The sequence below is a fragment of the Schistocerca americana genome, chromosome 4 (genome assembly GCF_021461395.2).
Source record: "Schistocerca americana isolate TAMUIC-IGC-003095 chromosome 4, iqSchAmer2.1, whole genome shotgun sequence".
NCBI lineage: Eukaryota > Metazoa > Arthropoda > Insecta > Orthoptera > Acrididae > Schistocerca > Schistocerca americana.
The window spans coordinates 486,021,199-486,165,377 of NC_060122.1; the positions used below are offsets into that span (position 1 = coordinate 486,021,199).

A 144,179-nucleotide genomic window follows, 5' to 3' on the forward strand; every position below is an offset into this window, starting at 1 on the left:
AACGCCGACTAAACGATCCCATGACGAAACGCAGAACTCTTCGTCGAATCTTCTCTCTCTCTTCTATTAGTCCTACCTGGTAAGGCTCCTATATTGATGAACAATACCCACGAATCGGTCGAACAAGTGCTTTATAAGCTACTTCCTTCGTGGATGGGTTAAATTTTCTTAGGATTCTTCCTATGAATCTCAAACTGGCATCTGCTTTTCCCACTGCTTGTTTTGTGTGATCATTCCAGTTAACGTCGCTCTGGCAGTTACTCCTGTTTCTACCAGTTTCTTGTCAATAGTGTAGTTGTACAGTAGTGACTTTCTTTTTCAGTGTACAGGTATGCACAATACTTTCCATTTATTTATGTTCAGGGATAACTGCCAGAGTCTGCACCATTCATCAATCCTCTGAAGGTCATTTTGAAAGTCGATCCTATCTTCTAGTATTGCTGCTTCCTTGTAGACAACCGCATCGTCTGCGAACACTCTTAAAGAGATTTCGACGCTTTCTACTACATAATTTATATACATTGTAAATAGTAACGGCCGGCCGCTGTGTCCGAGCGGTTCTAGGCGCTTCAGTCCGGAACTGCGCTGCTGCTACGGTCGCAGGTTCGAATCCTGCCTAGGATGTGTGTGATGTCGTTAGGTATAAGTAATTCTAAGTCTAGGGGACTGATGACCTCAGATGTTAAGTCCCATAGTGCTTAGAGCCATTTAGATAGTAACGGTCCTGTCACCCCTTTGGGGTACTCCGCAAATTATCTTTACATCTGACGATTTTGTTCTGTGTTAGCGACGACCTGAATTCCATCTGCTAGAAAATCCTGAATCCAGTCGCAAATCTGGTCCGATACTCGATAAGCAAGTGCTTTTTTTTCACTAAACGTGAGTGCTGGACGGTGTCAAATGGCTGCCTGAAGTCAAGGAACACGGTATCAACCTGAGCGCCGTTGTCTACTGCTCTGCGGATCTCATGGAGGAACAGAGCGAGATGATTTTCGGAGGATCTCTGTTTTCCGTTTGTTATCAGAGAGAAGATTTTAGTTCTCCAAAACGTCATAACTCTTGAGCATAAAAGATATTCCATAATTCTAAAATAGATTAACGTCAACGATGTAGGTCTATAATAATATGCACCTGTTGTACGGCCCTTCTTGAACACGGGAATGACCTGCGCTTTTTTCCAGTCGCTGGGTACCCTTCGTTGCTCCAGCGATCTGCGACAAACTGCTGGCAAAAGGGGAGCATCTTCTTTCGCATAATCTTAGTAGAATCTTATAGGTATCTCATCGTATCGTAATGCATTTCCACAACCAAGCTATTGTAGTTGTGTTTCTATTTCAGGATCGGTTATCTCAATATCTGCCATTTCAACGTTCGAAAGATGATTGAAAAGAGGGACTGTGTTGCGATCTTCCACGGTGAAATTATTTCGGAAGGCCTAATTCATTATTTTGGCCATCTCTCTGCTATCTTCTGTTATGGTGACATGCAAGAACGTTGCTCAACTGTGTGGGAGCCGTAAAAAATAGGGCTAATAGGGAATATTGAACGTATATAGAGAGGGACAGCAACAATGGTCACAGGTTTGTTTGACCCTTGGGAGAGTGTCGCAGACATGCTGAACAAACTGATCTGCCAAACACTTGAAGATATATGCACGCTATCCCGAAAAAGCCTACTTTCAACGATTCAAGAAGCGGCTTTAAATGATGATTGTAGGAATATACTAATCCCTACGTATCGCTTCGTAGCGATCGTCAAGATAAGACTAATCACACCGCGCACAGACTCATTAAAACACACATTCTTCCTGTGCTCCATACGTGAATGGAACGAGAACAGATCCTAATAACTGGTATAATTGGTGCCGTGGGACGCGCTCCCTGCCATGCACTCCCCTGTGGTGTGCAAAGTATGGCTATAAATGAAGATGTAGACCTCCTCCATATGATAGACAGCAGTTACGGCCATACGCTTGTGCTTATCCAACATATCGGGACACAGATAGCAAGGCTGCAAGGGCAACACCAGTCAACACTTGGAGAATGCAAAATATCCCTTTGACTTAGTCGCGATGCTCGAAGGTACACGTCAACTGAATGCTCCAAAAACAAACAAACAAACAAAAATAGTGGTTAAAGTCGTCAGAGATGGAGCAAACTAACTCGAATTGGAGGCCAATCCATGTGGCGCAGTTGTAAGAGAATGTTCTCGTATTCGGTTCGAATCCATGTTCTGCCACCCAGATTTAGGTATTCCATTATTTTCGTAAATAGTTTGGCAACACTCACCATATTTGAACATGTTAAAAATGTACCTGTCCGAAACTTCGCGACACATTCCGCCTTGCAGCTTCTCTGGCTGTTAGAGGCAGGCAAACACTACTTGAAGGGTGTCGAAGGGGTTGCCGGAACTTCAGGCGCTAGGGCAGCTACGAGGTTTAATACGCGTCGAAGTTTCAGACAGGTACATTTTTAGCATGATCGTTAAGATGCGTCGGTGGTACACAGGGTGTTGCCTAACTGGTGGAAGCGGAGGTGTCTTAGTGGGACCCTTTTCCATTTTATTCACGCACATGTTAATGTCGCATTCGTCCCAGGAGGGCGCGAAAAAACAGGAATGAAAATGCGTGACTAACTTTATCTGCCACGGATCACGTGCAAATTCCGTCGAGAGGCTCCATCCTGTACACCGACCAAGAACTTCAGTCGTGCTGTCCTCCAAAGGTGTCAGATCACGTTTAATGGAGATGAGCCCCACAACATCTTTGCAGAAGGATTGAAACGTCCGATGGAATCAGCAATATCAAACGTTGTCAAGATCGTCTTCTTGTTGCTCATTGCGCTGTGAACTGCTGTTTTCTACCGCGAAATGTGTGGCCATCAACGACCCAGGGAAAGTAGTGGTTTCGTTGACACCTTTTATCGCATCGCCTGAGACCTTTTCGCGCCTTTGGTGAGCGGCGGTGCGCCAGAAACGTTTTCCTCGGCCACTCGTAAAAAAAACGGGTGATTTCAGCGCTGTTTGTGGCGGTTCTAACCTCCATCGCAGGGGCGGCGAGAGAAGGGGTGAAATGTGGACTATGACGAACTTCCCGTCGGATAACACATCCACGGACGCTCTGCGCATACTTGTGGTGATGTATGGTGCCAATGCGACGTCATTAGCCCACCTTACACGTCACATCAACTTCACCGCTGTTGCCTTTCTGTCAAATGTGCCGACATCTTGCTGTCGGAGTGTCGTCGAGTCCGAGGGTTAAGGCGCCACTCTTCTGCACTATTAGAGAGGACGTTTGTATGCACCTCTGAGCCAAATGTCAAACCTGTGCCTCGCAACGGGATACAATTAGGGCGTTTCAAAAAACTGATCCTTTAATTCTGTTCCGCAGTGTAGATAACGGTGTTCGCACTATGAGAATTGATTTACAGAAACATTGTATGATTGATGTACGTTAAAACATATTTGGGGTAGTGGCTAGCAAACCGGACTCGCATACGGGAGTACGACGGTTCAATCCCGCGTCTGGCCATCCTGATTTAAGTTTTAGGTGATTTCCCGAAATCGATCCAGGCAAATGCCGGAATGGTTCCTTTGAAGGGGCACGGCCGACTTCCTTCTCCACCCTTCCGTAAACCGATGAGACCCATGACTTCGCTGTATGGTCTCCTCCCCCAAAACAACCCAACCCAACCCAATATATTTGGGCATTGACAATCTATGCCGGGAAAAGTTGACTTTTCCTGTTTCTAACTCTACAGAACACATGCGGTCCAAATTCACTCGCCGCAAACCGCCGCAGCTTGCCGCGGAAGCTAAGCTTGCAAGAAATAGACAGCGTGGTTGTCTCCCGTGACACTGACGTCATCCGAGGAAATAGCGCTCCCGCTCTGACTCGTGCTTTGGTTTCTCCTTGAGGTCGAAGTAGTAAGCTATTTTTGAAGGCAAATGTACGAGACGACTAAGGCCTCTAGTAGTGCTAACAGCAATAGCGTATCTGTTTCGTCGGTTGCCGACTCAAAGCAGTCACTGAATGCCGTATGGAATAAGAATCAAGTGGGACAAAAAACTGCTCGTAGAGATCGTGGTAACAAAACAGACGAATTTTCAAAACAGACTCCGACTTGGATTCACTGGCACAGCTGGTTAGGAGCTTCTCAGAAACGTATAGATATTGTACTTTTAAGCGACAATGTTAAGAGAAACGGTAGTTCATAATATACGAAGTACCATGATTTTTAAATGTAAAAATGTTCTGTTTCTTGTTTTCTAAACACGTAAGTTCTAGGACTTACTTAGTTGTTTGTTTTTACTTGTCCTATGTAGTACTGGTTACTGTTGTTGTTAGTCATTAATAAGTATACAGAGTGTAGCGTGTATAAGTGCAGTTTTTTTTTATATGTTGTACCTTAATATGTACACACGTCAGTATGTTGGTTTTTTCTTCCCTGTGTCAGACAGTTCCTACAAAACCGCTACAAACTTTACGACGTGATGTTTTCTCACTGCCATAGCTGCGTGACTAAGTGGACTACACCCGTCAGTACAGAGTAACAGTTTTCCGTCTCATTTTAATATTTGACCTCCTGGCCAGGGGAAAATAAGCATTAATGGCTTGCTCTTGCTACATGTACTGGATCTATTAATCAGTCTAAAAAGATATTTAAAATTTCAGGAAGCATTCTGTAATTGGAGGAAAGCGGCGATCGGTATAAAATACAAAAAATCAAATCATGTTTTCAGATTTTTAGTCGTTAGCAACCTGTTTCGGCCCTTTTCTCAGACAACCTTCAGGCTTTTCCCCGCCATTATGGCTCCGTCTGCCGCCACCAGCAGCCATAATCGTGAGGAAAGGCCTGAAAATGCTCTTGGAAAGGGTCGATACCTGTTTCTAACGAATAAAAATCTGAAAACGCGATCGATACTGCGGTTATTTGATTTTTAAAAAGTTTATACTCCTAATAGCTATAATTATTAGCCCGTAAATGAAGTAGATACTGATGTAATGTTGTTCACTACACTGTCTCGGTCACCAGTAGAAACATCCGCGCTTATGCCCCTTACACCCTCTAATTCAGATTGATACTTGATTTCAAAAGACATATCACGAGAACAAAAGTAACGACTGTGACTTGACTTATCTCAATATCCGGCTCTGGTGAGAAGCACTAGCTTATTCCGGGACTCATTCTTAGATTGTCCGCCCCAGTAGCTGACTGGTCACCGTGACGGATTGTCAATCCTCTGGGCCCGGGTGCGATTCCCGGGTGGGTCGTGGAATTTTCTCCTCCCAGGGACTGGGTGTTGTGTTGCCCTCATCATCATCCTATCATTCTCATCGACTGCATCTCGCCGAAGTGGTGTCACATTGAAAGCCCGGCACCCGGCGAACGGTCTGCACGACGGGTGGCCCTAGCCATACGATTAAATAAATAAAATAAATTGTTAGATTCTCGTAAAAAATTGGTTTGAGCATCACAGTGCGCTACAAGAGATGTTCCTATGAAGGAAAGGGGAACCTACAGTTAAATGTGGACTCCGAACTATGATGCAACTCGGAATTTTTCACATCAACTAACAGTGTCATATTTGTAAGAAATGAAGACAGGTAAAAATTCTGTAACTGACCAGGGACTAGCACTCTACGCTAATCCACCGAGACCTACATCATGCCGGCCGCGGTGGTCTCGCGGTTCTAGGCACTCAGTCCGGAGCCGCGCGACTGCTACGGTCGCAGATTCGAATCCTGCCTCGGGCATGGATGTGTGTGATGTCCTTAGGTTAGTTAGGTTTAAGTAGTTCTAAGTTCTAGGGGACTGATGACCACAGATGTTAAGTCCCATAGTGCTCAGAGCCATTTGAACCATTTGAACCTACATCATCTTTTATGTAGCTAAGAAACTCTTAAAATGATTATTTTGACACTCGAAAGAAGGTAATGTTTTCGCCTTTTCCTAACCTATCTTTTTTCTTTAGTGTAGGAGAACAGTGGACCACTTAAGCCATAATTAGTATAAAATATTTGTTGTTGTTTTGACATAAGATATAAATGCTTAAAGCCTCCACTTCAACGTTTTTTGGTGTAAATAACGGAAAAAGTTACAACCCAAAAGACACACAGCTAGATAATATTTTCTGAAACAATTCGAGACGTTAAAAAAAGTGTCGGTAAATATGGACCATACAATAAAACACAGACCGAACGAGGTGGCGCAGTGGTTAGCACACTGAACTCACATTCGGGAGGACAAAGGTTCAAACCCGCGCCCGACAATCCCGATTTGGGTTTTCTGTGATCTCTTTAAATCGTTTAAGGCTTGTGCCCCGTCTCTAATGGCCTCGTTGTCGACGAGACGTTAAAGACTAGTCTCCTCTTCCAACAAAACATAGGTTTTTTAAATAAATATGTTTTGTGGTTCACAAACGAATTAATCTGTTTATAATCATAAACGTAAGATAAAAAAAAAACAGTTGGTTAAAAAACCTTTCAACGTTTGCTCGATTCAGCTCGGTACAACACATTGGACTTGTGGACTGAAGTTTTCGTAAGACTGTTCTGGTTGCTTCTTCATAAGGTTTTGATAGAAATCTTTACCTGCCAATTTCTTTTCTCTCTTAAATTTGTGAGGTCTTACTACACTTTCTTACAAATCGTGATTCAACTTTTGAAAACTCAATCTTACATAGCAGCGCTAACCTGGAATCTAAATCTCTCACTTGCGCTAGGGATATTTCTTCCCTAATGTTCTTTAAATGTTGTTTTGAAAAAAAAACATCTGAGGTGTCATAGATGTCTACTGATTCTGTACAATGATTTTAATCTCCTTTTCTGTTTAATTCTATCAACTAAACCCCTTCCGAAGCCGCCTGTTTCACTGCAGTCTTCGATCACTCACCGCGACGCTCGCTGGTAGGCTTCAGACTTGGTACCTCACATGAGAGCCTGCGCACTATGGAACAGGCGAACTCCATATTCCTAGATTTCCATAAATAATTTGAAATGGTACCACATTGCCAACTGATAACGAAGATACAAGCATACGGAATAGGTTCCCAGGTATGTGAATGGTTCGAAGACTCCTTAGCTTAACAGAATCCAGTATGTTTTCCTCGACGGTAAGTGTTCGTCAGAGACAAGGGTATCATCAGGAGAGCTCCAGGGAAGTGTGACAGGACCACTGTTATTTTCTATTTACATTAAATGATCTTGCGGACAGGATGCAGCTGCGGTTGTTTGGTGGTGATTTTGTGGTGTACGGGAAGGAGTCTTCGTGGAGTGACTGTTGGAGGACACAAGGTAACTTAGACGAAATTTCTAGTTGGGGTGGGGCATGGTAGTTATCTCTAAATGTGTAAAAATGTAAGTTAATGCCGATGAGTAAGAAAAACAAACCTATAATTTTCTAGTACAGCACTAGTAGTGTGCCGCTTGACGCAATGACGCCGAATATCTATGCGTAACGTATCAAAGCAATAAGAAATGGAATGGGCACGTATGGTTTGTAGTAGGGAAGGCGAATGGTCGGCTGAGGTTTATTGGGAGAATTTTTAGGAAAGGTGGTTCATTTTCAAATGAGACCGCATATACACTACTGGCCATTAAAATTACTACACCAAAAAGAAATGCAGATGATAAACGGGTATTCATTGGACAGATATACTAGAACTGACATGTGATTACATTTTCACTCAATTTGGGTGCATAGATCCTGAGAAATCAGTACCCAGAACAACCACCTCTGGCCGTAATAACGGCCTTGATACGATTGGCCATTGAGTCAAACAGAGCTTGAATAGCGTGTACAAGCACAGCTGCCCATGCAGCTTCAACACGATACCACAGTTTATCAAGAGTACTGACTGGCGTATTGTGACGAGCCAGTTGCTCGGCCACCATTGACCAGACGTTTTCAATTGGTGAGAGATCTTGAGAATGTGCTGGCTAGGGCAGCAGTCGAACATTTTCTGTCTCCAGAAAGGCCCGTACAGGACCTGCAACATGCGGTCGTGCATTATCCTGCTGAAATGTAGGGTTTCGCAGGGATCGAATGAAGGGTAGTTCCACGGGTCGTAACACATCTGAAATGTAACGTCCATTGTTCAAAGTGCCTTCAATGCAAACGAGAGGTGACCGAGACGTGTAACCAATGGCACCCCATACCATCACGCCGGGTGATACGCCTGTATGGCGATGACGAATACACGCTCTGTTGACTCAGTGAATGACACGTGGCTGCACGATCCGTTATAGCCATGCGGGTAAGATGCCTGTCGTCTCGACTGCTAGTGATACGAGGCCGTTGGTATCCATCACAGCGTTTCGTGTTATCCTCCTGAACCCACCGATTCCATATTCTGCTAACAGTCATTGAATCTCGACCAACGCGAGCAGCAATGTCGCGATACGATAAGCCGCAATCGCGATAGGCTACAATCCGACCTTTATCAAAGTCGGAAACGTGATGGTACGCATTTCTCCTCCTCACACGAGGCATCACCACAACATTTCACCAGGCAACGCCGGTCAACTGCTGTTTGTGCATGAGAAATCGGTTGGAAACTTTCCTCATGTCAGCGCGTTGTAGGTGTCGCCACAGGCGCCAACCTTGTGTGAATGCTCTGAAAAGCTAATCATTTGCATATCACAGCATCTTCTTCCTGTCGGTTAAATTTCACGCCTGTAGGGCGTCATCTTCGTGGTGTAGCAATTTTAATGGCCAGTAGTGTACGACACTAGTGCGATCCATTGGTGAGTACTGTTCGAGTGTCTGGGATCCATACCAGGTCGGATTAATGGAAGACATCGAATCCATTCGGAGGCAAGGTAGGTTCGAACAACAAGCAAGTATTACAGAGATGCTTCGGGAAATCAAATGGGAATCACATGGAGGGAAGGCGACGTTCTTTTCGAAAATCGGCATTTGAAGCTGACTGCAGAACAGTTCTACTTCAGCCAACGTACATTTTGCGTAAGGGCCATGAAGATAAGATTAGAGAGATTAGGGCTCGTACGGAAACATAGAGACAGTCCTTTGTTCCTCTCGTCCGCCCACGGTAGCTGAATGGTCAGCGTGACGGATTGACAGTCCTCTGGGCCCGGGTTCGATTCCCGGCTGGGTCGGGGAATTTTCTCCGCCCAGGGACTGGGTGTTGTGCTGTCATCATCATCATATCATCCTCATCGACTGCAGATCGCCGAAGTGGCGTCAAATTGAAAGAACGGCCTGCCCGATGGGGAGCCCTAGTCATACGGTTAAATAAATAAATTTCACTCTCTCTGTATTGCCGAATGGTTTAGGAAAGGAAATGACTAGTGCTTGTACTGGGTGCCTTGCGCCGTATACTTGTAGATGCAGATGGTCGCGCTCGGGTAATAGCCGCCTTCTCGCAGCGCCTTTGGACTAGCGCACGTCGCCAGGCAACAAACGACCCACAGACATTGTTCCTCTGGAAACTCTGAATTCACGCGCTGTATCAAAATTCCAGCCTACAAGAACGTATGTTATTCGGCAAAGGACTCATCACATTCTCTACTTTGAATGTGCTCCAAATGCTCGACATAAAACTGTTTGAAATACGCAGGTGGCACCATTTTCGCAAGGAATGCTGTTATCGTGGCAGTCATATGTTTTGCAGAGCTCTTTCCGGATCGGACCAGCTGTGAGGCGATATCTGTGGGCAGGCTGGCCACGGTCGACTCACACTCCGCCCCGCGGTGACGACACGTATCCGAGGCTAGTAGCGGCAGATAAGGCGAGCACGCAATGTAGGCCTTCCAGTCGCACAGCGGGCTCGTCACCGGCGCCATGGGGCAACCTCAGCACCAGGAGCAGCAGCAGGGGCCGCGCACCGGGTCCCGACGGCTGCAGTATGCCGCCGCCTTCTCAGGTACGCCTCACCACATACCTAATCGCCGCTTTGCTTGCAAAGGTGGCTCGTATTAATTATTGCAGAAGATAGGATTAATTACTGAACTAGTGGCACATGTTGCTGATAAAGTCGTCACTCCCCGAATTACGCGCACAGTATATCGCAGATCCCTAGAACGAAACAACTGCACTATTCGATCAAAAGTATCTGAACACTTATTTGTGGATATTATTATGGGGTTATTCCACCCTCACCTCCTGAGGCAACTGAACGTCTGTGGAGGAATAACTGCCCCCTCTTCCTCAAGAGCTGAAACCAGAGAAGGTAATTGTTGTGTTGGCAGAAGAACCAACACCGTGTTACTAGTGGAGGCCGAAATGCACGCGTTTAGCTCACGCAGGCTGGCGTGAGGAGGGAAGGACTATACTGACGTGAGGTCTGGAACATGACAAGAAATTAGAATTCAGAAAGCGGACGTAATTAGTTTGATACTTAACTTTAATCCATTAATGATGAACGTCGCTCTTGACGGTACATGATTCACAATATTATCTGTTCAGATTATAGCAACTGAATATGGCGCCTTGCAAGGTCGTAGCAAATGACGTAGCTGAAGGCTAAGCTAAACTGTAGTCTCTGCAAATGAGAGTGTATGTAGACAGTGAACCATCGCTAGCAAAGTCGGCTGTACAAATGGGGCGAGTGCTAGGGAGTCTCTCTAGACTAGACCTGCCGTGTGGCGGCGCTCGGTCTGCAATCACTGATAGTGGCGACACGCCGGTCCGACGTATACTAGCGGACCGCGGCCGATTTAAAGACTACCACCTAGCAAGTGTGGTGTCTGCCAGTGACACCACAGTAATAATGTTGCATACTGGAAAGAAACTGAATATCTAACTACCCCAATGATTTTCTATTGGGTACAGGACGAGATTCTGGACGGGACAGTCTAGTTCAGGAATGCTGTTGTCCACAGACCATGACCTCTTTATGAAAGATGCGTTGTAGGGCTGATACAGCCAGTGATCGTCTCCGATCTGTTCCTCTACAGCATACAGAACATAATGCTGTAAAATGAGTTGGTATCCTTCCGCATTTAGCATTTTTTAAGTGCAATAAGGGGACGCCACTATAGCCACAGAAAACACCCCACAGAGTAATAGTAAGTTCTCCATATTTCACTGTTACCACTATACATGATGGCATGTAACGTTCCCAAACCATTCACCAAACCCAAACCCATCCATCGGACTGCCGCATGGTATAGCGTGAATTATCGCTCCAGATCACTCGTTTCCAGTCATCAACTGCCCACTGACGTTGCTCTTTACACCATCTCAAGCACTGCTTAGCATTGACTACAGAAATATGTGGCATAAGAAAACTGGTCGACCATTCTCACTGAACACAGAAATTGCGGTGGTAGCATTTTGGAATTGCCGTGTTAGTTCTTCCGCTGATTCCATGAGATTCTTTTGTCCAACCACCTTCCGCAGTGCTCAACAGTCCCTGGTCTGAGGTCTGCCTGGGTCTTGGTTTAGCTGTGACTGTCCTTCCGCGTTTCCACTTCAAGGTCGCATCTCCAAGTGTCGACTTGGGCAGCATAGAAGGGTTGAAGTGTTCCAGATGAATTTGTTATTCAGATGACATCCATCACTAGTCCACGTTGGAAGTCCCTTATCTCTCCTCACCGACCCATTCTGCCGTTACCGCTTGTCTAGCGACAACTAAACACTCCCTCTCAACCCCCAGCCCCCCACCCCGGTCACCTTTTATACTGGTGGGATCCGATTCTCATGACATGTAGTGGTCAATTCCGCATTACATAGGGTGTCCGGTTACTTTTGATCGCACAACGTATCTCCAGTGGACCTGTCTGGATAGACGCGCCCGTGTAACCACGCCACTTGCGGGTTTCGGGCAGGCGAGCCGGCCCCGGTACGAGCGCGTTGCGGGCTGACGACGAAAGCCGAAGTGTCGGCCTGCCTGGCGGTGTCCCACATCTGACTAGGTAAACACTGGACTGGTGCCTGTGTCCCTCCTCAGTTGCACGATTCACAAAGATACAAACATTTACAGAGCGTTCGACTCTTTTCCATGGATAACACTACACGCGGGCAATTGAGGTATGCAAATTCCGTCCCGAGGAGGGAATGGAGGAGAAGGGGAAGATGGGAAGGGGTGGTACAGGGGTTGCAGGGGTGGTGGCAGGGAGGGCATCAGAACACCGCCTAACTTTTTTTTTTTTTTTTTGGGTCTTCAGTCTTGTGACTGGTTTGACGCGGCCTGCCACGAATTGCTCTTCTGTGCCAACATCTTCATCTCAAACTAGCACTTTCAACCTGCGTCCTCATTTGCTGGGTGTATTCCAATTTCCGTCTTCCTCTACAGTTTTCGCCCTCTACAGCTCCCTCTAGTGCAATGGAAGCCATTCCCTCGTGTCTTAACAGATGTCCTATCATCCTGTCCCTTCTCCTTGTCAGTGTTATCCACATATTCCTTTCCGATTCTGCGCAGAAGCTCCTCATTCCTTACTTTATCAGTTCACCTAATTTTCAAAATTCATCTGCAGCATCTAACAACCCTGCCACAACAAAGGTCGAAAATTAATTATGATTTGTAGTGTTGCTCACGCTGCTACATATTGCATTTTCGGGCAACAACGAAGTTATACTATGTGGCAGGTGTCATTAGAGCACAGTTAATAAAGTCATTTCATGAAATAATGGATAAATTAGGCACTCATCTTTTCGTGTTTCCCACGCTGGTCTCGTTGTGAACTCATGGCTCAATAGTCGAAAATCTAGGTAGTGATGATTCCAAGCTCGGATGCAAAGAGGCCTAGGTGTTATTCTGCGATATTCAAAAGTTGTATAGATGTGTTTCATAAACCATTCTTGAAGATTAAATTTTTGCAAGTTAGCACAATGGTGATGTAAAAAAGTAATCAGCACTTCAAATTTAAGTTACACTTCTTTTTTATTACTTTTGTTGCAATATCACGTAACTCACAAAACATCACTTCACAATATAAAACATACTAGAAAATATCTTCCCCACTGTTAAAGTTCACATTTTATAAACTGACTACAATTTGCGTCTTTTCAACATGACGACCAAGACTTGACTCTCTAATAATCGCTTACGCGCCCAAAAATCAGAGTTACAAGTACGTCAAAGATCATAGTGACAAAAGAAACAATTCACATAAGAATAATATCAATGCAATATAAACATATCGATGTATCAAAGTACCTCTACATTAATGAAATCAAATCTGAATGTTTTCTCAGAAATATGTTAACTACTTTACAGAAACACAGTAGAATATTGCTGGTACCGAGAGGTTGAGGTGAGGTGCCGTAATGGTTACGTAATTCAAGTACCATTACAAGCACTACATCTTAAATGCTTCGATTCTCTTCTGTTCCGGTTTTCCCACAGTCCATGTTTCACTACCATACAATGCTGTGCTCCAAGCGTACATTCTCAGAAATTTCTTCCTCAAATTAAAGCCTACATTTGATACTAGTTGACTTCTCTTGGTCAGAAATGCCCTTTTTGCCAGTAATAGTCTGCTTTTGATGTCCGCCTTGCTCCTTCGTCATTGGTCATTTGGCTTCCTGAAAACTAAACTAAACTCCTCCCGAACAGGCCATGAAGGCTCAACGGTGCCGACTGACAGCCATGTCGTCCTCAGACCGTAGGCGTCACTGGATGCGGATATGGAGGGGCATGTGGTCAGCACACCGCTCTTCCAGCTGTATGTCAGTTTCCGAAACCGGAGCCGCTACTTCTCAGTCTAGTAGCTCCTCAGTTTGCCTTACAAGGGCTGATAGCACCCCGCTTGCCAACAGCGCTCAGCAGATCGGATGGACACCCATCCAAGTGCATTTGGTTTCCTAGGTAGTAGAATTCCCTAACTTCATCTTCTTCGTGACCATCAATCCTAATAAGTTTCTCGCTGTTCTCATTTGTGCTACTTTGCATTACGTTTGTCTTTCTTTGATTTACTATCAGTCCATATTCTGTACTCATTCCTCACAAGCGTCTTCTAACCAAACTGCGTGCCTACGGAGAATCGCCTCAGTTGTGCGACTGGATTCGTGATTTCCTGTCAGAATGGTCACAGTTCGTAGTAATAGACAGAAAGTCATCGAGTAAAACAGAAGCAATATCCGGCGTTCCCCGAGGAAGTGTTATAGGCCCTCTATTGTTTCTGATCTATATTAACGACGTAGGAGACAATCTGAGTAGCCGTCTTAGATTGTTTGCAGATGATGCTATGATTTACCGTCTTTTAAAGTCATCAGATGATCAAAACGACTTGCAAAATGATTTAGATAAGAGATCTGTATGTTGCGAAAAGTGGCAATTGACCCTGAGTAAAGAAAAGTGTGAAGTTATTCACATGAGTACTAAAAGAAATCAGCTAAATTTCGATTACGCGATAAGCCACACAAATCTGAAGGCTGTAAATTCAACTAAATATTTAGTTGTGGGTAGAGCAAACCAAAGACTGCGATTCATTGGCAGAATACTTAGAAGTGCTTACGCCACGCCTGTCCGCGCTATTCTGGGGTATTGTTGTGCGGTGTGGGATCCGCATCAGGTGGGACTGACGGATCACATCGAAAAAGTACAAAGAAGAGCAACCCGTTTTGTATTATCGCGAAATAGGGGAAATAGTATCACAGACATAATACGTGAATTGGAGTGGCAATCATTAAAACAAAGGCGTTTTTCGTTGCTACGGGATCTCCTCATGAAATTTTAATCACTAGTTTTCTCCTCCGATTGCGAAAACATTCTGTTGGCACCCACCTACATAGGGAGAAATGATTATCACAATAAAATAAGAGAAATCAGGGCTCGCACAGAAGAATTTAAGTGGTCGTTTTTCCCGACGTTCGAGCGTGGAACGGTAGAGAGACAGCTTGAAGGTGGTTCATTGAACCCTCTGCCAGGCACTTTATTGTGAATAGCAGAGTAATCACGTAGATGTGGATGTAGACTGTTCATTCCATTCAGCAGATCATGTAATTCTTCTTCACTTTCATTCAGGATAGCAGTGTCAACAGGGAATTATATCACTGATATCCTGTCACATCTAATTGTAATTCCACTTCTGAGCCTTTCTTTTATTTCCATCATAGGTTCATCGATGTAAAGATTGAACAGTAGGGGCGAAAGACTACATCCCTGTCATACCCCCTTTTCATCGAGCACTTCAGTCTTGGTCGTCCACTCTTATTATTCCTTCTTGGCTCTTGTACACGTTGATATAACCCGTCTCTCCCTATAGCTTCGCCCTATTTTTCTAATAATTTCGAACATTTTACACTATTTAAAATTGTTTTTTCCAGGTCGACAAATCCTATGAACGTGTCTTGATTCTTCTTTAGTCTTGCGGCTATTATCAACCGCAACGTCAAATTGACTCCCTGGTGCCTTTGCCTTTCCTAAAGCCAAACATCGTTATCTAATCGTATAGTAAAGATGCGAATGGTGATCCGTGTAGGTACGGTATGAAAGCAAAAGAAGAAGAAGAAGAAGAAGAAGAAGAGAGGAGTAGTTGGGAAAACGCTCAGGTCACACCCTTCTAAGAGAAGGCTCACAGAACTTACTCAGAGAACTACCACCCAGAATCCTTCGCATCCACATATTGTAGAATCTTTGAACATACTCTGACCTAAACGTAACTATGTATCCCGAACAAAATTACCTGCTCCAAGCCAACCAGCATGGATTCCGAAAACAACAGTCGCGCTTTCCTCACATAGCATCCCGAAAACCATACATAAAAGCTTTCAGGTAGGTGCAATATTTATCGACTTCCGGAAATCATTTGACTGAGTGCCACACCTACGCTTCTGATCAAAAGTGCGATAGTAACCACGGAGGGTCTATCCTATGCCTCACAACTACGATCAGCACATACTCGTTCAAATCGTATTTAAGTTTCTCCGCTGATAACCAATATTGGTACATTAATGATATCATCTACATCTACGAGATTACTCTGATATTCACAATAAAGTGCCTGGCAGAGCGTTCAATGAACCACCTTCAAGCTGTCTCTCTACCGCTCCACTCTCGAACGGCAAGCGGGAAAAGCGAGCACTTAAATTTTTCTGAATGAGCCCTGATTTCTCTAATTTTATCGTGATAATCATTTCTTCCTATGTAGGTGGGCGCCAACACAATGTTTTCGCAATCGGAGAAGAAAACTGGTGATTGAAATTTCATGAGAAGATCCCGTCGCAACGTAAAACGCCTTTGTTTTAATGATTGCCACTCCAATCCACGTATCATGTCTGTCACACTATCTCCCCTATTTCGCGATAATACAAAACGAGCTGCCCTTCTTTGTACTTTTTCGATGTCATCCGTCAGTCCCACCTGATGCGGATCCCACACTGCACAGCAATACTCCAGAATAGGGCGGACAAGCGTAGTGTAAGCAGTCTCTTTAGTAGACCTGTTGCACCTTCTAAGTGTTCTGCCAATGAATCGCAGTCTTTGGTTTGCTCTACCCACAATATTATCTATGTGATCGTTACAATTTAGTTTATTTGTAATTGTAATCCCAAAGTATTTAGTTGAATTTACAGCCTTCAGATTTGTGTGACTTACCGCGTAATCGAAATTTAGCTGATTTCTTTTAGGACTCATGTGAATAACTTCGTACTTCTCCTTATTCAGGGTCAATTGCCACTTTTCGCAACATACACATATCTTATCTAAATAATTTTTCAGGTCGTTTTGATCATCTGATGACTTTACAAGACGGTAAATCACAGCATCAACTGCAAATAATCCAAGACGGCTACTCAGATTGTCTCCTATGTCGTTAATATAGATCGGGAACAATAGAGGGCGTATAACACTTCCTTGGGGAACTGCGGATATTACTTCTGTTTTACTCGATGACTTTCCGTCTATTACCACGAACTGTGACATTTCTGACAGGAAATCACGAATCCAGTCCCACAACTTAGGCGATACTCCGTAGGCACGCAGTTTGGTTAGAAGACGCTTGTGAGGAACGGTGTCGAAAGCCTTCAGGAAATCTAAAAACATGGAATCAATTTGATATCCCCTGTCGATAGCACTGATTACTTCATGAGTATAAAGAGCTGGTTGTGTTTAACAAGAACGATGTTTTCTGAAACCGTGCTGACTATGTGTCAATAAATCATTTTCTTCTTAGAGCACTTCATAATGTTCGAATACAGTATATGTTCCAAAACCCTATTGCAAATCGACGTTAGTGATACAGCCTGTAATTCAGCGGATTACTCCCACTTTCCTTTTTGGGTATTGGTGTGACTTGAGCAATTTTCCAATCTTTAGGTACGGATCTTTCTGTGAGCGAGTAGTTGTATATAATTGTTAAATATGGAGCTATTTTATCAACATACTCTGAGAGGAAATGACTGTTATATAATCTGGAACGGAGGCCTTGCCTTTATTAAGTGATTTGAGCTGCTTCTTTGGTCCGAGGATATCTAGCTACTATGGTGTCTTGGAATCTTCTTCCATAGAAGCAATTACAAAGTTTGAACAGTACGCAGTTTCGATGAAAATAGCTGTGCCGATTGCCTGATTTTCGCTCTGTATCGCCAGAGAGCCACGGAAGCGCTGTAGCCGGTGTTGCTGTGTGCCGGCAGCGACGCTGGGCTACCTGTCGTTCGGCGCGTTCGCCGGCTGGGCGGCGCCGGTGCTGCCGCGGCTCATCTCCAACTCGTCGCACATCCCCACCACGGAGGACGAGGCCTCGTGGATCGTGGCGTCCAGCTCGCTGACCATGGTCTTCCCCATGCTCTTCATCGGCCACCTGGTGGACCTGCTGGGCCGCAAGCGCATGCTGCTGTACAGCGCCGGGCCGCACCTGGCGCTCTGGGCCATCCAGATCTTCGCCACGCAGCCCTGGGAGCTCATCGTGTCGCGAGTCGTCGGCGCCATCTCGCAGTGCATCATCATCGTCACCTCGCCCTGCTACCTCGTCGAGATCGCCGAGCTCGAGATCCGTGGCACGCTGGTCACCCTCTACCAGGTGGGAGCCCTACTCTAGCCTAGTGTTTGTCCGCTGCTCCTCACGAGGGCACCATCAAAAATGTTCACCACGGATTTTGATGAGTCTTAGGCATGTTGTACAGGGACCCGCGCTGAGTATCTGGCTAGCGGCTCTTCATGCAACGGTCCTTTGTTTCCGAGAAAATCCATGTTGAACTTTTATGCGAATCCCCGTATCTGAGACGTTAATCATATTTCGACTAAGCGAGCGTAGCCCAGGGGCTAAGGTTCAAGGCTGTCATGCTGTTAGTACAGGTTCAATTCCTGAACAAGTGCTTTCCCTCCAGTTTCATCGCACAGAATACTATTAAGTAGTTTGTGTATCCGAAAATTACCTCGAGCAATTAAACAGAGAACTGACTCGTGGAGATAGCATCTTGGACCTACTGATAACAAGAAGACCCGAACTTTTCGACTCTGTAAGCGTAGAACAGGGAATCAATGATCATAAGGCCGTTGCAGCATCCCTGAATATGGAAGTAAATAGGAATATAAAAAACAGGGAGGAAGGTTTATCTGTTAAGCAAGAGTAATAGGAGGCAGATTTCAGACTGCCTAACAGATCAAAACGAAAATTTCTGTTCCGACACTGACAATGTTGAGTCTTTATCGAAAAAGTTTAAGGCAATCGTAAAATGCATTTTAGACAGGTACGTGCCGAATAAAACTGTGAGGGACGGGAAAAACCCACCGTGGTTCAACAACAAAGTTAGGAAACTACTGCGAAAGCAAAGAGAGCTTCACTGCAAGTTTAAACGCAGCCAAAACCTCTCGGACAAACAGAAGCTAAACGATGTCAAAGTTAGCGTAAGGAGGGCTATGCGTGAAGCGTTCAGTGAATTTGAAAGTAAAATTCTATGTACCAACTTGACAGAAAGTCCAAGGAAGATCTGGTCTTACGTCAATTCAGTAAGTGGATCGAAACAGCATATCCAGACACTCTGGAATGATGATGGCATTGAAACAGAGGATGACACGCGTAAAGCTGAAATACTAAACACCTTTTTCCAAAGCTGTTTCACAGAGGAAGGCCGCACTGCAGTTCCTTCTCTAAATCCTCGCACGAACGAAATAGCTGACACCGAAATAGCTGACACCGAAATAACTGTCCAAGGAATAGAAAAGCAACTGAAATCACTCAACAGAGGAAAGTCCACTGGACCTGACGGGATACCAATTCGATTCTACACAGAGTACGCGAAAGAACTTGCCCTCCCCCTCCCCCCTTCTAACAGCCGTGTACCGCATGTCTCTAGAGGAACGGAAGGTTCCAAATGATTGGAAAAGAGCACAGGTAGTTCCAATTTTCAAGAAGGGTCGTCGATCAGATGCGCAAAACTATAGGCCTATATCTCTGACATCGATCTGTTGTAGAATTTTAGAATATGTTTTTTGCTCGAGTATCATGCCATTTCTGGAAACCCAGAATCTACTCTGTAGGAATCAACATGGATTCCGGAAACAGCGATCATGTGACACCCAACTCGCTTTATTTGTTCTTGAGACCCAGAAAATATTAGATACAGGTTCCCAGGTAGATGCCATTTTCCTTGACTTCCGGAAGGCGTTCGATACAGTTCCACACTGTCGCCTGATAAACAAAGTAAGAGCCTACGGAATATCAGACCAGCTGTGTGCCTGGATTGAAGAGTTTTTAGCAAACAGAACACAGCATGTTGTTCTCAATGGAGAGACGTCTACAGACGTTAAAGTAACCTCTGGCGTGCCGCAGGGGAGTGTTATGGTACCATTGCTTTTCACAATATACATAAATGACCTAGTAGATAGTGTCGGAAGTTCCATGCGGCTTTTCGCGGATGATGCTGTAGTATACAGAGAAGTTGCGGGATTAGAAAGTTGCAGCAAAATGCAGGAAAATCTGCAGCGGATGGGCACTTGGTGCAGGGAGTGGCAACTGACCCGTAACATAGACAAATATAATGTATTGCGAATACATAGAAAGAAGGATCCTTTATTGTATGATTATATAATAGCGGAACAAACACTTGTAGCAGTTACTTCTGTAAAATATCTGGGAGTATGCGTACGTAAAGATCTGAAGTGGAATGATCATATAAAATTAATTGTGGGTAAGGCGGGTGCCAGGTTAAGATTCATTGGGAGAGTCCTTAGAATATGTAGTCCATCAACAAAGAAGGTGGCTTACAAAACACTCGTTCGACCTATACCTGAGTATTGCTCATCAGTGTGGGATCCGTACCAGATCGGTCTGACGGAGGAGATAGAGAAGATCCAAAGAAGAGCGGCGCGTTTCGTCACAGAGGTATTTGGTAAGCGTGATAGCGTTACGGATATGTTTAGCAAACTCAAGTGGCAGACTCTGCAAGAGAGGCGCTCTGCATCGCGGTGTATCTTGCTGTCCAGGTTTCGAGAGGGTGCGTTTCTGGATGAGGTATCGAATGTATTGCTTCCTCCTACTTATACCTCCCGAGGAGAACACGAATGTGAAATTAGAGAGTTTCGAGCGCGCACGGAGGCTTTCCGGCAGTCGTTCTTCCCGCGAACCATACGCGACAGAAACAGGAAAGGGAGGTAATGACAGTGGCACGTAAAGTGCCCTCCGCCACACACCGTTGGGTGGCTTGCTGAGTATAAATGTAGACGTAGTTGTAGAGTTCCATTCTGCCAAAAGTACGGTTCGTTACTTTTGGTACACTGCATAAATGATGTAGTAAATGGTAGGACTACTGGTAGTCTCCAAAACGTTGGTAGCATTGGTAGCGAAAGATACATAAAGGAGTGTCTGAGAGAGATACTGGGAGCTAACGAATATTGACAAAATACAAATTGCATTTATGTAACCAAAGCTATTACTTTTGATGCAAGTACAGTCTACATGCGCAAACAAAAGAAATGTACATAATTACTGTTGTTATTTTGTACTCAATAGAATGTTCTTCATCATGATCGAAGGCAAGAGTTTTCTGTAATTATTGATAAGTGCGATAGTTGCTTATGAATAACAGAAACATGTTTCATTTAAGTTCGATGAAGTATTGAGGCGTTGCTTGACACACTTTTGTTTTGCGTTTTTTATTTTGCCTTTTTGTTTGGAAAATTGCATTTCCTAGCACTACATGGTAAATCCGTATTGTTACTGCATTTTTATTACTCTGTCTCAAGTTATAAATCAACCATTAACCTGAATTAAACATTGACAGTTTCAGTTTTGCTATAAATACTGTTTACTTTTAAGTAACAGACAGGAGGATAACTGTGCAGAACAAAAGTTTTCTGTAGGTTTCTAGGCGGTTTTCTACCTCCGATTTTTAGGGGGATCTAGTAAGATATTGATCGCATAGTAAAGAAATCGATAGTTATGAGGTAAAGCCTGATAGGTATGCGGCATTCCTAATATACAAGTAACAAGGGATCGACCTTAACTGGCCAAGGCTACCGTAGTCTACGGAGGCCTACGGTAGTTTTATAACTCTAAGTATATGGCATACAAACCTTGAAGAATCTTTCTATGTATCTGATGGCGTTAGTAAGTTTCGCTCTTCGATCCCTCATACCACTCCTGTACTTCTCACTGATCTTCTTTCGGCTGTCCTTCTGCAAAAACCCTTGTTCCTTCCTTTTCATTGCACTACGCTGTACTAACGACGCGTTGCTAACAACCGATGCTGGTGACAAATGTCAGCTAGCAGTTTACAGGGCCTAGGAATTCTGTAAGGGTCCGTGAAAAAGAGGGTACAAATGGAGGAGAAGTCACGTCTACGAAACGCAGGGAGCCAACATTGTCCAAATATTTGGAATTTTAACTATGAACCACAATCGGAATAGACTAAGAAGTGTCCTGTACTGACTGATTTGTTAATGAAATTACTTCGATGAAAATGACTACTTTCGAATAATTTTGCGTGTCATATACTATTTAATGATATTTTGTACTATGAAATTGAAAAAAGAAGTACACGGAGGAGAATATGAAGCCGTAACGCTAGCGTAGCATCCGTGAAGCTTAGCTGTTGCGCCACGATCGCTTGATTGAATCATGGTTAACGTTACTTGTGTGGAAGTATGATCAAAAATTTAATATCGATTTTATCAGAAACTAGGAACTGTCGTATGAAATGCCAGTGAAATTTTCTATAAAAAAATATTTGTTTTACTAATAGCTTTTATTTATTGATTTTGCATTGACAATGCTTTGCTTTGAATGTCTGAAAAGATTGTTTGAGAAGTAGCGTCTATTACAAGCAATGAAACTAAACAGAAGTTAATCTGACTCGTGATTTCCAAGGAAGTGTACTGAGTCGTCCAATAAGGAAAACCAGGTACTACTTAAGTTCCCTTAAAAAATCATAACACTGTTTTATACTGCTTTACTTCTGTGGCATCAAATTAGACAAAACATTAACTAGTTTTTGATCGTATGAAAGGAATTCCCTTGAAACCTGTGTGAACTTGCTTTCGCGCCACGTGGTCGGTCTGAGCAACCGCCGCATTGATAAATTGTACTTTCGGTCTGAAAATATATTGTATACGATGAATAATCATACGATATTGAGCGAGTGTAAAATAGGGAAGGAATAATCGTGTGTGTCCATATTTTTCTGGGTTTCTGTTGGCTACTGAAACTTGGCCATGTGGGTTGAACAGCATTGAAGTGATGTTTCTTGTGCACCCCCATAACGAGTTGATTTGTTGGCGATGTTGTGCGTTAAGTAAAATACTCGTACCACTAGGAAAAGTATCGGATTTTAATGCCCACTGATTTGATAAAGATTTGCGAAATACTCTTCCACCCTGACCTAGTTTTGCTTGTATTGTCTTTTCGGAACTTGTTCTGCGTGATCTATAGTAACCGAATGTAATAACCGAGGGTTTAGGTATAATTGTGCAGTTGTATAGAATTACATTGAAGCCGGGTCTGCGCTCCTCTGCCCCATTCCATAATTACGTGGCGAAACTGAACCATGTTAGCTAGAGACCGGTTTTGATAATGTACATTGCAAGAGAAACACGACTAGTTTTGAAATACCATCGGTACTGAATAAATATCAATTAATCTCTACCATCGACTGATTATTTACTCCTTCCATCATAAAGAATAGGTGGCAGTCAGTACCACAGTCGAATTCTGGGTCATGAAAGCAAATAAAAGCTATATATTGCCTATTAAGCCCTGTATAGGTGCCTTCTGCAGTGGTTAAAAAAAATGCGTTATCCATTGCGTTCAAATATCTACCGGTTCGTTAAAACCTTCCGTTAGAAATAATTAATACCCAGTAATAACTCGCAAGGGCCAGTAATTTCGTGGACCACACAAATTTAAGAAACCATTTACTACAGACGGTAGCTTGCAGGAGCGGTAGGACATGTCAAAGCGACGGTAATCTACCTACTTAGGTGGACTTATACCACCACCAGTACTGGAAGGTTGCGTTGCACCTGAAATGTAATTTTTTTCTTCTTCTCTTCTGGCTTACCTATGACAATAACGCGTGGTCAGCTGTCCGGAAACTGCTGCTGCTGTTGCTACTGAAAGCTACTAAAAGGGCATGTGTCGTTTACCGAGCGGCAAACTCATCACAGGTGAACTCAGTGCGCAATGAGTCCACGTAATGTGTCTGCATTTTAAATTCCAGTTGTGAAACTCTATCTAATGAATGTCAAAGATTGGGAAATGGACGATGATGTGGTAAATTACATTAATCCTGATTCCTTTAAAAAGGAGTATTGGTAAATTTTAAAAAGTAATTTTTTTGAAAGTGTTCTTCATTATAATCAAGAATTGCAAAGATGACAAATTCTAAAAATACTTTAAATTTGTCTGTTCAACAGTGTAATGTCCAAAGAATTGCTAAAAATGTATATGTTCATCGCAAGATAATAAAAGATGCATTAACTGAATCAGTCATTCCTGAATTGTCGCTGATGTTACCTAATTAAGAAGAGGGGGGAAAGTTCCATGTTGGATACTGAAATGTCGTGTGTCGAGAGCCTCCCGTCGTTAGACCGGTCTCCTGATCAAGTCTTTTTAGTTGACGCCACATCGGTGACTTGCGCGTCGATGGGGATAAAATTATGATGAAAACAACACAACACCCAGTCCCCGAGAGGAGGAAATCTCCGACCGAGCCGAGAATCCAACCCGGGCCCCCTGGCACGGAATGCTACCGCGCTGACCACTTTTTTACTTTTTCTGTTCTTTTGTTCGTTAGTGGTCGTTGCATTTGTTCGGGGCGGACGGCCATATGACAGGCGTTAAAGTTCAACGTTGACCTAGTGACTAAGTTTTTTATTTTTTATTTTTATTACAGAGACAGTTAACCCTCTCACCGAACACGCTGAGCTGCCGTGCCAGCAACACCACTCAGCTATGGAGGCACACGCAAATAAAGCAAAGAAAATTAATTATTACCTTATTATGGAGGTTTCATCAGATTACTCAAAAAATCTCTCTCTTTCGCAATGAAGATATCAAATACGATATTATTAAATTAATTTCCTCATTTTAGATAAATTTTAGCATTCTTGCCATGCCATTGTATCGGCAGTGGCCCACTTCACGCTTACACGATTCGGACTGACTGATTCTGCGAACAACATCCGTGAGGGGTGGACGACGCAGAGATGTTAATGCAGATGCGTAGTGTCGTAGATAACATTGCGCGCTGTCTGAGAAACAGTGTAAGCGCGACTGCCATCCTTGTATCCAAGTTATAATGGAAGGTAATAGTGAACAAATATCAACACCCCTTTTACCACGAGACAGATACTGAAGACAGGTCCCACAACAAAATACTTAAGACTCATTACAATCTTTGATTATCAGTTTTAATTGTCGCCTGGGCAGTGTCTTCTAGTCTGGGCAGCGCTCGCCAAGCGAGGTGTCCAGTGTGATGGGGTCCTTGGAAAGCATACGTTCATTGGGAGAAATACACTACTGGCCATTAAAATTGCTACACCAAGAAGAAATGCAGATGATAAACGGGTTTTCATTGGACAAATATATTATACTAGAACTGACATGTCATTACATTTTCACGCAATTTGGGTGCATAGATCCTGAGAAATCAGTACCCAGAACAACCACCTCTGGCCGTAATAACGGCCTTGATACGCCTGGCCATTGAGTCAAACAGAGCTTGGATAGCGTGTACAGGTACAGCTGCCCATGCAGCTTCAACACGATACCACATTTCATCAAGAGTAGTGACTGGCGTATTGTGACGAGTCAGTTGCTCGGCCACCATTGACCAGACGTTTTCAATTGGTGAGAGGTCTGGAGAATGTGCTGGCCAGGGCAGCAGTCGAACATTTTCTGTATCCAGAAAGGCCCGTACAGGACCTGCAGCATGCGGTCGTGCATTATCCTGCTGAAATGTATGGTTTCGCAGGGATCGAATAAAGGGTAGAACCACGGATCGTAACACATTTGAAATGTAACGTCCTCTTTTCAAAGTGCCGTCAATGCGAACAAGACGTGTCCGAGACGTGTAACCCCATACCATCATGCCGGGTGATACGCCAGTATGGTGATGACGAATACACGCTTCCAATGTGCGTTCACCGCGATGTCGCCAAACACGGATGCGACCATCATGATGCTGTAAACAGAACCTGGATTCATCAGAAAAAATGAGAATTTGCCATTCGTGCACCCAGTACACCATCGCAGGCACTCCTGTCTGTGATGCTGTGTCAAGGGTAACCGCAGCCATGGTTTCCGAGCTGATATTCCATACTGCTGCAAACGTCCTCGAACTGTTGGTGCAGATGGTTGTTATCTTGCAAACGTCCCCATCTGTTGACTCAGAGATCGAGACATGGTTGCACGATCCGTTACAGCCATGCGGATAAGATGCTTCTCATCTCGACTGCTAGTGATACGAGGCCGCTGGGATCCAGCACGGCGTCCCGTAATACCCTCCTGAACCCACCGATTCCATATTCTGCTAACAGTCATTGGATCTCGACCAACGCGAGCAGCAATGTCGCGATACGATAAACTGTAATCGCGATAGGCTACAATCCGACCTTTATCAAAGTCTGAAAAGTGATGGTACGCATTTCTCCTCCTTACACGAGGCATCACAACTACGTTTCAACAGGCAACGCCAGTCATCTGCTATTCGTGTATGAGAAATCGGTTGGAAACTTTCCTCATGTCAGCACGTTGTAGGTGTCGCCACCGGCGCCAACCTTGTGTGAATGCTCTGAAAAGCTAATCATTTGCATATCACAGCATCTTTTTTTTCCGTTATTGTTATTTTAATACCTAAACAACAGGTAGGCTGTCAGCGACATGCTACGCCGCTCTTCAGCCATAGTGTTGACAAGAACAGAACACAGAATGGAGAATCAGTATGAACAAAGTGACGTGCAAAAAAGGGTGGTCACAGATACACAAAAAACACGGAGCCGTTTACACTCGACGAAAACGACACTGAAAACACGGCGCACAGAACACTGGTGAATCCGACGGCTCAAGTGAACGGAGAAGCGTGACGGCGGACACTAAAAAACACAAAACGACGTCACACACAAGAGACACAGATTGCGATGATCTCCGGCGCGCGAAAGTTCACTGAGCGTGTGAGGGTCCGGGGACCTGCCAAGAGAGGAGGAGTGGGGGTGGGAGATGGAGAGGGGAGAGCAGAGATGCCACGGGCAGGGAAGATAGGGGAGAGGGAGGAAGGGGGAGGGGAAGCCCGGGGGAACAGGGGTGGAGGGAGGGGACGGGGGAAAAGGAAAGAGAAGAGAAGGGAAGAGAAGGGAGGGAGGGTGACGAAAGGAAAGGACACCGGAAGTGGGGGGTGGACAGGGTCAAAGTTGATAGGAGGGGTAGATGGAGGGGAGGAGGACATCAGCAGGGAGGGGGAGCTGACGGAAGCCACCGTGGGAGAGGGTAAGGAGGGTGGAGAGATGGAGACCGGGTGGGACGTGGGAATACAGGCGCGGCAGTGGGCGGGGGTGGGAGAGGATCGGGGAGACTAGTGGGTGAGGAGGATCGAGTTTATGGGAGGTGTACAGGATCCGTATCCTTTCAAGGAAAAGGAGGAGGTGGGGGAAGGGGATGAGATCGTACAGGATCCGCGTGGGGGAGGGGAGACGGATGCGATAGGCGAGGCGGAGAGCATGGCGTTCAAGGATTTGGAGGGATTTATAGAAGGTAGGGGGGGCGGAGATCCAAGCCGGATGGGCGTAACAAAGGATAGGGCGGATGAGGGATTTATAGGTGTGGAGGATGGTGGAGGGGTCCAGACCCCACGTACGGCCAGAGAGGAGCTTGAGGAGACTGAGTCGGGAGCGTGCCTTGGCTTGGATTGTCCGGAGGTGGGGAGTCCAGGAGAGGCGACGGTCGAGGGTGACGCCAAGGTACTTAAGGGTGGGAGTGAGGGCGATAGGACGGCCATAGATGGTGATATAGAAATCAAGGAGGCGGAAGGAAGGGGTGGTTTTGCCTACAATGATCGCCTGATCACAGCATCTTCTTCCTGCCGGTTAAATTTCGCGTCTGTAGCACGTCATCTTCGTGGTGCAGCAATTTTAATGGCCAATAGTGTAGCAATCAAGTGACTATTCAATTCAGTGTCTAAAATCTACGACTATGGAGACATATCATCAGACTTCGGGAGAAATACTATGCTTAAAATTAGACGACTGTGACACTCTATGACAGAACGCTGCTTCTCGTACACCGACAGTCACTTTGCACACCGCCGTGTTACACGCTACAATTCGAAGCCCTCTAGCGTCAGAGGGTTGCAACTTGTGCCATCGAAGCGGGAAAGCCGACTGAGTTATGTGCATTACGTGTAATAAATCTACCGATATTGAGAATGAAATAAGAAAAGGCGGCAAAATCATTTTTCTGCACGCCCTCGTAGAAGCAAATCCTTACCACCACCTTTTGCTTCTGATATCGTACTGTTCTCGAATTAAATCAAGCGATGCTGGTAGCATTAGATTACGGAGTGCGACACTAAAAGCATTCGTTGGATTTTGATATTTAGGCGGCAAATTAACTGACGATTGCCAAAGTAGAAAGGATGTTGAATGCAGACTGGTAACAGCAAGAAAAACGTTTCTGAGAATGAGAAAATTGTGAACATCTAATATAATATTGATTGTTAGGGAATATTTTTTGAAGACGTTTGCATGGATTGTAGCCCTGTACGGAAATGACACGTGAACAATAAGTCGTTCAGATATGAAGAGAATACAAGATTTTGAATTGTACTGCTGCTGAAGACTGCAGAAGATTAAATGGAGCCGGCCCGAGTGGCCGAGCGGTTCTAGGCGCTACAGTCTGGAACCGCGCGACCGCTATGGCCGCAGGTTTGAATCCCGTCTCGGGCATTGATGTGTGTGGTGTCCTTAGGTTAGTTAGGTTTAAGTAGTTCTAAGTTCTAGGGGACTGATGACCTCAGCAGTTAAGTCCCATAGTGCTTAGAGCCATTTGAACCATTTGATTAAATGGATAGATCGGGTAACTTAAGAGGAGAAACTGAATCGAATTGGGGAAAAAAGAAATTTGTGGTACAACTCGACTAAAAAGAAGGGATGAGTTCAGCCTGAGGCATCAGGAAGTCGATCGTTTGGTTATGGAAGGAAGTGTGGAGGGTAAAAATTGCAGAGGGAGATAAATGCTTGAAATAGTTAGAGAACCAACTCGTGAAGCTAACGTTTTAGACCTCATAGCAACAAATAGACCGGAACTTTTCGACTCCGTGAATGTAGAAGAGGGTATCAGTGATCATAAGTCAGTGGTTGCATCAATGACTACAAGTGTAATAAGAAATGTCAAGAAAGGAAGGAAAATATATTTGCTTAACAAGAGTGATAGGGCACAAATCGCAGAATATCTGAGTGACCACCATCAAACGTTCATTTCTGAGGAAGAGGATGTGGAACAAAAATGGAAAAAATTCCGAAACATCGTCCAGTACGCCTTAGATAAGTTCGTACCGATTAAGGTCCAAAGCGAGGGGAAAGATCCACCGTGGTATAACAATCATGTACGAAAGGTACTACGGAAACGAAGAAAGCTTCATCATAGGTTTAAGAGTAGTCGAATCATAGCTGATAAGGAAAAGCTGAACGAAGCGAAAAAGAGCGTAAAGAGAGCAATGAGAGAAGCATTCAACGAATTCGAACATAAAACATTGGCAAACAATCTAAACAAGAACCCTAAAAAGTTTTGGTCATATGTAAAATCGGTAAGCGGATCTAAATCCCCTATTCAGTCACTCGTTGACCACGATGGCACCGAAACAGAGGACGACCGAAGAAAGGCAGAAATACTGAATTCAGTGTTCCGAAACTGTTTCACTGCGGAAAATCGTAACACGGTCCCTGACTTCAGCCGTCGCACGGACGCCAAAATGGAAAATATTGAAATAAACGATATCGGAATTGAAAAACAACTGCTATCACTCAGTAGCGGAAAAGCATCCGGACCAGACGAGATACCCTTAAGATTCTACAGTGATTATGCTAAAGAACTTGCCCCCTTTCTATCAGCAATTTATCGTAGATCGCTGGAAGAACGTAAAGTACCTAGCGACAGGAAGAAAGCGCAGGTCGTTCCCATTTTCAAGAAGGGTCATAAATCAGATGCGAATAATTATAGGCCTATTTCGCTTACGTCAATCTGTTGTAGAATAATGGAACATGTTTTGTGTTCTCGTATTATGACGTTCTTAGATAATACAAATCTCCTTCATCATAACCAACATGGATTCCGCAAACAGAGATCATGTGAAACTCAGCTCGCCCTATTTGCCCAAGAAATTCACAGTGCCGTAGACACTGGCGAGCAGATTGATGCCGTATTCCTGGACTTCAGGAAGGCATTTGATACGGTTCCGCACTTACGTTTAGTGAAAAAAAATACGAGCTTACGGAATATCGGACCAGGTTTGTGATTGGATTCAGGATTTCCTAGAAGAAAGAACACAACATGTCATTCTTAACGGTTCAAAATCTGCAGATGTAGAGGTAATTTCGGGAGTACCGCAGGGAAGCGTGATAGGACCTTTATTGTTTACAATATACATAAATGACTTAGTTGACAACATCGGTAGCTCCGTGAGGCTATTTGCAGATGACACGGTTGTCTACAAGAAAGTAGCAACATCAGAAGACTCGTACGTACTCCAGGAGGACCTGCAGAGGATTAATGCATGGTGCGACAGCTGGCAGCTTTCCCTAAACGTAGATAAATGTAATATAATGCGCATACATAGGGGCAGAAATCCATTCCAGTACGATTATGCCATAGGTGGTAAATCATTGGAAGCGGTAACGACCGTAAAATACTTAGGAGTTACTATCCGGAGCGATCTGAAGTGGAATGATCACATAAAACAAATAGTGGGAAAAGCAGGCGCCAGGTTGAGATTCATAGGAAGAATTCTAAGAAAATGTGACTCATCGACGAAAGAAGTAGCTTACAAAACGCTTGTTCGTCCGATTCTTGAGTATTGCTCATCAGTATGGGACCCTTACCAGGTTGGATTAATAGAAGAGATAGATATGATCCAGCGAAAAGCAGCGCGATTCGTCATGGGGACATTTACTCAACGCGAGGGCGTTACGGAGATGCTGAACAAGCTCCAGTGGCGGACACTTCAAGAAAGGCGTTACGCAATACGGAGAGGTTTATTATCGAAATTACGAGAGAGCACATTCCGGGAAGAGATGGGCAACATATTACTACCGCCCACATATATCTCGCGTAATGATCACAACGAAAAGATCCGAGAAATTAGAGCAAATACGGAGACTTACAAGCAGTCGTTCTTCCCACGCACAATTCGTGAATGGAACAGGGAAGGGGGGATCAGATAGTGGTACAATAAGTACCCTCCGCCACACACCGTAAGGTGGCTCGCGGAGTATAGATGTAGATGTAGATGTAGAATACAGTAATCAGGCTTAAACAGATGAAGACTGCAATATTATGAAGTCACCTACACCGGATAGGCTACTATGGGGAACTGCATGGAACCAGTCTTTGGACTGAAGACCATCAACAGTCACGACAACCACAACAAACTTTTACTGTTCTCTTCGTGTTTGCTTAATTTTAACGGTGCTGTTTAGCAAGTACATAACACAAAAATAGTAATTTATTCTGAATATCGCTCGTTTTTTATTCTAACTTTTTTCAGATTTTCTATCTCAAATCTGCTTCATCATGAACTGATTAATTTCTTTGCTTTTTTTATTGAAAACCTACAGAATCTGCCACTGACTGTCAAGGATAGAACATTTCACCCATTGTAATCTAAGAAATGGCTGGACTGTCTTCGTCGTCTGTGCATATTCCTGGTCTGACCACAGAGGTCTAGGTTTTCCTTGTATCTTAATGCAAACGTCTTTGAAGCTGTCTTGGCCGATCGATCTCTTTCCTCGTCCTTTCTCAGTCAGAGTTTTTGTTCTTACTCTGATGTCGCTCCCTCATTGGGACGTTAAACTCAAATCTCTCTTCTCTCTTTCTCCTGTACCTTTAGTATCATTTCTATCAATCCCCAGAGGCTTCTGAAATTTCATTTAAAAATCAGCTCAAAATATTGTTTAGTTCCGTCTTCTCTCGTGTTGATGCCTCATGTATATAGTTGAATAAAAGTACCTTCTCGCTTATAGTTCAGAAAACTAGCTTCTAGATAGGGGTATCTTCTTTCAGTTCCAGTGTCTGTCTGTAGATGTTTGAGGATCATGACCTAGTCTAATAATTCATTACCAGTTCTATAACCAAAATAATTTCAGAACTTTTCATGGCTTTATAGGTGAAATGTTACAAGTTCTTTATTGCGTGTCAACTACCAGCCAACACAACATGCATCGAGTTTCCGTAATGTTTAAAGGCTTGTACATCGGTTTCATAGCCTTACCACCTCTCTGTATGCAAAAGCGGTAGCAGAAAATCCTGATAAATATTCTTAATTTCAGTCACATGTCTGACAACGTAACCATAACTGAGGTCCCCTAAACCACAGTTAAGATAGTTGGCAAATCGTTAACTAGAAGACTGTCACGAGGCATGACAAGTTTCGCTAACGTCACAACCGTTATGATTACAAGTCTTCACGCGGTCGTCTTCAACATAAATTGGCTCTGCAAACCTGTCAGGAGATCAACGTGAAATACCGCACATACTTGTTTCTAGTATCATCTAGCCTCAGTCACTGTCTGATATATTCACAATACTTCAGAGTACTCCAAAGATAAAAGTACAACGTCGTTACCTCTTGACATCTTGGTGGATACATATCTGCTCCTCGTCAGACTATCCTACTCCCTACTAATGTGTGACGTAGGAATGCGTTAGAATCACACAGTGAGTCCGCGGTCTGGCACATGTCGGTAGCCACTGCAAGCAATGAAAGCTAATGTTCTCGGACAGGGAAATGTATCAGCGCATATCTACGAAAGACTAAATTAAAATTTAATATGTTAATCAACATCTAAGAAAGGGAAGACTGCTTATACATTTGGACACCAGTCAGAAGTAACCCACTCCGCCCCTCAGTTCATAATCTGCTGTAACGATTCCTCAGTGCTTGTATAGGCTTTCGCCAACCTGATTACGAGCGTTCGCACGTATTTCAGCTGCTCACGTTATCGGTCTACCGAAATCTGTTTACGTAAGTGACCCACTCGATTACCGGAGATAGGCTGATATGGCCAGTTGAAACTTATCTGGCAAAATATGATAAGCTCTCTCGATTATACAGGCACCGTAAATGCCTGGTACTAAGGCCGAATCTGCTGAAGTCTCTCACAACTTGTCAGATGGTTGACAGGTTTTTCTTTCCAGTGATGAAATTTCCCTTCGCTGGTGAAATATTACTGCTGTTACCACTTACAACATTTACGAGTTAACTATACATACTAGTGAGCCATATGATACCAAAGAGAGTCATGATGGCCAAAACAGGGAAGATATCAGACACGGATGGCTTCAGACGGAATAAAGTCTCTTCCATAGAAGAGCTTCTAAGTCACCTCACCAAGATAAACGGCAGTTAATAATGTTGTCACTCTACACTGCAGAGATAGGCGAAGAAAATGTTTAACGAACGTGACCTACAGTTTCATGGCGAGCTGCTTCTGGCTCTACCGATGCTATAAATGCTGTAATATTCAAATACAAGGCAACGGTGCTACCCTGCTACTCACAGTAACATAGTTCTCGTAGAACTTGAGTTCTATTTTGAAATGTTTCCTCACTTGGCTGCGCAATTCTCTTACACTCGTATTGACCTACACCAGAATCTATGTCACAGACACGTCATACGGGTCTCGCAACTGATTTCTCGTGAGCATAATGATATTTTTCCCGTCACGATAACCACAGAATTCAACTTCGTCTATCAAAATTATAAGGTAGTGATCAGCGTACATCACACGAAAGAATCCTTTCACGATTAATCCGTGTATTTTAACTGACAGTTCAATGCAAGGAAGGTATTTAGGATTATAAATCACTTCCCACGAGCATTTTTCTTTCTTTTTTTTCAAAATAAATACGGAAGCATATCCTTCTGTTCCGTTCTTCTGCTACCTGCACCAATTACTTAATACTGCCCAATAAATCTTTTACCACCACGCACTTTACCACGCTCCTACGAACGTGCCATTTCCTCAACGACTTCTCCCAACAATTGATGTATATTAAACATCTCTCTGTGAGCGAAAACGAACAAAACGTCTCTACCGGCGAACCATCGATAGCAAAGGGTACGACTATTCATAGCTTACTAGTGTAAAGTCAAACAACTCACCTAAAAATTTCTGAAACTGTATGTCTGGGACACAGCATTATCTCTATCTACATCTACATCTACATCTACATCCATACTCCGCAAGCCACCTGACGGTGTGTGGCGGAGGGTACTTTGAGTACCTCTATCGGCTCTCCCTACTATTCCAGTCTCGTATTGCTCGTGGAAAGAAAGAGTGTCGGTATGCCTCCGTGTGAGCTCTAATCTCCCTGATTTTATCCTCATGGTCTCTTCGCGAGATATACGTAGGAGTGAACAATATACTGCTTGACTCCTCGGTGAAGGTATAGCTGGCTCCGAGCACTATGCGACTTAACTTCTGAGGTCATCAGTCGCGTGAAGGTATGTTCTCGAAACTTCAACAAAAGCCCGTACCGAGCTACTGAGCGTCTCTCCTGCAAAGTCTTCCACTGGAGTTTATCTGTCATCTCTGTGACGGTTTCGCGATTACTAAATGATCCTGTAACAAAGCGCGCTGCTGTCCGTTGGATCTTCTCTATCTCTTCTATCAACCCTATCTGGTACGGATTCCACACTGGTGAGCAGTATTCAAGCAGTGGGCGAACACGTGTACTGTAACCTACTTCCTTTGTTTTCGGATTGCATTTCCTTAGGATTCTTCCAATGAATCTCAGTCTGGCATCTGCTTTACCGACGATCAACTTTATATGATCATTCCATTTTAAATCACTCCTAATTCCTACTCCCAGATAATTTATGGAATTAACTGCTTCCAGTTGCTGACCTGCTATATTGTAGCTAAATGATAAGGGATCTTTCTTTCTATGTATTCGCAGCACATTACACTTGTCTACATTGGGATTCAATTGCAATGTCCTGCACATGCTTCAGATCCTCTTGCATTTCAGTACAATTTTCCATTGTTACAACCTCTCGATATACTACAGCATCATCCGCAAAAGCCTCAGTGAACTTCCGATGTTATCCACAAGGTCATTTATGTATATTGTGAATAGCAACGGTCCTACGACACTCCCCTGCGGCACACCTGAAATCACTCTTACTTCAGAAGACTTCTCTCCACTGAGAATCACATTCTGTGTTCTGTTATCTAGGAACTCTTCAATCCAATCACACAATTTGCCTGATAGTCCATATGCTCTTACTCTGTTCATTAAACGACTGTGGGGAACTGTATCGAACGCCTTGCGGAAGTCAAAAAACACGTCATCTACCTGGGAACCCGTGTCTATGGCCCTCTGAGTCTCGTGGACGAATAGCGCGAGCTGGGTTTCACACGATCGTCTTTTTCGAAACCCATGCTGATTCCTACAGAGTAGATTTCTAGTCTCCAGAAAAGTCATTATACTCGAACATGATACGTGTTCCAAAATTCTACGACTAATCGACGTTAGAGATATAGGTCTATACTTCTACACATCTGTTCGACGTCCCTTCTTGAAAACGGGGATGACCTGTGCCCTTTTCCAATCCTTTGGAACGCTACGCTCTTCTAGAGACCTACGGTACACCGCTGCAAGATGGGTGGCAAGGGTGATTAAAAAAAAAGACAGATTTCAGTTGTTCATTACAGAGAAATTATGAAAGACAGAATCACATTGTGCATGTCACTGGACACAGAAAGATTCAGAGGTTTATGTTCGCACAGATACTATACAATACACCCAACGTGAGCACTATGCGTTGTTCGAGAAACATCTAAATGATAGTCCATTTGATTTCACACACGAATCAACAGGTTGCTGTCTGTTGGATCGATAATTTCAACAGTTCGATTTCTCAGGTCTTCAATAAAAGCTACCATAAGTGCGACAAAGACTGTCTTTTATGTACCACCACAGAAAAAAAACTCAGCCTGTGAGGACTGGTGACCTGGGAGGTCAGGGACAATGAACACAATCTTGTTGTCCACCTCTTCCAATCCAGCGTTGTGGGATGGTGCTCTTAAGATAACGCCGCACCTCAACGTGAAAGTGAGACATATAAAAATGTAATCACTGAAATTTTCGTGGAGTTTAGAAAACAACCAATTTTGTAACATGTCTGGGTATGACATTACTGTCGCAGTTTCCTCCGTAGAAAAAGAAAGGTCCATAAACAGAAACAGGACAAAACACATTCAGTTTCGGTGCGTCTCTTTCACGTTGACCGCTCAATTACACTACTGGCCATTAAAATTGCTACACCACGAAGATGACGTGCTACAGACGCGACATTTAACCAACGGGAAGAAGATGCTTTGATATGCAAATGATTACCTTTTCAGAGCATTCACACAAGGTTGGCGCCGGTGGCGACACCTACAACGTGCTGACATGAGGAAAGTTTCCAACCGATTTCTCATACACGAATAGCAGTTGACCGGTGTTGCCTGGTGAAAGGTCGTTGCGATGCCTCGTGTAAGGAGGAGAAATGCATACCATCACGTTTCCGGCTTTGATAAAGGTCGGATTGTAGCTTATCGCGATTGCGGTTTATCGTATCGTGACATTGCTGCTCACGTTGGTCGAGATCCAAGGACTGCTAGCAGAATATGGAGGTGGGATCAGGAGGGTAATACGGAACGCCGTGCTGGGTCCCAACGGCCTCGTATCACTAGCAGTCGAGATGACAGGCATCTTATCCGCATGGCTGTAACGGATCGTGCAACCACGTCTCGATCCCTGAGTCAACAGATGGGGACGTTTGCAAGATAACAACCATCTGTACGAACAGTTCGACGACGTTTGCAACAGCATGGACTATCAGCTCGGAGACCATGGCTGCGGTTAAGCCTGACGCTGCATCACAGACAGGAGCGCGTGCGATGATGTACTCAAAGACGAACCTGGGTGCACGAATGGCAAAACGTCATTTTTTCGGATGAGTCCAGTTTCTGTTTACAGCATCATGATGGTCGCATTCGTGTTTGGCGACATCGCGGTGAATGCACATTGGAAGCGTGTATTCGTCATCGCCATACCGGCGTATCACCCGGCGTGATGATATGGGGTGCCATTGGTTACACGTGTCGGTCACCTCTTGTTCGCATTGGCGACACTTTGAACAGTGTACGTTACATTTCAGATGTGTTACGACCCGGTGCTCTACCCTTCATTCGATCCCTGCGAATCCCTACATTTCAGCAGGATGATGCACGACCGCATGTTGCAGGTCCTGTACAGGAATTTCTGGATACAGAAAATTTTCGACTGCTGCTCTGGCCAGCACATTCTCCAGACCTCTCACCAATTGAAAACGTGTGGTCAATGGTGGCCGAGCAACTGGCTCGTCACAATACGCCAGTCACTACTCTTGATGAAATGTGGTATCGTGTTGAAGCTGCATGGGCAGCTGTACCTGTACACGCCATCCAAGCTCTGTTTGACTCAACGCCCAGGCGTATCAAGGCCGTTATCACGGCCAGAGGTGGTTGTTCTGGGTACTGATTTCTCAGGCTCTATGCACCCAAATAGTGTGAAAATGTAATCACACGTCAGTTCTAGTATAATATATTTGTGCAATGAATACCCATTTATCATCTGCATATCTTCTTAGTGTAGCAATTTTAATGGCCAGTAGAGTAGCTGAATGGTCAGCGCATTGGAATGCCAAGTAGGGGGGCCCGGGTTCGATTCCCGGCTGTGGTGGGAGATTTTCTCCCCTCAGGGAATGGGTGTTGTGCTGTCCTCATCTTCATTTCATCCGCATTGTCGACGCGAAAGTCGCCCAACTTGCACTTGGAGGCCGAACTTCCCGCCTATGAACTCCCGGCCACTGACGCCATACCAGCATTCATTCTTTCACGTTCGAGGACGACTCTCTAATTCATACAATAAGGCTGTTTACTTTACCCTCTAGATGAAACGTCTATTCGTTTGAAAAGATGAGTCACTGGGGATGCCATTTCCTGGACAACTCAAAAATTGTTCAAATGACTCTAAACTCTGTGGAACGTAACATCTGAAGTCATCAGTCCCCTAGACTTAGAACTACATAAACCTAAGTAACCTAAGGACATCACACACATCCATACCATAGGCAGAATTCGAACCTGCGACCGTAGCAGCAGCGCGGTTCCGAACTGAAGCGCCTAAAACCGATCCGTCACAGCGGCCGGCCCTGGATAACTGAAATGTAAAATTCGTTCCTATGGTCTCCGTGACGCAGTAACTGCAGCCTGCATGGCCGCACCGTTGTTTGAGGAAATAGCTGAAGCGGAGAAAAATGAACTGGAAACGTACGAAATGTATTGCTACGAAGCAAGAGAAAATTAAGGAGCTAAATAAAATACAAAGTAAATAAAATACTGTACAAAAAGGTGGAAAAAAAGCTTTTTACGGTATCCGCTGTAGGAAAATCTGGTTAGAGGAACATGCGCAGACGCACTGAAATGTGCACAGGAAGGGCAGATTTCTAATTACAAACAATTAGGTGTGCTGTCATTACTGTTGTGATCTTCAGTCCGAAGACTGGTTTGCTGCAGCTCTGCACACCAGTCTCTCCTGTGCAAGCCTCTTCGTCTCTGCATAGCTACTGCAACTTACATCTATTCGAACCTGTTTACTGTATTCATCACTTGGTCTCCCTTGACAATTTTTTAGCCACCACATTTCTCTCCATTACCAAATCGACGATTTTTTGAGGCCGCAAGATATAGTCTATCAGCTGATTCCTCCTTCTAGTCAAGGTATGACATAACATTCTTTTCTACTCAGTTCTGTTCAGTATCTCCTCATTAGTAATTGGATCTACCCATCTAATCTTCAGCATTCTTCTCTAGCGCCACATATCAAAAGCTTCTATTCTCTTCTTGTGTGAAATCCTTATTGTCCGCGATTCACTTCTGTACACCCAGACAAGGAAACGCTTCTGAACACTTACATTTACATTCGGTTCTAACAAAATTCTCTATTTCAGAAATACATTTCTTGCTGTTCCCATTCACCATTTAATGTACTTTCTACTTCGCCCATCATTAGTTATTCTCTTTCCAATCAGCAAAAGTCATCTACTACTTTTAGTGTCTCATTTCCCAATATCATTTCCTCAACATCGTCTGACTGACTTCTATTTTATTCCATTATGCCTCTTTTATCGAATGAAACAACAAGTCTACTGTTACCAGTCACGGTTTATTTACATCCACAATGCGTTTCAAAGGTTTAAACCTCCATTATCAGCTGGATTTATATGTGTTAATAAGACAAATGTGCGTGTGCGTTGTGTTACGACTTTGGGGTAACATGTGTGCATTATTCTCCGTGGCCCGCACCATTTCTCCAAGACGAAACACCGAAGTTCGGAATATAAATAGTCAGCAGACAACTCATGGTAATATTGCAATCATTGTACCACTTGAGGACGCACGGCGTCCATCCGTGTCACTTTACATGCAGAGCCAAAGACAAAGATTTCGAAAAAATGACAAAACCCCCCAAAAATTTTCGACTCGAAATTAAATGGTTTCAGCTACCGCGATCATCATTCGTCAGTTAGGTAGACGTTGAACTAACAACATTTTATCGAAATGATATGTTACACTATAACTTTTTGCTCCCTGTACTTTATTGCTGCTACGTTAAGAGTTTCCAGCGGTGTATTCCAGTCTGTCTTGACAAAAGTTTTTTCTAAATCTACTAATACTATAAACATCTGTTTGTGTTTCTTTAACCTGACTTCTAAGAAGAGTCATACTGTCAATACTGTCTCTCGTGTTCCTATATTTCTCCATACTGATGTTCACCAACTTCAACTCCTACCAGCTTTTCCATTCTTCTATAAATAATTCGTGTCAGCATTTTGCAACCATAGGTTATTAGGCTGACAGTTCGGTAATATTCACACCTGTCAGGTCTCCATCATTTGAATTTGTATCGTCACATTCTTCGTTAAGTTTGAGGTTACTTCGTCCGTCTCATCATCTTGCACACCAGGTGGAATAGTGTTGTGGCTAATTCTCCCAAGAATCTCATTGGTTCTCAGCGAAAGTCGTCTAGTCTAGAGATCTTTTTTCGACTGCTCTGACATATTCTTCTCGCATTATCATATCTCCCACCTCATCTTCAGCTACTTCGTCTTCCAATATTGTCCTGAAGTTTGGTTCCCTTTGCCAGACTCCGGGTGTACCGCGAGCACGATCTCTTCCTCGTGAGTTGCTCTGTGAGTGTGCAGATTAGATTGATGCTGAGTCTATCACTCCAGATCATACAGAATAATAGGCTACCTCATGAAGCTAATAGGATATCTGAAAAATCAACTGCAGCGCACATCAGGAATCGTCATTTGATTAGTTCCTGAACACGACAGGGGCCTCGCCTGTTGCTTGTGACTGGAGGACCTAAAATTTCAGTTGAATAATTTAATGTTTGTTGAATTTTAGAGTCTAATCTGGTAAAATAATGTTTTTTCAAATAGTGTTCAAAATTACTCACGACACTAAAATATCGAGGTTATAAAACTATATTATAGAAAGGATAGATTGTTCGTCATCGTATAGCGGAGATGTTGAATCGCAGACAAGCACAGAAGAAGGACTACTAAGCACGTAAGCTTCGCCGAGAAGGCCTTCTTCTGAAACAGACAACATTCATACACACATCCGCGTAAACGCAGCTCAGTCTGGCCCCGGCAACCAGAGGCAGTAGTCATACCTATGTGAGCTGCGTTTGCGTGTATGTATGTGTGTGTATGTTGTCTGGCTGAAAGCTTACGTATTTGATAGCCCTTTTGTTGTGCTTGTCTGCAACTCAACATTTCCTGAATACGGTGAGTAATAATCTATCCTTTTCATAATATTGTCATTATTCCATCCTGGATTTTCCATTGTCTGAGGTTATAAAACAAATTGAGAATAAATTTACATAATTAAAATAGAACATTGATAAGAAAATGAATGATTGTTAGGGTCGTCACCTGCATGATGCTGGGCAATTACGACGGAGATGGTGCCCAGACACATAAAGGATACAAATTACGTTTTCAATCGTAACTGAAAAACTATATAATTCCATAAGAAGGTCTATGAACCCGAACAGAGCAAACAACATATCGATGAATAAAGGAAGAACCAGAAAGAAACATCTGCAGGTGGGTGGCCTCCAATGAGCTAACACATCAAAGCAAAACTATGAGTGGTTCTGAACAAAATCGCTTTTAAAGCAAGAATTAGATTGCAAAAAAATGTGGCTACTAGTGCGTGAAGCGCATAGATGAAATGATGAAAACTAAAAACAGAAACCAGAAATTAACTGCTCTCACTGTCACGGTTTCTGATGCGAGTGCGCATTGCAAATGCGGTCTCACGGTGACTGCTTTCGAGGTCGCTGCGGAGAAGTCGAGGTGCCGCTGCTAACGGTTGTAGTGCCGAGTAGATGTGACGTGATTGAGACTCACGCATCTGATCATGCTCCCAATTACCGGGGGCGGATGTAAGTCCCAAAGAAAAAACTTTAAAGAGTAGACAGAAGCCAGAGATCAAGAAAAAACCGTACGGGCGAAGGATCCAGAGCAGAATCACTAAGTTCGAATCAGACTATAAATGCCAGTCTCAGTTTTCATAGTCTGCCGTCAGATCTGGGACGGTACCGGGATCAGTCTTTTCTAGTCAATCCCAGAAAAGATTTTGCTCTTCCAATCAGAGATCCGGAAGTTCGTTCACTAGCTCCCACCATAAAGTTAAAGACGTATCCGCCAATGAGATACGTGTATATGGAAACGGAAAAAGAGTATCACCCCATCCCCATATCCAGACTTGTTTGTCGGAAATTCTCTTAGGCTTCGCACAGCGTTCCAACAGGAAGGACCAAGTCTGAAAATTTACAAACGCACGAGTGGCTGCTTTTTTTCCTCGAGAAAAAGTGTCTGATGATCGCACACAGCAATATAACGGGAAGCGGGCAGCTGCCGACTGCACCCGAAGTTTACTAACCAGCTGAGCTCTCAACCTTTCTACCAGTGGTTTCCCGTTCTGCTATTGAGGACACCAGCCTTCCGTTCCGCCGCTCATTGTTCACGAAAGCTGAGCCAAGAGGGTAATGCCTGAAAGGCTAGCGTGACTCTCTGTGCGGTCTGCTAGCGTAGGAGCTGCCTTCTGAGTGACCCTCAGCTCTTCCAGAAAGTGCGAAACTGCCTTCTGTTTTCGCTCCAGCCAGATGCTTTTAAGGAACAAACTACTACTGGAATGAGATGTTAGATTAGGTACAGAGGGGTGGGTTACCTTCATACTACACGCTATCCCCTCATGATGTCAGTCCGCAGTACAGGTGGAAAGACAAGTAACAACCGAATCGGAAAGTAAATGAAGCAAGAGAATATCGTATGCAAATTCAGTATGCAAACAGGATAAAATGTGAGGAGGAAGGTCCGAAACAGGCCGCCGCCTCGACCTCTTATAGACCTTCTGTATATTTATTCCACTTTTCAGCTTTCCCTTCTTTGCTTAGTATGGCATTACCATATGAACTCTTGACATTCATACAACTCCTTTTTTCCCAAAGGTCTCTAATTTTCCTATTACGTATGCATACTTGTACAGCTTTGTATTTGACCTCCACTTAGACATTTAACACGTTCTTTCAGTCTCATCTTTAGACGCCTGTGTTCCCCTTCGTCTGCTCTATTTGCTTCATTCTTACGTGTTCTCTTTCCGTCAATTAGTTCAGTATCTCCACTGGCATGGGCAGCATATTATCAAAGATGATAAGATAGCTTTTGAAAGACATATAAAACGAAAACGGACCAATTTTAAATTACGCTGTTTTCGAAACGGAACAACGACTCTTTTTTTTAGCAGCATTCAAAAAATTTAGGAAAGACGCATACAGGGATAAATTCACTTTTTGCCTTGAAATTTTTGCAAATTTGGCAATAAAAGTGTAAAACGTCATTCTATTACACCTCTAGTGTAATATTAACACACTACCGACTCTCAGATGGTGACACTGGATGTGTTGTATGTTCTTGAAAGAGCTGTCTAATGTCATAATTAGTACACCATTACGCTAACAAATCAACGGATGTACAAGTATCAAGTTAGGTAATTAAGTTAACAGCACTATTGATGCTCGTTTGGGAATTATCTTTGCCAAAATCTACGTTTAGATATTCTGAAATGTTTATGAAGTAATAGAGATGTCCACTTCTGTCAATTAGCAGTTGACATCAATGTTATTGCATCCTTAAACCAGATGTAGCTTGCTGAAGCACACAAAGACTGGCCATAGCAAATGGAAATTCTTGTCCCATTAAGAGGGACGTTACCGGTGGCTCCTGACGGAAAATGATAGTTTCCATATCAGTTACCGTTGTTGGACTATCTCTGATGAGCTAATTGGATATTTGACAGCGTTATTTAAGATAAATATCAGTACTAGCTCTCACGCAGCTCAGCATAATCAGCTGCTATCTCGTTAGCTGTACGTTTATCTGCCTCATATCTGACCTTCTAGATCCCTTTTTCGCAATTCATGGTTGTCGCCAATAATCTGCGTCGCTCTGCTATCTTCTGGATAGTTTTCAATCTTTTGCTCTAAATTACTGTGCGCAGATCAATTAAAGGATAAAGATCACTATCTGTCAATCACATACCTAACGTTATAGAGATATTTCATTGCTTTCCATACATTAATTCCTTCGGTGTATTATGTCAAAATAAATATAAGTATAGAGGATGTAGTTTGTCAGCTAATGTCTAAGGAACTAAAATGCGAATACGGTAGTTTCTTGTGACAGTTTGGATGTCTTTCCACTATTTCTCCTAATAGTTAAATTTTGTTAATGGAATAAATGTCACGCCATTTTTTTCTGAAAATGTGTAGAGTTAAAATAAGACGACACATGAATTGGTGGATAACAAAGATTTCTTCAGGAAACAGTGGCGATAATGAATTAGTATTAGCAAATACCATACGTTGTGTTAAGTTCCTCCTTGTGAACTCCAATACTGGACAGTTCTGTCCTGTATGAAGATATGGTGCTCTCATAATGAAGACTGATACGCATCTGAACGAGACCAAGAGAATTATAACAACCGTTGAAAAGTTAGTTACTACACATCTTTTTCTTATGTTACAAAATATTCCACCCGCTGGAATGCAGAGAGAAAGGCACAAGTTTTCAAATAAGTGAAAACCCAATGAGATATAAAATTTCACTTTACAGGATGCTGTGAAATGAAGTGATACGCACAAGACAACGCAGTTTACGATTAATTGATTCAGAAAGTACACCATTTTAGTATAAAATTGAATTAAAATTTCACAACAATAATTATTAATCATTTAATATGCACTGCTGCGTACAGGACTCATCCAGACTTGTCACAGCGCTAAGGTGTTTCAACTATGCGCAACAACGTTGCTACCTCACTTTTCTGAGGTCATCTCTGCATCTTCCATTACGTGGTAGTCTCGGACTTTTCTTGTCCCTTGGAAGACAACAGAATTCCCACGGTCAGACCACCATCCCCTCGCCAAGGTACGTGTTATTCACACACATAAAGGGAAATTAAAAAGAAAAAACTGGCCAGGTGCGATTAGAACTCGCTCTCTGCGGGTTCCACAAAACTTAATTACGTATTTCATACATAGACGGTTCATCCATGCCGAGAGTGGAGAATTTTTGCCTGTTACCGACAGTGACACTGGCAAGACAACGGTTTCGGGAATTCCAAGACTTTCGAGAATGTTTTAATTTTAACTTTGAAGTCGGACAACAAATAACAATTTGTTTTTCATGCGATATAATTAAAAATTAACAATCTTCTGATTTCCCCCCCCCCTTTATTTTCACTGTGAAATCTTGCTTCTCATCAAATTTCCTAATTTTATGTCAATACGTTTAAATGAGTGGATTTGCGAATATCAAGATATGTGACATAAAAGGCAGTATATTTTGATTGCATTGACTTGGAACCTTAACTGTTTTACGCCACCAAGAGACCATAGCATTTGACATAAATTTCACTTTGACATGTCAGCTGTTCACGAGGAGAAGGCATTTTAACAGACGGACAGTCAGAGAGACAGTCGGTTAATAATTTTTTTTTTCGTGTGATATTACTTAAAAAATAATTTTCGATTTTTTCCTTTACTTGTACTGTGAATCTTTGCTTCTCACCAAATTTCATGAATATAGGTCAGCGGGAAGTACGCTTTAGATTAGAACGAGGGAATTTTCTAGTATCAAAGAAAGAGATACGAATGGCTGTATCTTTTGGTTGCATTGGCTTACAAGTTTCAATTCTTTACACCCAAAAGGGATCGTAGACCTCAATGTGTTTTTCAAATGCCATTTTCTCGCCTTCCAGTTTTTGAGAACTTAGATACACTTGTCTCAGGCGCTGAAAGGAATAAGGCTTTGAAATTTTCTAGGTAGCGTTATGCAGTCATGGCACAACTTTTTATAAAGGCTTGAAGCCCCTACCCTTTATTAGTACATATCACTGGTATTTATAACGATAATTTTTTAAGCTTTTCGTCATTCAGAACTGAAAGTTCCAAAAAATATTGTTTTCAAATATATGCACTCCCGGAAATTGAAATAAGAACACCGTGAATTCTTTGTCCCAGGAAGGGGAAACTTTATTGACACATTCCTGGGGTCAGATACATCACATGATCACACTGACAGAACCACAGGCACATAGACACAGGCAACAGAGCATGCTCAATGTCGGCACTAGTACAGTGTATATCCACCTTTCGCAGCAATGCAGGCTGCTATTCTCCCATGGAGACGATCGTAGAGATGCTGGATGTAGTCCTGTGGAACGGCTTGCCATGCCATTTCCACCTGGCGCCTCAGTTGGACCAGCGTTCGTGCTGGACGTGCAGACCGCGTGAGACGACGCTTCATCCAGTCCCAAACATGCTCAATGGGGGACAGATCCGGAGATCTTGCTGGCCAGGGTAGTTGACTTACACCTTCTAGAGCACGTTGGGTGGCACGGGATACATGCGGACGTGCATTGTCCTGTTGGAACAGCAAGTTCCCTTGCCGGTCTAGGAATGGTAGAACGATGGGTTCGATGACGGTTTGGATGTAACGTGCACTATTCAGTGTCCCCTCGACGATCACCAGTGGTGTACGGCCAGTGTAGGAGATCGCTCCCCACACCATGATGCCGGGTGTTGGCCCTGTGTGCCTCGGTCGTATGCAGTCCTGATTGTGGCGCTCACCTGCACGGCGCCAAACACGCATACGACCATCATTGGCACCAAGGCAGAAGCGACTCTCATCGCTGAAGACGACACGTCTCCATTCGTCCCTCCATTCACGCCTGTCGCGACACCACTGGAGGCGGGCTGCACGATGTTGGGGCGTGAGCGGAAGACAGCCTAACGGTGTGCGGGACCGTAGCCCAGCTTCATGGAGACGGTTGCGAATGGTCCTCGCCGATACCCCAGGAGCAACAGTGTCCCTAATTTGCTGGAAGGTGGCGGTGCGGTCCCCTACGGCACTGCGTAGGATCCTACGGTCTTGGCTTGCATCCGTGCGTCGCTGCGGTCCGGTCCCAGGTCGACGGGCACGTGCACCTTCCGCAGACCACTGGTGACAACATCGATGTACTGTGGAGACCTCACGCCCCACGTGTTGAGCAATTCGGCGGTACGTCCACCCGGCCTCCCGCATGCCCACTATACGCTCTCGCTCAAAGTCCATCAACTGCACATACGGTTCACGTCCACGCTGTCACGGCATGCTACCAGTGTTAAAGACTGCGATGGAGCTCCGTATGCCACGGCAAACTGGCTGACACTGACGGCGGCGGTGCACAAATGCTGCGCAGCTAGCGCCATTCGACGGCCAACACCGCGGTTCCTGGTGTGTCCGCTGTGCCGTGCGTGTGATCATTGCTTGTACAGCCCTCTCGCAGTGTCCGGAGCAAGTATGGTGGGTCTGACACACCGGTGTCAATGTGTTCTTTTTTTCCATTTCCAGGAGTGTATTACAAAGAGTATGTAAACGATAATGCCTCATTTTACTCAAAATTTTTCTGAGACCCCATTTAAAATGATATAATTCCGAACTTTTACACAGCTATTAAGAATTATTGGTATGTTTATAAACAAGAGTGCAGGGACTTATAAAGAGAAAATGGCACACCGTTGCACTCACTTAAAAAGAAACTCCTGTCTTGAGTAGGTACAGATTACAGATCAACTACTGGAGGGATATTGCTATGGTTCTTTGAGGGTAATAACAAAGTCCATATATTTCAAAAAACACGAAGAATTGTTTAGTGGGGAATCTAGAAATATACTACATTTCCCTAGATATCACTCCCATACAGATTACGAAGAAAAGCTTAGAGGCGTTTAAGCCAATAGAACGCGAAAAAGCCCTAATAACTGTACAGTTTGAAGTGTGACGCACTTCACGTTGATTTTCAGAGTATCGCTATATATGTAGATGTAAGTGGCTTGTTCCGTGGAACTGTGAAAATTACCCAACTTTGGGAGGTGGTCATTGTCAAGCAGAAAGTCTACACTGAAGAACTGTAAAGAGGTAATGTCAGGAAATAAATATAGAAATAAATGAAAGATTACTTGCATTATTTATGAAATGGTCTTCGTACTTACAGTTTATGATTTCTCGTGGCTGAAAGCCTACACATAGAATATATTTCCAGTTTAAGACCGCACTTCAAGACTGCAAGCCTTCTGCTTACAATCCACCTTCAGAGCAACTGACTTTGTCACTTTAATCATTTCCGTTTTTCACAAACGAAAGCTTAATTTGATTCTGTGTCGAAGAGGACACCAAACTAATACAGATGCAGACTCATTCTGCAGCGCTATCTCGACGAAATGGATTCTGGCGTGTGGTCTTTTCATGTTATTTGTGTGTGATTTTGTGCAGGTGATGCAGAACCTGGGCACTCTGGTGGTGTTCTGCGTAGCACCGTACGTGCACTTCCGCACTTTGGCCGGCATCATGATGGCCTTCCCCGTTCTGCTGGTGGCCACCCTCTCGTGGATGCCGGAGTCCCCCACCTACCTGTTGCTCAGAGGGCGTTACAAGGAAGCCCAGCAGTCCCTCAAGCGTTTGCGAGGCACCAGAGTCTTCGAGGTACGTCACATCTCGCTTATCGGGTCACACATGCACACTTTAAAAAATTTTGGTGTTGGAGAGACGTACTGAGTAATCATGTAAGCTACTCGTTCTCACCTAATTAAGAAAGTAACGGCTGAGAGCATGCTGCTCCAAAATAACGGATATTTTGCACATACAAACAAAATTACTGGATATTTATCTTTTGGATCTGCACCTCTCGTCCTTTCTTTCCGCATTTTTAGTTAAATTATAGGAATATATAAAGGTTTTTTTTTAAATTACCACTACCAGTCACAAAGTTTGTCAACTATTGTATTACTTATTTATTTAGCGACATGTTTCGAGGTAAACCTCATCTTCAGGCTATATGGCATTACAAAAACAACTTTAAAATAAGGCCATACTGATGTTACATAGTCATTTCATAAATGCTGGGGTCATCCTGTGAAAGAAGAGAAAACTTAGTAAGGGATGATGTCACTTTGTAAGCTGGACTGATGTTTGCACGAAAATGTTTTGTAACGGTCACCGTTATCTCCATGTTACGGCTACATTTCGGTACTCCTACTGATATGTATCTGAGGGGGTTCAAATGGCTCTGAGCACTATGGGACTCAACTTCTGAGGTCATCAGTCCCCTATAACTTAGAACTAATTAAACCTAACTAACCTAAGGACATCACACACATATATGCTCGAGGCAGGATTCGAGCCTGCGACCGTAGCGGTCGCTCGGTTCCAGACTGTAGCGCCTAGAACCGCTCGGCCATCACGGCTGGCTCCAATCTGAGGGGGACCCCTGAGATATGTGAGCTGGCTTTTGTAACTAATGTACCTTCTCCATAATATTAAAGTCCTAGAGATTCAGAAGTTAATTTTCTATCAACAACTTTGATTTTGTTTCTTATTATCTGTCGCGCAAAGCATTCGCGCTATTGTTTTGTACTTCGCAATCTGAGACAGGAATGTTCGTTGAACCACCCTGTATTGGCTTTAACCGTGCCAGAGTGATTGTCAGTGATGTTCAATGGCGGACCTCTCATCCATTAACTCAAACGTTTGCTCATGTCAAATAAACATGGTGGAAAAATTGGACTCCTAGTGAACTATCAGTACTGACGAGTTCTCGTTCTTAAAATCATCCAAAAGTTTATTTTATAACTCTTTTATCTAACTACTTGCTGTTTATTACTGACTTCACTTCACGCGACGCGTAGTCCCCTTGCCCAAATATGACTCACTATAATATCGCCGGATGTAACAATTTCATGTATTCATTTTATTAGTACTAACATTAACTATGGTCTCTCCTTTTTTTATACTGAAATAAAAGAATACGTAGGATAGGTTATGACTGCCCTAGCAACCTAAGATTTTAACTACTTTCAACAGCCGCACAAACCGAATCATTTACACTCATGCACCAGTCACATACATTTCTGGACAATAAAATTATGGTTATGCGATTAGAAACTGCTCAGTTGACTGTATAGGAGGAGGAGATTAGTGTTTAACGTCCCGTCGACAACGGGGCTATTAAAGACGGAGCGCAAGCTCGGGTTAGGGAAGGACGGGGGAGGAAATCGGCCGTGCCCTTTCAAAGGAACCATCCCGGCATTTGCCTGAAAGGATTTAGGGAAATCACGGAAAACCTAAATCAGGATGGCCGGAGACGAGATTGAACCGTCGTCCTCCCGAATGCGAGTCCAGTGTGCTAACCACTGCGCCACCTCGCTCGGTAGTTGACTATCGACCTAGTAAGCTTCCAACTTCATTTGCAATATCTTTACCAGACTCATCTCACTAGCATAAAGCTCACTCACACAACCCCAAGCATACAAAAATTTAAACAAAATTAAATTACTGAATGAGGGCACAGTAATGAATATCTTAGGAAGTGCGCACATACATAAGAATAATAAATGAAACACAAACGTTCACGTCTTCCTTCAGTGCTTAGTGTAGTGCCAAGTGTACATCAGATCGCACTGTCAATATGACTCGACACCAAATGGATGTTACATTACTTGAAATAGTTGAAACGGAACATGCAGATCCTTTCCATATCAGCTCGAGGCGGTTTCACGAACCATGTCGTTCGAATCCGCCGACATCCTTTCTTTCTGGAATATTGAATAATGCATTTCCTAAGTTGTAGTTTAACTTATGGAAGCCACTAACTAATCCTTCTTCGTCTTGACTGAGATATTTAACCCAGGGTTTTTTTTATCTCGTCTTTCAGACCGCTGCCGTCCAGTATTGGAGTGATTAGTTGGCAAGCGCCACGTCCGAGAAAGGTTGTTTGCTTCACATGTCTGAAGGTTCTATAGGGTGATTCACGAAGATGTGCAAATATTGTAATATGTTATTCTACAAGAAAAACTAAAGAAAAAAGTTCATGTTAACGTATGTCCGCATGTGTTTCGTAACGGAGTTACGGCTAATAAAAGATTTTGCCTGAAATTCAGCAACTTCGCTATTATGAAGCCATCACAAAACTGTACGCACTTGAAGTAAAGGGGGATTTCTATTTATTTCGTTCTTATTGATCTGGTGAATCTAATAAAACATATCCCAGACGTGTATCTGCAGTAGCTATCCAGAACATTCAGAGAAGCAAAGAAGTAATTTGGTAAAATTTTTAATTTATTAACTATTTGGCCCAATTTGTTTTTTAAATTCCAGACAATTGCACAAAGTTTTCAACAGAAGTTATAGAGAATTTAATTTTGGAAAAATGATGGTAATTACGTTAACTGAAACTGTATGAATGTGACAGTTAATATGCTTTTATTAATACCATATCTCACGTGAATTCATGTGAAACCGAAGAAAACATAGCTCAGTGTTAAGGAAGTTGTATAGTGTGCATACAGTTTCAGAATACATTCACTATAAATGTTCCAAAACGTCTCCACAGAGTTCAATGCATTTAGCAGCACTTGTATGAACAGAGTTTGTTGCTCATTACAGTTTCACAGGGTTGTTTTTAATTTCGTCTTTTGCATTCATAATGCGAGCAAGTAATCCATCACTTGTATTAACTTTGTCCTCATGAATTATGTCTTTCACCCATCCTCATACACAAAAATCCATTGACGCCCACAGACGTGTAGCACAACGAGCAATCCATTTCTGGGGAAAATGTTCATTTAATCGTGTAGTAACGGTTTTGGTGAAATATGGAGACGCGCCGTCATGTTGAAAATCTGTCTAGGACATGTTTTATTAGACTCATCAGATCAATAACAACAAAATAAATGGAAATCATGCTTTACGTTAACCTCGCACAGTTTCGCGATGGGTTCATATTAGCGAAGTTGCTAAATTTCAGGCAAAATCTTTGATCAGCCGTAACTCCGTAACTGAAACATTTGCGGACCTATGTTTATATGAACTTTTTTATTTAGTTTTAGTTTTACTTGTAGAATAACATATTAAAATATTTGCATATCTTCGTGAATTACCCTGTATAGTAGGCGACATAACCCGAAAAGCTCACCGAGTGAGGTGGCGCAGTGGTTAGAACACTGGACTCGCATTCTGGAGGACGAAGGTTTAGTCCCGCGTCCGGCCATCCTGATTTAGTTTTTCCGTGATTTCCCTAAATCGCCTTAGGCAGATGCCGGGATGGTTCCTTTGAAAGGGTACGGCCGACTTCCTTCCACATCCTTCCCTAATCCGATATGACCGATGACCTCGCAGTTTGGTCTCTTTCCTCAAAATCAACCCCCGAAAAGCTCACAGGTCAATATTCACAAACTGTTACATTAGGTAAAACCCCTGTACTGACGTAGAGTCACTCTAGTCTGCTTACGGAATCTCTATTTACGTATGTTTCACATACGACTTTCGGGTGGAAATAAGCCCAAGCGTTTACCATAGTGTCTGTCTCCGCTGACTGCCATGTGGGGGGGGGGGGGGGGGGGGGGGGGCGGGTTCGACTCCCGGTACTACCAGGGATTTTTCCTTGATGAGAGGACTGGTAAGGGGTGCACTCAGCCTCGCGAGGTCAAGTAAAGAATTACTATACCGATTAGTAGCGCTTCCCAGGACAACAAGCCCACAACGACCGGGAGAGTGGTGTGCTGATTACATGCCCTTCCATATCGCATCCGATTTCGCCAATGGCAGGGGATGACACTGCGGATGGTCGGCCACGATTGGGCTGCCAAGGACAGACCGCGGACCTTTAACTACTTTTACCTACCATAATGAGTGCGTCGTTTGAAACTTCCAGCTCACCACAAGCATTAAAATTTGGTGCCTGACCTTTCTGCAGTACAGAATTAAAATCTTTGCCTATTGTTACGTGTCAGGAGTGTGGCCTGAGCTCCCAGTTTGTGCACATCGACAGCGCAGAAAGATACGTATATAGCTTCTTTTCTGTGTTTACTTCGTAGATTCTTTCTTAAATTGCGTGAGAGTTTCGTATAGGAGGTGTAATTTCGAGTTTTCGTTACTGTAATCGTAAATTCAGGCAGATTGTAGCGCAGTCGTTAGGCATTTGTACAGGTTAGTGTTTCAGTAACTGTTGTTCAACATCGATTAGAATGGACAGGGACTGTGATTGCTGTGTTCGGATGAGGGCTGAGTTGGCATCCCTTCGCTCACAGCTGCAAACGGCGCTGACTTCGGTCGCTCAGCTTGAAGCTGTTGCCAATGGGCACCACTGTGGGGAGCCGGACTTGGGTATCACGGGGATGCCAACCTCGTCCCGCCTGTCCCCAGATCGGTCTGCCACTGTGGTTGCCCCGGTTGCTGCCCGCAGTGGGGCTGAGCCCTCGCCTGTGGTTGATTGGGAAGTCGTTCCAAGGCGTGGAAGGCAGCGAAAGACGTCCCCGGAGGCTGATCAGAAAGCCTCCCCGGTGCGTCTGACAAACAGGTTCCAGGTACTGTCTCTGGCTGAGCCAGATGCAGCTGCCTGCCCTGTTTCGGAGGATGATTCTCAAAGGTCCTGGCAATCGAAGAGGGTGGGCTTATTGGTAGTTGGGAGCTCCAATGTTAGGCGCGTAATCGGGCCCCTTAGGGATATGGCGGCTAAGGAGGGGAAGAAATCCAGTGTGCACTCCGTGTGCATTCCGGATGGAGTCATTCCTGATGTGGAAAGGGTCCTTCGGATGCCATGAAGAGCACAGAGTGCAGTCAACTAAAGGTGGTGGCAAATGTCGGCACTAATGACGTGTGTCGCTTTGGATCTGAGTAAATTCTGTCTGGATTCCAGCGGCTATCTGATTTGGTGAAGGCTGCCGGTCTTGCTTACGAGATGAAGGCAGAGCTCACCATCTGCAGCATCGTTGACAGAACCGACTGCGGACCTTTGGTGCAGAGCCGGGTGGAGGGTCTGAATCAGAGGCTCAGACGGTTTTGCCACCGTGTTGGCTGCAGATTCCTTGACTTGCGCCATAGGAAGTTGGGGTTTCGGGTTCCGCTGAATAGGTCAGGAGTTCACTACACTCAGCTGGCGGCTACACGGGTAGCGGAGGCTGTGTGGCGTGGACTGGGCGGTTTTTAGGTTAGATGGCCTCGGGAAAGTACGGGGTGGGCTGCAATCTCAAAGGGTGCATGGCAAATACAGGACGTGCTTGGATCAAGGAACAGTCGGAATTGTAGTTGTAAATTGTTGTAGTTGTGCTGGGAAAGTCCCTGAGCTTCAAGCGCTAATAGAAAGCACAGAAGCTGAAATCGTTATAGGTACAGAAAGCTGGCTAAAGCCTGAAATAAGTTCTGCAGAAAATTTTACGAAGTCTCAGACGGTGTTCAGGAAAGATAGATTAGGCAGAATTGGTGGTGGACTGTTTGTGTCTGTCAGTAGTGGTTTATCTTGTAGTGAAGTCGAAGTAGATACTCCGTGCGAATTGGTATGGGTGGAGGTTACACTTAACAGCTGAACTAAGTTAATAATTGGCTCCTTCTACCGACCCCCAGACTCCGATGATATAGTTGCTGAACAGTTCAGAGAAAATCTGAGTCTCGTAACAAATAAATACCCCACTCATACGGTTATAGTTGGTGAGGACTTCAACCTTCCCTCGATACGTTGGCAAAAATACTTGTTCAAAACCGGTGGTAGGCAGAAAACATCTTCCGAGATTGTCCTAGATGCTTTCTCCGAAAATTATTTCGAGCAGTTAGTCCACGAACCCACGCGAATTGTAAATGGTTGCGAAAACACACTTGACCTCTCAGCCACAAACAATCCAGAGCTAATAGAGAGCATCATGACTGATACAGGGATTAGTGATCACAAGGTCGTTGTAGCTAGGCTCAATACCGTTTCTTCCAAATCCACCAGAAACAAACACAAAACAATTTTATTTAAAAAGCGGATAAAGTGTCACTAGAAGCCTTCCTAAGAGACAATCTCCTTTCTTTCAGAACTGACTATGCAAATGTAGACGAGATGTGGCTCAAATTCAAAGATATAGTAGCAACAGCAATTGAGAGATTCATACCTCTTAAATTGGTAAGAGATGGAACTGATCCCCCATGGTACACAAAACAGGTCCGAACGCTGTTGCAGAGGCAACGGAAAAAGCATGCGAAGTTCAGAAGAACGCTAAATCCCGAAGATTGACTAAAATTTACAGACGCGCGAAATTTGGCACGGACTTCAATGCGAGATGCCTTTTATAGGTTCCACAACGAAACATTGTCTCGAAATTTGGTAGAAAATCCGAAAAAATTCTGGTCGTATGTAAAGTACACAAACGGCAAGACGCAGTCAATACCCTCGCTGCACAGCGCCGATGGTACTGTTACCGACGACTGTGCCGCTAAAGCGGAGTTATTGAACGCAGTTTTCCGAAATTCCTTCACCAGGGAAGACGAATGGAATATTCCAGAATTTGAAACACGAACATCTGCTAGCATGAGTTTCTTAGAAGTAGATACCTTAGGGGTTGCGAAGTAACTCAAATCGCTTGATACGGGCAAGTCCTCAGGTCCAGATTGTATACCGATTAGGTTCCTTTCAGATTACGCTGATACAATAGCTCCATACTTAGCAATAATATACAACCGCTCGCTCACCGATAGATCTGTACCTACAGATTGGAAAATTGTGCAGGTTGCACCAGTGTTTAAGAAGGGTAGTAGGAGCAATCCATCGAACTACAGACCTGTATCATTGACGTCGGTTTGCAGTAGGGTTTTGGAGCACGTACTGTATTCAAACATTATGAATCACCTCGAAGGGAACTATCTATTGATACGTAATCAGCATGGTTTCAGAAAACATCGTTCTTGTGCAACGCAGCTGGCTCTTTATTCGCACGAAGTAATGGCCGTTATCGACAGGGGATCTCAAGCTCATTCCGTATTTCTAGATTTCCGGAAAGCTTTTGACACCGTTCCTCACAAGTGACTTCTAATCAAGCTGCGAGCCTATGGGGTATCATCTCAGTTGTGCGACTGGATTCGTGATTTCCTGTCAGGAAGGTCGCAGTTCGTAGTAATAGACGGCAAATCATCGAGTAAAACTGAAGTGATATCAGGTGTTCCCCAGGGAATCGTCCTGGGACCTCTGCTGTTCCTGATCTATATAAATGACCTGGGTGACAATCTGAGCAGTTCTCTTAGGTTGTTCGCAGATGATGCTGTAATTTACCTTCTAGTAAGGTCATCCGAAGACCAGTATCAGTTGCAAAGCGATTTAGAAAAGATTGCTGTATGATGTGGCAGGTGGCAGTTGACGCCAAATAACGAAAAGTGTGAGGTGATCCACATGAGTTCCAAAAGAAATCCGTTGGAATTCGATTACTCGATAAATAGTACAATTCTCAAGGCTGTCAATTCAACTAAGTACCTGGGTGTTAAAATTACGAACAGCTTCAGTTGGAAAGACCACATAGATAATATTGTGGGGAAGGCGAGCCAAAGGTTGCGTTTCATTGGCAGGACACTTAGAAGATGCAACAAGTCCACTAAAGAGACACTCATTCGTCCTCTGTTAGAATACTGCTGCGCGGTGTGGCATCCTTACCAGGTGGGATTGACGGAGGACATCGAAAGGGTGCAAAAAAGGGCATCTCGTTTTGTATTATCACGTAATAGGGGAGAGAGTGTGGCAGATATGATACGCAAGGTGGGGTGGAAGTCATTAAAGCAAAGACGTTTTTCGTCGCGGCGAGATCTATTTACGAAATTTCAGTCACCAACTTTCTCTTCCGAATGCGAAGATATTTTATTGAGCCCAATCTACATAGGTAGGAATGATCATCAAAATAAAATAAGAGAAATCAGAGCTCGAACAGAAAGGTTTAGGTGTTCGTCTTTCCCGCGCGCTGTTCGGGTGTGGAATGGTAGAGAGATAGTATGATTGTGCTTCGATGAACCCTCTGCCAAGCACTTAAATGTGAATTGCAGAGTAATCATGTAGATGTAAATGTAGACACCGGGCATTTGCTAAAAGGTTCACAGTTGCATCCTTAAAAAAGTCACTTATACTCCGTTTTCTGGTGGAACCCGTTGGTGCATATACACTGACGTGACAAGATTCATGGAACACTGCCTAATGTCATGTCGCATCTCCTTTGACGCGGCATCGTGAAGCAACTCGACGTGGCATGGACTCAACAAGTCGTTGGAAGTCCCCTGCAGAAACATTGAGCCATGCTGCCACTATAGCCGTCCATAATTGCCAAAGGTTTGCAGGATTCTGTGCACGATCTCTTGATTATGTCCTATAAATTTTTGATGAGTAGCCAAATCATTAGCTCGAACTGCCCAGAATTTTCTTCATACCGAATGCGAACTTGGTGCATTGTAATCCATAAATATCCCATCGTCGTTTTGGACCATGATGTCCATGAATGGCTGCAAATGGCCTCCAAGTAGCCGAATATAACTATTTCTAGTCAATGATTGGTTCAGCTGGACCAGAGGACCCAGACCATTCCATGTAAACACAGCTAACACCATTATGGAGCCCCCACCAGCTTGCACAGTGCCTTGTTGACTACTTGGTCATTGCTTCGTGGGATCTTTGGCACACACGAACCCTACCATCAGCTGTTACGAACTGAAATCGTGGCTCACTTGTTATGGTCACGAGCCCAGGAGAGGATCTGCAGGCGATGTCGTGCTGTTAGCAAAGGCACTCGCGGCGGTCGTCCGCTGCCATAGTACATTAACATCAAATTTCGCCGCACTCTGCTAACGGATATGTTCTTCATAAGTCCCACGTTGATTTCTCAGGTTGTTTCACGCAGTGTTGCATGCTTGTTAAAACTAACAAGTCTACGCAAACTCCGCTGCTCGCGGTCGTAAAATGAAGGCCGTAGGCCACTTCATTGTTCGTGGTTAGAGGTAATGCCTGAAATTTGGTATTCTCGGCTCACTCTTGACACCGTGAAACTCGGAATATTGAATTCCCTAATGATTTCCTAAATGGAAGGTCCCATTCCTCTAATTCCAACTATCTTTCCGGGTTCAAAGTATGTTAATTTCCGCCGTGCGGCCATAATCACGTCGAAAATCTTCTCGCATGAAGCACCTGAGAACAAATGACAGCTCCGCCAATGCACTACCCTTTTATACTTGTGTAAGTTATATATGTGCATATTGTTATCCTTTGAGTTTTGTCACCTCACAGTATGCTCAGAAGACATAAATCATGTATCTGGATTGAAGCCCTCTACCAGTTTCCGAAAGATCGATACCTTTACATGGGATGCCACCTTTATACAATACTGCTATGCCACATTCAGCCCCGTTATTAATAATTTCATAACCACTCATATCTGTGAGCTTCGCCGTGAATACTTATTGTACGACTGCGATGTCAACATCCTTTAGGCTCTGTAACTTTAAATCGGATTCTACTCTGTTCACATTAGTAGTTGCTAATTTATAAACTTACATGTAAATTTCGCTGCTCTTCAGGTTCATGGGCTCAGGCATAATTCCAGTTTGTTGTACTATTGCTTTAATGCAACAGTTGGCAAAGTTCTCGGCTATTTAACCTCGTGCCGGTTGATTGCCATTCATAGTATAGGCCACTGAGCTGCCATCCGCGTCTTCTACCCAATCCATGGTTTTGTCTTTACTACGGCAATATCAGTGAGCGATTGCATACTATACTAACGTTTCTCTTCTAATGCTCTTTTCGCATGTTTGTCTTCCGGTTTATTTTTCTTTTCTAGCGCTTGCGGATTTTCACTTTCCTTTTTAATGGCCATCTGAATTGAAACAGTCTCTATCGCCAGTTCAAAAGTAAGTTCGGTATTTTCAAGGGAGCAACATCCTTGGTCGGCTGTCAATGTTTCTTTCTGCCGCGGTACGCTGACATATCACTCCTTAAGATTCATCACTTCCGGAACCACTACGTAGCTCTATCTTGCGACAGTTTAGCCGAAATTTCACAGGAACTTTTGTGTTAAATTGTTTTTTCTGTGATTTGCGTTGGGTAAGTGTTCTGACAGGCCGTGATAGTCGAGCGGTTCTAGGCCCATCAGTCTGGAACCGCGCGACCGCTACGGTCGCAGGTTCGAATCCTGCCTCCGCATGGATGTGTGTGATGTCGTTAGGTTAGTTAGGTTTAAGTAGTTCTAAGTTCTATGGGACTGATGACCTTAGAAGTTAAGTCCCATAGTGCTCAGAGCCATAAGTGTTCTGACAGACGATTACGCCTTCCCTATCTACACCTTTCTGTTACTTTCCTGAGATTCTTCAGTTACGGGGGTGGCTCAATTGAATGAAGGTCTGCTTGGGAATGTTATCGGTAGCTTTCGCGTCAACAACGATATTTGGTTATCAGTGCTGGCTCTCGCGTCGGCGACTACGCAGTGTGGACGAGAGCATCCACAGCATGTGCTTGCGGACCTTCCCAGGTTTGGGATGCACTTTCATCCACTATTTCACTCAATAATGGTGTTGCCCTATCGCCATCACTAGCGACAGACTCCCTAGACAGCTGACGAGGTCCACCGACATATTGCACAGGTTTGCGATGGATCAGTATATGAGTCGAATGTTCGGTAAACTCCGAGATATTTTCAGAGTGGTCAGAACCACTGTGAAAGGCTTGTAAGGGTGTTGCAGGGTAGGTTGTATTGAGAAATATTTCTTAAGAAAAAAATGTTTTACATTGCGCCTTTTCCAAATTAATTATTATTGAAAATAGCCAATCAGGCCGTTGCGAGGGCAAATTCATGCTGCCCGCCAGTTACAATAAATTAGTATCAGGTGTCCTCATAGCGTAGATGACAGCGCACGAGACTGCTCAGCTTTTGGCTCGGGTTCAATCCTTACTGCCGTCCCATGTCCAATTTTTGCATCGCTGTTTTTTTTCGATTTTAGGAAACCAAACGAAGAACACGTTTGGCGACACTGGCGGGCCGCTTGAATCTGCGAGCGCAACGGCCTGACTAGCTACCCTCAATGCTAATTAACTCAGAAGCGACGCAATGTATAGAATTTTATTCTTAACAATTATTTCTCAGCACAGCCAAACCAGCAGCATCCTTACAAGCTTTTCAGACTGTTTCTGACCACCTTACGTATATATACAGGGTGTATCATAATTAATGGGGTAAACGCATGGAGTTGAAATTACACGATACTAGAAGCAAAAAAGTCTCCGTAAACATAAGGTCGAAAATGTATACCTTAAGAGCTACGAGCAATTTTTCATCTTCGATACTGTGAAGCAAATCTCTTCTACTGCAAGCTCTTTGCTTTCCATGTTTTGGGAAGTGATAATATGGACCAAAACAAGAAAAAAATGCCCAGTAAACATGCGCTCTAATATGCATACCTTAAAAGTTATGAGCATTTGCTCATTAAAAGAGTTGTTCCAAAGTACCGCAATCGTTTCATGAGTCATATTCTTCATGACGTTTGTAGATAAGGTTACAAGGATATCTACCAGTGAGTGATAGTACGACGTATCCCCTTAGTGTCTCGCCACGTGTGAAACTCAAGATAAAACGTCACACTCTTGCAGTGTATAGATAGTGTGATTCCAAGAGGCATTCTCTTGTTAGATGACCCCAGTATTGCTACCGATGGAAATGAGACGTCAGGACGAGAGCAGATTCGTTTAATTAACTTCTTTATTCTGGCCCTTGGCCGTAGCACATCAGGAACAGCTTGGTGGATGCGTCCAGTTGCCGCTCATGTGAAACAACAAACGTCAGGCACTGCCGACAGCACAAAGAGCGAGGACGAGCTTGGTATCACTCGAATGCCACAGTCTCTGACACTTCAGGCTGTGACGTAGTGCCGCAGCGCATCTAGCGATACCACAGAGACGGCCTAAACCTCCGTCCAGCGGCGGGCGGCTCTCTGCTCCAGCGGCTCAGAGCCGGCTGCCCCGCCCCGTGTTCGAACAGCGGTCCCTACCCTGCATTCCAGAATGTCGCACTAGGTGTCACAGGCTCATGATGTAGGCTGTGATACTGAGACAAGAGTATTTTAGTACGCAAATGGCAGAGTACTTACACGCTACAGAGTATGTTCGTTTAGGACTTAAGGCAAGTGAGCAAAGGCTTCATCCCTTCCGCACGCGTACAGCAGGGTCAGCTGTTGCTATACGGCGTCCAGGTGACCGTGCTTTGCTTCGCAGTGCACAACACTCACGCCTAGCTGCGGAATTTCATGAGAAAATTCCGTCCCAACGAAAAACGCCTTTCTTTTAATGATGTCCATCCCAAATCCTGTATCATTTCTGTGACACTCTCTCCCATATTTCGAGATAGTACAAAACGTGCTCCCTTTCTTTGAACTTTTTCGATGTACTCAGTCAGTCCTATCTGGTAAGGATCCCATACCGTTCAACAGTATTCTAAAAGAGGACGGACAAGCGTAGTGTAGGCAGTTTCCTTAGTAGGTCTGTTACATTTTTAAGTGTCCTGCCAATGAAACGCAGTCTTTGGTTAGCCTTACCCACAACATTTTCTGTGTGTTCCTTCCAATTTAAATTGTTCGTAAATGTAATTCCTAGGTATTTAGTTGAATTTACGGCTTTTAGATTAGACTGATTTATCGTGTAACCGAAGTTTAACGTGTGCTTTTTAGCACTCATGTGGATGACCTCACACTTTTAATTATTCAGGGTCAACTGCCACTTTTCGCACCATTCAGATATTTTTTCTGAATCATTTTGCAGTTTGTTTTGTTCTTCTGATGATTTTATTAGTCGATAAACGACAGCGTCATCTACAAACAACCGAAGACGGCTGCTCAGATTGTCTCCCAGATCATTTATATAGATAAGGAACAGCAAAGGGCCTATAACACTACCTTGGGGAACGCCAGAAATCACTTCTGTTTTACTGGATGACCTCCCGTCAATTAATACGAACTGTGACCTCTCTGACAGGAAATCACTAATCCAGTCACATAACTGAGACGATATTCCATAATCACGCAATTTCACTACGAGCCACTTGTGTGGTACAGTGTCAAAAGCCTTCCGGAAATCCAGAAATACGGAATAGATCTGAAATCCCTTGTCAATAGCACTCAGCACTTCATGTGAATAAAGAGCTAATTGTGTTTCACAAGAACGATGTTTTCTAAACCCATGTTGACTGTGTGTCAATAGACCGTTTCCTTAGAGGTAATCCATTACGTTCGAACACAATATATGTTCTAAAATCCTGCTGCATATCGACGTTAACGATATAGGCCTGTAATTTAGTGGATTACTCCTACTACCTTTCTTGAATATTGGTGTGACCGGTGCAGCTTTCCAATCTTTGGGTACGGATCTTCCGTCGAGCGAACGGCTGTATATGATTGTTAAGTATGGAGCTACTGCATCAGCATACTCCGAAAGGAACCTAATTGGTGTACAGTCTGGACCAGAAGACTTGCTTTTATTAAGTGATTTCAGTTGCTTCAATGCTCCGAGGATTTTTACTTCTAAGTTACTCATGTTGGCAGCTGTTCTCGGTTCGAATTCTGGAATATTTACTTCGTCTTCTTTTGTGAAGGCATTTCGAAAGACTGTGTTTAGTAACTCCGCTTTGGCAGACTGCGTTATGACTGGACCGGGATGCACCACCCGCTGCTACATCGGATCAGCTTTGTCAGTATGTGAAAGTAGCATGGACTGCTATACCCCAACAACACATCCGGAGCTTCTTTCATTCAATGCCGAAGCGTGTAGCAGCGGTTATAGCCAGCAATGGCGGCAACACTCAATGCCAATTTCATCATCTTCCTTCTTCGTGTTGCATTTTGGATAGCCAGAAGTGCAATTTACGCAACTGGCCATTAAAATTGCTACACCAAGAAGAAATGTAGATGAAAACGGGTTTTCGTTGGACAAGTATATTATACTAGAACTGACGTGTGATTACATTTTCTTGCAGTTTGGGTGCATAGATCCTGAGAAATCAGTACCCAGAAAAATCAGCTCTGGCCGTAATAACGGCCTTGATATTCCTGGGCATTGAGTCAAAGAGAGCTTGGATGGCGTGTACAGGTATAGCTGCCCATACAGCTTCAACACGATACCACAGTTCATCAAGAGTAGTGACTGGCTTATTGTGGCGAGCCAATTGCTCAGTCACCATTGACCAGACGTTTTCAATTGGTGAGAGACCTGTTCCTTATCTATATAAATGATCTGGGAGACAATCTGTGCAGCCGTCTTCGGCTGTTTGTAGATGACGCTGTCGTTTATCGACTAATAAAATCATCAGAAGAACAAAACAAACTGCAAAATGATTCAGAAAAAATATCTGAATGGTGCGAAAAGTGGCAGTTGACCCTGAATAATTAAAAGTGTGAGGTCATCCACATGAGTGCTATAAAGTACACGTTAAACTTCGGTTACACGATAAATCAGTCTAATCTAAAAGCCGTAAATTCAAATAAATACCTAAGAATTACATTTACGAACAATTTAAATTGGAAGGAACACACAGAAAATGTTGTGGGTAAGGCTAACCAAAGACTGCGTTTCATTGGCAGGACACTTAAAAATGTAACAGACCTACTAAGGAAACTGCCTACACTACGCTTGTCCAGGGCAGCAGTCGAACATATTTTGTATCCAGAAAGGCCCGTACAGGACCTGCAACATGCGGTCGTGCATTATCCTGCTGAAATGTAGGTTTTCGCAAGCATCGAATGAAGGGTAGAGCCACGGGTCGTAACACTTCTGAAATGTAACATCCACTGTTAAAAGTGCCGTCAATGCGAACAAGAGGCGACCGAGACGTGTAACCAATGCCACCCCATACCATCACGCTGGGTGATACGCCAGTATGCCGATGACGAATACACGCTTCCAATGTGCGTTCAACGCGATGTCGCAAAACACGGATGCGACCATCATGATGCTGTAAATAGAACCTGGATTCATCCGAAAAAATGACGTTTTGCCATAGTACATCCAGGTTCGTCTTTGAGTACACCATCGCATGCGCTCATGTCTGTGATGCAACGTCAGGGGTAACCGCAGCCATGGTCTCCGAGCTGATAGTCCATGCTGCTGCAAACGTCGTCGAACTGTTCGTGCAGATGGTTGTTATCTTGCAAACGTCCGCATCTGTTGACTCAAGGATCGAGACGTGGCTGCACGATCCGTTACAGCCATGCGGATAAGATGCCTGTCATCTCGACTGCTAGTGATACGAGGCCGTTGGGATCCAGCAAGGCGTTCCGTATTACCCTCCTGAACCCACCGATTCCATATTCTGCCAACAGTCATTGGACCTCGACCAACGCAAGCAGCAATGTCGCGATACGATAAACCGCAATCGCTATAGGCTACAATGCGACCTTTATCAAAGTCGGTAACGTGATGGTCTAAGTAGGCTGTTTATGTTTTCTTATTGGCAATGTTATGGAGCGCTCTGTATGAAAATCACTGGCTGTGCTGTGTGCAGTCTGTGGCTAGTTTGCATTGTTGTCTGCCATTGTAGTGTTGGGCAGCGGCAGCTGGATGTGAACAGCGCGTAGCGTTGCGCAGTTGGAGGTGAGCCGCCAGCAGTGGTGGATGTGGGGAGAGAGATGGCGGAGTTTGGAAATTTATAAGACTGGATGTCATGATCTGTTATGTATATTATGATTTTTCAACACTATTAAGGTATATACATTGTTTGTTCTCTACTAAAATCTTTCATTTCCTAACTATGCCTATCAGTAGTTAGTGCCTTCCGTAGTTTGAATCTTTTATTTAGCTGGCAGTAGTGGCACTCGCTGTTTTACAGTAGTTCGAGTAACGAAGATTTTTGGTGAGGTAAGTGATTTGTGAAAGGTATAGGTTAATGTTAGTCAGGGCCATTCTTTTGTAGGGATTTTTGAAAGTCAGATTGCGTTGCGCCAAAAAAATATTGTGTGTCAGTTTAAGCACAGTCATGTATAATTTTTGTAAGGGGACGTTTCATAATGGTACGCATTTCTCCTCCTTACACGAGGCATCACAACAACGTTTCACCAGGCAACGCCGGTCAAATGCTGTTTGTGTATGAGAAATCGGTTGGAAACTTTCCTCATGTCAGCACGTTGTAGGTGCCGCCACCGGCGCCAACCTTGTGTGAATGCTCTGAAAAACTAATCACTCCCATATCACAGCATCTTCTTCCTGTCTGTTAAATTTCGCTTCTGCAGCACGTCAACTTCGTGGTGTAGCAATTTTAATGGGCAGTAGTGTATGTGCACCCTACTTGGTGAGCGTACTGGCACAATACTCAGAGAGCGTTGAATTTACTCACTCGGGAATGTGTTGTTGTGCAGGACGTGGAGGAGGAGTTCGAGGCTCTGAGGCGCTCGGTGGAGGAGCGCCAGAGCGAGCCGGGCGCGGGCGACGGCTACATGGCGACGATGCGGGAGCTGGTGTGCGACTCCGTCAACCGGCGCACGCTGCTCATCTCGGGCATCCTGATGCCGCAGCTGCTCTGGTCGGGCTACCTCGTGCTCATGACGTACGCCACAGTGTTCTTCCAGCGCTCGGGCAGCTCCGTGGACCCCGACGTGTCGTCCATCACGCTGGCCGTCGTGCAGATGGTGATGAGCGTGGTGGCCTCGTTGGCCGTGGAGCGCTTCAGGACGCGCCGCACGCCGCTCATGGTGTGCTTCGCCGGCGCCGCCCTGGCGCTCGTGGCCGAGGGCCTCTACTTCTACCTGCTGGACGTGGCGCAAGCTGACGTGGCCGCCTTCAGCTGGGTGCCGCTCGCCTCACACATAGTCTACTTGGTGAGTCTGTAATACACTGATGGGAAGAAATCACAACACAAAAAATGAATTAATGTCGACTAATAAAATGTCGGGAATACATTTGTTCAACTAACATATTTGAAGCGTGAATTTACTTTCAAAACTTTTTCTTAAGAATTTACTTTATTTACTAGCGATTCATCAAGAACATTAACACATTTAATCACGCTATGTGAGCGTGGAAGTAGTTGCCAGGGAGCAACTCTCGAAATAAAAAAGAAATTGCTTTTAACAAATGGGAATTTTTATTCCTGAAAGCTTTTTTTCTTTTTTAGAAACAGATTTAAAATTATAAGCAGAAACCACCCTCTAAATATCAAGTTACAATTCAGAGGCAGAAAGAAACAAATTTTTGACTGTATGAGCTTTCGGGCTGAGAACCTTGCCGCTCCCTTTTGACACGGCCGTAGTCACTACCGCTCACAACAACCTCTGAAAGACTACACTGGTGCAAATCTGCAACACACCAGATTACTTTAAACTAAAAGTTTTAACAATTCACATAAGCACATAAACTATGCACCCCGTAGGAGAGATGGAAATGGTCTAAAACACTAAAATTAAAAAATTAGCTTTGCCACCGAAGGTGCAACTTGATTTTAACTTCTAAGAAAAGTCTTACGGTGGAAAGGTGGCAACTTTATATACTAAAATGATCATTTAAATAAAAGCCCATAAAATGCAATCTTATATAAAATTCTACAAGGTTGGCCAAGCAAGTAAAGATGCTCTTCAGTACACAGATACCGCCTCTCAAGATAATAGGCAAGATCACAACATACACTCCTGGAAATGGAAAAAAGAACACATTGACACCGGTGTGTCAGACCCACCATACTTGCTCCGGACACTGCGAGAGGGCTGTACAAGCAATGATCACACGCACGGCACAGCGGACACACCAGGAACCGCGGTGTTGGCCGTCGAATGGCGCTAGCTGCGCAGCATTCGTGCACCGCCGCCGTCAGTGTCAGCCAGTTTGCCGTGGCATACGGAGCTCCATCGCAGTCTTTAACACTGGTAGCATGCCGCGACAGCGTGGACGTGAACCGTATGTGCAGTTGACGGACTTTGAGCGAGGGCGTATAGTGGGCATGCGGGAGGCCGGGTGGACGTACCGCCGAATTGCTCAACACGTGGGGCGTGAGGTCTCCACAGTACATCGATGTTGTCGCCAGTGGTCGGCGGAAGGTGCACGTGCCCGTCGACCTGGGACCGGACCGCAGCGACGCACGGATGCACGCCAAGACCGTAGGATCCTACGCAGTGCCGTAGGGGACCGCACCGCCACTTCCCAGCAAATTAGGGACACTGTTGCTCCTGGGGTATCGGCGAGGACCATTCGCAATCGTCTCCATGAAGCTGGGCTACGGTCCCGCACACCGTTAGGCCGTCTTCCGCTCACGCCCCAACATCGTGCAGCCCGCCTCCAGTGGTGTCGCGACAGGCGTGAATGGAGGGACGAATGGAGACGTGTCGTCTTCAGCGATGAGAGTCGCTTCTGCCTTGGTGCCAATGATGGTCGTATGCGTGTTTGGCGCCGTGCAGGTGAGCGCCACAATCAGGACTGCATATGACCGAGGCACACAGGGCCAACACCCGGCATCATGGTGTGGGGAGCGATCTCCTACACTGGCCGTACACCACTGGTGATCGTCGAGGGGACACTGAATAGTGCACGGTACATCCAAACCGTCATCGAACCCATCGTTCTACCATTCCTAGACCGGCAAGGGAACTTGCTGTTCCAACAGGACAATGCACGTCCGCATGTATCCCGTGCCACCCAACGTGCTCTAGAAGGTGTAAGTCAACTACCCTGGCCAGCAAGATCTCCGGATCTGTCCCCCATTGAGCATGTTTGGGACTGGATGAAGCATCGTCTCACGCGGTCTGCACGTCCAGCACGAACGCTGGTCCAACTGAGGCGCCAGGTGGAAATGGCATGGCAAGCCGTTCCACAGGACTACATCCAGCATCTCTACGCTCGTCTCCATGGGAGAATAGCAGCCTGCATTGCTGCGAAAGGTGGATATACACTGTACTAGTGCCGACATTGTGCATGCTCTGTTGCCTGTGTCTATGTGCCTGTGGTTCTGTCAGTGTGATCATGTGATGTATCTGACCCCAGGAATGTGTCAATAAAGTTTCCCCTTCCTGGGACAATGAATTCACGGTGTTCTTATTTCAATTTCCAGGAGTGTATTTCAGCAATTAGGCCGTTACACTACAAGCAATAAATTCGTCAATACACCAGATCCGACAAACATGACAGAGACAGCTCCGAACGACAGACAGACACTAACTGCCTAACAAATGCGGACGAGAGACAGGCGAGCAAACTGAGGACGAGAGACTGACCAAGAAAACAAGTAGAATTTATCAAGAGTAATCACACAACCTATAACCAATCACTTAACTTCTCATAAACTGCGATTTCTCGATAGGACCTGGCGCAGCACCCCCAAATCGCTCTCCCGAACCGTCCGCTGCCAACCGCTTCAAGGGACGCAGGAAAGCGCGCCGGTCTCCCGTCTTTCCTGGTCCGCACCAACCGACCGACTTCCTGCTAGTCGGTCCGCGACTGCTGCTCCGTCGCGACTGCACTGCTGGTGTGTTTCCCACTCACTTCCAGACACACGACGGCGGAAATACTGGATCGGACCCAACCATGCAGAGTAAACACGCCCACTGGCAAAACGACATCCCTGCACCAGGAAAGGACCGAGCCAAGCTCCACAAGATGGTAACTGAAGGGGCCCAGAAGCGCTCGGAGAACCAGTTACACCACGGCGTCGCAGCTCGCACCGGCCAGACTGCCCAGTCGTCTTGTGTCTCAGTGCGTGACCGACCAACCGATCGATCCAACCGCCAATGACCATTGCCTGAGCAAACTCGAGCAGACTGGCGGCCTAACGCGCAGACTCAGATGCAGGACATAAGCCCCGACCGGGCGACCACTCGCTGAGTTCTCTTACAGTCGGAGTGGAAAGACTCTCATTTTGCCGGCTTTAATGGTTGATCCGAACGAGAGACATACTAGCACTCCGCACGACAGACAGACACTAACTGCCTCACAAATGCGAACAAGAGACAGACTAGCAAGCTGGGAACGAGAGACTTCCCCGACTGACCCCGACTCACTCAGACTGACCAACTGACCCCTGGCGAGCTCATAGCGCCCTTAAAGGCACATGAACAGTCAACCTTTCCCCTTTCCCACCAGAGGGAGACACCAAAGCTGCGATTGCCACAGCGGCGCCACCGCCAGAAACGGAGGGCAACTGCGACACACTACGCGCTGCGGCGCGCTCTTCAAAAGAGCAATTTTTACCACGGCTCAATATTTAAGTGATTAACATTGCAAGATCACAGGTTAATGTAAGCGGGCTGCAAGCCATTGCAGATGTGAAATGCTGGTGCATTAATAACTGGTGTAATCGCCAATGTGCTGAATGCAAGCATGCAAACGTGCATGCATTGTGTTGTATAGGTGCTGGATGTTAGTTTGTGGGATGGTGTTCCATACCTGCTGCACTTGGTCGGACAATACAGGGACGATTAATGCTGTTTGTGGATGATGCTTTAGTTGTCGTCCGATGATGTCACACATGCGAAATGAAAGCAGCTGTCAGAAGGAAAATGAGAGATTCTTTTAACGAATTTTAAAGCAATATTTTATCTGCAGATTCTAAAAGTAACCCCAAAAGATTTTCGTCGTACGTAAAATCTATGAACACTACAAATAATTGAATACCTTCTCTTGCTGACAGTACGGGTAATTTAACTGATGATGATAAACAGAAGGCCTAAATTCTAAGACGGCCGAAGTGGCCGTGCGGTTCTAGGCGCTGCAGTCTGAAACCGCGAGACCGCTACGGTCGCAGGTTCGAATCCTGCCTCGGGCATGAAAGTGTGGTGTCCTTAGGTTAGTTAGGTTTAACCAGTTCTAAGTTCTAGGGGACTAATGACATCAGAAGTTGAGTCCCATAGTGCTCAGAGCCATTTGAAACGAAATTCTAAACCTAGCTTTCAAAAACTCTTGTACGGTAGAGGACTGCAGCACCATTCCCCCTTTCAACTATCGAAAGAACGCAAGGATGGCGGCCATAGTGTTTAGTGCATCTGGGATAGTAAAACAGTTAAGATCCTTAGACGCCAGGAAGGCATCTGGCCCAGACGGTATACCCGTAAGATTTTATGTTAACTATGCAACAAATATAGCACCATTCTTATCCATCATCTATCAGAGATCATTGGGACAGCGGAAAGTTCCACGAGACTGGAAGAAGGCCCAGGTCAGAACAAGCTATAAAAAGGGTAGACAATCGGATGCACATAATTACCGGCCAATTTCACTGACATCGATTTGTTGTAGAATCATGGAATGTATTTTGTGTTCAGACATTATGACCTTTCTAGACTCTGACAAGTTCATCTGCAGAAACCAGCACAGTTTCAGGAAACAGCGGTCAGGCGAGACACAGGTGGCCCTCTTTGTGCATGATATACAACAGGCTCTAGATACGGGCTCCCAGGTTGCTGCCATATTTCTCGACTTTCGAAAGGCGTTCGAGTCAGTTCCGCACTGTCGCTTGCTCCAAAAAGTGCGCGCTTACGGTCTGTCCGATGACATATGCGATTGGATAAAAGTTTTCTAACAGACAGGGAGCGGTATGTCGTCCTGAACGGGGTGACTTCAACAGAAACAAGCGTAACTGCAGATGTGCCCCAGGGCAGCGTAATAGGTCCGCTGCTTTTTTACGATTTACATAAACGATCTGGTTGATGGTATTGACGGCGGCATTAGACTGTTTGTCGATGATGCTGTAGTCTACAGGAAAGTAGTATCACACGAAAGTTGTGAACAAATCGATGAGGATTTGCAGAAAATAAATGCGTGGTGTAATGACTAGCAGTTATCTCTCAATGTTAGTAAGTGTAACCTACTCCGCATAGCAAGGCGAAAATCCCCATTAATGTACGAGTACAAAATAAATTCCCAATCTTTGGAAGCGGTAACATCCGTCAAGTATCTGAGTGTGACTATTCGAAATGATCTCAAATGGAATGATCAGTTTACACAACTAGCGGGTAAGGCGAACTCTAAATTGCGGTTTATTGGTAGAATCCTGAAGAGCTTACGTTAGTTCGTCCAGTCTTAAGAGTATTGTTCGTCTGTGTGGGGCCCTTACCAGTTGGGTCTGATTCAAGAGATTGAGAGGGTCCAAAGAAGAGCGGTAAGATTCGTGATTGGAACATTTAGCCATCGCGAGAGTTACAAATCTCATAGAAAACTTGAAGTGGGACACACTTGCAGATAGACGGCGCGCTAAATGGAAGGGGCTGCTCACTAAATTCCGAAATCCGATCTTCACCGAGGATGTAGAGCATATATTATTACCACCAACTTTCAAATCGCGCAATGATCACCATTCAAAGACAGAGAAATTAGAGCTCGTACTGAGGCGTTCAGACAGTCGTTTTTCCCCCGCGCGATCCGCGAGTGGAACAGTGGGGGGGGGGGGGGGGGGGGGGGGGTAATTTGACTTTGGATCGATGGAACGAATTGTGCCCTCCGCCACACACAGCTTGGTGGTTAGCTGAGTATATATGTAGATGTAGATATGTGCTCGATTAGGGACAGACCTGGTGATCGGGGAGACCAAGACCACATGTAGACACTCTGTAGAGCATACTGGGCCACAACAACGGTATGTGGGCGAGCGTTATCCTGCTGGAAAACACTCCCTGGAACGCTTTTGATGAATGGCAGCACAACAGGTCGAATCACCAGATTGACGTACAATTTTGCAGTGAGTGTGCGTGGGACAACCACGAGAGAGCTCCTGCTGTTATACGAAATCGCATCCCAGAACGTAACTCCAGCTATAGGTCCAGTATGTCTAGGACGCAGACAGGTTGGTTGCAGGTCCTCAACTGGCCTCCTTCTAACCAAGACGCTGCCATCACTGGCACCAAGGCAGAACCGGCTTTCGTCATAAAACACAACATACGTCCATCTTGCCCTCCAACGAGCACTCGCTTGACACCACCGAACTCGCAAATGGCGGTGGTTTGGGGTCAGTGGAATGCACGCTACAGTGCGTCTGGCTCGGAGCTGTCCTTGAAGTTGCCGATTTGTAACTCTTCGATATGTTACTGTGGTACAAACTGCTGCTCAATCTGCTGCTGCAAACGCAGTACGATGATCCAGAGCCATACATGGTACAGCGTGTTATTTCCTCTCGGTAGTGACACGTGGCCGTTCGGAGCGGGGTCTTCTTGCGACCGTACATTCTCGTGATCACCGCTGTCAGCAATCGAGTACATTGGTTAAATTCCTTCGAAGTTTTTTCTGCAATATCCCAGAAGGAACATCCAGCTTCTCGTAGTCCTGCCTGTCCCAGTGTACAACAGACAACCAGAATCTTTCTGAGAGTGCGACAGAACTACATGCTGCAATACGTGCATTGAGATTGGCGGTCATCGTCTAAACAGTTACTACGAGCTACACTGTTGTTATGTGCTGTACGGCTGTACGCTATGTATGTCCGTAACACAGTAAATATTAATTTCCAACTATTGGTTCCTTATTTCAATATAATAGGTTGTGGACCCCTATGACCTGTTTCAAATGGTTCAAATGGCTCTGAGCACTATGGGACTTAACATCTGAGGTCATCAGTCCCCTAGAACTTAGAACTACTTAAACCTAATTAACCTAAGGACATGACACACATCCATGCCCGAGGCAGGATTCGAATCTGCGACCGTAGCGGTCGCGCGGTTCCAGACTGACGCGCCTAGAACCGCTCAGCCACTCCGACCGGCTGACCTGTTTCGATTTGACCCTTGTAGTTTGAGACACCCTGTATTGACGTTTGCGGTGTCGATACTGAGTACCTGTAATATGAGATAAGAACTTAGACAGATGCTGTATCCACTGATCTGTGCTTGTTTTCACACATGGTTCGCGATCGCAACGGCCCCGGCATATACCACGATCGTCGCAATACTACGTTCCTATATAATTAAATTATATAATTTTATGATCACCAAGGAGTTCATTACCTCTACACTGAGCTGACCGGTGGGGATATAACAGTGATGGCAATCACAAGTTTTTCATTCCAGTTTGCGCACTGATGAGTATTATTACTCATATACATCTGTTTATAGTACATCCGCACTCACTCTTGACACGCACAGTTATTGGACGTCTCTGAAATACTCTAACAATACTGGATTATTGAAAATCAGAAATTTAAAGCAGTTATGAGTTGAAATTATGAACACTTATCAGATTCGAATAACAACTGTGTGTCTGTTGCCAGGTTATTTAACAAGTACTATACAACAGTACAAGATATGCAGCATTTAAATTTCACAAAATCAATATTTTTTGATGGAATAACATTCTCTGCTGATACCTTCGAGCAAATACTTATATTTTTCATCTCACCTGAATGGTCAGAAATCTTAGGTTGAATATTGTAGATACTTAACTTCCAGACAAACAATTCAACTATCCATATACCGCTTCCTGCTCTTATATCGAATAATCAATCCTTCGGCTCACCCCAGGTACATGCACAGCGTGGCGCGCAGTAGTATCAACATAATCAGTATGCCACAAAGTTGTTAGCAAGTAAGAATGAGAAGGAAGCTCGGATTGTAGTCCAACGACTAGAAGTGCGGCTAGAGGTTACTTTTGTACTTTTTAGGGTTCCTTGCCTCAGTCTGTAGAAGTGGAACCTTTAAGGATCGTTTTGTTGTCCATCTGCCTGTCTGTTTTCCCAGCAACGAGTAGACATATCATGTTCGAATTTACATCACATACTAAGACCCATAGTCAGTTGGTGGCATAAAAATTTTAAGCTTTTAAGTCAGTGCAATCAAAAGATAGGACTCTTTATGTCACATATTTTGATACTCGAAAACTCACGCATTAAAACCTATAGGGTACTTCAAGTTGACCTAGAATCATGAAATTTTGCCAGAAGCAAGATTTCACAGTACAAGGAAAGGAAAAAGTCAAAAGTTGTTAATTTGTAATTATATCACATGAAAAAAAATATTTCTTATGTCATTTGTTATCCGACTTCAAACATGGCATTAAAAGATTCTCGAAAGTCTTGGAATATGAATGTGAATCTGAAAAGACTGAAAAATCAGCCAACCAGTTGCAAACAAAGCTTTATTAGCCCCTGACCTAGGTTTCGATATTTATAAAAAATATTTGTCAGAAAGAGTGGGCCTTGTTACATCACATGATGGTACACTAGATTAGATGAAGCCGTACGGCTCTTGTCCTATATAAAATGACAAAACTAGAACTATCCCAAGCAATGGCTTTAGGTAGCAGCCAGATTACATATATCGTACTTCAGAATGAATTCTCACTAGTAAATGGCCACAGATAGAGGCTTTTGTCAACGTAAAATTTTAATAGGAATCTAATGATAAATTATTTGCATAAGTTACGAGTACATCATTTTTTAACTTCCTGACAGATTCAAACGGTGTGCCGGACCTTTCGCGGGCAAGTGCTCTACCAACTGAGCTACCCAAGCACGATTCACGCCCCGTCCTCACAGCTTCAATTCCGCCAGTACCTCGTCTCCTACCTTCCAAACTTCACAGAAGCTCTCCTGCGAAAATTACAGAACTAGCCTCCTGGAAGTGAGAATACTGCAGAGACATGGCTTTGCCACAGCCTGGGGGATGTTTCCAGAATGAAATTTTCGCTCTGCAGCGGAGTGTGCGCTGATATGGAACTTCCTGGCAAAGGTCCCGAGTTCGAGTCTCGGTCCGACACACAGTTTTAATCTGCCAGCGCACACTCCGCCGCAGAGTCAAAATTTCATTGTTTTTTTTTTTTTTTTGTTTTTTACTAAATTCACGTAAACAGGGTCTTTGCAACTGCCGAGAAACTTGAAGACACTTCTTTTAAAGCATATGCAAACTGACGTCTTTCATTTTGTGTTCAAATGTTTCGTCTCTCTTCAATTTTCGAATCTTAGGGGGAGGGGGAACGAAAACTCCTTCTTTCAGCTTATTCTCTGTTAGCCTTGGAAACTTACTTGTCGCATGCTTGAAAGTGTCACTGTCTCTTGGTAGGGCTATAATAAGTAGTATCATAATTTCAAGTTTTGTGTGAGATGAAGGCAGGAGTATTTCTTCCGATTCACAAGAGAACCTAACAGTCCTTTTTTTCCTCTAACTTTTGGCATTCTGTGTGGCCAGAGTTTCTGATTCCTTTTCTCACTGTGGCTACTTATTCATTAAACTAACGGCTATTTATTCATTACATTAACGCCAGCATTGTTCTGTAATGTTTTGCAATGTAGCGTGCTACAAAAATTTGTTTTATTTTGTAGGCTATAAGACAGCTACCACTTCGTGGCACAGTCGTTTTTCTTCAATTGTGGTACAGAGAGGCAGCTTTGTTATAGCCTATAAAATAAAATAACTTTTTTTAGCAATTTACACAGTGCTGGTGTTGGTGTAATCAATAAATAGCCACATTTTACATATAAGTAAACATTTTAAGTACTTGACCTGAAATCAGCACTCAAAAATACACCAGACAACTGTATATATTTAAGAAAAAAAATTGCATTGACGACTAGCGTCATCAGCTGCACCTTAACATTAACTTCGAGTGAGATATCGTCGTAGTGTCATTAAGGCGCCTAATTGTGCCCTAAAGCTAATTCATGTTTCTGATCGACAGATATGCATGACGATGGGTCCAGGCGCCCTCATATGGACGGTCTGCAGCGAGGTGTTCCGTCCTCGCGTCAAGGGCATCGCCATGTCAGTGTTGTCCATCGTCAACTGCGGATCGGCTTTTGCCACGCTCAAGACATACCACGCCATGTCCATCCACTTCGAGCTGTACGTGCCCTTCTGGATGTTCGCCATTTTCTGCGCATTCGCCGTGTTCTACGTGTGGAGGTTCGTTCCCGAGACCAAAGGCCGGCTCGCTGAGGAGGTGGCGTTGGAGATAGCGGGCATCAAACCTGGACGCACTGAAGACGAGACCGCCACCAAAGAGGAGAGGGAAAAGATAAAAGTGTGAGCCTGCACTCCGTGGCACGCCAATACTCTACAATATGACAAACTCTGATGCGCCCAGTATCATGAAAAGTGTCGCCCATCTCTTGACTGTGATAGCCTTTCGATATTCTAGACTTTTCGGTGCTGCTCAAGAAGTGTTATCATTCGCATTATATATTTCACATTCATACAAAGTATCAACCATACCACTTTATTGTATTTGATGCAAAGAGATTATTTATTGCAAGAGATCGTAGGCTTACCTGGCCGTCTCCAGTGAAAATATAAGTTCCTCAATTTTTATAAACGATCATTCTACAAGGTGATATATATGTATATAAAGAACAGATCAGCAGGGACTTGTGTTTACTCCTGATGCTTCACCCGTTTTTTTGGCCTAGATGAAGAGGGCTCTTTCATTGCTACGACTGCTACTTAGTTTCAGTGTCTTAGCAAAAAAAAAAAAAAAGAAAACTTTCATCACCAGTGGCAATCTACGAAAGAATGGAGCATCTTGAAGCAGTTTCTTAGGTTCTTTGCAGACTTTCTCGCAATATCCTTCTGATCGTCTTGAAGCAGTTGTGGCCCAAATTTCTCCGCAATACTTCTCATGTTCAACTTTTCTCATACAATACGTTAACGTATACCATAACGTATTCCCAAGGTGTTAGAGAGGTCTTGACAGCCTGTCCACGAACTTGCAGAATCAGATCCTCCATTTGCCGAACATTTCCTAGAGTGATACCAGTTGACGGCCGACTGGAAAAGTCCTCTTTGTCACTAGATGTTCGCCTGTTTTGAAACGCCTATACCAGTCGTAAGTCTGTATCTTGCCAAAGCGTTGTCTCCAAGTGCTTGCTTCAACATCTGGTGCGTTTCTGCAGCGGTTTTCCAGCTTTAGAATAAACCTTTACTTAAATACGCCACTGTTTCAGGTCAGCCATCGCAAAGCCACCAACTGTCGGATACACAACAGTGGAAATATGTTCACCAAGAAGCACCCAAATATCACTGAGATCACAGACACTTGACACACTAAGTCAAGGCAGGTGTGTGAGGTGTCAGCTAGTTGTACTCCAACGTGCTCGTAACCATTAGCGGGAAAAATCAAATTTGGGAATATTTTGATACCACATTGCATTAAATTTCTGTTGGTGTTCTGAAGTATTCTACCAGAGACTGGCTCTTCCTGCAGTACTAGACCCATCTAAGATGAATTTTCTCTGAGTTGATATTAATATCGTTATCGTAAGCCCGGCACTGCTAATCACCGATATGACTGATAACTACGTAAGATAAGGTATTATACGCCGGCAGCAACAGGGTGCGAGGAACCTGTTTCATCAACGAGGCATGCAACTTCAGAGCCCACAGTGTGACACAGAGTTAAGGGAACCTGTAACTGATATCTGTTCCTCTTCATACCACATGCTTTATTTTGCACGCAAAATTTCCGCCTTCATATTGTTTTTTTTTCTGAATTCCTCAGTCAGGCTAGTGATTTCATGCCACACGGGTACACACACACACACACACACACACACACACAAACACAAACACACACACACACGCAAACACGAACACACGCGCACACGCGCACACACACACACACACACACACAAAATCATATGTGAAAACGATTATCCCACATTTACACTCGTCCTTCTGGCAACGTCTTCTTACAGGAACATCATCTGCGGTAATCTGCAAGCACATTGCAAATCGTGGATCTCTTCGTTTTTCTTTAAAAAAGAATTCTCAAAAAATGAGCAATAATCAGTGGTGCACCGCACGGACCGCTTGTGCACAACTTCTTTGGTATACACCCCACGCTTCCTTTGGAGACTCCTAATGAACTGCGTTTGACAGTTGTCTTCTCCTTAAGGTCATTCTAAATGTTATTATTAAATATCATGACCTCGTCGTGATATTTGCGTATTCTGGAATTCAGTGCCCATTGAACTTCTTATTTTCGTTACCAAATGTAATTACGGAACTTCTTTGGAGGTACATTTAGTTCTCTTGATATCGAACATTCCCTACGAAGCGCCCCGTCAGTTCTGAGGCGTATTATTCTAGTCATAAATCTGGTAGCGTGAAATATAGCAGAACACAAAATTCTGAAAATTCACACCTGTACGTAAGCCATTCTTCCAACTGTCATACAGTGGCGCAATCACTAAGGACCAACGATTGCACTCAGTTAATCACAGTGTAAGCAAGTCGTAAGCAGTGGATTCTGTGAGTCATAACCTTACATGTTATCACAAGTAATTTCGCAAAGATTTTTTTCTTCTCATTCTACCGTTGAGACATGAATCATATGATGTAATCCTGTGGAACAGTTATGCTTCCTGCTATTACGACTGTTGGATGGAACGTAAATTTTCTCTCATCGTACACTATTTCAGCCATTCAGTGCCCCTCCATTTGTAGAATATATATTTCCCGTAACATGGAACACATTGTAAAATTCTCAGCATCAGTAATTTAGTAAACTCGTATACTAAAATCAACAGCTCGTCAGATCGTTACGAAAGTATATACTCTGATTCATTCTCATATTTCCTCAGTGCAGAAATTTAATGCCTGCTTCAGCCACACTTCAACTAATCTGAAGATAATAGTAGCCATACCTTGATCAGTTCTTCTAATCCGTAAAGAATACACATTTTTTATTGAGACCTATCTGAATTCAGACTATGTTCTCCTTTAACATTATTTTCTGCATCTCAAACACAATGTATACTATCCCCTTTAAGCGCTAGTCCCTCTAACAATTACAATCGGTTTATTTTCCATTGGCTCCATTTCTTGAAACGTTAACTTGAAGAAATATGCCGTGAAAAACTTGCTTTAAATAGAGATCGAATGAGTCAACAGAAAAATGCTACCTGCTGCCATATGACACGACCGCGTTCCATCCACAGCCAGAAAACCCATGAACTCAACTGCTTACATAAACTACACTCGCGTTATTAATACCATCTGTAAGCCGAATTGGATAGCAAATCAAATAAAGATCTTTTTCTACATACATTTTCACAGTAAATGAATTTTAATTCACTCTCAGCGATGCTCCTGTTGTCTGAGCTCTCTACATCTCCTGAATTATCTTCGGCTCATAATAGTGTCTTATGAAATGCTAGAAAGAAAATATATTCTGTCTTCACAACACTAAATGTGCACTTTTCTTCTGGATGTGCACGATTACGAAAAACTGAGAACAGACTAATTTGTCTTGCAATAAATCAGAGACAGAAATACGATTGCATTTTCGTATCTCTCCGACATCTCCTTGACAATGAAGTCTCAGTTACTCCAAAAAATTATAAACTAGTCATATTCGTGGTTCGCCGTATCAAGAAGGAAAAACTGCAAGACAAGAAGACTGAAACAATAACGAAGATTATACGACAAAGAAACATTCGAGAGGAGGCGGAAACTGGGACAGTATTGCGATAGCCATGACACAGGCAGTATGCTACCTACATCACGAAGCCTTTTTCCCTGTATTGATACCAGGCAGCCATATACTGATCTTGTATTGCCGTAGGTTAAGAAAAATGTTCCTAAAAACTCTTTTCAGCCTGACTGGTTTACATAGTGACATTATGTGTACCACCATTTGACCGAGTCTATGTTCCTATGAGCTGTTTTTGTATGGACAGTATACAATTTTCTGTAAGATATTAAAACCAATAAATTTCGTTTTCGTGAACATTAAGTTATAGTAGGGATTATTTTCAACGTCCTCACTTTTTGGAATAAATAGCAGCAAACGTTTTAAATGTGATGAAAGTAAAATCTCTTTGTACTGAAAACACGTCTTATGACTACAACTGTTTCCATGACGTTATTACATCACTGCTAGCAATATGCATCTTCATCCTGCTAATGAATTACTAGTACAATCTTTGGGAAAAAGGTAAGATAACTCAAGTATGAGAAATTACATTCTTCTGTTGGTAGTTTCATTTTTTATTTAAAAATTGTAAAACTGAATTAAGTTGGTTGTTAGCACAACATGTTACACATCTTTTTTTCAGTGTCAACTATGTAAGAACACAGCTATATAACTGGAAATTATTAACATAACTAAATTTACTGCGATATCGAAACACCTCACGAATAGAATTAATAATACCTATATATTAACAACTCTTAATGTACATGTGGTGAAATTCCTGGTCTGGAGGTACCGTGGGGCAAAATTAAATGGAAATAAAATGTAATCGTTACACTAAACTGGATGAGGTCTGAATTTTCTTGGCAGATTAAAGCAGCGTGCAAGATCTAGACGAGAATGAGAATTTTTGCCTCTTAATAACTGAGTTATCCAGACATGACCACGACACATCCTCAAAGGTTCAGTTCTACAAGTACTTACGTATTTTGAATTCTGAAATTTTCCCGGCGTATTTCTTCTTCCAGTAATTTTCTGGTTTGCAGCCGGATCCCATCAACATTCTGCCACGATATTTCGGCCCAGAGACGTCCGGCCATCCTCAGGTGAGTACACGAAGTACTGAAGAGACCTGATGCAGTCATGGTATTTATAGCGAATTCCGCGCATGCGAATCTTACTGGCGGTTTACGGCGCATGGATTAGGAGGCGATACGCGCAAGGCAGCCAAGTTGTGTGTGCTGCCCTTATTGGTAAAATAAGAACAATCTAATCGCTAAGTATCGACAAAGCATATCGATTCCGTTGTGAACGTATAATTTTAATAATTGGATCTCAATTTTTAACCAGCTGAAAACTGTTACCACGATTCATTAAATTATCAGCAATACGTATTTCCACGGATTCTTTAATTACAGAGTCCCAGAAGCTGGAATCCGGTGCTAAAATTTTGGTATCATTATATTCCATTGAACGTCCCATGGAAACGCAATGTTCTGCTACTTCTGATTTTAAAGGTTGCCGCAGACGGGAGTGTCTTTCGTGTTCTACACAGCGTTCCTGGACCATTCGTGTGTTCTGAACTATATATGCAGAGCTACACTCACAGGGAATTTTATAAACACCCGCGTTTCTCAGTTGTAAATCGTCTTTAAAGGATCCGACTAAGGCTCTGCTCTTTGCTGAAGCACGGAAGATGACGTTAATATCATTCTTCCTAAGCAATCTGCCTATTTTAGAAGACACGTTCCTGGCATATGGAAGAAAGCGTATTGTAGAGAAATATCTTAGGGTTTGTATCATTCAAGGAAAGAAGAAAGATTAAATTTTCTCACTCTGCTAAAGAAGAAATAAAATCTGAAGTACAGTCTCATGTTGGAACAGCCTGTGGAAGGTAATTTTCAGAGAAATCATCTTGTCATTTCCCTTCAGCAATTTACATAAACCGCAAAAAACGGAAATCTTGATGGCCAGGTATGAATTTGAATTGAAGTCCTCTGAATTTATCCGGTCTCACTACCACATCGTCTCATTTGGTGGATGATTATAGAATAATATTTCACTATGTAGAGCCTAAAACAACTAGATTAATTGTTAACAACTTCAAGTTATAAATTACACAAATAAAATGACGAAATAGAGAAAACATAATGAAACCCTCCTCCAAAAACAGCCACAACAAGTAAACCAATTATTCCAAAAGAAATACAGTAACCATTAACATCAAAACAACAATAAGAACGAAATTATTGTTATTAGATATTGCGTAATAATGTAAACTAAAAGAATAAGAAGCAGTGCAGCATATAAAATATTTCAAAAATTAAATAGTTACCTTATCTTAAGCAACAATTTTAATAATCAAGTCCTTTGAGTAAACTTCAACCAATAAAGGTATATTGCAAAAAGATAAACCACAAGTGTCAAAATAAATCGATGTTAAAGTTATGAAATTAACAGAATATCCTATAAAATGAATATCCTTTAACTGATAACTAATAAAATGTGTGTACAAACACAATAAGTCCTTAAAAAGTGTACGATTAACGGAAAAAAGGCAAATTTTGGACACCTTGTAGTGAAGTTAGTTATTGCGAAATGGTACCCAAAATTATTACCGTAGTAATTAGATTTATTTCAGAATAATACATTATGAAATCACAAATGTAATGTCCACCATCAAAATTAAAGATCCAAGTATTAGAAATCAGGACAGCAAAATCATCTATATGATTTGGAAACCAAGAATGAGTAACTAAACCTAAAGAATTCTAACCAAGTGAAGTTGGTCTCATCATTGAAAAGTCTGTTTGACCAAAAGTACTAAACATTAACAACAAGAGGTACACTCATTTCACCACATATATGGACCCCACTTTCATTAATAACCAGTTAAGGACTGTGTATCAAAATATATGTGAATAAGTGATATTCAGTCATTTATTAAAGCCATTACTAGTATCAAATTAACAAGTCCTATGTCCGCCCCCAGTAGCTGAGTGGTCAGGCGACGGAATATCAATCCTAAGGGCCTGGGTTCGATTCCCGGCTGCATCGGAGATTTTCTCCGCTCTGGGACTGGGTGTTGTGTTGTCCTAATCATCATCATTTCATGCCCATTGACGCGCAAGTCACCGAAGTGGCGTCAAATCGAAAGACTTGCACCAGGCGAACGGTCTACGTGACGGGAGGGAGATAACAAATAAAAATTAAAGTTACTGATGTAACAGGAAACGTGGTTCATCGGATGTTCTGATTAATTCACGCCCAATCTCGTTAATCCAGCGCACATTGCTTTCAAGCTTGACGATATCACTGGGTCAACATGGGATCACGTAAGGTTTGTCCACTGTGCGCTGAACGGTGTGCTCCGAAACACTTGTGCGTGCACCAGCGCTGTACTCTGTCGTCAGATCTGCTGTCGCCGCATATCCTGCTTTACAGAGCGGCCAGACCACCAGTCTTCGCGTTCTGTGATGAGGCTTGATGGGCGTGTCCAGATACGCTGTCATTCAGGGGAAGGGCTGCTCGAAACTTGCACTGCGACATGTGTTGAGGCCGGCGGTGGCAGCTTTATGCTATTGGGTGGGAGGTCATTCAGCTTGTCATCCGTAGTACCTATGGTACAAGACTAAGGCACCACGGCAACTGTGGACTAAGTGAGTATCATTGTGAACCATCTGCATTCCTCCGTGCTTGACGCATTCCCCGACGGCGATGACATCTTCCAGCACGATAACTGTCGCTGACACAATGCCAGAATCGTGTTACAGCGGTTTGAAGAGCGTGAGCTAATGCTGATGCCTTGGCCAGTAGAGTCCCCTGATCCGAAATAGGTGGAACATATCTGGGACGCTATCGGGCGCCAGCTCCGCGCCCACAGACTACCGACGCGTAATTTACGGGCATCGCGTGACCTCTACTTAGACATGAAGCGTCACATAGCTCTGGAAACTCACCAAGGAGTTGTTGAATGTACGCCACGCAGAATCGCTAATGTAATGCATTCCAATTCAGAAGATATAGCTAGCGGGGAGCTGGTGCGATAGGGTGCTGGGAACCAAAACTTGGGATTTGCATCAGAAAACACATTTATTTGAAAAAATCATATAAAATTAATTATCATAAAATTTCAGATATTCCACTCCGAATTTTATTACGAAACGCTTTCTTATGGCAGAAGAGCGAATGACTCTTAACAGTTCACAGATTTAAAAAAAAAAAAAAAAAAAAAAACATTGAGAATGCTAGTTAATGAATAATAATAATTTAGCACAAAAAGGCTTCTCCATTAAAACAGTATTCAAGCAAATGAACAACAGTTTAGAAACAGTGAGATAGCTTTAACATAATTCAACAAGTGAGCCGTCATAATCAATGACTAAAAGAACAAGTGGGCACAATACAACCAATAAGTACGATTAATAAAATGGGGCCCCAACTGCTGTACGAACAAGTGCGCTCAAAATACTGAACTTCAATCAAATTCCACACCACACATTCAATAACATCTTTTCAATAATCTGAAACGTCAAGTAACAAAAAATATTTAAAATGGCAATTACTGGACAAATAAAATTTACTCTAAACATTTAAATGTAAATTTAAACAGTATTTAAACAAATAAACAACAGATTAAAAAGGAGCCACTGACTTAGAGCGCGAAAGACTGAACTGGCTCTTGTTTAAGGGGGGTAGGACGTCAAACGGGCCGACTTGGAGCAGGTGAGGCACCACAGGACATTTTAATTTCCACTGTCTATACTTTTACAAATAAATTCATAAAACTTTGTCAGCATGACCATGAAGGATTCAGAATTCACTCTCTTAGCAGCTGAACTTCGAAAATAATAACGAAATAATTTTTTTTACATGTGAAATTTCATCATGTTTCCCACATATTAATGGCAGAATTTGTTGCTATAGGTACACATTTCTTCATAAGTAAGAGAGATCCTTCGATGAATTTTGCACAGCGTACAAACCATACTTAAAGGTGTCTGAAACTCTAGAATTTTCCAAATCTATTAAAAACTGGGGTAAAAATTGAGGTAAATAACTACAAAATTTGTGTTTTTTTCTAATCATGAAGTTTAAAATGTAACAGCTCATTCGTTTTTTCATAAATTAAATAAATTCTTGAGTTTCGTACACCTGTGAGTATGGTATGTATGCTGTGCAAAATTCATCGAAGAATCTCTCTAACTTATGAAGAAAAGTGTACCTATAGCAACAAATGCAGCCATTAGTAAGTGAAAAAATGATGAATTTTCACACGCAAAAAAAATTTATTTTGTTATGTTTTCGCACTTCCACTGCAATGAATGTGAATCCTGAATCCTTCATGGAGATGCTGACAAGGTTTTATGAATTTATTTGTAAAAGTATAGACACTGGAAATTAAAATGTCCTGTAATGCCTCTCCTGCTCCAAGTCGGCCCGTTTGACGTCCTATCCCCCTTAACAAAACCACTTTACGTCGTCCAGCACACGTAAATATGGCCAACAAGACGACTTTGCTGGGTATTAAAAAAATAAGAGTAAGGATAATAGAACCTTGAACTCTCCCGTGGATTACACATATCTGGGCGGACACTTGTTATGCTAGTTGTACACCTCCGTTGGGAGCAGGTGCACTTAACAACTGAGCACAAGCACGCGGCAGGACCAAGCAAAATGCTCACCGACCAAATCCATATGCGTCTGTGGCTCCACTCTGTCCGTTTACTCACGGACCAAGCAGTAAAGAAGAACCAGTGCCCTGTTGGAGCTAGAACGTCGTTTTTCTCAGACAAGTGAGCTTAGTAATCCAAGACGCGCTCACAAGACAGCTCAGTACCGATAAATGCTAGTCGGTTTATAACCCCTTGGAATGACTACTTGTGGCTGCTCACAACTCGCTTCTCCGGTTAACGGCAAGACGAAACTAATCAAGAGCCAAAGCAGCCCGGCGTTAAGTCACGGCAGCCGGTCACACGAGTCGACAGAAAAGAGGCTGCTTACTGTCTGCCAAAGCTGTAACTTCACGCTGTCGATGAGTAATCGATAGTACACACGGATCAGTAGAAATGTTCTGGTTCATATGTCTATGTGAAATGAATAAAATAAAAAAGCAAATGTGAACAGGAAGAAGGAGCAGTAGCAGACAAAGATTAGAATATGTAACTAATCTATGGACGACGATAGGTGTAGCAGGTGCTTGGGAATGAAGTTCATTGCACAAGGTTAGAAGAGGCTGGTTCCATGATCAAATCCGCCGAGCGATCGGAGAACAACGTAGCGCCTTCAACAGCGGCAAACCGTGGAACGCCTTTGTAAAGCGTGCGGCTTACGCACCGCAGGTCTCATTGCAGTCGGCGCCGCAGTTAAGCTACACTATTAGTCGTCGCTTCCAGGCACAGTAACATTTGAGATGCAAAAAAAGACAAGCGGTAAATTAAAAATTCGCCCAGTACTCCAAAAAATTCTATTTCACAGTGCGTAGCCTGTTATCAGAAGTTAGAGATAACACTATTTCGTAAACGTCGTTTACAAGTGTGTGATGAAAGATGCTCGAATAGTGGCACAGAGTTTTCAAATAAAGAAATAAATGGGAAATGTGTGACTTCCTATCGAAAATAAAGAGAGAGAGAATCTCTGTGTAGATGGAAACCTCTAGATCTTACCATCTGTAAAACTAATTCTCAGTACGAAGAGTGGTCATAAAGTATTAACTATTATCTCAAAAAAAAAACTTACATGATCAATTTTTTGTTTGTTTGGAAGGCATGACTGCAGTTCAGGTACACAACGAAATCTTCCTACTATAACACCGTAGCATGGAGCTAGAGCAGCTAAAACAAAATGTCGCAGCCCATTGGTATAGTGGGATGTTATGGGGTCATTTGCTTTCAGCAGCAGCGGAAACGTATTAGGACAGCTGAGACAACATCTGTAGCCATCTTCCATTGTATTCAACAGTTACTGTTTTATACTTTTTAAAGTCGTTAATAAGATGAAACTCACTTCGATCTCAGACAAAGCCGTCCAGAAGCATTCCAGTAGATCAACTTCCCACTTCCATCAGTAAGTGTGTACTCAAACAGACTCGTAAATTTTACTTGTAAGTACTAGTCCAACGAGATGCTATGTATCCATTCATTTTCTTTCAGTTCTGAAGATAGCTGTGGATTGAAACGCACCAAGTGTTCAAGTATTAGACTGAACTGACATATACCGAGCGAGGTGCTGCAGTGTTAGCACACTGGACTCGAATTCGATGGTTCAGACAGTGTCCAGCCATCCTGATTAAGGTTTTCCGTGATTTCCCTAAATCACTCCAGGCTAGTTGCTGGATGTTTAGTTTGAAAGGGTACAGCTATTTCCTTCTCCATCCTTGACACAAACCAACCTTGCGCTCCATCTCTAATGCCTTCAATGTCGACGGGCCGTTAAAACCATTATTCCTTCCTTCCTGAAATGACGTATGAATTACCCGTAAGGACAACCTAGTGTATACTGCAATCTTCGTAAAGCTTTGTGGTATTGTATACTTTTCTGAAGGGTAGAAGTGTCACGTTGCTAAGAGAAAGTTCGCTTTCAAACTGTACCTACAACGTAGGAAGCATGAAATTACGCAATTTTTATATTATCATTACGTTCCTATTGTAATCGTGCAAACGATGTGTCCGAGGCAATAGCAAATAATACAGCCAGATGGGAATGTAGACTTTCTCCGCGAAAATCGATGACGAGATCTCAGATTGTCAGCCGCGTCAAGGCGTTGTTCTCCGAAAACTTTCCGACGAGTTTCCTAATTTTAATCATCAGGCGAAGTGTCGGGTTCATTCGTTCGTTGCATGATGAGCCAGTCATTATGAGCGACTCCTGCTGATTCTTTTGTTGGTCGGAGTTTGGTGACGACTCGTTGATGAACCAGCTTCATGTTTACCTGAAGTTAAAAGAAAATAACGTGCTAGTCTAGCTAACGATGGTGATGATGATGCGATGAATGTGATGATGTATGAGGGTGTCAGTTATTTTTGTCTTCTGCGGAGAACATTATTCTCGCAGTAGATAAGGCCAGCGTGCGGTCGGCCTGCGTGGATGAGCCGATTTCGGGATTATCCAGGCTTTTCGTACAAAGCACGCGACATTTGCCGGAAACTATCCTGCGAAAGCAAGATATCCGTGTCTTTGTTCAACAGACGGATACATCCTTCGGAGGAGCAGAGTGAGTCTGAGAGCTCGGTTCTGCACCCTCTGCAGTGCTCCGATGCGCGAGTCAGCTGCATATCCCCACACCACGGCTGTGTACTCCAGTCCTGGTCGGACGAGCTGTAGGTACAGCGTTATGCGGGTTCGGCAGGGAATGCAGAGCACGAAGTTACCCTATTGCCCTACCTTTGCGTTACGAACGTGCGATTTCCAATTAAACCGCTGGTCCAGGATTACCCATAAGTAATTCGCCGCCATTCCCCATGTGATGGCGCCTCCCAGGACGTCGACTGGAGGCACATCTGGCAGCAGCCACCTTCAGGTGAAAACTACTGCCTGCCTCTTGACTGGGTTGAATTTGAATCGCCACTTCGTCAAGCATGCTCCCATTGCAGCGCACTCGAGCTGGAAACTGCATCTCACAGCATGAACGTTCGTGCTATGGGTGAACAGTACTGTATCGTCAGGGTAAAGCGCTTACTCTACGTTCCCCATCTGTGGTGCATCAGCTGTGAATAGTGAGTACAGCATGGGGCCAAGTATCGACCCCTGAGATATCCCTGCCCATATATGTGGCCGTTCATTCGTTTGCCCTGACTTGGAAGGTCTTCCCTTCGAGGTAAGCTCGGAGAATAACTACGTGTGACGTCGGTATCACGCGCTCAGAGAGCTTGTGCACGAGACCGTTGTGCAATATGGAGTCGAAGACCTTAGACGCAACGAAAAACACTACCCCAGAGGTTCTCTTGTTTCAAGTGCTCTCATGACCGGTTCCACAGTTGAGCAGTGGCGTGGCCACTCCGGAACCCAAACTGTTAGTTTGGCATGACGTTCTTCTGGGTGACATATTGTTTCGGCCTTCCCACGTGCAGAGTTTTTAAGACTTGCGAAAGGAACGGGGGTAGTCTGATGGGCCAGTAGTTGGCCCCCTATCCTGGAATCCTTGTCGGTCTTCGGAATGACCACTATCTCCGAGTGTTTCGATACTGTGGGATAGAACCCCGAGAGCAGAGCCTGATTAAAGATATGCGCCAACGGCCGGTGGACCGACGGTCGCAGGTACTTCAGCAGGTGTTATTGACGCCGTTACTGCCTCCTGACCTCTTGCTGTCGACGCAAGACAGTTGTGCTGCGGCCGGCCGTTGTGGCCGAGCGGTTCTAGGGGCTTCAGTCTGGAACCACGCTGCTGCTACGGTCGCAGGTTCGAAGCTTGCCTCGGGGATGGATGCGTGTGATGTCCTTAGGTTGGTTAGGTTTAAGTAGTACTACGTCTAGGGGACTGATGGCCTCAGATGATTAAGTCCCATAGTGCACAGAGCCATTTGAACCATTTCAAGTTGCGCTGCGACTTCCTTCTCCGTGACCGGTTAAATGAAGTCGTCATCAGCTCTTGCTGCCAGAAAAAATGGGCAGCCGCTCTTCGAAGTGACAAACGTGATCTTCGTCGATGACGTCACTCACTTTCGTATAATTTGCTGCAAAGGCCCGCTTGCAGCTGAGGTCCTACCCGTCCTGCAGCATCGTGATGCGTTGTGGGTGATGCAGGAGTTTCCTGACGACTCTTCAGTTGCTGGCGTCATCAGGCTTAAAAGTGTTCACTAAGTCGCCCCGTTGTGGTTCCTGTGCTCCTCGACGGCCACATTGGTCCCTCTGCTCATGTGATTCACCCGGTGTTTGGTGGGTGGTCTGCCATTCACAGAACAGCCGGTTCTTGACAGTGATTGCATCCACGATATGTGGCGATAGTTGGCGCGAAAAATCTCGCGGTCGTCGAATCTGCTGCCCGGATTATTCTCCAGTTGAGGAAGGCCAAGGCGCATCGGCATCCACTTCGTCCACGTCAGGAACGCCTTGGAGCAGGTCAAGCACTTCCACATTGTAGCGCTCACTGCTCATGTTACGATAATTTGGACGGCCGAGTAGCAGTGCTGCGCCAAGTACGTCCATGTCGAAGATCACAGGTACGTGATCTGAAGATAGGACACTCCGCGTCGTGATGGACATGTGTTCACCAACGCCTTTCAGTAGGACAATGTCAATCACGTTCGACTGGTCCCGCCCATCGGGAGGAAAGTGCGTGAGGTTAAAGGGCCCCAGCGTGATTGCACCGTTTCTCTGAACAGCGCAAGGAAGGCGAAGTCCACTGGTGTTAGTGCAGCGAATATTCCACTCCGTGTTTTTCGCATTCCAGTCCCCGGTAATGAAAAGTCGTCCCCTCATGGACATCAGGTTGTCGAAGTCTGCTTCCTGGAGAACGAAGGTGATCTGCCCAGCTGAAGTATTTACGGCCACCCGCGTGGCTTTGATGTGTTTGGCTCTTGGTGGTGCCGCAGCGAAGTCTTGACGTAGACGGCTGTTCCGTGGCCCACCGTCGGCCTGTTGGTGCGGTAGCAGCAGTAGTTGGCTGCCCATACGTTCACCCCGGGTTTGAACAAAGACTCAGTTACGAGGCAGACGTCTATTGCCTCGTCCCTGAGGAATGGGCAAAATTCTCTCATTTGGGGTCATAGACTCCCTGCATTAAAGGTACAGTTGGTTAGTCCATGTATTTGGCTGTTATCCATGTCGGGTGTAGTTGGTGACGACGATGGCCTGAAGGGGCATTGTGAAAGAGTCACCTAGAGAAGAAAACTATCCCATAAGATCGCCCAGTGACCGCGGAAGCGATCTGAGTTTGGTAGTTTCTTTTCTCGTCGCTGCCTCCGGAGCTGTAGAGGCGGGCCGCGTGCGGTCGGGGACTGCTATTCGCGCTCCATCACGATGCAGGTAATACGGACGCATGGAGAGTTTGGAGCGCTCTCTCTGTCGTCCGCGTCCGTTCTGTGGTGCCCTTGCTGGCTGATTCTTCTGCTGAGGGTGAGTGGATACCTCCTCCCTAGCGATGCCCGCGAAGCTGACGCCTGGCAGAACTCTTCCGACAGGCTTGCGTCTTCTGAAGGTATTGCAGCCCCTATAGCTGGCCACATGTGGTTTGCTGCAACTGCAACAAAGAGAAGTCTCTGTCTTCTTCTTTGAGCTTTCTCTGCTCTTATAGGAGATGCGCATTTCACGCAACTAGCTGGCATGCGGCAGTAGCATGTTATGCGGTCCACACCTTGGCAATAATAAAACTGAGCTCTCTTGCCCTTAGCTCGAAGGCGTTCTACTGTGCCAGGAATGTCCGCGACATTTTCAGCCCGGAAAATTTTCCGATTTTGGACGTTGTCGACCAGGAGGATGAGAAACAGGGCAAGGTCGTGCGTATCCTAGGTGATTTCATCGGGCCTTCGGTTCGTATCGGGAAATCCATGGTCTCGAGTTCCCTCTTCAGGTGGTTGTGTTCCCTCTTCATTGGAAGATCTCTGAAGACCACCTCCAGCTGCTTCAGAGGTTCGGCACTGTGGGTGAAATAATGCAGCTTCTCAGCTCTCATCTGCTCCATGACCTTCAGATAGTATAAGAGGCCGCCATCTGGACCGTGTACAGCCGGCCGAAGTGGCCGTGCGGTTAAAGGCGCTGCGGTCTGGAACCGCAAGAACGCTACGGTCGCAGGTTCGAATCCTGCCTCGGGCATGGATGTTTGTGATGTCCTTAGGTTAGTTAGGTGTAACTAGTTCTAAGTTCTAGGGGACTAATGACCTCAGCAGTTGAGTCCCATAGTGCTCAGAGCCATTTGAACCATTTGGACCGTGTACAGGTCGTGGTTAGTGACCCAGATGAACTCAGGAGTGGCATTGATCGTGTTTTGATTCTGGAGGTTTCTGTAAGCCCCCGTCCACTGGATGGTGATCAGGGGCGGTTTCTTCTCCTGCAGTTGCGTCTTCACTGGTGTCCTGGGGCGGGGGGTGGTGGGGGAGGGGGGGGGGCGTGGTTTCCTCAGTAGCCATTTCCGTATGCTGTCATAAGGGTCTCGACCGGTTGCGGCGGCACCTGCTGGGGCACTTTAGCTCTGACAGTTCGCTTCTGACTAGGGATGACGAAGTCGTCATCCTGGTCTTGGTGAGGCTGCGGCGCTGTTCCCCTGCACTGCACCTTCCTCTTCTGCTTGCGCGAAACGGCTTGGGGGAGAGGAGTTTCCCTTGTGAGTAGCGGCAGCACGCTTCCGAGAGTTTTGGGTAACCCCCTTAGCCTCGCCATGCTGCGGCTGGTTTGTTCACCCCATGCAGAATTTTCCGCTGTAGTTACGTCGGATATGGTTACACTTGTCATTGCTGCTGGGATATTGTCAGCGTTTCGACCAGCGATGAGGTTGTCGGCTGTCAGAATCTTCCTCCTCCTCTCTGATGTTTTGCTTCATCAGTCAATGTGAAATGAATAAAATAAACAAGGAAATGTGAACAGGCAGAAGGAGAAGAAGCGAAGAACTTACGTTTAGACAAAGATTAGAATATGTAATTAATCTATAGGCGATGACAGATGTGATAGGTGCTTGGGAATGAAATTAATGGCACAAGGCAAGAAGAGACTGGTGCCATGATCAAACCCGTCAAGCGATCGCAGAACAACGTAGCGCCTTCAGCAGCGGCAAACCGTGAAACACCTTTGTAAAGCTTGCGGCTAACGCTGCTTTGGTCTCATTGGAAGCTGCACTTTTAGAAGCTGGTTCCACACGAAGTAAAAATTGGGGTGCAATAAAAAAGAAAATGGTACATTAAAAATTCGCCTACTACTCTAAAAATGTGTACCGCACAATGTGTGTCGTGTTATCGGTAGTTAGAGATAACTTCTCACTATTACAAGTGCGTTATGAAAGGTGCTCGATTGGTCGTAAACAGTTTTCGAATAAAGATTTAAATGAAAACTTGGTAATTTTGTATGGAAAGTACTACATCTTACCATCTGTAAGGCTAATTCCTAATACAAATGATGGTCATAAACTCGAAAAAATAAAGCCGTCTTTCATAGACTCAACAGCTACTGTTTTACACTTTCGAGGTAGTTAGTAAGATTAAAAACACTTCCATTCCCTACAACGCTATCTGTAACTATTCCAGTAGATCAACTTCCCACTCCCATTAGAGAGTGATTACTCAAACACACTTTATTTTCTTTCGATTCTGAAGATACGAACAGTTGTGAATCGAAACACATCATGTCTTTAAGTATTAGTGAAATGCAGTGTGTCGAGAGCCTCCCGGCGGGTAGATCTGATCGACTGGTGCAAGTCTTTTTGACGTGACGCCACTTCGGAGACTTGCGCGTCGGCGAGGATGAAATGGGGCTGATGAAGATGACACAAACACCCAGTCCCTAAGCGGAGAAAATCTCCAACCGAGCCGGGAATCGAACCCGGGCCCCTAGGCATGACAAGCCGGCACGCTGTCCACTCAGCTACTGTGGCGGCCTAAGTATTAGTAATAAATTAATGAGCAGATTGAACTGATATAGGAATTACCCTTAAGAATATCCTAGTGTGTATGTATTGAACTGGGGCCCTAGAAACGACAGAGAGGCTTCGTCCTGCTGTAGCCCTCAGTGGTTCACAACCCCACAACAGGCCACAGCAGTCCACCCACCTCACCGCCGCCCCACACCGAACCCAGAGTTATTGTGCGGTTCGGCCCTCAGTGGACCCCCCCCCCCCCCTTGGAAAGAGTAATTATGGTGTACGCTTACGTGGAGACAGTGTTTGCGCAGCAATCGCCGACATAGTGTACCTGAGGCGGAATAAGGAGAGCCAGTCCGTATTCGCCGAGGCAGATGGAAAACCGCCTTAAAAACCATCAACAGGCCGGCCGGCACACCGGACCTCGACACTAATCCGCCGGGCGAATTCGTGCCGGGGACCGGCAGGCCTTCCCGCTCGGGAAGCAGCGCGTAAGACCTCGCGGCTAGCTGGGTGGGCGCATATCCTAGTGTACTACTATAATTTTCGTAAAGCTTTATCGTGATAGTGCTGTACCCCCTTCCGAGCGTCAGAATTGTGACGTTGTTAAGAAATGCTAAGAAAAAGTTCGCTTTCAAACTGTTGCTACAAGGTAAGAAGCACGCTGTTAAATCATTTTTTCCATTAATAGTGCGTTGCTGTAATAATTGTGCAAACGAATAGTCCGAGGTAAAAGAAAATAACACAGCCAGATGCGAACGCAAGCTCTCTCGGTGAATTTCGATGATGAAGTCTTCTCGAGTAATCAGCCGAGTCATGTACAATTCGCATCTTTATATATATTGCCAATAACTTAAGCAGAGTCAAATAAATACATCAACAAAAGTTTGGAATATCATAATTTACTTCAATGACTTCTTATAGTACATCCATTGAGGTTTGAACAAGATTTTATTAACAAAATAAACATAATTCAATCTGAAAACAAGAAAGATTTGGAGTAGTTACAAGAAATCATTACAAAACAAAGCAGGTTCTCTTCTAAGTGTACATTTTGAAACAAAAACAGTGAAAATCTTCATCACATGTTGATGATTATTAGTCGTTAGTAGTGAGTATGTCCTCCTCTCTCATGGATGAGTTCCTCCACAGGGAGTATCCTCTGGATGAGACCATCAAGTTCATCTTGGGATATGCGGGCCCACTCCTCAATGGCAGCTTCATTGAAGTACTGAAGATTGTCAAGTGGATTCGGACGCTGTGCAATGACCACCTTCAACAGGTCCCATGCATGCTCAATTGCATTTATGTCTGGGGACCGTACTGATCAAGGCATTTGGTTGATGGCTCGTCTTCGAAGATACTGAGACCTTCCATTGTAATCTACTAGGATGAAGTTGTCACCGATTTCACGTCTGTGTGGCCTTACAATTGTTTGAGGGACCTCTTGGAGGTATCGGAGGCGAGTCAGATTGCCGTTGATGGGAATTAGAAGGGTCTGCGTCCCATAATTGTTGCTGCACAGAACATTACATTCCGGCTGCAAACGGATCGATTTCCAATACGTACTGACGTTCCAGGAGTGGTCTAGCACCACTCCAAACTCTAATACGCCCAGTGTCCAGTCGTAAACCTATCCTGGTCTCCTCAGTGAACGTGACAGTGCTCCACTTTGCAGTGCTCCAACGTTGATGTGCAAGAGCCCAGGCCCTTCGATAGCGTCTGTTCCTTGGTTCAGTGCAAAACTTCTCTGGAATGAATATGAGTGTTCAAATGTATGTGAATTCCTAAGGGAACAAACTGTTGAGGTCATGGGTCCCTAGACTTACACACTACTTAAAATTAACTTATGCTAATAACAACACACACACACCCATGCCCGAGGGAGGACTCGAACCTCCGGCGGAAGGGGACCGCGCAGTCCGTGGCATGGCGCCTCATACCGCGCGGCCACTCCGGAATGAATACGAATTCCTTTTGCTCTGGAGAAGTTATTTCCATTCCTTCCGGCAGCTGATGTTGGGCACCTGCGACCCGACGGGGGAAACGATCCTGCACTGGTTTTGCCACACTGCGAGGTCTATCGTTCACATTTCCTGACACTCTGTACTTTCTCCACACCTTAGATACATCACTTTGAGTGACTTGTAAACGATCAGCAACATCTTGCTGTGTATGACCTGCGACCTGCTGAAAGTAAAGTCATTATGCTGAGTCTACCAAAGTGCTGTATGCCTCCATATGGCAACTGAATGCAGCTGTTGTTGATACTGCACTGCCCGTGGCGTGCCGCTACGGCAGCGGTATGTTTACGTGACTGGGAAACGGCCATAAAGCATTCCAGTAGCAAACACCATCCAGTATATGGGCTGTAAATGGATAATGCAAGAAGAGCCTAGGTCAATGAAACGTCTAGTATCGTAGACTACATTTTATGATAGTCTTCCAAACTTTTTGCTCAGCAGTGAATATGTAAGTACTGTCACAGGAAATTCACGTTTGTGTTTAATCATCTCATGAAATTAAACTGCTTATCGGTTGTGATAGGCTTATCAAGGGTAAAATAATCTGTGCACTCTGTACACTGATGTTTCCTTATTAATGAGTGGCAGCAGAAACCAACAATAAATGTGAAAACCGGGAAAGCAGATTCAACAAGTTTGAAATCATCATTACTGATACTCAAACTAAAAAATGAATCACTAATATCACACACACACTGCTCTCAGCACTTTCATCATAACTATGCATTTCTACAGTTCTCAACTTCTTTCGTGGGTGCAAATTTAGTTGCAAGACACTAATTAATCCTAACTTCTTTTCAGTTTCCAACAACTGCCTAAGTGAGATATGACAACAACAGCCTGATTATTGTCTATATAGACCAAACCTTGCTTCCAATGAATCAGTCTGAAACTTGCCTGGCGGGAAATATGACATATTGAATTCTTTCTTACAGTATTTAGTTACGTGCATTAATGCATATGTAAGAAGCTGAAGTGCTCTGTGTATTTTTAGGGGCAGTTTCCCATTCTCTGAGCTTAAACTTCTCCATTTATCTAACCAAGTAAGAAATTTATCCAGGAAACTATACCACATGTCTCCTGCTTTATTGATCAGAGGCGTTTGCATTTCTTCTTTATAATGAATTCCTTTCAGACCTGCTTTAACACTGACGTTGTACCACCAGGTCCTAACCAAATCTATAAATTTGGCCGTACCCTCACAGTTTTCTACATTACGGACTGGCCGATACTCAATCAAGCTTCTTTCAAAGTAGTCGCTGAACACTTGAGTAACCAGTTTAACATTTTGCCTTTCTAAATATGAAGGTCACAGAGATTTCACTGACTACATTTTAGTAGTTTTTGACTTTTTGTATCATATACTTCCCTAACTGCAGTAAAAGATGAATATCTGACAGTATCAATATAATCTGTGAATAACAAAATGTTTGCCGATAGTATGTGGACGACACTTTTGTCATATGGAATCACGGTGAAGAAGAACTGAACCGTTTTTTGAAGCATTTGAATAGCATCAATTCAAAAATACAATTCACTATGGAGACAGAAAGTTAATGGACAGATTAATTTTTTGGACGTCTCAGTAATTAAACGAGCAGATGGGACTCTGGGTCACAACGTCTACAGAAAAGATACGCATACCGATCGTTATCTTCATAAGGATTCAGACCATCATCCCAGGCAGAAGAGAGGTATTACCAAGACATTGGTGGACAGGACTAATAAAATCTGTGAGCCAGCTTATTTGCAAGAGGAACTAAACCACTTGCGAACCGCTTTCCAGAAAAATGGGTACGCAGGCAAGGAGACAAATCGAGCACTCCATCCCAGAAGAAAAATGTCCGAAAACGTGCAACAACAACAACCATCGGTGGGGAAAGTTTTTCTTCCATTCATCCACAATATTACGGACCGTATCGGGAAAGTGCTGGCCAAGTTCAGAGTTGAAACAATCTTCAGACCCACCAAGAAGATTAGTGAATGCTTAAGATCGGCGAAAGATGCACGACACCCTTTAGCTACTCCTGGTGTGTATAAGATTCCGTGTAGTTGTGGCAAGGTTTACATTGGAACCACAAAAAGAAGTGTCAATACTCGCCTAACTGAACATAAAAGGAACTGTCGACTGGGACACACGGACAAATCGGTTGTAGCGGAACATGTTTTTGAAACGGGTGACCATGAAATAAAATTTAGTGAGACGAGCGTGCTAGCTAAGACATCGCATTATTATGCACGTATGTATAGAGAGGCTGTAGAGATTTTTAAACACCACAATAATTTTAACAGGAAAGAAGAAGGCTTGAAGTTAGATAAGATATGGCGATCGACTTTGTACCAAAGATATGACAATCGATTACCTTCGATCGAGAGTAATGACGCCAGCCAGAGATAGTTTTACTGTTGACAACACGTGACGTGTGGTGGCGCCCTCTACGCGCTCTATATAAACAGGACCTCCACGGCCTAGCAGCCAGTCGTAGGCTCACCTCAGATGATGTTGCCCGCAGCTGGCAACGAAACGTCAGGGAGAAGTATTTCTACTATTGGACCACGGCCTCTTAGCCCGGAAATTTTAAGTACTGAAGACGCCGGCCCTGAAAGCCTACACGCTATGATTATGTTTGCCGATAGTTCTTCATATTTACCCAGTTGTTGCACATACACTTAAAAATGTGAACAGTGTCATGAGGAAAGAAAGAGGTCTTTTACTATCCGTCGGAGACAGGTACACAAAACTGGCTTGTTGTGGATTTGCAAAACGTGCAACTTATTTTCTATTGATGGCATTTTTATCTGCAATAAACTAAACAATCTGACATCCAACAGCTTTTACATCTACTACTATTGTCCTTACCACATTAAACAAGCTTTCTGCATTCAGTTTCTTCACGGGCAGTACACACACAATCTTTTAGAAAGGGAAAGAATACTCTTAATCGTGAATGCACGTGCACTGGTTGCTACATCAGAAGTCTCCAAAGTCAGTTCAGTCATATTTTCTGCCTTCAAATCTACATATGGCTTGATGTGAATCTCATCTAGCATAAAGGTCACAACAGTTCATGTGGTTCCAAACATGAAAATTCATCCTTCAAATGACTTAAGAAATTAGAATTACTCACGTTCACATTTATATTGTAACTAAGCTTCCTTAATGAATTGTTGTTGTTGTTGTGGTCTTCAGTCCTGAGACTGGTTTGATGCAGCTCTCCATGCTATTCTATCCTGTGCAAGCTTCTTCATCTCCCAGTACCTACTGCAACCTATATCCTTCTGAATCTGCTTAGTGTATTCATCTCTTGGTCTCCCCCTACGATTTTTACCCTCCACGCTGCCCTCCAATACTAAATTGGTGGTCCCTTGATGCCTCAGAACATGTCCTACCAACCGATCCCTTCTTCTGGTCAAGTTGTGCCACAAACTCCTCTTCTCCCCAATCCTATTCAGTACCTCCTCATTAGTTATGTGATCTACCCATCTAATCTTCAGCATTCTTCTGTAGCACCACATTTCGAAAGCTTCTATTCTCTTCTTGTCCAAACTATTTACCGTCCATGTTTCACTTCCATACATGGCTACACTCCATACAAATACTTTCAAAAATGACTTCCTCACACTTAAATCTATACTCGATGTTAACAAATTTCTCTTCTTCAGAAACGCTTTCCTTGCCATTGCCAGTCTACATTTTATATCCTCTCTACTTCGACCATCATCAGTTATTTTGCTCCCCAAATAGCAAAACTCCTTTACTACTTTAAGTGTCTCATTTCCTAATCTAATACCCTCAACATCACCCGACTTAATTCGACTACATTCCATTATCCTCGTTTTGCCTTTGTTGATGTTCATCTTATATCCTTATATCCCTCCCTAATGAATTAGGAAGAGGTATAATGACAAAACCAGATGATTGCAAAAACATATAAGCATCTGGAGAAATAGTAAATAATATACAACAAAGAGTGAAGAGCTCTGCATCAAATTTGTGAGGACCCTTGGAGTGAAGAGACTGTGCAGTTTGTGAGTTCAGGAGTGAAACAACCTTCTTCTAACTTTCTTTAAATGGTAAAGTATCAAGAAGCGAGTGAATAACTGGCACGCATAGATCACTCTCTCTGCCAGTACTTAAGTCTGTACATAACTTCAGAACATTTTCAACTTCAGTTACACTGTTAACTGTCTTTGGAAGTGTGTCCGCAATAATCTTTACACCCTTCACATACAATTTAACACTGAGGATTCTACAAACAGTTCTATATACGCAATATCATGAGGTGTTTTCTCAAAATTGAAATACAGGAATAGTATATAATCTGTTCCATTACGTTTCTAGTGTGCAGCTGCAAGAATTCTCCTTCTTCTTCTAATATTTCGGCTGTATAACGATCAGCCATCTTCAGAGTGAGCCGCAAGACTGCCGCTCCACTGATAGCTTCTTCCCTTTATACTCGTGTATCGCGCGACTGCGCATGCGGCCACAGATGCAAATGCGCCAGAGACGTTGGTCGGCAGCCGAGACGTGCACAATGCGCGAGTTGCATCTATGACTCCGTAGTCTATCTGTGTTGGCATGTCGATATATCATTGTGAGCTGCACTGTGACGACGTCTTTTTGAGTTTATTACAGCAAGTGCCGGATTCCATGATTTATCAAGGTTGAAACCATTACCTCTATTAATTAAATTCCTCGTCAAGCGAATTTCAATTGCCCACTTCACAATCGAGCCCCAAAAAGATGATGTAGTTGCCAAAATTTCGACGTTGTCATACAGCATACTGTGACCAGTGTCAATACAGTGCTCTGCCACTGCCGACTTCTTAGGTTGTAAAAGTCATGTGTACCTCCGGTGTTCTGTACATCTTTCTTGGACAGTACGAGTTGTTTGTCCGATGTAAGAAAGGCCACATTCACATGGAATTTTGTAAACTCCAGATTTTCTCAGCAGACACAAAGTAAAAGTGATTTTTCGTCCTCCAACCAAGACAGCTGCACTCGTGGGCTCCGTCAAAGATGATTTGCTGCTCCAAAAATCTGGAGTTTGCAAAATTCCATGTAAATGTGGCCTTTCTTATATCCAACAAACAACTCATACTGTCCAAGAAAGATGTACAGAACATTGGAGGCACACGACTTTTACAACGTAACAAGTCGGATGTGGCAGAGCACTGTACTGATATTGGTCACAGTATGTTGTACGACAACGTCGAAATATTGGCAACTACATCATCTTTTTGGGACTCGATTGTGAAGGAGGCAATTGAAATTCGCTTGACGACGAATTTAATTAACAGAGATAATGGTTTCAACCTTGATAAATTGTGGACTCTGGCACTTGCTGTAATAAACTCACAAAGACGTCGTCACAGTGCAGCTCACAATGATATATCGACATGCCAACACAGATCGACTGTGGAGTCATAGATGCAACTCGCGCATTGTGCACGTCTCTGTCGCCGACCAACGTCTGTGGCGCATTTGCATCTGTGGCCGCATGCGCAGTCGTGCGGTACACGAGTATAAAGGGACGAAGCGAGCACTGGAGCGAGCCTACCTCAATATCCACAGCCGTGATCCTGCCGACCTACAGCGGTGGCATCGGTTTATCACCACCCTCCAGGGAGACCTGGTTCCCCTCCCCCAGCACACCCGACCCGAATCCAACACCACTCCCGATGTGGTCCTTGCCTCCCCCAACTGCCTTGGGCGCATCACCACAGATGTCCTTGACCTCATTGGCAGTGACTATGCTCCTGTTCTCCTCACTATCTCTAGTGGTAGCCATCCCCACCCCTCTCTTCGCCCTGACATCCCTCCTAAACTTGTCCATGATTACTCCTGTGCCAACTGGGATGCCTACCGGGATTCCATTCACACCCAGGTTGAAGGCCACGACCTTACCCTCCAATCTCCTGATGACATCTCTCACGCTGCTGCCTTCCTGCACCAGACCTTCTGTGACGCCATCACCACCCATATCCCCACCAAAGCCATCCACTCTCACCACCCTCCCCTGCCTCCACAGGCCGTCCTTCTCCTGCGGGAGTCCTGCCGCCTCTACCACTCTTTTCTCCACTCTCTTGACTGGGACATACTTACCCATCACCGGCAATTACGACACACCCGCAACCTGCTCACTGCGAAGAAACGTCGCGCCTGGCACCGGACATGTACACAACCCAACACCACGCTCCCAATACACTCTTCCAAGTATTGGTCTGCTTTCCACCGCCTTACTGGGAACCGCCCCACCCCACAGTACCCTCTCCTCCTTGATGACCGTCCCTTTCCTGACAACCTCAGTAAGCCAATCACTTTGCCTCTCACCTCTCTGACGTTTTTTCCACACCAGATGATCCCCAATTTGATTATTCCCTCTACCCTGTCATCATGGACCGCATGAATACTTCTGTTCCTACCCTTGCTCCTAGCTTCCAGTACTTGGACCCACACCACCATATGAGCTTAACACTCCCATCACTACACAGGACATCAGCCTCACACACCGCACTAAACGTAACACTGCTCCTGGCCACGACTGCGTTACCTACCACCTCCTCAAACACTCCCCTCCCTCCTTCCTTTCAGCCCTTGATGAGCTTAACACTCCCATCACTACACAGGACATCAGCCTCACACACCGCACTAAACGTAACACTGCTCCTGGCCACGACTGCGTTACCTACCACCTCCTCAAACACTGCCCTCCCTCCTTCCATTCAGCCCTTGCCACCGTCTACAATGTCATCCTTGCTACTGGCTTCTACCCTGACCTGTGGGAAACCTCCCGTATCCTGATGCTCTCCAAACCCAACAAGCCTCCATCTGATGCATCTTCCTATCGTCCTATCTGTCTCACGTCAGTGTTCAGCCAGCTCTTGGAATCCATCCTTATCCGGCGCATCCATCACCACCTCCAACAAAACCACCTCCTCCCCAACACCCAATGTGGCTTTCGACCTTCCTTCTCTGCTGATGACCAACTCCTCCACCTCACTCATCTCCTCTCCCTCCAGCTTAACTTCCGTCGCTCCGCCATTTTTGTCTCCCTTGACCTCAAAAAGGCCTATGAGCATGTCCTGTTTAAACTCCAAACCTACGCCCTCCCTGTCAAACTACATGTCCAATGGCCGCCTTCCTCTCCAGCCGCCCCTCCTATGTTACCGTCCATAATGCCAATTCCCACACCTTCTACCCCTCTGCAGGTGTGCCCCAGGGCTCTGTCCTCTCCCCTCTTCTCTATCTCCTGTACACGGCAGATATTCCCAACCCCCCCCCCCCCCCCACTCCAGTACACCTCTTGCAACATGCCGATGGCACCGCATTCCTCGCCCTCGCTCCTACCCTCCAGCAGTCCCAACGCCTTCTCCAGAATCACCTTGACCTTTTTTCCGCATGGTGTAACCAGTGGCTCCTGACAATGAGTCCTTCCAAGACCCAGGCAATAATCATAGGTCGCACCACTCACTCCTTCCGGCTCCTGGATTTCTCCCTTACCGTTTGCCCCTGTCCTGTCTGCCTCTCCCCCACTCTCACCTACCTTGGCCTCACCACTGACCGTCACCTCACCTGGATCCCTCATCTCCGCTCCATCCAATCCAAAGCACACAACTGCCTCCGACTCCTCAAACTCCTCTCTGGCTGGACATGGGGGTTGCATCCCTCTACCATCCTCCACACCTACAAATCCTTAATCCGTCCCATCCTCTGTTATGCCAGTCCCGCCTGTATATCTGTCCCCCTCCCCCAAATTCAATAAGTCCATCCAGATCCTTGAGCGTCATGCACTCCGCCTCGCCTTAGATATACGCCTCCCGTCCCCCACATGGATCCTCTATGACCTCATTCCTTTCCCCCATCTGCTCCTATTCCTTGAACATATCCGCATATCTACACCTCCCACCGCCTTGATACCCCTCACTCCCTGGTTGCTCCTCTCCTCTCCTGTCCCTACCCCCTACCACACCTTCACTGTTGTGTCCCCCCTACCCTCCATTTCTACACCCTTCATCTCCTTTCCCAAGGTGACTTCCATCAACTCCCCCTCCTGGATGATGCCCTCTATCCCTCCATCTATCCCTGCTATCACCTCTGATCCTCACACCCCCTCCTTTCCTCCGTCCTTCCTCCCCTTTCATCCTGTTTTTTCCCTGCCAAACCTCTCCCTACCTCCCTTCTCCCCCCCCCCCCCCGAGTCCTTTTGTATTCCCCTCCTCTGCCTTCCCCACACCCTGTCGCGTCTGCCCAGCACCTCCCACCCCTCTTATGGGTCCTCATCCTCCATCGGCTCCTTTCCCCCTTCCCCCCCTTCGCTTTTCATCTCCTGCCCCCTCTTTTTTTACTTGTTCGTCATCTGTCCAGTTTCCCCCCACCTGCTCTCAGCTGCAGTATATCATATTTGCCAACTTTTTAGTGCAGTGTTCCAGTGAATGTTCAGTGTTGTTCGTCTTTCTTGTGTTGCGAACAGAAATCATGCTGTCGCTGGGTGTGCTTTTATGTCTTTTGCGAACAGAAACGAGACTGTCGCCGTGTTTTTTTAGTTGTCTGTCTATTATTTTACCTGTCCGCTTTGTACGTCTTTTATTAGCATCATCACCCCTTTGTTTTATGTTTTAATTTCCACAATTTTTTATCCCTGTTACTATTTAAGTCTCCGATTTTATCGCCTGTTTTTATTATTTATTCTCTTCATCTTATTCAAACAAAGTCTGTAGGCTGAAGAGCGGCATACTAAGCTGCTGCCAGCACGCCCCCTTCAGGGGAAATCGAAATTCAATAAAGGAAAACAAAAAAAAACTGGAGCGGCAGTCTCACTCTGAAGATGGCTGAACGTTATACATCCGAAATAATAAAATAAGAAGGAGAATTCTTGCGGCTGCACACCCTAAACTTAATGGAACAGTCTTTGCACGGCCAAAACCTGAAGATTCACATCAGATATATAATCTTTTTTCACAACTTTACTCCACAATTCCTTCACTGTAACATTTTCGCTTTTTCTCACAAATTAATCATAATCTTGAAAACTTTTTTATTATTATTGCAGAAGCTGCTTCTGTACTATCTAATACAGGTGTTATCAAAGCTTCTACTTCCTGCCTCTGTCTTCTTTGACCTGGGGGTTTCCATAGAACATCTTGTTTTGAGTTGAAATAACTGGGACAGTTTGGTAATAAACATGGCACTGCACTTTCTTCCTATCTGGGTTTCTCCAGAGGAAGTGCTAATGTTATCCCTATTTTCCAGTCAACTGTAGTGCTTTGGACAGTCAGATCACTGGGAATAAAGTGTTCTTGACAAACCTGGAACGGAAATGAAAAAATATTATTCCACAGAAATTTTCAAATAATATTATTCTACTGTACTTAGACATCATCTTCCTAAGATTTCACAGGAGTAAAAGTATGCGACACATCTTTTATTTCAAAACGAGATCAGTACTTTTCACTACCTTAAAAATATTTTGTTATTCACTACGCGGAAAATGCTACTCATAAAAAGAAAAAAAATAGAATCAGAACCTTTACGATGCCGGATTTACGTTTGTAATTACTATACGGAGTTTAAATTAAGTAAATTGGTCACACTGTCGCATATAGTTTTCTGTAACTTATACACTATACTATGTAACTATACAGTTAACACATACTGAGACAATCTAAATCTGAACATTGAAAGTCATTTGCAAAACACTTTCAACGAAACTGCACATTTATAATATAGTCTTTGTCATTATAATTTACAGTTGCGTAACACGCGTGTAGGTACACTGAAATATAACTTTACTATTTTGTTATGAATGAATGCCGCGCGGAGTGGCCGCGCTGTTTGTGGTGCCACGTCACAGATTTCGCGGCCCCTCCCGCCGGAGGCTCGAGTCCTCCCTCGGGCATGGGTCTGTATGTGCTTCTTAGAAAGTTATTTTAAGTAGTGTGTAAGTCTAGGGACCGATGGCCTCAGCAGTTTGGTCCGTTAGGTATTCACACACTTCGTCTGTTATGAATGTAGTACGATAGTGCTTACCAAAGAACGTTCCGATGGACTGAAATTTCCCGATGTATAGCATGTCAATTTCTTTCTCACTTCGGCGTCCTTTGGAATTTGAACACAAATATCTTTTTTTCGGTCTGGTAGTTGCCAGTGCAGCCTGGTACACAGCACTTATATGATGGGTGATGGAGAGCACAGACTGAGAGGTGGTGATGTAGATGTATAGAAACAACAACACTTTCAGTAACTCACAGCTCGACACCTATCCACTCACAGGAAAACGCTGCCGTCATATTGCCAATGAACTCTCTAGCTCTCGGCCGTTTGGCGTGTGATTCTGGCGTCTTCTTCTGGTGCTGCCTGTCTACTCCATCCACTGCCTTCGCAGCTTTCATATCAGAGCTCTGTTGATGTATTCTTTCTACTGCTATATCCCATACGGAACTCAGTTGGAAATCACTTTTGCATCATGGACTCTTATCTCCACTGCCTTTTCCATGATCGAGTCCCAGAACCTATTCGTCCGGCACAACACTTCTGTTCAAAATCAAACATACGACTTCGTTTAAGCTGTGTTCTGGCATTGTAGATTTGTCCGTTTGGCCGAGACGAACGCTTCTGACATTTCTGAGCGACACTCCGAAGCGCAACGGCGTGCCTGGACGATGTACTGCTTGCCACATTCGCAGCTGGTGCTGCAGATCCCAGATGTCTGTAGTCCTTGTTTGTCCTTCATTGAGACGAGCATATTTTTTATTTTAACCGATAAGTGGAAAATGGTTTTAATGTCGTTTTTATCAGTATCTTGTGAATCTTGGCTATTGTTCTAGCATACGCAAGGAGCGCCAGATGCTTTATGTCTTGTTTCGAATTTTCTACTTTCTTCTTCTTGTTCGGCTGGAAAGTGGGAGAGTGCTTCTTATCTGTGTCTCCGAGTAGCCGTTCTTGAGAAAGGTTTCCCTCAGATTCTCCAGTTCGGTAGCTGGACTCTCCTAGTCGCTTGTGTCTCGTGCTCTGTGCGCCAGGGTGGTGAGCACAGGTTTGTGCTGTGCTGGATGGTGGCAGCTCTTGTTGTGTGGGCACAGGTCCGTGTGTGTCCTTTTTTCTATAGACAGAATGTCCCAGCGTGCTCGACATTTAGCTTGAAGATGAGGAGTAGGACACTTGACGAAACGTTGTTGCAGAAAGACGCCTTGGCTCGGCTGATGACCCGAGAAGTCATCATCGAAATTCAACGAGAAAGCCTGCATTTCCATATAGCACACCTCCAAGGGGAGGTCATGCAGCGCAGCTCGAAGATGCTGTTGAGACTTCCCATCAAGAAGGCAAGTTTGCCTATCAGGCTGGCTTTCCTAAAGCGTTGCCCGGACAAGGACGTTGTGCCGCAATATGCTCGCCTGCGGCACCCCATCATATACGACAAGGACAAAACACATTTTACAGCGTGCTAGTTCACCCTTGTTGCGTGAGCACATACGAGTACGCATCGCGACGCTTCAACTAGACGAAATTGGACATACTCTACCCGCATGCCACCTGCGACTGGCATCCAGTGTCTTGCTCTGTTCGTGGGTGGATGGAAACACCTACGAATCCAGTGAACTCTGCAAGCGTAAAGCTACCTTGAAATAACGCAACAAGTTACACCGATTTCCAGAGGCTCACAGGCAGATCATCGACACCAAGGATTCGAGGATCATCATCAGTTTGGAAAGGAACTGGACGAGGTACAACATTCGTGCTGTCAAGAGGATTAAATTTGGCACCAGTTCCAAACACATTACCCAAACGGAAGAACAAGCCATTCGGTGGCTTCTCTCTGATACTACCGATGAGATGAGAAGGGACACCTACACGGACCTTGACAAAGCAAGATCGCCGAAAACTAACATCTCGTCGGCAGAACGCAGGGCGTTGCACGACCTCCGAAAGGAGAAAGAGTCTAGAAGTAATAGATTAACATCTAAATTGGACTGAGCACAGACTTTTAATGTGCAAGAAAACATCAGCATCTCTCCATGCCCTACCAAAATAAAAAAAAAGTTCTTCCCTCTTGACCTGAGAAAGGAACTTGTACAAACACTTATACTTCTAATTATTTATTGCAGCAATGCTGTCCTGCAAGATCTTTCTCAGGAAAACTCACGGTACCCGGAACTTGTTATGAATGCCTGTGTTCGTTATATCTGTGAAATTCGGCTCTTCGATCATTATTCGTCATCATATGCACAGCTATCCTGGTTGCGTGCAGGCAAGTGAGAGATTTCCATATCCTCTGACTTCTCTACTCGACCTCAATGCTCTTACGTGAACAACACCCGTTCCCACTGAGTATAACCATTCCTATCTCTCTCAATCGGTTTGCCACTTTCTCGAAGTATTTCCCTGTAGCAAAAACCCGACTCTGTAGTAACCTCTTGCATTATATTAGAGAACTGAATAATATCTTCAGCTTCAGAAGACAGTTAATGACGCATCTACCAGAGCAACAACAATGATTACCATTGTTCCTGTAGACTCTTGTTATCCTTCAACATCCTCCTTTGCAAGTGGATCTTCCTCATTTTCCAATAGCCAAATGTTCAAATGTGTGTGAGATCTTATGGGACTTAACTGCTAAGGTCATTCGTCTCTAAGCTTATACACTACTTAACCTAAATTATCCTAAGAACAAACACACACACCCACGCCCGAGGGAGGACTCGAACGTCAACCGGGACCAGCCGCACAGTCCATGATTGCAGCGCTTTAGACCGCTCAGCTAATCCCGCGCGGCCCCAATAGTCTTAGCTAATGCAGTCTCCTTAAATTTCCTTTCCCCAGCATTCGATACATCATAAAACACCCAGAAAATTACGAGCACCGATCTGCTGTCGATATAAACCAGTCGAGGGGATAGCAGCGTCACCTTACGAGGACTGACTGCTAGTCAGACACGTACGGAGCACGTAGTATGAGTGAGGTGCTGTCCGTGTGCAGAATGGGATAGGCGTGCGATCTGTCTGGGTATGGCCGAGGACGGATTGCAATGATCTAAAGGCTCGGCATGAGCATTTCGTAAACTGCAAGACCTGTCGGGTGTTCGAGAATTGCTGTGGTTAAGGGCTTCAAGACGAGGCGAAAGTAAGGTGAAACCACGTGCAGACGTCGTGGGGTTGGGCGGCCATCCCTTATTACAGATGTTGGATGCCGCAGGCTGGGCAGACTGGTAAAATAGGACAGGCGCCGAACTGTGGTGGAACTAACATCAGACTTAAATGCTGGGCAGAGTACAAGTGTGTCTGACAACACAGTGCACCGAACGACGGGCCTTCGCAGCCGATGACCCATGCATCTACCGATGAAAACTCCACGATATAGGCAAGAGTGATTGAAATGCGCACGTGGTCATCGGCACTGAACGTTGGCGCAGTGGCAGAGCGTTGCATGGTCTGATGAAGCCCGATACCTACTTCACCATGCCGATGGGAGGGCGTGAAACCGTCGACTTCCAGGGGAACAGCTCCTTGATACCTGTACCGCAGGACGGAGACAAGCTGGCGGTGACTCCATTATGCTCTGAGGAACATACAAGTGGGCATTCATGGGTCGAGCGGAGCTCGTGCAAGGCACCACGACAGGGAAGGAGTCTCGTACACTGGCTGCTGCCGTACACCCCGTCATGAAAATCATGTCATTCCCGACGACAGTGGAATTTTTCAAAAAGATAATGCGTCATGTCACAAGGTCAGGAATGTGATGGAGTGGTTCGAGGAACACCGTGGCGGGTTCCAATAGAAGTGCTACCCCCCTAACTCGCCAGGTCTGAACCCGATCGAACGCATTTGGGATGTGATTTAAATTGGCCTCAGAGCTATCGCCCCCGCCCTCCGAGGAATATATGGTAATTAAGTGACTTGTGTGTGCAGTTGTGGTGCCAACTCCCTACAGCAACTTACTAAGGACTCACCGCTTTCATGCAACGATTTGTCCCCGCTGTTATCCGTGCCAAATGTGGACGTACCGGCTATTAGGCAGGTAGTCATGATGTTCCTGCCGATCAGTGTATTTTTACACATATAAACTTGATTTATGTCTGACACGATCATCATGTAATTATTGTCATTATTAATATTATTATTATTATTATTATTATTATTACCACACTTCCGTCTGTGAAAAGTGCAGCACCTAGAAGGAATTACCCGAATAGCGCCTCACTTGGTGGAAGTGATGATGGGTATGCAAGCAATACGTGATACGTTTTGCAGCGAGATGGATTACACGTAGGCGGAGCAGAGACCTCTCGTGTTGGTCCGATAGGGTCGGTGATGCGCCTAGTGTAGTCAGTGCAGAGCTGTCACACAAGGTGAAAACAGTACAGTGGGTGCCAGTATGCCTCGTAGACGTCAAAGGGAACCATATCGGCATGTGAGCGAGCTCGAGTGTGGCAAATGATCGGTCTCCGGGAAACGGGGCTATCATACCGTGACATTTCGGCTCGCACAGGGCATGCTGCTACGCTAGTGATGCGTGAGTGGGAGCAGTGGATAGAGGAAGGTCGTACGCAACAACGAGCGGGAACTGGACCACGGAACATGACCACAGCACGGGATGACCGTCATCTAGTCTGCATGGCCATTACGGACCTTACAGCGTCATCCACAGTGTTGGCTCGTCGCTGGAGCACTGCAACAGGTGTGAACTTGTCTGTATCGACGGTTCGTCGCCGTCAGGTTCGACTGGTTGCACGCATGCCATTACGTCGGCTTCCATTGTCCAGAAACCACAGCTCCTCCGACTGCAACGGTCACGTGAACACCGTCATTGGAGTGCTGAGTGTCCACATGTAATCACCCGCTTCAACGTGTCCTTCAGTGATAGCCGCAGACGTGACCGGCGGTAACGTGGTGAGCGCAACCTGGAGGGCTGCATTGTGGAGCGGCATAGCGGACAAACATCAGGTGTGGTGGTTTGGGGCGCCATTGGTTACAACAAACGATCTCGCCTCGAACGTATTGCGGGCACTGTGAACAGCAGCCGGTACCTAACGGAGGTTGTGGAGCCTGAGATACTCCCCCTGCTTCAGACACCTCTACAGGCTACATTTCAACAGGACAATGTGCGGCCAAATATTGCGAGGAATGTACAGGCCTTCTTCGAAGAGCGACGGGTACCATTGCTTCCCTGGCCTGCACGTTCGCCAGACATGTCGCCCATCGAACATATCTGGGATATTGTTGGTCGGCACCTGGTGCGTCGCGGTCCTCCAGTAACTGGTGTCACGGATTTGTGGGCTCGGATACAAACTGCGTGGAGGGAAATCCCTCAAGAACGACGTATTCAGGACCTTATTGATTCAGTGTCACGAGGTATAGCAGCTCTAATTGCAGCGCATGGTGGCCACATTACATACTGAATAGTAGGGCTCAAAGGTCATGAACAGATTTGAAAAGGTAATCATTTGTTACTTGTCATGTGCCTAATCTGTGGCATTAAATTGATTGAATTCATAAGTTTCCTTCTTGGTGTTGCAATTTCCATAAACGGTAGTGTATTATCAACACAGTGGCAACAGCAGCAGCAGTAGTACAAGTACTTCTAGTATTAGCTTCATTAGTTCATAGTCACTATTATGTTCTCACGTTGTCACTATACACACTCAAATTATTTTAATACTATTTGTCGTATCAAAATTGTTGTTTCTTAGCTAACTAATATGTAAGAAAGGTACTGTATGTGTGAGGCCCTGGTCCGATGTAAGACAGGAGCTGATGGCAATGATCAGATCAGTTTAATAAACAAAAATTAAAATTAAATATGAGGAAGTATTCTGACTTATGCCAAGAATAGGCCTAATTATTTACATTGAAACCGTCAGGTTACTTGTGTGACTGCTTAGCATAGTATTTTAGCTAACACGTCTTTTTCTGCAGTTATAAGCCTGCTCAGGACAGTTTTACAACATCGATTCCTTATGCTTATCTTATAAAGTGTCAGTTGTTATGAGGACTGGGAAACTAGCATTGGAGAACATACTTTAAAATTTTGGGCACTAATTCGACACCCATGTATACACACATCAAAAAAAGTTTTGCATCACCCCAGTTCACAGAACTCCTGAAGATAGACGTTGATTGTGGATATTGTATCACAGACACAATCCCTTTGACTGTTCAGAGATGTCACTAAACCCGCCCAAAGGTGTAAACAACCACGCACGAGCAGCGCGTATTAAGCGGAGGCGGTCCGACAGCCGATCATTTCCAGTCATTCCACCAGGTAGGAGGTGCACGGCTCGTGTTGTCTGTAGTTCAGCCATGCCTAGACGGTCAATATGGCTGTTCGATCGCGTCCGCATTGTTACTTTGTGGCAGGAAGGGCCCTCAACAAGGGAAGTGTTCAGGCGTCTCGGAGTGAACCAAATCAATGTCGTTCAGACATGGAGGAGGAGATACAGAGAGTCTGCAACCGTCGATGACATGCCTCGCTCAGGCCGCCCAAGGGCTACTACTGAAGTGGATGAGCGCTACCTACGGATTATGGCTCGGAGGAACCCTGACAGCAAAGCCACCATGTTGAATAATGCTTTTCGTGCGGCCACAGGACGACGTGTTACGACTCAAACTGTGCGCAGTGGGGTTACATGATGCGAAACTTCACTTCCGACGTCCATGGCGAGGTCCATCTTTGCAACCACAACACCATGCAGCGCGGTACAGATGGGCCCAGCAACATGCCGAATGGACCACTCAGGATTGGCATCACGTTCCTTCCCCGATGAGTGTCGTATATGCCTTCAACCAAACAATCGTCGGGGACGTGTTTGGAGGCAACCAGGTCAGGTTAAACGCCTTAGACATACTGTCCACCGAGTGCAGCAAGGTGGAGGTTCCCTACTGTTTTGGGGTGGCGTTATGTGGGGCCGACGTATGCCGCTGATGGTCATAAAAGGCGCCGTAATGGATCTACGATACGTGAATGCCATCCTCCGATCGATAGTGCAACCACATCGGCAGCATATTGGCGAGGCATTCGTCTTCATGGACGAGAATTGGCACCCCCATCGTGCACATCTTGTGAATGACTTCCTTCAGGATAACGACATCGCTCGACTAGAGTGGTCAGCATGTTCTCCAGACATGAACCCTATCGAAGATGCTTGGGATATGGACGACGTGACCAATCAACCTCTCTGAGGGATATACGTCGAATCGCCGCTGAGGAGTGGGACAATCTGGACGAACAGTGCCTTGATGTGCCTTGATGAACTTGTGGATAGTATGTCACAGGCATGCATTAATGCAAGGGGACGTACTACTAAGTATTAGAGGTACCAGTGTGGACCACCACCTCTGAAGGTCTCGTTGTATGGTGGTAAGACGTGCAATGTGTGGTTTTCTTGAGCAATAAAAAGGGCGGAAATGCTGTTTATGTTGATCTCTATTCCAATTTTCTGTACAGGTTCCTGAACTCTCGGAGTCGAGGTAATGCAAAACTTTTTTGATGTGTGTATAATTAAGTCGATGACGGTCAGTGATCCCTTTAGTGCAGATGGACACCAATCTCGAGCTCTTATGGGAATCGCCGAGATTCCTCGAGTAATGAGGCTAATGAGCACGGGCACCGCATATGAAATAAGCGGTACAAGCTAAGAATTTGGATGTGACGGTAGGCGTACTACGGTAGTCCGTGCAGTTGTCGTGACCATTATGTCCAAATGGCATACTGGTCAACGCAACTGCCTAGCAAGCATGAGACCTGGGTTCGAATCGCAGCCTGGTACAAATTTACAACTTGCCCCTTTGATGTAAATTGCTTCCAACTGCCAGTACAGTAGCGGACTACATCCTCCTAACTATTCTGCAACTGTACTGAAATGAGTGTAGCCATCTGAAGATGGAAATAATGGTTATGGGAGTAAAATTAAGTTTCTTAAAACAACCACATGGGGTGCATTCCAAATTTCTTGAGTTTTTTGATGATGATTAAATAGAACGATTGACAAAACTACTCAATAAAATTTATTATTCGCCTATCATTCCTACAAAATAGCTTCAGCCAGAGTTTGCAGTCTTGCAAAAATGAAACAAGAATCTAAATAGTGTAGTGATTTCAGGAGAATAAGTTTGATGAACCATCTCCTGAAAATATTACTAAAAATCATTCACAAAAGCATCTACAAATTTTGTGAAGAACAAATGGCATCTACACATTTGGACTTTAGAAATTATGTCGCTGCTCTAGAAGCTCTGCTCTCTATTCAGTTGCCGGCCGGAGTGGCCGAGCGGTTCTAGGCGCTACAGTCTGGAACCGCGCGACCGCTACGGTCGCAGGTTCGAATCCTGCCTCGGGCATGGATGTGTGTCATGTCCTTAGTTTAGTTAGGTTTAAGTAGTTCTAAGTTCTAGGGGCCTGATGACCTCAGAAGTTAAGTCCCATAGTGCTCAGAGGCCTTTTTTCTATTCAGATCTTATTCCAGAGGTATGGAGATATGAACTGTGTAGCCTGTGCCCATTTTATTGATTACCAAAAGCATTTTGAATACAACATTACGAGATAGCCGCTATGCTAAAAATAGTGGAATGGAAAACAAAGACATCAGGAACATGGTTAATCCATATAGGAATGAATACGCTGCTGTGAGTGTATAACATGATAAATCTGGCATATTAAAGGTATGAAGTGAGACAGAGGTCCATTTTGTCTCCACTGATGTTTAATCTTTATTCAGAAATATCTTCAAAGCAGCCCTTGAATATGTCCAAGAGGGAATCGTCTTGAATATAGAGCTTCTGGACCATTTCCGCGAGGCTGGTGATACCGCAGAATGTGCTGACAGCTTAGGTTGTCTTCAAAGTATTGCACACCGAATCAACAATATTAATGAACGTTATCACCTGGAAATCAACATAAGTAAAGCAAAGCTAATGTTCGTCAGCAAAAGAGTCATACCAAACTCTCATCTAAACATTAATCGTCAATTTATTTAACAAGTAAACAGAAACACATATCTGAGAACTTGAGTTGTAAAACAACGATAGGTTACTGTAGACTATTATAAGTAAGCGTAGACAACGGTATTTTTCCTAGTAGCTTCGGTCAATTAAGGTACCTGTATGCCTGGTACGTTGCATATCTATCGGGCGTTACATCATAACGATCGCTTTCTTTATGTACGCGATCAGTGTCTTATTAGATTCCCTTAAAAACCAGAAGCGGTGACTCATCTGAAAACGGAGGATATATAAAGAGCTGGGTTACCTATGGAACTTATTTATTCTACATAATGTTCCTCCTGTCTGTTACTTAAAAGTAAACAGTACTTTGGCTAAATTGACATTGTGAATGTTTAAGTCAGATTTTATTCGAAAATTGTTGATCTGTAACGTGATGTTACAGTGAGAATAAAGAAAACAACGCAGATTTGACAAGCTCTAGAAAACGCAAGCGATGTCTGATGTACAAAAGTATATCAGACATGGCTTCAAAACTGGTCGAGCTTGTATGAAACAAGTTTCTGTTATTTACAAACAACTTTCACATTTATTAATATAACAGGAAACTCTTGCCTTTGATAATGATGAAGAACGTTCTGTTGAGTACAAAATAACACCAATAATTATACATAAGTTTTTTATGTTTGTGCATGTAAAAGGTACTTGCATCAAAAGTAATTTCATTTGTTACATAAAATCGTAAAAGATATGTGATCAACCAATTTTTAGCACTTATAAAATGCAATGTATATTTTTTAAGCATGTAAAATACACAATCGAATAACACTGAATGATGTTTGGTTCTAATTATGTAAAACCAAAAAAATAAAGAGAAGTCGTCGGCTCCCAGTTTCTCTCTCACACATTCTAACTAAGTCATTTATGTACTGTACCAAAACTACCAATCCATACTCTACTGAAAACTAACGTCAACAGCCAACTGGGTAACGCGTGAGAAATTAAAGTCTGTATTGAGAAAGTTTTGTAAAATTATTAATGCGTTCAACATAAACAAATTTAAGGTTTCTACGCTGCTACATATGGTCCATCCTTTTCTATTGACCTGAAACTTGAACCTTGAAAAAAAAGACGGGCAAACGACTTGAGGCATCTCAAATGTTGCTGAGAATACTAAGAATGCTATGGACAGATTGGATTACTAAAGACATTCTCCGTGAAGAGAAGAAAGAAAAAGAAAACTCCAGTATCTCGGCCATCTAATAAGGAATGGAAACAAGTATAAACTACTACAGAACGTTTATCAACGAAAGATACCTGCTAAAAGAGGACAACAAAGAAGAAAAACATCTTGGCCCGAAACTTAAGGACATGGAGATCACATAAGAGCGACGAACTTTGTCGAAGAAGAAAAAGTGATTTAGCTATGGTGGACACCAACATCCAGACGAGATAGGCTCTGAAAGAAGAAAACAAACACGACTGTTTGGAAAAAGTGAAACACCAAGACCAAGAGATGTGATCACAATGAAATTTATTCCACTGATTATGGACATGACACTACACAAATGGTTAGCATTACAGACCTGTGCATGCACTATGGCTGTGTAAATTCGGTACGAAGTAGCGCCATCATGTGCTGTATTCTGGCCGCTAGAGATCGTGACATTTAATCAAATAGTGCCTGAATATCCTGCTGCGGTATACTCTGTCATGCAGTTTGTAGGCGCGCCCACAAAGCAGGAGGATCAAGTTGCCGACCGATCGTATCCCAGAAATGTTCCATGGGTGACATGTCAGGCCTGCACATTCATCGCCACATACGGCTGGGCATTGTCCTGTTGAAATATGGCATGTGGAACAGTTGCAGTAGGGGCTGTGCCTCGGACTGCAAAATCTCCCTAATGAAGTGGTAGCAGTGCAGATTGCCCTCAAAGCGTAGGAAGCGAGATCGTTTGTTGTAGGCAATGGAGCTCAAAACCGTCGCACATGGCGTTTATCCGCTATGTTGTTGTTGTTGTGGTCTTCAGTCCTGAGACTGGTTTGATGCAGCTCTCCATGCTACTCTATCCTGTGCAAGTTTCTTCATCTCCCAGTACCTACTGTAGCCTACATCCTTCAGAATCTGCTTAGCGTATTCGTCTCTTGGTCTACTTCTACGATTTTTAGCCTCCACGCTGCCCTCCAGTACTAAATTGGTGATCCCTTGATGACTCAGAACATGCCCTACCAACCGATCCCTTCTTCTAGTCAAGTTGTGCCACAAACTCCTCTTCTCCACAATTCTATTCAATACCTCCTCATTAGTTATGTGATCTACCAATCTAATCTTCAGCATTCTTCTGTAGCACCACATTTCGAAAGCTTCTATTCTCTTCTTGTCCAAACTATTTACCGTCCATGTTTCACTTCCATACATGGCTACACTCCATACAAATACTTTCAGAAATGACTTCCTCACACTTAAATCTATACTCGATGTTAACAAATTTCTCTTCTTCAGAAACGCTTTCCTTGCCATTGCCAGTCTACATTTTATATCCTCTCTACTTCGACCATCATCAGTTATTTTGCTCCCCAAATAGCAAAACTCATTTACTACTTTAAGTGTCTCATTTCCTAATCCAATTCCCTCGGCATCACCCGACTTAATTCGACTACATTCCATTATCCTCGTTTTGCTTTTGTTGATGTTCATCTTATACCCTCCTTTCAAGACACTGTCCATTCCGTTCAACTGCTCTTGCAAGTCCTTTGCTGTCTCTGACAGAATTACAATGCCATCGGCGAACCTCAAAATTTTTATTTCTTCTCCATGGATTTTAATGCCTACTCCAAACTTTTCTTTGGTTTCCTTTACTGCTTGCTCAATATACAGATTGAATAGCATCGGGGACTTCCCAACCACTGATTCCCTTTCATGTCCCTCGACTCTTGTAACTGCCGTCTGGTTTCTGCATAAATTGTAAATAGCCTTTCCCTCCCTGTATTTTACCCCTGCCACCTTCAGAATTTGAAAGAGAGTATTCCAGTCAACATTGTCAAATGCTTTCTATAAGTCTACAAATGCTAGAAACGTAGGTTTGCCTTTCCCTAATCTTTCTTCTAAGATAAGTTTATCCGCTATGGCGCTCAACAATATAGTCTGTCTGTTGCCTTCACTAAGGCGGTGTTGAACGCATATGCGGCTATCACTGTAGAATAAGTTGAAAGGGGCTCGTCCGAAAACACTACATTTTGCCACTCAGCACACCAGCGTCAGCGTGCACGTTCCCATTACAGTCCGCGGCGTTGGAGGGCTCTGGTCAGTGTAAGCCGACGCATTGGCATGCGTGCCACCAGTCCACCCGCAGAAGACGGCATCGAACCGTCGACGCAGACATGTCCACATTAACTTCGCGCCAACGCTGTGGGCGAAGCTATTTTTGCTGATACGGACAAGTGGACAATATGGCGGTCATCTCGCCTGTGGTCACACTGTGTCGTCCTGTATCCTGTCGGCGTTGTGTACGGCCCTCTTCTCTTCACTGGTTCCGCATACGCCTCATTGTTGAAGCAATGTGCCCTATACCAAAAAATGTTCAAATGTGTGTGAAATCTTATGGGACTTAACTGCTAAGGTCATCAGTCCCTAAGCTTACACACTACTTAACCTAAATTATCCTAAGGACAAACACACACACACCCATGCCCGAGGGAGGTCTCGAACCACCGCCGGGACCAGCCGCACAGTCTATGACTGTAGTGCCTTAGACCGCTCGGCTAATCCCGCACGGCTGTCCTATACCAAGCGGAATGTTACGGAACGGCAGACCCGCCTCCCAGAGATTAATCCTTCTGCCCTGTTCTAAAACACTCAGATGCCGATATCCTACAGTGTGATGTCGGCGACGCACGGAGGCACTTGATCACTTCCACTTCGTAAGACGGCTCCGCCCCAACTGAGCGTTGCGTAAATTGACCTGTCCGGTCACATAAAAGAGGGCGCTGATGGGCCTACGTACACGCCACCTCTCTGTCATTTAGATTACCTATTATAGTTCCGCTATACTACGAGTTCTTTTATCGTGGTGTGTTGCAGATCATTGCTTCTGAATGTTTCACTTTCTTCAAAGGGTAGTGCATTTGTGGATGGCTGTGTTCTTCTTCGATGATCAGAAAGATAACTCTGAGCAGAAAGATAATCACAAGCAGAAAGATAACTTTTAAGTGTGGGCTCAGTGACAAATTACTTTTAATTCATTTCATTACTGATTACATGTATCGAATCTTGATCTCGTAGGGTAACAAAAAGTGTTTGAAAACTGAAAACATCTAAAGTTGTGTAGAAACTAAGTGCTACAGAAAATAGGAAACGAACTATTGAACGAAAGAAGAATATGCTGTTCAAACTATAAGATTTTGCAGATGTTTCTTCCAAGGGTGGAAATGCAAATTTTAGCTGAACGATAGCTAGGAATAACATTAACAATCAATGTGAAATTTTAACACCATTTAGTGAAAGAGTTAACGACGGTGAAATGAATGACGGCAGTCGTTGTAAAAACATTAGTAGGAGCTATATCGTTGGTGTTATAGGTGCTGTAGGGGCATTACGGACGGGGGCTTATGATTCTAGCATGGCGCTTGCAACTATTGCAACCGAGGAAGTAGAAGAGAACAGAACTGGTGACAAGAAAATTTGTGAAGAGTGTCATGAAAGTCGAAAACAAAGGAAAGGAAGGGGGGAGGGAGGTTGGGAGACACAGAAAAGTCTCTGGTGGGGGCGTCGCTTTCTATAAATCCGGTCCTGACTGCGAAGGTCCGATTTAAATGAAAAAAACAATACGTCATTAGTCAGGATTCCCATTAACTCGACATTAAACGAAGGAGAAATGCAAAGCCATAAATACATTGAAATATAAACATCGAAAATACACTGAAAGAGAGCAGTGTCGCCAGGCCACAGCAGTACGTAATTACTCGCACCACCGAACATAAGTACAACGGAAGACATCTGTTGCAGGTCCGCGTGGGTGAAGGTCGCCCACCAACTCTCAGCTGATTAGCTGCTTGAGCCGTATCGCCGCAGCGCCTGCAATCTGTTAACAGCAGCGACAGGAAGGATTTCCCCAGATTTGCTATGCTTATCAAATATCTCTTAGTTACTGGTTTTTTCCACACGAGTTGCATACCGCAGATGGATTCTAAACTATACATCTGACGCACCCGTAGCTGTGAATAGTTATCTTATCATATATTTGACGGAATTTAAAAATTTACCGACAGAATTTCGCAACCTGTAACATTTCCATGTCTGATGTATACATTCAGACTGAAGCGACGAATGAAAATCTTCACCAATGCTGTGATTTAAACCCGAACCTCCTGCTCAGTGCGCAGATGTGCTAACCACTAGGCCACCCTGGCAGAGTGGCTTTTCACACTGCACGAACTGCCTTAGCACGCCTCCCTTCTCAATCCAAAGTCCCTGTCACGCCTTAGGCAACTCTATTTCGATTGAGGAGGGAAGTGTGCTAGGTTGGTCTGTGCAGTTGCGCAGACCCACTGAGGCAAAGTGACGTAGTGGTTAGTGCGTCTGCCTCCTGAGCAGTCTCGGTTTTGGTACAAATCTGTGTGTAACACCGAAAATGACTTCTGCGTCGTCCAAAGCTTTTGGCCGGTTAATATCTGGCAATAAATTCTTATATACTGCTAATTCTGAATCTGTAAGCTTTATTACAGAAACTATGCTTAATACACTACTGGCCACTAAAATTGCTACACCACGAAGATTACGTGCTACAGACGCGAAATTTAACCCACAGGAAGATGATGCTGTGATATGCAAACGATTAGCTTTCCAGAGTATTCACACAAGGTTGGCGCCGGTGGCGACACCTACAACATGCTGACACGAGGGAAGTTTCCACCCGATTTCTCATACACAAACAGCAGTTGACCGGCGTTGCCTGGTGAAACACTGTTGTGATGCCTCGTGTGAGGAGGAGAAATGCGTACCATCACGTTTCCGACTTTGATAATGGTCGGATTGTAGCCTATCGCGATTGCGGTTTGTCGCATCACGACATTGCCGCTCGCGTTGGTCGAGATCCAAAGACTGCTAGCAGAATATGGCATCAGTGGGTTCAGGAGGGTAATACGGAACGCCGTGCTGGATCCCGACGGCCCCGTATCACTACCAGTCGAGATGACAGGCATCTTATCCGCATGGCTGTAACGGATCGTGCAGCCACGTCTCGATCCCTGAGTCAACAGATGGGGACGTTTGCAAGACAACAACCATCTGCACGAACAGTTCGACGACGTATGCAGCAGCATGGACTATCAGCTCGGAGGCCATGGCTGCAGTTATCCTTGACGCTGCATCACAGGCAGGAGCTCCTGTGATCGTGTACTCAACGACGAACCTGGGTGCACGAATGGCAAAACGTCATTTTTTCGGATGAATCCAGGTTCTGTTTACAGCATCATGATGGTCGCATCCGTGTTTGGCGACATCGCAGTGAACACACATTGGAAGCGTGTATTCGTCATCGCCTTACTGGCGTATCCCTCGCCGGGATGGTATGGGGTGCCACTGATTACACGTCTCGGCCACCTCTTGTTCGCATTGACGGCACTTTGAACAGTGGATGCTACATTTCAGATGTGTTACGACCCGTGGCTCTACCCTTCATTCGATCACTGCAAAACCCTACATTTCAGCAGGATAATGCACGACCGCATGTTGCAGGTCCTGTACGGGCCTTTCTGGATACAGAAAATGTTCGACATTCTCCAGATCTCTCACCAATTGAAAACGTCTGGTCAATGGTGCCCGAGCAACTGGCTCGTCACAATACGCCAGTCACTACTCTTGATGAACTGTGGTAACGTGTTGAAGCTGCATGGGCAGCTGTACCTGTACACGCCATTGAAGCTGTGTTTGACACAATGCCCAGGCGTATTAAGGCCAGAGGTGGTTGTTCTGGGTACTGATTTCTCAGGATCTATGCACCCAAATTGCGTGAAAATGTGATCACATGTCAGTTCTAGTATAATATATTTGTCCAGTGAATACCCGTTTATCATCTACATTTCTTCTTGGTGTAGCAATTTTGCTAAAACGTGTTAACTGACTGTTAACTGACAGAGTATAACTAACATTGTACAGGCGTTACCCAGTGACATTTCTTTAACAAACTTTAATGACTAACTTTCTCGGCCGGTCGGTGTGGCCGAGCGGTTTTCTAGGCTCTTCAGTCTGGAACCGCGCTACCGCTATGGTCGCAGTTCGAATCCTGCCTCGGGCATGGATGTGTGTGACGTCCTTAGGTTAGTTAGGTTATATAGTTCTAAGTTCTAGGGAACTGATGACCTCAGATGTTAATTTCCATAGAGCTCAGAGCCATTTGAACCATTTAACTCTCTCGAATAATAACCTGCAATTAGTAAAAACTTTTAGGGCATCTTGTTGTCATTGTCCTCAGACATTGTTTCCATGCAATCATCGAGTGTCGTAAAAATTAGAAAATTGGTCAACTACTTACTGCTAGTTTTGTTTGTTTGCTAATAACCAGTTTCAGTCTAAATTTCCTGCCTCAGTAACTGTTCCTTCTTGTATTGCGTAACAGAGGCTTAGCTAATTTGCAATTTTGAGAATTAACTTCACTCATGTAAAATATCGTAAAATTTTACTGGCAAAACTAATAACTAAAGATACAGCAGAAATTAACAGAGCACAACTTCATTTATTCTGTATTTAGCTTAGCGACTGACTTTTGTTGGCTCGATATGTATTACTTCTTTTGTTAAAAGTTAGTCAGTTGATTATTTCCTTAAAGTAAATTCAATTCGATCTCTCAATAATTAAAAGTAAATTGCTTGCCTTTTTCTAAATTTTGCATTACGTCACGCTGAGATTACAGAAAGACATTTTCTTATGTAACAAAGTTTTAGCTACAGTGAGTTATTTATATAGCCAGCAACTTCATTTAACTTTGCTTTCAAAATTGAGTATTGCAGAACAAGGAACCTGCAAACTCAGTGCTTTCTGATTTATTTATTTTCTCGTAAAATGTTGTAGAAAAGCGTGACAACCTTCTGTTGCCACGTTAGTGATTATTTGCTTAATTTTCTTTGCCCTTGCCTTTCATAGGATTTTGCATATTCTTTACCATAGTGAGCTGGTGACCATTTAATTATCCTTTTTTTCCTGATCAGTTCTCCCCCCCCCCCCCCCCCTCCGGTAGAATAGATTCTTCCTTCAGAAGGGTCTATTGTACACTTTCCTTCTCCTAATCGGTATTATTTTCCTTCAATGACGATAGCCTTACTCATTGTAAAATTTCAGTAAGCGTAAGTGATACAGCTCATTATATGGCAATCCAATAAGCCGGATAGAAAGGAGGAGGTTACAGGCGTAGATACAGCATAGATGTTTGAGACCTTTTCAGTTTAATTTGATTAAAAGCAAGCTGACTGAGGCGTCAATGGGAATTTGGACTGAGGAGGGAGCAGTGCTAGAACAGAAGGGCAGCTGTACGAAGCCGTTGTTCCAGGGTGGCATAATGGTTAGTACATTTGCCTCGTGAGCATTGCACCAGGTTTCGAATACTAGCCTTGGCATAAATTTTCATTCATCGCTTCAGGCTGCATATAGATATCATAGATGTTAGAAACTTGAGAAGCTTTTTGAAACCACTTGATTATTTCCATTTCTCCTCCTCCTACCACAAAATCGTTTGTGGTATGACAAAAGAAAGCATCAAGGGAAAGGGTACACCTTCTCTGCTGCCGAGCTTGCATATGGATTTCCAAAATGAAGGACGACTTAGAATAGTGAAACTCTGTAAATAATTATTACGGCAATTGAAAACTTTCTGCATCGATGGTATGCAGTAAGTTTTTTCATGCATTTTTAAGAAGACATTTGCGTTTTGTGAAGATTATTTATGTCCTTGAAATCGAACCCTACCACCCTATGTTGACTTCCTTGATTACTCGCTTCTGTATCAGACAGAAACCTGTAATTTGTCAAGAATGTATGAAGTGCATAGAAGGTAGCCCCGCCGTTCATACTGCGAGCGACACATTCCCTAAAATTCATTTCTCACCGAGAAAGAGTCATAAGCTGACGATGATTCCCTTTTTTACCATCACTAGTTTCCGACAATGGCTGTTAAAAATGCCTGTGCAGCAATACAATCTATGGAGTGAAGGATTACTTAGGTAGCATCAAGGAATTTAAAATAGTGTGAAATCAGTAAACAGTAATAAAGCATTTCCGTCATTTCCCAACACAAATTTACAACGTATTTTTTTCTCGAAATTTTACACCAGAAACCTGCAGTGGATTACAGAAAACTCTCAACCTCTTTCTGAGCTCATCATCACCTAGGGAAACTGATTCAGTTATTCTGTCTATTAAATGTGAAGTTGGGGTACACAGAGGGGAAACAAAACTTCATCGTCATGTTCCTCATGTCAGCTGGCGGTGTATGTATTGTGTGTAGTGATTTCTGTGCAGAAATGAATGTACGGGTAAGCCTATCTTTTTACATTATGAAATAGCATTTTTTGTAAGAATGTATAAACTAAACAGTGTTGTACATTGAAGATAAAACGAATAAAGTTGCACTGTTTTAAACTGACTGACCGAGTTATTTTCGGAAGCGTGGATGCGCTAATTCTCATCCTCATTTACCTTTCCTTTTCCTAAATTACTTCAGGAAAATATCTACATCCACATCAGTACCCTTCAAGCCACCTGACGGTGTGTGGCGGGGAGGGGGGGGGGGGGTACTTCTGGCACCACCAATTGATCTCCCGCTTCCCTATTCCACTTGCGAACGGTGCGTAGGAAGAATGATTGTTGGTAAGCCTCTGAATTAGCTCTAATTTCTCAAATTTTCTCACCATGATCATTTTACGAGATGTACGTCAGAGAAATAATACTTTGTTCGAGTCTTCCCGGAATGCAAGCTCTCGAAATATCCGTGATGCAGAATGCCTCTCTTGTAGAGTCTGCCACAAGAATTTGTTGAAAATCTCTGTAAGGCTCTTGCTCCGTCCAAACGATCCGGTGACGAAACGCGCCGGTCTTCATTCAATCTTCCTTATCTCTTCTATCAGTTCTACCTGTTAAGAATTCCATATTGATGAACAGTACTCAGGAATCGGTCGAAAAAGAGCCATGAACGCCACTTCTTTCGTGGGTGAACTACATTCTTCCCATGAATCTGTAAGGCACCTGATTTTCCTACTGTCTGTTTCATGTGGTCATTCCAGTTAAGGTCGCTCTGGATAGTTACCCGTAGATATTTTCGGTAGATACTGTTTCCAGCAGTTTGTCAACAGTTGTGTAGTTTACAGTAATGGATATCTTTTCCAATGTGTGTGCAACACACAGTGTGTATGTTACATTTACTGATATTCAGGCTCAACTGACAGAGCCTGCACCGTTCGTTAATTCTCCGTAGGTCATTTTGCAAATCGATATTGTCTTCTAGTGTTGCTACTTTTTTATAGAAAACCGCATCAATTGCGAACAATCTTAAAGAGCTTTCGACTCTTTCTACTAGATCATTTATACACGTTGTAAACAATAACGGGCCTTTCAAGTTTCCTTGGAGTACTGAGAAAATTACTTTTACATCGGTGGATTTTGTTCCGTTAACAGCCAAGTTTTGAGTTCTCTCTGTAAGAAATTATCGAATCCGATCTCCTCTGTTGTCTGATGCTCGATAAGCTCGTATTTTTTTTTCAGTAAACAGCAATGCGGAACAGTGTCAAATGGCTTCCTGAAGTCAAGGAACACGGCATTACCTTGAACACCGTTGTCTACGGCGCCCGAACTGAATTTCGCAAAATCTCTGTTTGCGAAACCCGTGTTGTCTTTTATAGAGGAGATTTTCGTTCTCCAAAAACATCATAATACTTGAGCATAAAACGTGTTCCATAATTCATGTTCCATAATTCACAACAGACAGACATCAACTATATAGGTCTATAATTAAGTGCACCTGTCCTACGACCCTTCCTGAAAACAGGAACGACCTGCGTTTTTTTCCAGTCGCTAAGTACCCTTCGTTGCTCCAGCGATCTACAACAAATTGCTGCCAGAAGGGGAGCAAGTTCTTTCGCACAATCTCTGTAGAATCCTACAGGTATTTTACCTGGTCCTGATGCCTTTCCACTACTAAGCGATTGTACTTGTTTTTCTCCGGCGGTAAAACAATTTCGGAAGACCTAATTCGGCATTTCGGCCTTCTCTCTGTTGTCTTCCACTTAAGTACCTGTATGGTCTCTAAGTGACTAAATTGATGATATCAAACCGCTTACTGATTTTGCGTAAGACAAAAACCTCGTATGATTGCTGGCCGGGTGCCCGAGCGGTTCTAGGCGCTTCAGTCCGGAACCGCGTGATTGCTACGGTCGCAGGTTCGAATCCTGCCTCGGGCATGGATGTGTGTGATGTCCTTAGGTTAGTTAGGTTTAAGTAGTTCTAGGTTCTAAGGGACTGATTACCTCAGAAGTTAAGTCCCATAGAGCTCACAGCCATTTGAACCATTTTTTGAACCTCGTATGATTTGTGGTCAGATCGGCTGACAAAATTTACTTTCAAAGTAAATGGTTCCTAAAATACGCCACGGTCAACTATCTGTTTCGTCCTTGTTACATCAGACCTCTCGCATGCAAACGCTTGTGTATACTAATTATACTGTTTGTTCGCAAACTGTAATACCAATAAGTGTCCACTATCCTTGTAAAAGTGGTGCACGAATGAGTAAAACAACAACTAGTACAGTTAGTAGTACATGAAAGTATGAAAGTGTTAACAATGAAAATATCAAAGTTTTCGTCTCCACTTAGAATCCTGACATGGTACTATAACACAAGGAGGAAGACTGAAAGTTAGCAATTCGTCGACATTGAGTTCATTACAAACTGTCTCAGTTCTCTGATCAGTTTATGGAACCAGTTCGGCATTTGCCTGAAGTGGCCAAGGAAAATAGCAGTAAAAGTGAGACAAAATGACTGCACGAGCATCTGAACTCCTTTACTCTGGGCAATAGTCTAGAGTCTTAACCAAAGAGCTTTCTGGAACAGCGCAGATTGCGTTTGTAGTCACACACTACTCTTATCTAAATTTGGTAGCGACTACCAAAATATCTGCAACATAGAAGGTACTGAACGCATGGTCTGTTAGAAAACCAATTTATATTTGGTGCATTTATTACACTATTTGAAAAGCTACGACTGCGCTAAGAGACATTTGACGTCTTACTGACAACTTTACACACACATTTGGAACGTGAAGACACCAATGCCTCGAACTATGTCATCCACAAAATCCTAACAGTGACAACGATGGGAATTTTTCGGTTACGCAGTATAACTGTGAAGTATGTTTACGCGATAGTATTTACAACTCACAATCCCTACAACTCCCAGCTGCAATTGATTTGTGAGTCAAGGTCTCTAAAAGACATCGCTACATGTCGTGCACTATGTACCAAAGAGCATTTCATGACGTTGTGATAGAACACCTAATTAAGAAGTGCTGTTTGGAAGCAATCAAATAGCCTAAGTTTACACACTGAAATATATAGCAGAAAGGAACGGTCATGATCCAATATCTATGAAACTTTAAATGGGTCAATGTAGAAAAACAGATGTTATGACAGTGTCACAAATATACTCACCCTTCTAACGTATCCGATCAAGTACAAACAGTGATTAAAAATAATAGATTTACAGAGAATTTCAAGTATTCTTACGCTGAAATACTAATTGGTCCAATTGCCTATGAATTTAAATACTAATATTATAAATGGGAAAGTGTCTGTTACTTTTTCACAAGTAGCTCGCTGAATCGATTTCTATGAAATTTCGTATGGAGATAGTCTGTACCGTAAGGAAGAACATAAGCTAGTTTAAAAAGTGTGTAGTACAAAATTTTTATTGATTTGTAGAAAATGACGCGAATTAGCAAAATATTTATTGTTCGAAAAAGCTATTCACTCTGATTTTCTAACTGTATAATATTTGTGTAAATGCGTTTATTGGTCGTTATGTTCTATGTAACACGATTCAACGTAATGAATACAATGTTTATACTCCTCAACGTGTATAATCCATACTTCCATAGGTCTCCTATATTATTAAATGTAAAAGTAACCTTGTTTGTTGCGTTTTCACGACTAAACCGTTGAACCGGCTTCGATGAAATTTGGTACGGAGATAGCCTGAACCCTGAGGAACAGCATACGTTACTATAGAAAGTTTTATTACCTTTTTGACCATATTAATATTTTTAAATATGATACACATGACTGGGACGCTGACGACAGTTGCGCGGTGGTCGGTGACAGGTTTATAGATTATCCCATGGTAGTGCGAATCGAATGTTGTAAGTAGAATGTTTAGGTTCTTATGTTGGTAACGCCACGTAGTTCTCTATATGAAAATCGCTGACTGCGCTGCGTGCAGTCTGTGGCTGGATGGACTCATTGTTGGAATATTCGTTAGTAGTGTTGGTCAGTTGGATGTGAACAGCGTGTAGCGTTGGGCAGTTGGAGGTGAGCCGGCAGTAAAGGTGAATGTGGGGAGAGAAATGCCAGTGTTTTGAGAGGTTACTATGTATATATATATAATGACTTTTGAACGCTATTAAGACAAATACATTGCTTGTTCTCTATCAAAATCTTGCTATGCCTCTGAGTATGTAGTGCCTTCAGTAGTTAGAAACTTTTGTTTAGCCGGCAGTATTGGCGCTCGTTGTATTCCAGTAGTTCGAATAACGAAGAGTTTTGTGAGGTAAGTGATTCATGAAAGGTATAGGTTATTGTTAGTCAGGGCCATTCTTTTGTAGGGATTATTGAAAGTCAGAGTGCATTGTGCTAAAATATTGTGTGTCAGTTTAGTGATGATCGTAAAAGTAAAGAGAGAACTGTCTAAGTATATTCAGTTTTGCTCTGCTGTTTGAAAATCTAGTAACGTAAAAGTTTTTCCAGCACTGTCATTCTTTACATACATAGGGGAAATTTTAATGTTACTGGGCGCGCGGTTCATAATACTGAACTACTACGCCACCTGGCATAGCTGGACAGTTTTTACGGAGCCAGAGCAACAAAATCCAACGGTAAGACCGAGAACCAATTTAAAACTATTCCGATATGCCTTGAAAATGTAAGTCCGATTTAGGATGTAGATCAAAACAGAGCTTGAGCTGTTACATACTACAAGGTAACAAACCTCGGAACAGATACACCGGACCTTAGATGAAGAAAGTCCTGCGGCCTTAAGGGCTACAGAGACATTAGAAGTCACAAGTCCGTCACATTTTAGACGCTGAGTGTCACATGTCTCTTACAGCTGCCGAGACGCTTGGAGACCCACAACGACGGCGTCATTGAAAGGCTGTACGAAAAACAGAGAAACGTCATGCATTTACTCGTAGAACGGCGAAGGGTTCTTATGGACAAAGGATACAAAAGTAGGCATTGTATTGCGTTGATATAGATGCAATAAACGGTTGGTATTTGCTGCGGTGGAGGCAATATCTCACTTCCAGTACTTGGTGAGCCAGAAGAAACCATAAAAACTATTTCTGTACGAATACAATAAACGTAGGTGGTTTTTAAATACAGTTGGCAAATATAATGCGTTGTTTCAGAGGACTTCGTTTGGTGTGGATGCAGAAGTCAAAACGCCCGGTTTTTCACTTACTTTTACGATTCAAGGTCAAATTTACCATAGTATTGGCCCTTTGCTTACACCAAATAATCATCAGTGTGAGTTCCTACAGAAAGACTTCATAGAGGATGAAACCAATGAAGCACGCTGTAGGTGTAATAATGTCCAAGACGTCGAAAAAGAGACGGCTTTGCATATTCTTCGACTGTTGGATGAACATAACCCATCTAATAACCACTTTTAAAACAGCTTAAGGGAAAGTGACAGGGGGAGCTTACAGACTAATGATCAAAAATGGTTCAAATGACTCTAAGCACTATGGGACTTAACATCTGAGGTCCCCTCGACTAAGAACTACTTAAACCTAACCAACCTAAGGACATCACACACTTCCATGCCCGAGGCAGGAGTCGAGCCTGCGACCGTAGCAGCAGCGCGGTTCCGGATTGAAGCGCCTAGAACCGCTCGACCACAGTAGCCGGCGACTAGTGATCCACCCAGACCGTACGCCAAGTGGGGAACACTGGAGACGATATAAAGCACCATTGACAAATGAAGTAGCAGCTTTGATTACGGGCGAACAGTTCGAATGTCGCGATGTCTTTCTGCAGTCTAGTGATGATAGATTATCCAGGGTGTTTGATACACCTAAATACGAGGTATGTCCACAAACTAAGTTCCGTTTGGTTATACGAAACAAACGTGTACAGATACAGAAAAAATATTTATTGTACAAGAATCTACAACTGTTAAATTACTTTTCTACATAGCTTCCGAAATTTCGTAGGCACTTGTCATAGTGTGCCACAAGTTTTTGTGTGCCTTCATAGAAGGTCGCCGCCTGTGTATTCAACCATGTGGTAAAATGTTCCGTCAGCTCGTCATCATCGTTGAAGTGTTGACTACTAAGGGCAGATTTTAGGTGTAAGAAGAGGTGAAAGCCGCCAGGAGCGAGGTCCGGGCTGTAGGGAGGATGATCAAACGCGTCCCAGTGAAATTCCCGTAAGAGTTGTTTGGTCACATTCGCCGTGAGAGGTCGGGCATTATCGTGGAAAAAACACCACCTTTTGACAGTAATCATCGCCGCATCTTCTGTATTGGCGCGGCGCAATTTCTTAATGATCTCGCAGTAACCGTGTGCATTGATTGTGTTGCGCAACTTTACGCTAGCACAGGTAAGGTTCAGTTAATGAAAGGACTAGGCTACAATCACCTAACATGATTGACTTTATTACAATATAACTATCTGAGCAAGTTTCACCCTGGTACTTATTTAAAATAATACAGAGCATACAATTTTAAGACAAAGTTTCTCATAAAACATTACTCTAATTAAATATTGATATCTCTAAAACGAATTCAAGCTGACAAGTAAATGACTTTAGAGTTAACTTCTGCAATAGTTCAACACTCGTGGTTTTAAAAGTAAGCCACCACTCACTCAACTACAAATGTATCAAGAGATAATGGTTATAATCGTAGCCGTATACTTAAAGCAGGATTACACAGCTTTCCTCTCATTACACATGAACTGCCGCTCTCGGTACGAGCCCTTTTGCTCTCCAACAATCAACAGGCCCAGCTCGCCCGTCTCCTCAGGCAGGTCGTTGTACACACCGGAGAGAACACAAAGTAACAAGACAAGCTTCTAAAACACACAAACACATGGTTTTAATTCAACAAGCCTCAACAACATGTTCATATGTGCTTCAGGGAATACAGGCCAGACAATAATGACAATTGAAACTATGGCCTGAAAACCTTCAAGTAACCAATTAGTCCCGTAAATAAAATTTTAAAAAATTTTATCACACTTGATGAACCATCAAAACACGGGCATTTCACTACTAAGGAAATCGTTCAGGACGGGCAGTTGACAATACCCAGAGCACAGATTGAAGTAGCTGACGAGAATTTCGAATGAGGCAACAAGAGCCAGCAATACATTAAATCACGTTGTTACCACAGTTCATGGGCTGAAATTTTGGTCCCCCGCCCCCCCCCCCCCGCCCCCCCCAAAAAAAAACCCTATCCATGGTTCCAATGCCTTCGTGTGCAGAAACAAGGCTGTCCGCTCAGAGTCCAGTCAACCAATGAACGTCGAAATCAACAACGCCAGTACCAACAGTCTCAGTTCTACGTGTTGCCAGCTTATACTGCCGCCCAGCATGCTTCCAAACACAGTGCATGCGCGACTCACGCCTCCTTGCGGCTCCGTGTTCACTCTCTTTTCCGTGCCTCGCCTCAGGCGCGCGCTATACGGGCAAACTTTATGCCAGACGGTATTGATAACCGCTAGGTCGATGTGCACACATCAGAATGTTTGGCCTCGTGGTAAGAAATCAATCAGCAAAATGCCTTTTCTGTCCCAAAAAACGGTGCACGTGACTTTTCGAGGTGTCAAGATTTGCTTAGGCTTAACCTTCGTTGAGGATGAAGTGTGCACCCATTCCGTTGATTGCCGTTTTGTTTCAGGGGTGTCGTACGACACCCAAGTTTCATCCCCCGTGACTATCCGAGAAAGGAAACCATCGCCTTCTTCATTGTAGCGTGTCAAAATCTGAAGTGCACTGCCCATCCGTTGTTTTTTGTGTTGTTCAGTAAGAATTTTGGGTACCGTACCCAACATGAGCAAAGTTTTCAAAATTTCAGTTTTTCTGTAACAATTTCATGAATCAGCGATCGTGAGATTTGCGGAACTTCCATAGCAAGGGCACTAAGTGTAAATTTACGGATGTGCTTAATCTTCTCTTCAATTGTGTGAACCACTTCATCAGTAACCACAGACGGGCGTCCACTTCGTACGCTTGATCACGTCCTTCATTGAACAGTCTGATCCATCTTCTAACCGTTGAATCACTCATAGCATTTTGTCAGTAAACCTCGCAGATTTGCCGATGAATTTCCTATGGTTTAACTTTCTTTGCGTTTAGAAAACGAATGACAGATCTGATTTCACACGCGGCAGTATTCTCAATTACGGCTGACATTATAAAGAGGTACTACAAAGCACACGTCGGCAACAGCGATCTGAAAATGGCGTACATGTTTCTCCTTGAGTCAGAGTGACTGTCGCTCCTGCTCGTAACTGCGATCGCAGCGCTGCCGCGGATAGAAACAGAAACGGAACTTACTTTGTGGACGACCCGCGTGTTATGGTGCGTTGGAGTACCCGTTGTTTTTAGCAAGTGGCGGGAAAGACATGATTTTCAAATATCGTATAATGGACTTAACCCTGCTAAACAAGAAATTGTCATGTATCGACTTTCATGCTTATCATAAGACAATATGAGAAAATAATTTTTATATATCACGAAGCCAGCAACTGTCCAATCATTTTACGTCAATATGTATGTTTAGGTGTAAAGCGAACGACTGAGACAAATATCATTAAATCAAGCTAGGTTGACAGCAGAGAATTATATTCATCTTAAAGATGATGTGGCAAATGATGCAGATGTAAATCCTAATACTACGGGCACGATAGTGACTGTACACTCTTCATTTGTCTATAGTCCACGTTACCTGCGTGAGTAAACCAAAACATGTGCGCACGTATAATCGTCCTGATTTATTCATAACGTTCACATGCAACCCAGCATGGAAGGAAGTAGTCGATAAATTATTACCAGGACAGGCTGTTATTGGTAGGCATACCATAGTTGCAAGAGCTTTTAGATTAAAAATAAAGAAACTAATGTCCCTTATAACTAAGGGAAAAATATGTAGAGAAATGCTTCGTTTTATGTATTCCACTGAACGTCACAACTGCAGTTTACTACATGTACCGTACGTGTTTTACTTTGGTTAAAGGACAAATTGAGATCTAATCAAATTGATAACATTATCAGTGCAGAAATTCTTGGTTTAACCGTTGGCAAGATACTGCACGACATTACTGCAAAAAATATGATCAATGGTCCATCCGACTCAATCCTGAGTCTCCTTGTTTGAAAGATGGACAATACACGAAAAAGTTTCCAAACAGACGTCACAAGAAGATCATTCACAATGTACCGATAAACAAGGGCAGTGATCAAACTATTTTAAACTTCAGAGGGAGAGACCTCGCAATTCCCGTAGCTGAGGTACACACGTTTCAGTCCAGCCGTTCTATCAGCAGCAACGAAGCTGTGTGGCGGCTTTCAGATTTCCCACTACGTGACAGACATCCCACCGTGACACACCTCATTGCTCACTTAGAGAATGATGAAAAGATGTATTTTAATGAAAATGATTTTCGTGGGCGAATATTAAGCTATCCATAAACAACGCTGATTGTTTTTTTAATCTTTGTGCATGAGACGATTTCGCAAAAACTCTTCCATATGTTGAGGTACCGAGGTATAAAACTGGATTACATAAAGAAAGGGCTGGCAACTTCGAGTTAAAGGAATCCCTGTTCACATTTGGCCTGCTGCTAAATCCGGAGATCTTTAGGTAGAGTCTATATGGTGCATGTCAGCAACATGGAATAATTTTGCTTGAGAATGATGCTACACCATGCGCAATAGAAAATCTCTTTCAGATATTTTAAAAAACAAAATGGTCAGTGTGAGGCAAAACGGCTGTTAGAAAATGAATCATTGGACTCTAACAATGGAAGAAAAAATTAAATAATTGTGTGGCACTGTTGGCAGGGAGGCAGCCTTGACGGACTGGTCGACGGATCGAGATGGGAGGAGTGATACGGCCATTGTAGAGTGCACGACTTCCACGGTGGTGTCAGGGTAGCCCATATTGCGGAGCACCCCTTCCAAGAAATCGTGATCTACTGAAGTAAAGAGCTGGCAAAAGTCCAGGCATACGACGAACTTGAGCAAGAGCGATCATGTCTCGATAGTGGCAGAGGGCAGTGCGGATGTTATTGGTACCTACCAAAGAAGTTTGCTCGGGGGAAACCACGTACCGAGCTGTTACGTCGTGCAGCCAACAGATCTTTGTATCGCTGTTGAGTAACATCAAGGGGCGTTAATCGCATATCTGTGGGGTACCCCGAGGCTTGTGGATGGGAATGAGAAACCATCGAGGAAACCGTCTGGAATTAGCACGAAAGGTGACATAAGGTGCTAACAAATTTCCGTCCACACTGGCGCCAGAAGGGGACGAATTGTTAGATGAAACTCGAGTGGGAGGCCGTCAGGGCCATGCGACTTGTTCGTAAAACCTGCCTGTATAGCGTCATGGACTTCGTCCTCTGTGACATTAGCAATCAGATCCACCGGCGCATCCACTAAAACCGAGCCAAAGGAGATTCTGAAGAGCGTCGTAATGCTGGCAGGGTGGTGACGTTGTTCAGAGTACAGCGTAACATAATGTGCATGGAGGGCAGACCCGATATCCCGTTTGACATCAAAACGCTGCCCGTCACCAGTAGTGAGAACATTAATCACATTACTACGACGGTGGCGTCGTTCCGCTATGACATGATACACATATGGACATTCTTGCACCAACCCATCATGTGTGCGCGCCCTGGCCATAGCTCGTTTAAGGTGGCTGCGAGACAGGGACGTGAGCGGTGCCTTGGCACGATTCGCCATCGCCTGGCGCTCCGGCGAATACGGCATCATAGTACATTCCCAGAGAATGGTGAAATAGAATTCCTGAGTTCGTCTCCGCCACGCCACAACCTCCCTTCCGTCAGCAATCAAGGCCTTGATGAGTGCAGGCTTTACACAGGACACCCACTATGACAGGGCAGACTAATAGCCATCAACGGCGTCGACGACAAGCTGCCCACATGATCTCGGTGAGTTGCCGACGGTCGGGTGAAGTAAGGTGGATCGTGTTCAGTTTCCATGGTCCACGGTCGCGCCACACCCTTTGGCGGCAGAGACTGATGGCGCAGATACAGGGTGTTTCAAAAATGACCGGTATATTTGAAACGGCAATAAAAACTAAACGAGCAGCGATAGAAATACACCGTTTGTTGCAATATGCTTGGGACAACAGTACATTTTCAGGCGGACAAACTTTCTAAATTACAGTAGGTACAATTTTCAACAACAGATGGCGCTGCAAGTGATGTGAAAGATATAGAAGACAACGCAGTCTGTGGGTGCGCCATTCTGTACGTCGTCTTTCTGCTGTAAGCGTGTGCTGTTCACAACGTGCAAGTGTGCTGTAGACAACATGGTTTATTCCTTAGAACAGAGGATTTTTCTGGTGTTGGAATTCCACCGCCTAGAATACAGTGTTGTTGCAACAAGACGAAGTTTTCAACGGAGGTTTAATGTAACCAAAGGACCGAAAAGCGATACAATAAAGGATCTGTTTCAAAAATTTTAACGGACTGGGAACGTGACGGATGAACGTGCTGGAAAGGTAGGGCGACCGCGTACGGCAACCACAGAGGGCAACGCGCAGCTAGTGCAGCAGGTGATCCAACAGCGGCCTCGGGTTTCCGTTCGCCGTGTTGCAGCTGCGGTACAAATGACACCAACGTCCACGTATCGTCTCATGCGCCAGAGTTTACACTATCCATACAAAATTCAAACGCGGCAACCCCTCAGCGCCGCTACCATTGCTGCACGAGAGACATTCGCTAACGATATAGTGCACAGGATTGATGACGGCGATATGCATGTGGGCAGCATTTGGTTTACTGACGAAGCTTATTTTTACCTGGACGGCTTCGTCAATAAACAGAACTGGCGCATATGGGGAACCGAAAAGCCCCATGTTGCAGTCCCATCGTCCCTGCATCCTCAAAAAGTACTGGTCTGGGCCGCCATTTCTTCCAAAGGAATCATTGGCCCATTTTTCAGATTCGAAACGATTACTGCATCACGCTATCTGGACATTCTTCGTGAATTTGTGGCGGTACAAACTGCCTTAGACGTCACTGCGAACACCTCGTGGTTTATGCAAGATGGTGCCCGGCCACATCGCACGGCCGACGTCTTTAATTTCCTGAATGAATATTTCGATGATCGTGTGATTGCTTTGGGCTATCCGAAACATACAGGAGGCGGCGTGGATTGGCCTCCCTATTCGCCAGACATGAACCCCTGTGACTTCTTTCTGTGGGGACACTTGAAAGACCAGGATTCCGCCAGACACGTTGTCAAAGGTTGCGGGTAATTTCATTCAGAGACTACGCCATATTATTGCTACGCATGGTGGATATGTGGAAAATATCGTACTATAGAGTTTCCCAGACCGCAGCGCCATCTGTTGTTGAAAATTGTAACTACTGTAATTCCGAAATTTGTCTGCCTGAAAATGTACTGTTGTCCCAAGCATATTGCAACAAACGGTGTATTTCTATCGCTGCTCGTTTAGTTTTTATTGCCGTTTCAAATATACCGGTCATTTTTGGAATACCCTGTATATGCGTCATGTTCAGAGAACGCAGTGGGTCAGACTTTAGCAGCCTGCACCCCACTGATAATAATGCGATGGATGTCAACACGACCGAGTTGACTGGAAGAATGGCTAGTGAAATGTGTAAACCCCGGACGATCGGCATGAACATGCTTACAAGAATCTACTAGGATGAGGAGCTGGAGAATTGTCGCTAACGCCGCGCACGGAGAGTGACGTGGTAGTTGGTCTTTGGGTGCCTGCGTGCAGTTGAAATCTCCTCCCATGATCGATGCATCCTGGCGGCCCAGGAAGAGAGGCGTGACTGTCTCTGAGGACAAGGTGGAACGTTTACTGCGGCGACCAGAACCAGATGGCGCATACACATTGACGTTCCTGACGTTTCATGGCGAAAGGTATATTATCAGATTTAAAGGCGTTACTGTTACATACAATGATTTTATCTACAACGAATCTCTCATGAATGTGGAAGACCACTTAATAATAACAGGAAACCACTTATCAAAATCCGGATTGAGTAGAGCAATTAGAACTGTCTAAGTTAGTAGTGATTTACTATGAAAAATAAGTTATGACCTTATTTCGCTGCAACAGAAACGAAGGGAATAGGTTCCGCAATTCAGTCCAGAAAAGGTAGTTTTCAGCAACTTTATACAACAAATTGAGAGCGGTGAAAGCTGTTTGCTCTTTTTAGATGTTCTGCGAGGAACTGGTAAGACTTTTCTTCTAGGTTTGCTTTTAGCCCAAATTCGGAAAAGCAAAAGAGTTGCTGATGCAGTAGCCTCCTCTGGAATAGCTGCTACGCTACACCATGGTGGGTGAACGGCGGACTCAGTTCTTCAGCTGCTGCTAAACTTGGCTTATGAAGAAACACCTATTTGTAACATAAGTAAAAATAACGATCGTGGACGGATGTTGCAGCAGTGTGAGCTGTTGATTCGGGGAGAATTTTCGATATGTAACAAATGACCAACTGCATAACTATCTCGTACCATGCAAGGTATTAAAAGCAACCAAACTATCGCATGAGGAATCGTTACACTATTGGTTGGCAATTTTAACGGAATCTGCCCTTAATAAGTAACGGCACACCGGCAGATGAAGTAGATGCATTTTTAAAGGTGTTAAACTCAGCGTACGGCAACACGTTTAAACATTTAGTTCCACAACAAATATGTGCGTACAACTGCACAGTGACACGGAATCAGCACAAAATGCGGATTCTCTTCTGATAATCGACGAAGATCGTACTAATACAGACGCTAATGGCATGACTGCATTACATCGTGAATTCTGTAGGAGAGATAAATGAAAATTTCATAAGTAGAAGGAGATATTGTAGAGTATCTCTTTGTCGACAATATTATAGGCATTTAACAAGTCATCTCTTTCTCTATAGAGTTTCTTAACTCTTTGGAATTGTCGGGAGTGCCTTTTCCTAAACTGTCTCGGTCATTTTAATGCGAAATCTTGATGCGATCAGATTGTGCTCAAGTGTGTCCAAACCACAAAAGCATGTACGTCCTTGCAAAAGAAGGCGAGACCGAAAACGTTGTTTGTTGAACTGTTTTAAGGTCTTGCACCTGAAAGAAAAATGCTTGTAGCTTTTAGTAATTTTTGACTAAGATTCAACATACTACAAATAAATAAAAACACTTCATTGTGTACCTATATATCGGCGCTATAAACATTCATTCATATACCCACTGCACCACTACGCCGCTATACACACCACTATACGCCCAGATATTTATAAATTACAGCTTACTTCCCCACCACCACTCATCATAAAAAAAACTATTGCCAGGCGAGCGCAGCTGCGGATGAAGGCTGGTAATCGGTAACGGTTAAGATCCAGAACTAGTTCTCAGTACCAAGGTAGATACTATTCATACCAACACTTGATTCTTAGTTATGGCAGAATGTATTTAGAGATCAAATTAGGAGGACATATAAACCATTTTTCAGCTGCATGAAGGTATCACAAGATTGATAAGTACAATAGTTAGCGGACTCACTGTACGGAATCTATTTACAAACTGAAGTAACAATGGGTAAATATACTCACCAAACTGAAGTGTAAAATCAAGCAATGACATTGTCTAGAAGTGGGCAATGACTGTCACCTTCTCAAAAGCGATAGGTACTTATTATCAAGAAAATCTTCCTCCTGTACTTCAACATGCTTTCCTGAAGGTAGGAAGAACGAAACAGCTACAGTTCAATTCACGGAAGACATCAGCGAACTTGACAGAACTATTGCACTGGAGGGATGAATTTGGACTTGCATTTCATACAATAAAATACAATATCTTATTGGAAAAATAGATGAGAATGGAAGGAGAGTATAATAACAAAGAGTTTCAGTCTCATGTTGAGAATAGGCACATGTAGTAGAAATAATCTTGACTAACAGTCTTAAACAAGTAATTAAATTCACATCAAACAAGATACGGTGAATATTCACAGTGCAGTGTGTTACGGCCCTCCTGTTTTTATGTTAAAGATAGAGGATGCCTGTAAATAACGCAAATTACATTGCTTGTTGATGACGCATGTGTAATAATGAAGTACTAGATTAGGCGTTACCACACGCTGCAAGCAGAGTTCTGGAGTATAAACAAAAGTGGCATCACTCATTTCTGCTAAGTATAAAGCTTTCAAAACGTAACTTCATTCATTTCAGGTAAGCAAAATAGCAATCTCAGCTAGGACTTGTTCTCAGTAACAGGAATCACTAAGCGGAGAGGGTGACGACCACAAAATTTTGGCGGTTGTATCTAAACGCAAACGTAAACTGGAAGCTCCACATTCTATGTCTCACAAATCAGCTGAATTCCGTTGCTTTGCATGACAATTTATTACAAACAGATGCAGCATAGAAACGGTAGAGCCCAATGTTTTTCTTATGTCCACTACGCCGTTACTTCTGTGATCGATTCGGGTAACACAGAAAAAAAACACTCAGAGTAGTTTTCACCTTCCGAAAATGGGCTTCAGAATAGTCACAAAAAGTTCCAGATTAACAGTCTCTAAACAACTAATTGTTTAAATAAACATACTTCCTTTTATCTCTACATGATGGTCCATTGATAGTGATCGGGTCAAATATCTCACGAAATAACCATCAAACGAAAAAACTACAAACAACGAGACTTGTCAAGCTCGAAGGGGAAAACTAGATGGCGCTATAGTTGGCTCGCTAGATGGCGCTGCCATAGGTCAAACGGATATCAACAGCGTTTTTTTTTAAAATAGGAACCCCATTTTTTATTACATATTCGTGTAGTACGTAAAGAAATATGAATGTTTTAGTTGGACCACTTTTTTCGCTTTGTGATAGATGGCGCTGTAATAGCCACAAACGTATAGTTACGTGGTATCACGTAACATTTCGTCAGTGTGGACGGTATTTGCTTCGTGATGCATTACCCGTGTTAAAATGGACCGTTTATCAATTGCGGAAAAGGTCGATATCGTGTTGATGTATGGCTATTGTGATCAAAATGCCCAACGGGCGTGTGCTATGTATGCTGCTCGGTATCCTGGACGACATCATCCAAGTCTCCGGACCGTTCGCCGGATAGTTACGTTATTTAAGGAAACAGCAAGTGTTCAGCCACATGTGAAACGTCAACCACGACCTGCAACAAATGATGATGCCCAAGTAGGTGTTTTAGCTGCTGTCGCGGCTAATCCGCACATCAGTAGCAGACAAATTGCGCGAGAATCGGGAATCTCAAAAACGTTGGTGTTGAAAATGCTACAACAACATCGATTGCACCCGTGCCATATTTCTATGCACCAGGAATTGAATGGCGACGACTTTGAACGTCGTGTGCAGTTCTGCCACTGGGCACAAGAGAAATTACGGGACGATGACAGATTTTTTGCACGCGTTCTATTTAGCGACGAAGCGTCACTCACCAACAGCGGTAACGTAAACCGGCATAATATGCACTATTGGGCAACGGAAAATCCACGATGGCTCCGACAAGTGGAATATCAGCGACCTTGGCGGTTTGGCAATCTAAATGGTGCAATGTATGCTGATTTCCTACGTAATGTTCTACCGATGTTACTACAAGATATTTCACTGCATGACAGAAGGCGATGTACTTCCAACATGATGGATGTCCGGCACATAGCTCGCGTGCGGTTGAAGCGGTATTGAATAGCATATTTCGTGACAGGTGGATTGGTCGTCGAAGCACCACACCATGGCCCGCACGTTCACCGGGTCTGACGTCCCCGGCTTTCTTTCTGTGGGGAAAGTTGACGGATATTTGAGATCGTGATTCACCGACAACGCCTGACAACATGCGTCAGTGCATTGTCAATGCACGTGCGAACATTACGGAAGGCAAACTACTCGCTGTTGAGAGAAATGGCTCTGAGCACTATGGGACTTAACTGCTAAGATCATCAGTCCCCTAGAACTTAGAACTACTTAAACCTAACTAACCTAAGGACATCACACGCATCCGTTCCCGAGACAGGATTCGAACCTGCGACCGTAGCGGTCGCGCGGTTCCTGACTGTAACGCCTAGAACCGCTCGGTCACCTCGGCCGACGTTGTTGAGAGGAATGTCGTTACACGTATTGCCAAATGCGTTGAGGTTGACGGACATCATTTTGAGCATTTATTGCATTAATGTGGTATTTACAGGTAATCACGCTGTAACAGCATGCGTTCTCAGAAATGGCTAGTTTACAAAGGTACATGTATCAAATTGGAACATCCGTAATAAAATGTTCAACCGTACTTACGTTCTGTATTTTAATTTTAAAAACCTACCTGTTACCAACTGTTCGTCTAAAATTGTGAGCCATATGTTTGTGACTAATTCAGCGCCATCTATCACAAAGCGAAAAAAGTGGTCCAAGTAAAACATTCATGTTTCTTTACGTACTACACGAATATGTAATAAAAATGGGGGTTCCTATTTTAAAAAAACGCAGTTGATATGTGTTTGACCTATGGCAGCGCCATCTAGCGGGCCAACGATAGCGCCATCTGGTTTCCCCCTTCAAGCTAGACAAGTTTCGCCCTTTGTAGTTTCTTCGTTTGATGCTTATTTCGTGAGATACTTGGTCCGGTCATGATCAATGGACCACTCTGTATATTAATAGCATAATTAAGTGAGAATAATTTAAAAATTTAATCTGATCATAATCCTTGCAATACAAAGATATATAGCAACTTCCACATGAGAGGAAGTAAAGCCACCACACAAACCCATGCGAATATCTCAGTTATTAGACTGCATACACAAGCTCCTTGAATCGATAAAAGGAATTAAAAAAACTTTTTCAGTGATAGTTTTCGGATATTTCCTGATAAACTGCTTCTGCGAAGTGAGTTATTATTGGAATAGGCGTTTTTTTTTAATTTACAAGTAAATAATGTAGTATCATCATTTACATCAGGTATTAATTTTATGTAATTACACGGCAATCTTTTCTGCTCCCATTACTCTGTCAGTCATATATTGTACGTTGCTTTCAATTTATTGTTATTGAACTAAATTGTATAGTTATTGCCCAGAATGCCTTACAAAGATTACTCTTTACTTTAAATAATGAAATATATATAAAATTTTTTGTTGGATTGTACAGCCTTAATTGTATCAAATTGTGTTATTTGATGACAGCCATGCAATATTGCAGTCTGAATGAATAAACGATACAAAATTAAATTAAAAACTACTCCAGAACACCTGTAGGCATGGTTATGAAACATGAACTAGAAATTATTTGCATGTAAAAGTTTAAATGAATTAAAAATATTTGAACGAAGAGGAGAGAGAGTTGTGAACAAATTCCTACAGAACAGCTGTCAAAAGGTGCAGTTATCTCTATCATTTATAAAACAAATGTCTTAAAATTTCATACAAGTAAATAACCTGCACAGTCACCTTAATGTGACCACCCGTCAAAAGCCTGAATAACCCACTTTTCCAGCACAGATCGCTACGAGAACTGTAGGAAGAGAGTCATGGAGATTTAATAAAGTACAGACGTGTATGTGGAGCAATGCCGATTCTAGTGCTGTGGCCAGTTGCGCTAGGCTTCTCGGCTGAACATCCTTGACGCAAACAGCCCGATCGAGATGCTCCTACAGATTCTCTGCTGGATTTAGATCGTGGGAGTGTGGTAGCCAGGGGAGTTCGGTAAACTCATCCTGATGCTCTTCGAACCACGCACGTACACTGCGATCTTTGTGACACTTGAATTGTCCTGCTGCTAGATGCCATCATGTCGAATGAAAACAGTCCGCATGTAGGGGTCTACGTGGTTTCCACCCGATAGATGCATACTTCGGTTAATCCATTGTGCCTTCCAGAATGGCGAGGTCACCCAGGGAATGCCACGAAAGCATTGCCCAGAGCATAGCTTTCCCTCCTCCGACCTGGACCCTTCCGACGATTGTTGCAGGGTGTTTGCTGTGTCCAATGGAGCGTTAAACATGATTCATCTGAAAAAGTTACCTGTCGCCACACTGTGGACGTCCACTTCCAGATCTGCGTGCGAATTCCAGCCGTCGTCGCCGATGATCAGCAGTCAGCAGGGGTGCACGAACCAGGCGCCTGCTGCGGAGGGCCACACGCAGCAACGTCCGCTGAACCGTCGTTGATGAGACACTGTTGGCAGCCCTTCGATTCATCTGGGCGGCCAGTTGCTCAGCGGCTGTACGTCTGTTCGCCTGTACACATCTTTGCAGCCGCCGTCCACCCGTGTCATCTACGGCCCGTGGTGCACCAAAGTTCTCTCGGTAGCGGTTTTGGATAGCGCCATTTTCCCATGCACGGTATACTGCGGTGGCATACGAATAACTTACAAACTTAGCCACTTCGGAAATACAAGGTGAGCACAAAGTCTTGCCCTGATTATAACAATTTATTGCAGAATAAACGTTTGACATAATAATTTACATTTGATGCCATTACATAGGTTAGTGTTACTAGTTATTTTTTTTAAGACCCCTTACGTTAGTAAACCTCAACGTGTGCTGCCTTGGTAGCTCGGAGAATGTCGAGGCGGTATTCCAGTTCCTACCAGATATTTCGTAACGTGTTCTGTCACAGTAACCACAGCAACTTGTATCCTAGCCGTCAGTTGGTCGACGTCAGCAATTGGTGTGACGAAGAATCTGTCCTTGATATATATCGGTTGTGTATCTGATGTTAACAAACTGCCATTTTAAATTATATTTGTAATACTAGGTAAATATTTGCAGTGTCTTAATCATATGTGTCAGGAGCACATTCATATAATTTTCTTACTGCATGTAGGAGTATATGTCATGTGCTTTCGAATCTATCGTTGTATTTGCCGGGCTGATGATCATCTATGACTGAAACCAAACCCAAATAAAAACTGCTGATACAGCAATTAGCCGTCCGCTGTGGCCGATTGGTTCTAGGCGATTCAGTCCGGAACCACGCGCTGCTACGGTCGCAGGTTCGAATCCTGCCTCGGGCATGGATGTGTGTGATGTCCTTAGGTTAGTTAGGTTTACGTAATTCTAAGTGTAGGGGACTGATGGCTTCAGATGGTAACTCCCATAGTGCTTAGACCCATTTGAATCATTTTTTGATACAGCAATTTTGGCAGTATGAATAAGACATACCTGAATGTTCTGAATACAGTAAAAGAGCGTAGCGCATTAAGATGGGAATTTTTCTCGCCACTGTTTGTATGCAACATAATACTTGTCTCTCGCCACTGTTTGTATGTAACATAATACTTGTCTCTCGGCGATATACGAACGCAACATAGCAGTCATGCAGAATGGATGTTGACTCAATTTCCTTCAAGGCAATGGTGAAGGAAGGCAGAGGACGAATGTCACAGTACAATGACACTTTGAAGTCTTTCGATAACACACATAATCGTTTGAGTTCGGTGTCACGTGAACAACGCTGCACTTACGAGGAGCGTTCAACACGTGATGCATCTGTTTTTTCGACCAATATCGGTTAAAAAACGCTGAATTTAATGTGGGAAGCCTATAGTTACATGAAGTTCCGATAGGTGGCGGCGCTATGCGTAACCTTCAAAATGGTGTCTGTAATGGAAATGTGTTCCATGGAGAGAGTTGTCATTGAGTTTCTTTTGGCGGAAAACCAGAGCAACTGAGTCGCTTGGCGAGGCGTCTGTCATCGTCGTAACAACATCACGCAAACCTGTCCGATCCCTCGCGTGCCGACCGGCTGCACACACATATGACCCCTGCAATATGTTGGCCGCCGCAAAAATGCAAACTAGTTTCTCCTCTATGAGAACACAAGTCAGTCCACTCGAAAGGAGGATAACTTTGCTGGACTGTTCTTCTTCATCCACCCTACAAGCCGGATCTCGCACCTTCCGACTTCCATGTTTCGCCCAGTGAAGGATGAACTCCATGGGCAGCCATATTTGGATGATGATTAGGTTATTGATGCAGCAAAACGATGGCTCCGACGTCGACCAATAGAGTGATATACCGAGCAAGGTGGCGCAGTGGTTAGCACACTGCACTGGCATTCGGGAGGACGGTGGTCCAAACCCGCGTCCGGCCGTCCTGCTTTACATTTTCCGTAATTTCCCTCAATCGCTTCAGGCAAATGCCGGGATGGTACCTTTGAGAGGGCACGGCCGACTTCCTTCCTCATTCTTCCCTAATCCGATGGGACCGATAACCTCGCTGTTTGGTCCCCTCCTCCAAATCAACCAACCAATCAGTAGAGTGATACTGTGCGGGCATACAGGTCCTCCCAGAAAGGTGGTGTGAGGCCGTCTTATTGAACGGAGATTACGTTCAAAAATAGGGTTTTGTAGCCAAAGGAGTGTGGAATAATGTGGTGCATTGGAATCCTGAATAAAACCAACCTTTCAGAAAAAAATGTGTTACATTAGTTATTGAACGTCCCTCATACATTAAGAGGGGTAGTAATGCAGTTTCAACTGTCACCTCGAAAATATAAAGACCGCTGCTACAGGACAGAGAACAAAACGACGCAGCGCGTTATCAACGTGCTGTATCTTGCGTGAACTCGTTTCCTGCAGTCGAAAGGAACAACGCTGCAACAACCAGAAGTGTAGAAATTCTCCTTCCAGCCTGTCTGCCCTTAATCTCCGCCGCATCCATTAAAGCAGCTCACGGAGCTGCAACGGAGATACAAGAGTACACGTGTACTGAAGTACAGCGGTTAAATCGGGCCATCTCGATTTTTAGCTAGTCTGGCAAGCTTCACCAGGCGCGTTCAGCCTGCTGGACCTGACAACGGTTGCGCTATCAGTTCAACGTTATTAGCCACGTATATGTTTGCGTAGGTAGTTTCACTGC

At 44.0% G+C, this 144,179-nt stretch overlaps 1 protein-coding gene across 1 annotated transcript; it reads left to right on the forward strand.

Annotated features, from left to right (window-relative positions):
- The first annotated feature begins 9,788 nt into the window (after positions 1-9,788).
- LOC124612774 (facilitated trehalose transporter Tret1-like) lies at positions 9,789-75,350 on the forward strand. Its single transcript, XM_047141169.1, has 5 exons — positions 9,789-9,885; positions 17,541-17,926; positions 47,538-47,747; positions 64,428-64,886; positions 74,647-75,350. Exons 1-5 carry the CDS (start codon positions 9,804-9,806, stop codon positions 74,992-74,994), a joined length of 1,485 nt encoding a protein of 494 aa, XP_046997125.1. The 5' UTR covers positions 9,789-9,803; the 3' UTR covers positions 74,995-75,350.
- Positions 75,351-144,179: the final 68,829 nt, after the last annotated feature.

Excerpts from the sequence above, each read along its gene's own strand:
- LOC124612774 (XM_047141169.1), top strand. The coding sequence starts at position 9,804 with ATGGGGCAACCTCAGCACCAGGAGCAGCAGCAGGGGCCGCGCACCGGG. Across the intron at positions 47,748-64,427 it reads GAGGCACCAGAGTCTTCGAG|GACGTGGAGGAGGAGTTCGA; the intron begins GTACGTCACATC and ends GTTGTTGTGCAG. Across the intron at positions 64,887-74,646 it reads CCTCACACATAGTCTACTTG|ATATGCATGACGATGGGTCC; the intron begins GTGAGTCTGTAA and ends TCTGATCGACAG.